General features: G+C 43.9%; 3 protein-coding genes and 1 pseudogene across 4 annotated transcripts in view; 3 read left to right on the top strand and 1 right to left on the bottom strand.

The window, feature by feature from the left end:
• Positions 1 to 40,312: 40,312 nt before the first annotated feature.
• LOC311146942 (C2 calcium-dependent domain-containing protein 4C-like) lies at positions 40,313 to 41,395 on the bottom strand (annotated as a pseudogene). Its single transcript has 3 exons — positions 41,380 to 41,395; positions 41,007 to 41,298; positions 40,313 to 40,871 (listed from the first exon to the last, which is right to left on the bottom strand). The product of its transcript is annotated as a C2 calcium-dependent domain-containing protein 4C-like (transcript).
• An 11,443-nt stretch (positions 41,396 to 52,838) lies between these two features.
• Positions 52,839 to 97,283, top strand: LOC311146613 (CUGBP Elav-like family member 5; the record flags this gene model as incomplete). Its single annotated transcript, XM_084183143.1, has 11 exons — positions 52,839 to 53,181; positions 53,926 to 54,008; positions 66,914 to 66,962; positions 81,800 to 81,928; positions 93,564 to 93,643; positions 93,727 to 93,885; positions 94,025 to 94,172; positions 96,166 to 96,396; positions 96,648 to 96,731; positions 96,918 to 97,061; positions 97,156 to 97,283. The coding sequence occupies 11 exons, from the start codon at positions 52,839 to 52,841 to the stop codon at positions 97,281 to 97,283; spliced, it is 1,578 nt and encodes a 525-aa protein (XP_084039269.1).
• Positions 97,284 to 103,280: 5,997 nt separating this feature from the next.
• Positions 103,281 to 107,045, top strand: LOC311146663 (protein fem-1 homolog A). Its single transcript, XM_084183194.1, has one exon. It carries the CDS (start codon positions 103,428 to 103,430, stop codon positions 105,279 to 105,281), a length of 1,854 nt encoding a protein of 617 aa, XP_084039320.1. The 5' UTR covers positions 103,281 to 103,427; the 3' UTR covers positions 105,282 to 107,045.
• Positions 107,046 to 133,121: 26,076 nt separating this feature from the next.
• LOC311146941 (receptor-type tyrosine-protein phosphatase S-like) overlaps positions 133,122 to 144,179 on the top strand; it is a gene marked incomplete at both ends in the record, with an annotated part of 55,272 nt that continues 44,214 nt past the window's right edge. The window contains 3 exons of the mRNA XM_084183556.1: positions 133,122 to 133,257; positions 136,297 to 136,442; positions 136,707 to 136,848. Of these exons, the coding sequence (XP_084039682.1) occupies positions 133,122 to 133,257; positions 136,297 to 136,442; positions 136,707 to 136,848 (424 nt within the window). The remainder of the gene's footprint in view (positions 133,258 to 136,296; positions 136,443 to 136,706; positions 136,849 to 144,179) is intronic.

Genomic DNA, 144,179 nt, shown 5'->3' with positions numbered 1-144,179 from the left:
TCCTGGTAGGGTAAACCCCCAGTTGTTGACTTGTGTTGTGCTGGACTGCCCAGCCCATGGAATGGTATGTTAGTGCACAAAGTCTTCAGCCAGGTTATCCTCTGGAACTACCGTGCCTTGCAAACGTATTCATCCCCCTTGGCGTTTTTCCTATTTTGTTGCATTACAACCTGTAATTTAAATGGATTTTTATTTGCATTTCCTGTAATGGGCATACACAAAATATTCAAAATTGGTGAAGTGAAAAAAAGAACTTGTTTAAAAAAATTCTAAAAAATAAATGACGGAAAAGTGGTGTGTGCATAAGTATTCACCCCCTTTGCTATGAAGCCCCTAAATAAGATCTGGTACAACCAAATACCTTCAGAAGTCACATAATTAGTTAAATAAAGTCCACCTGTGTGCAATCTAAGTGTCACATGATCTGTCACGTGATCTCAGTACCGGTTCTGAAAGGCACCAGAGTCTGCAACACCACTAATCAAGGGGCACCACCAAGCAAGCGGCACCATGAAGACCAAGGAGCTCTCCAAACAGGTCAGGGACAAAGTTGTGGAGAAGTACAGATCAGGGTTGGGTTATAAAAAAATATCCCAAACTTTGAACATCCCACGGAGCACCATTTAAATCCATTATTAAAAAATTGAAAGAATATGGCACCACAACAAACCTGCCAAGAGAGGGCCACCCAACAAAACTCACGGACCAGGCAAGGAGGGCATTAATCAGAGAGGCAAAATAGACACCAAAGATAACCCTGAAGGAGCTGCAAAGCTCCACAGCAGAGATTGGAGTATCTGTCTATAGGACCACTTTTAGCCGTACACTCCACAGAGCTGGGCTTTACGGAAGAGTGGCCAGAAAAAAGCCATTGCTTAAAGAGAAAAATAAGCAAACACGTTTGGTGTTCGCCAAAAGGCATGTGGGAGACTCCCCAAACATATGTAAGAAGGTACTCTGGTCAGATGAGACTAAAATTGAGCTTTTTGGCCATCAAGGAAAACGCTATGTCTGGCGCAAACCCAACACCTCTCATCACCCCGAGAACACCATCCCCACAGTGAAGCATGGTGGTGGCAGCAACATGCTGTGGGGATGTTTTTCATCAGCAGGGACTGGGAAATTGGTCAGAATTGAAGGAATGATGGATGGCGCTAAATACAGGGAAATTCTTGAGCGAAACCTCAAGACTGGGATGGAGGTTCACCTTCCAGCAGGACAATGACCCTAAGCGTACTGCTAAAGCAATACTCTAGTGGTTTAAGGGGAAACATTTAAATGTCTTGGAATGGCCTAGTCAAAGCCCAGACCTCAATCCAATTGAGAATCTGTGGTATGACTTAAAGATTGCTGTACACCAGCGGAACCCATCCAACTTGAAGGAGCTGGAGCAGTTTTGCCTTGGAAAGATCCCAGTGGCTAGATGTGCCAAGCTTATAGAGACATACCCCAAGAGACTTGCAGCTGTAATTGCTGCAAAAGGTTGTTCTACAAAGTATTGACTCACTCTCAAGTTCTGTTTTTTAGTCTTATTTCATGTTTTTTTTTCACACCAAAAAATATTTTGCATCTTCAAAGTGGTAGGCATGTGTAAATCAAATGATACAAACCCCCAAAAAATCTATTTTAATTCCAGGTTGTAAGGCAACAAAAAAGGAAAAATGCCAAGGGGGGGTGAATACTTTCACAAGCCACTGTAGCTCTGTAAGTCTGTCGTTGCAATCTTTAGCATCATATTGCTCATGGGTTGCCTTCATGACTGTGGGTTTATTTCCAAGTTTGGTGCATTTTTCAAAGGATTACCATGTTGGTCGAATGAGTGTTAAGACTCGCACAGAGAGCTAAAGTTGGTTCGCCCCCCAAAAGGGCCGGGCAGATGAAGGGTACAGGTCGTGGATGCCAGAATGGCTCATCTGGAGGAGCCTGGAACTGCCAGGAGGAGGAAGGGCCCTGGTTGAGCAGAGAAAGAAGGCGGCGAGGCCAGGTCGGTGATGGAAGAAGAAGGAGGGGAGATAGTGGTCGAGAAGGCAAGAGGAGCCGTTGGTAGTGGTGTTTTGCTTGTCTTTCATTTCTCCTAGAGGAAGAGGAGGCCGCAGTAAAGGGGTCAAAGCCCAGGAGCTCCAAGTCGGGGGAACCCGAAGACAGAACCACGGCAATGAACCCTGGCAGTGAGGCAGCATGATGGGCCAGTCACAGCAGGAGCACTCTGGAAAATCAGACCGAGAACGAAGGCATCAACAGGGCGAAGAATATTCCACGAGGTCATCATAATCAGTCATTGGCTCAGCAAGAACTTGCAGTACAGACTGTTTGTTAGGCAAATGTACAAGGGAGTGAAGAAGGATGCTATAAGGGTGGTTGATCATCGCTGCTCCCTGTGCACACTGAGTGCTAGTGCGCGTGTGATGTTGGGCCATATAAACCCGATGCATCCCGGTCCATGAATCGACGTATGTGACCGTGCGCCGATTACCTTGAAAACAACAGTCTGACATCTTGGACACAGTCTCCAGTTCTTATTATACCTCAGTGGGTTGATTAAGCAAGGGATTCAGGTGAGTGAGGCGGGCTTGTGGCTAATGAAGATTGGATGCAGGTGCGCAAATCGGCATGATCACGGCTCTATGACCATATGGAGTTCCTTGCTAGTAGGCAACGTTCCAATATGGGGGTCTAGGCCCATATATGGACTTCCTGCTCCAGGGCCTGTTCCATATATCAATGTCGGTGCCCATGTATGGAATTCCTGCTCTAAGGCTGCGTTCCAATACAGATGTTAAGTTCCTTCTGTAGGATTAGATGTATCGTCTGAAGCTTAAAGCTCTCTTCCCGAAACTGCATGATAAACTACACTTAAATAACTGAAAATTAAAGATGCCCTTCATTGTATTCTTTGTGTGAGAATGGTTTGAGAGATTGAAGAGGGAACTGATGTTGATGACAAATCCATAGCTACAATAGACAGTGTTTACTCATTAGGGAAGCAAAGCTTACACATTAACAGAGATGACTGGGAGAAACACACACACACAGTAACATATGCCTGGAAGACGCAGGGGGAGGACAGACACTAACGAGACGACTTCATTATGTCTGTCAAATCAACACAGCAACTGGATGAAGAGGAGCGAGAGAGAAAAGCAGGCACAGGAGGAAAGAGAGAAAATGAGAGCGGGGATATGGGAGAGAAATATAATTATATTCATTTGAAACCTCAGATACAGTATGTGACTGCAGATAAGTTATATTTTCTCGTTACAGCTTTCAGTTGGTACGAATGTGTTTAATTACTTTAACTTCACAGGTATTCTGCTTGAGCTGTGGTCTGTCTGTGAATTAATTAAAGAGATTTTTACAGGGATAAAGCAACTGCAGCAGGGATTTCGTTCATGTAGATATTGAGGGATCATAATGGTTTAAGGCAGGGATATAGTCTTCACCCATTGCTCCAATGCAATATCCAGCCCTGTCTATGAGGAGTCTCTTATAAAGGGAAGATATCACAGACTGTACTAAATTGACCTTCAACAAATAGTATTGATGATATTGTTTCATTAGCATTGCTTAAGAGCATTCATAAGAACTTACGTCTCCTTTATAAAAGCGTATGTTAGTGCTAAAGGCTATATGTGTGAATGGGGTGTAGTATTTACCAAGGCAATGAGAAGACCAGCTGGTAAGGGACTGTAGGAAACAGAGGTGTGTGTATATAGTACACACACACACACGTAAATTAGGGAGAGCTCAGTGCTGTGCTGGCAGAGTTGTGGTGATACATCTGTACAGCCCAAAGGAAATACAGAGAACACACACATTAAGTTTGGACCCAGAGGAGAAGTTCGGAAGTGAGAGAGCACTAAGGAGTCCGGAGGAGGGGAGGAACAGTTAGTGTTCACCCATGTGGCAGCCTAAAGTCAAGGCAACCCACTGGAAAAAGTAATCAGATCAGCATCCAATTTTGTCTGGTGTTACAGTTGTCAACTAACTTTGAATTCAAACAAAACGTTGATATCTTTTTGATTTGTGGGTGAAGTCTGAGTTTAATTAAATAAGTCAAACATTGTCTGCATCGATGACACACAAACACACAGAATGAGAGAGGAGGAGACCTAGCTGATCATTAATTCACTAACTCTGTAAACACCAATGAAAAGAATAACTATGTTGCCATAAAGTGATTCAGCCAACAAAATAAATTGTTATGGTTTCTCTTAAAGCTGGAATCCTTCATTGGTGAAACTGTCACGTCTGTTTGTGATATTGCAACAAAGAAGTTACTGCAAACAGAGAGTAGCTTTTTTTCCTCTCAGACATCATTGCACACGCGATAGCACAGCAGAATATGTACTGCGTTTTTTGTAGGAGGCTCTTCTCTGTTTCTCCTCAGTTTCAACAACAAAACAAAAACAATAACAAAGGCTCTCTAACGGTGGCGCTGTTTCCTCTAATACGGATTCAATCTTTAAGGTATATAGCCTTATATGTCCACTACATGACCAAAAGTATGTGGACACCTGCTCGTCAAACATCTCATTCCAAAATCATGGGCATGAATATGGAGTTGGTCCCTCCTTTGCTGCTATAACAGCCTCCACTCTTCTGGGAAGGCCTACCACTAGATGTTGGAACATTGCTTTGGGGACTTGCTTCCATTCAGCCACAAGAGCATTAGTAAGGTCAAGCACTGATGTTGGGCGATTAGGCCTGGCTCGCAGTCGGCGTTACAATTCATCCCGAAGGTGTTCGATGGGGTTGAGGTCAGGGCTCTGTGCATGCCAGTCAAGTTCTTCCACAAACCATTTCTGTATGGACCTGAAAAACAGCCCCAGACCATTATTCCTCCTCCACCAAACTTTACAGTTGGCACAATGCATTGGGGCAGGTAGCGTTTTCCTGGCATCCGCCAAACCCAGATTTGTCTGTCGGACTGCTAGATGGTGAAGCGTGATTCATCACTCCAGAGAACGTGTTTCCACAGCTCCAGAGTCAAATGGCGGCGACCTTTACGCCACTCCAGCCGACTCTTGGCATTGCGCATGGTGATCTTAGGCTTGTGTGAGTCTGCTCGGCCATGGAAAGCCATTTCATGAAGCTCCCTGGCACCGACGAGGATGGCGGCCTTGCGACTAGCTCTGAAGAAACTTTGCAGTATTTTGTTTTTTTATGTATTATTTTCTACATTTTTAGCTCAAGTGTTTTGTATCATTACATACAGCCAGGAAAAACTATTGGATATCAGAGTGGCGGTAACTCACCAGCATTACGACCAGGAATACAACTTTCCCGAAGCAGATCCTTTGTTTGCTCTCCCCAGGGCAATTTAACTGATTCCAGCGGCTGAGCCAAAACATTGCCGGCGGAGGAGAGGCACTCGGAGCGGCCTGCACACCACCCACCCCGTCCAAGTATACTATTCGCTAATGTTCAGTCTCTGGTTAACAAGCTCGACGAGCTCCGGGCAAGGATTTCTTTCCAGAGAGACATCAAGGCCTTTAACATACTTTGTTTCACGGAAACATGGCTCTCTGGGGATATTCTGTCGAAATCGGTCCAGCCAGATGGGTTCTCAGTTCATCGTGCAGACAGGAATAAATATATCTCCGGGAACCAGAAGGGCGGAGGTGTGTGTTTCATGATTAACGACTCATTTACATTTTAGTCATTTAGCAGACGCTCTTATCCAGAGTGACTTACAGTTAGTGCATACATTAAAATAAATAAATAAAATCATACTGGCCCCCGTGGGAATCGAACCCACAACCCTGGCGTTGCAAGCGCCATGCTCTACCAACTGAGCTACACGGGCTACACCATGGTGTAATTGTAGTAACATACAGGAACTCAAGTCCTTCTGTTCACCCGACCTAGAATACCTCAAATCAAATGCCGACCGTATTATCTCCAAAGAGACATTTCTTTGGTTATAGTCACGGCCGTGTATATCCGCCCTCAAGCCGATAGCACGACGGCCCTCAAAGAACTTCACTGGACTTTATGCAAACTGGAAACCACATATCCTGAGGCTGCATTTATTGTAGCCGGGATTTTAACAAAGCAAATTTGAGGACTAGGCTGTCAAAGTTCTAGCAACATATCGACTGTTGTACTCGCGCTGCTAAAATCCTCGACCATTGCTATTCGAACTTCCGGGATGGTTATAATGCCCTCCCCCGCCCTCCTTTCGGCAACTCTGACCACGACTCTATTTTAATCCTCCCTTCCTATAGGCAGAAACTCAAACAGGAAGTACCTGTGCTAAGGACTATTCAACGCTGGTCTGACCAATTGGAATCCACACTTCAAGATTGTTTTGATCACGCGGACTGGGATATGTTCCGGGTAGCTTGCGAAAATAATTTTGACGAATACACTGAAACGGTGACTGAGTTTATCAGGAAGTGTATAGGTGATGTAGTGCCAACTGTGACTATTAAAACCTACCCTAACCAGAAACCGTGGATAGATGGCAGCATTCGCGCAAAACTGAAAGCGCGAACCACCGCATTTAACCATGGCAAGGTGACTGGGAATATGGCAGAATACAAACAGTGTAGCTACTCACTCCGCAAGGCAATTAAACTGGCAAAACATCAGTATAGAGACAAAGTGGAGTCGCAATTCAACGGCTCAGACACGAGATGTATGTGGCAGGGTCTACATACAATCACGGACTACAAAAGGAAAACCAACCACATCGCCGACACAGATGTCTCGCTTCCAGACAAGCTAAACACCTTCTTTGCACGCTTTGAGGATAACACAGTGCCACCGATGACGCCCACTACCAAGGACTGTGGCCTCTCCTTCTCCGTGGCCAACGTGAGTAAGACATTTATGCATGTACCTCCTCAAGGCTGCCGGCCCAGACGGCATCCCTAGTCGCATCCTCAGAGCATGCGCAGACCAGCTGGCTGGTGTGTTTACGGACATATTCAATCTCTCCCTTTCCCAGTCTGCTGTTCCCACATGCTTCAAGATGGCCACCATCGTTCCTGTACCCAAGAAAGCAAAGGTAACTGAACTAAATGACTATCGCCCCGTAGCACTCACTTCTGTCATCATGAAGTGCTTTGAGAGACTAGTCAAGGATCATATCACTTCTACCTTACCTGTCACCCTAGACCCACTTCAATTTGCTTACCGCCCCAATAGATCCAGAGACGATGCAATGGCCATCACACTGCCATATCCCATCTGGACAAGAGGAATACCTATGTAAGAATGCTGTTCATTGACTATAGCTCAGCCTTTAATACTATAGTACCCTCCAAGCTCATCATTAAGCTTGAGGCCCTGGGTCTGAACCCCGCCCTGTGCAACTGGGTCCTGGACTTCCTGACGGCCCGCCCCCAGGTGGTGAAGGTAGGAAACAACATCTCCACTTCGCTGATCCTCAACACTGGGGCACCACAAGGGTGCGTGCTCAGCCCCCTCCTGTACACCCTGTTCACCCATGACTGCGTGGCCAAGCACGCCTCCAAGTCAATCATCAAGTTTGCAGACGACACAACAGTAGTAGGCTTGATTACCAACAATGACAAGACCACCTACAGGGAGGAGGTGAGGGCTCTGGTGTGTGGTGCCAGGAAAATAACCTCTCACTCAACGTCAACAAAACAAAGGAGATGATCGTGTACTTCAGGAAACAGTAGAGGGTGCACCCCCCTATCCACATCGACGGGATCGCAGTGGAGAAGGTGGAAAGCTTCAAGTTCCTTGGCATACACATCACTGACAAACTGAAATGGTCCACCTACGCAGACAGTGTGGTGAAGAAGGCGCAACATAGCCTCTTCAACCTCAGGAGGCTGAAGAAATTTGGCTTGGCACCTAAAACCCTCACAAACTTTTACAGATACACAATTGAGAGCATCCTGTCGGGCTGTATCATCGCCTGGTACGGCAACTGCACTGCCCGCAACAGCAGGGCTCTCCAGAGGGTGGTGCGGTCTGCCGAACGCATTACTGGGGCAAACTACCCGCCCGCCAAGACACCTACAGCACCCGATGTCAAAGGAAGGACAAAAATATCATCAAGGACATCAACCACCCAAGCCACTGCCTGTTCACCCCGCTATCATCCAGAAGGGGAGGTCTGTACAGGTGCATCAAAGCTGGGACAGAGAGAATGAAAAACTGCTTCTATCTCAAGGCCATCAAATAGCCATCACTAGCACATTAGAGGCTGCTGCTGCCTATTGAAATCACTGGCCACTTTAAGAAATGGAACACTAGTCACTTTAATAATGTTTACATATCCTGCACATCTCATATGTATATACTGTATTCTATAATATTCTACTGTATTTTAGTCCATGCCGCTATGTCATTGCTTGTAGAAATTCCATTCCTTACTAGATTTGTGTGTATTGGGTATATGTTGTGAAATTGTTAGATATTACTTGTTCGATATTACTGCACTGTCGGAGCTAGAAGCACAAGCATTTCGCTACACCCACAATAACATCTGCTAAACACATGTATGTGACAAATGAAATTTGATTTGTGCTGACGCTGCTTTCAGAGGCAGTTTGGAACTCGGTAGTGAGTGTTGCAACCGAGGACAGACGATTTTTACGCGCTATGCGCTTCAGCAGTCCCGTTCTGTGAGCTTGTGGGGCCTACCACTTCGCGGCTGAGCCGTTGTTGCGCCTAGACGTTTCCACTTCACAATAACAGCCCTTACAGTTGACCGGGGCTGCTCTAGCAGGGCAGAAATTTGACGAACTGACTTGTTGGAAAGATGGCATCCTATGACGGTGTCATGTTGAATGTCACTGAGCTGTTCAGTAAGGCCATTCTACTGCCAATGTTTGTCTATGGAGATTGCATGGCTGTGTGCTCGATTTTATAGACCTGTCAGCAACAGGTGTGTCTGAAATAGCCGAATCCACTCATTTGAAGGGGTGTCCACATACTTTTGTATATATAGTGTAGCTGGTAACCTATGGCCTGTGCTTCTGAAGTAAAAAGTTAACTGGGTTGCTAATCTAAAGGTTATGTTTATGCAGATACAGTGGACTGAATTAAGCTGCTTTCCTATAAAGGCTGCACTGAGGAATCCTGAAAGAAAATACCTCTGGAGCATTTTGCAATTCTTGTTTCACAAAGGAATAGAAATAAGTGTGGCTGTGTGCGCTTGCCTGCATGCCCACATGCAGGTATACGTGCAGGTATGCATGCACGTTTGTGTGTGTGCGGGTAAACATATGTGTACATGCTCTATATCTGTATCTGAGAGAGAGAGACCGAGAGAGAGACAGAGATTCAGAGAGACAGAGAAGATGTCTGATCTATGCCTGTGGCCACTAAACAAATTATAGCACTTCATAGATCTATCTTCTCATTTGTTTTTCATCAAGGCATTTGCTCTCATCTGTACCCAGCTCCAGTCTATGCTGCTCAGTGGGAGGCAGCAGTCACCTCACACACCCCCAGCCGGGCCATTAAATAGCAACAGGAGTTGAAAACCAGTCCCTAATTGTCCACTTCTCCTGTACCAATGATAAGTTATTTTATTTATGGTGAGTTATTTCCTTATTGTTCAACTGAGTGAGAAAAGAGGGAGGTATCTGCGTGAAGCTAGACAAGAAAGAGAGGTATGAATAATCAGATTAGGGTGAAAGAAAGAGGTGGAAAGATACAGCAAAGGGATACAGTTAGATAAAGAGGGAGATACACAGACACGGGGGGGGGAGAGGTACAGAGAGAGGGGGTGGCGTGAAACAGAGGGGAAGACAACATGAGTCAGAGAGAGAGAGGGGCAGAAAGAGAGAAAGATATGGAAGGAGTGAGAAAGGGACAGATAAAAAGGGTAGACATGAAGGTACAGTGTACTTTGGGTGGTTGTACAGACTGTTGGGTAAGAGGGAGGGAAGTAAGGAGGTTGAGAGTTATGTAGGGAAAGAGGAAGATGGAGGGGGGGTGGAATGGGAACAGAAGAGCATGGAGTTCTAGTCATAGAACTCATTATAAAGAGAAACAGACTTGTTCTATCTCGGCTTTTCCGCCAATTAAAACTGACAGTGTGCCTTTGGAGGGCATGCAGCAGTTTAGCTCTGTAACCATTACATTACCCTGTGTTCTAAACTCAGTTCAACAGAACAGTGTGTGCACGCGCGTGCTGCAGGGATAGGGTTAACCTGCATGGATTGCAGTTGTTGTGCATTAGTCATTGGAGGTCTGAGCAATGCTCTAACTTCAACAAAAACATATTTTTTTCTATTTTTTTGTATAGTATGAGTCAAATATTCAGAACATGTTCTTTCCTTCCTGTATTCGGCTCCCTATTAGCTGTTTCTTTAGCAACAGAAAATACACAAGATACAGTCTGTTACAATGACATAAGGTAGACAGACAGTGAACATGACGACGATGAGACATCCTTTAGTGAAGAGGTCAGTGACCTCAACGTCAGCAAGACGAAGGAGCTGGTTGTGGACTACAGGAAACGGAGAGGGTTGAGCACGCCCCCATCCACATCGAGGAGCGGGTCGAAAGCTTCAAGTTACTCAGTGTCCACATCACCAAATAATTATCATGGTCTACACACACCAACACAGTCGTGAAGAAGGCAGGAGGCTGAAAAGATTCGGCATGGGCCCCCAGATCCTCAAAAGGTTCTATAGCTGCACCATTGAGAGCAACTGCTTGGCATCTGACCGTAAGACGCTTCAGAGGGTAGTGAGTATGGCTGACTACATCCCTGGGGCCGAGCTCCCTGCCATCCAGGACCTCTATACCAGACAGTGTCAGAGGAAGGCCCTAAAAATTGTCAAAGACTCCAGCCACCAAAGTCATAGACTGTTCTCTATGCTACTGCACGGCAAGCAGTACCGATGCACCAAGTCTGGAACAAACAGGACCCTTAACAGCTTCTATCCCCAAGCCATAAGACTGCTAAATAGTTCAAACTATCCGCATTGACCCTGCTTGGTTCAACTCTTTGCATTCATCACATACGCTGCTACTGTTTGTTATCTATCCTGTAGCCTAGTCACTTTATCCCTACCTAGACTACATTACCAAAAATATGTAGACACCCCTTCAAATTAGTGGATTTGGCTATTTCAGTCACACCCGTTGCTGACAAGTGTATAAAATCGAGCACACAGCCATGTAATCTCCATAGACAAACATTGGCAGTAAAATGGCCATTACTGAAGAGCTCAGTAACTTTCAACATGGTACAGTCTTTGGATTCCACCTTTCAAACAAGTCAGTTTGTCAAATTTCTGCCCTGCTAGAGCTGCCCCGGTCAACTATAAATGCTGTTATTGTGAAGTGGAAACGTCTAGGAGCAACAACGGCTCAGCTGCGAAGTGGTAGGCCACACAAGCTCACAGAACGGGACCACCGAGTGCTGAAGCGCGTAGCATGTAAAGATCATCTGTCCTTGGTTGCAACATTCACTACAGAGTTCCAAACTGCCTCTGGAAGCAACTTAACTGTTTGTCGGGAGCTTCATGAAATGGGTTTCAATGCCGAGCAGCCGCACACAAGCCTAAGATCACCATGCGCAATGCCAAGCATCAGCTGGACTGGTGTAAAGTTTGCCTCCATTGGACTCTGGAGCAGTGGAAACGCGTTCTCTGGAGTGATGAATCACGCTTCACCATCTGACAGTCCGAAAGACAAATCTGGGATTGGCGGATGCCAGGAGAACGCTACCTGCCTCAATGCATTGTACCAACTGTAAAGTTTGGTGGAGGAGGAATAATGGTCAGGGGCTGTTTTTCATGGTTCGGGATGGTCCCTTAGTTCCAGTGAAGGTAAATCTTAACGCTACAGCATACAATGACATTCTAGATTATTCTGTTCTTCCAACCTTGTGGCAACAGTTTGGGGAAGGCCCTTTCCTGTTTCAGCAAGACAATGCCTCCGTGCACAAAGTGAGGTCCATACAGAAATGGTTTGTCGAGATTGGTATGGAAGAACTTGACTGGCCTGCACAGAGCCCTGACCTCAACCCCATCGAACACCTTTGGGATATAATTGGAACTCTGACTACGAGCCAGGCCTAGTCGCCAAACATCATTACCTGACCTCACTAATGCTCGTGGCTGAATGGAAGCAAGTCCCCGCAGCAATGTTTCAACATCTAGTGGAAAGCCTTTTCAGAAGAGTAGAGGCTGTTATAGCAGCAAAGGGGGGACCAACTCCATAGTAATGCCCATGATTTTGGAATGAGATGTTCGACAAGCAGGTGTCCAAATACTTTGTCATGTAGTGTATATGTATGTACAGTATCTACCTCAATTACCTCATACCCCTGCACATCGACTCAGTATTGGTACCCTGTGCATATAGCCAAGTTATCGTAACTCATTGTGTATTTATTCCTTATTTTTCTTTTATTTCTCTTTTTTTCTCTCTGCATTGTTGGGAAGGGCCCGTAACAAAACATTTCACTGTAAGTCTACACCTGTTGTTTACGAAGCATGTGACAAAGAAGATTTAATTTTTTGGACTAACTTACCTCTAGTGAAGCACAAAGCCATTATTAGTGACCTGCAAAAAAGAACAGCAATTTCCTACCGGTTACGTGACCAGTCTCATACATGGTCAAACTAAAAGCAAACCGCTCCATTGAGTATAAAATGGGAAACCCAAGCAGAAATAAATACAGTTGAAGTCGGAAGTTTACATACACCTTAGCCAAATACATTTAAACTCATTTTTTCCACAATTCCTGACATTTAATCCTAGTAAATATTCCCTGAGTTAGGTCAGTTAGGATCACCACTTTATTTTAAGAATGTGAAATGTCAGAATAATAGTAGAGAGTGATTTATTTCAGCTTTGAGTTCTTTCATCACATTCCCAGTGGGTCAGAAGTTTACATACACTCAATTAGTATTTGGTAGCATTGCCTTTAAATTGTTTAACTTGGGTCAAACGTTTCAGGAGCCTTCCACAAGCTTCCCACAATAAGTTGGGTGAATTTTGGCCCATTCCTCCTGACAGAGCTTGTGTGACTCAGTCAGGTTTGTAGGCCTCCTTGCTTGCACACGCTTTTTCAGTTCTGCCCACACATTTTCTCTAGGATTGAGGTCAGGGCTTTGTGATGGCCACTGCAATACCTTGACTTTGTTGTCCTTAAGCCATTTTGCCACAACTCTGGAAGTATGCTTGTCCATTTGGAAGACCCATTTGCAACCAAGCTTTAACTTCCTGACTGATGTCTTGAGATGTTGCTTCAATATATCCACATAATTTTCCTTCCTCATGATGCCATCTATTTTGTGAAGTGCAGCAGTCCCTCCTGCAGCAAAGCACCCCCACAGCATGCTGCTGCCACCCCTGTGCTTCACGGTTTGGGATGGTGTTCTTCAGTTTGCAAGCGACCCCCTTTTTCCTCCAAACATAACGATGGTCAATATGGCCAAACAGTTCTATTTTTGTTTCATCAGACCAGAGGACATTTCTCCAAAAAGTACAAATCTTTGTCCCCATGTGCAGTTGCAAACTGTAGTCTGGCTTTTTTTATGGCGGTTTTGGAGCAGTGGCTTCTTCCTTGTTAAGCGCCTTTCAGGTTATGTCGATATAGGACTCGTTTTACTGTGGATATAGATGCTTTTGTTCCTTGTTCCTCCAGCATCTTCACAAGGTCCTTTGCTGTTTTCTGGGATTGATTTGCACTTTTCGCACCAAAGTACGTTCATCTCTAAGAGACAGAACGCGTCTCCTTCCTGAGCGGTATGACGGCTGCGTGGTCCCATGGTGTTTATACTTGCGTACTATTGTTTGTACAGATGAACGTGGCACCTTCAGGCGTTTGGAAATTGCTCCCAAGGATGAACCAGACTTGTGGAGGTCTACAAAAAAAATTCTTAGGTCTTGGCTGATGTCTTAGATTTTCCCATGATGTCAAGCAAAGAGGCACTGAGTTTGAAGGTAGGCCTTGAAATACATCCACAGGTACACCTCCAATTGACTCATATTGTCAGTTGGTCTATCAGAAGCTTCTAAAGCCATGACAACATTTTCTGGAATTATCCAAGCTGTTTAAAGATACAGTCAACTTAGTATATGTAAACTTCTGACTCTTTTGTGATATAATTCACTGTAAGTGAAATAATCTGTCTGTAAACAATTGTTGGAAAAATTACCTGGGTCATGCACAAAGTAGATGTCCTAACCGACTTGCCAAAACTATAGTTTGTTAACAAGACATTTGTGGAGTGGCTGAAAAACAAGTTTTAATTACTCCAACCCAAGTGTATGTAAACTTCCGACTTCAACTGTATATACACTTCATTAATACATTTTAAGTATATAGAAGTACTGTATGTCAGTGATCATTTTAAATATGTTAAAGTATAATGATCTAAATTGTAACAACTTTAATATGTTTAATACTTATGATGCCAACTTTATTAGTGTTTTATTAGCATTGAAGTATAGTAAAAGTATTTTATATTATAATGTTTTGTACATTCTTAGTATATTTGATAAAGACTAAAACAAGCATTATTTGATTACACTTTAGGTACATTTTATATATATTTATCATGAATTAGACGTATACAAAAATTCAAATTCAGTATAACTAAGTTTGATGTTGTTGATCAATCAACGTCAATATATAAATTAAAATACTAGCATGATCAATTAAATGGTAGGTAAAATATAATTCCTGTATATTCTATATTTAGAAATTGTACATATGTGTTACAAGTGTACTTAAAAAAAAACATTGGGCATTGTTATTAGCCACATAAAGGTTACCTTGATTCAACAAAGCATCTTACCCAGCTAGCACATTTGGTTCCATGCAAGTTGTGGGAATGTATGTTTTTGGTTTCATATTGGTTGTGGGAACAAAGCCATACATTTCCTGACCAATGTTCTGAGAACAGAAGTAGAAATTTTGCCTGTTCTTTTGCCTGTTCTGGGAACATTTATTTTTAGATGCAGGGTGGTTCTGGGTGGTTCTGAGAACGTTTTACTCTGGTTCCTTTAAAGTTTTAAATGGGAGCTTTTATTAACGCTCTGAGAATGGAAATGATAGGTTATGGAGGTTTTTTAATAACTTCTTTAAAACTGTCGCTGAATGTTTTAATACGACTTTTAATTACAATGCTAGCTTATTTTGGGTTAACTTTTTTGAACTCCAAGGCCAGATAGGACACATGGAAATGCATTTCCTTAGGCATTAATCATGCAAACACATTCATTTTTTATTGTGACACTTATTTTATTTATTTTTATTTTACCTTTATTTAACTAGGCAAGTCAGATAAGAACAAATTCTTATTTACAATGACGGCCTACACCGGCCAAACCCGGACGACGCTGGGCCAATTGTGCGCCGCCCTCAGTGAGATTCAAACCTATAATCTTCTGTTCTTTATCCATGGAATTGGTCCACTGCGCCACCAGGATGGAGCTTCTTTATGCATACAAAGTTGTTCATTTTAGTCCATTCAAACAGACCCTATTTCAAAGGAAACAAGCACTCATTAAGATCAGGTGTGGCCAATTGGTGGGCTATCACTTAACAAGATAGAGAGTTCTGTTGATGCTGAGAACGGAATGCATATGTTTTTTCTGAACGTTACTAAAGTTTTCTTATGGTTTTTATGGAACGTTGTCTTCACATTCTGAGAACGGAATGTATGTTTACAACATTCTAGAACGTCTCTAAACGCTACTAACGTTTTTTTTTTTCTTAACGCTCTCAAATTCTTCTGATAACGTTATGTGCTAGCTGGGAGGCCTGCTATTAGAAAGAGAGAAAGAAAGAGATAACACTCCCACCGATTGGCCCTCATTTAGGGCTAAACACTGATGCTATGGAAAAGCACAGTGGGGGGAGTGTTCAAGATCAAAACATTGCACAATCTTCATTTCAAACCGAGTTGAACAAAGGTCCTTATATTATACTGTACCTGTAGCATTGATGTTATCAAAGCAATGCTACCCTCTAAAGCAGTGCTTATCAATTCTCTGGTAGTGTTGCTGTTGTCATGACGACAATCAGAGCTAGAAGTGTATATTATTATCATGGTTAGGGAAGTATCATCTACCCACACATCTTGCACATATTGTTCACATGTCATCAGAGCCTACTCTGATGTGTACACAGTATATTAATACACCTCTTACATAAAATCTAAAAACATGGAAAAAAGGGGGTAAGTTCAAGTTTTGCCTTTTAGATCATCATCATCAGCAAACCTCATCAGCAACGTCACCATCATCATCATCCCCATATGACAACCAAGGACAATAAACCAGTTAGTACAGAGTAGCTTACCTCCTCTTCCCAGTATTCAAAAGGGCAATGGCAAAGCAAAGAAAGAAAGAAAGAACAGGCAAAACACACATACATACACACTGTGGGACTCGTCCAGCTGGTGAGCAATCAACCCCTTGATTACTCACCAATCACAATCAGCCCCAATTAGTCCTAGCCGGAGAGCCCATCAAGACCTGGCACGTCCAGCAGAGGGAGCCATCGCCGCGTGATGTAGACTCCATCTGTCATATGTCTCCCTTCTCGATAGGGCATCCGCGTTCCCATGCTTCGGTCCTGGCCTGTGCACAACAGAATAAGAGAAGCATTGAAGGGACACGAACCACCTGGTGACCCGATCGAGCATGGTCTGTGACCAGGGTGAAGTGGATGCCCAACAGGTAATCCTTGAGTGTCTAGCGCCAACTTCACCGCTAGGCACTCTTTCTCGACAATCTAATACTTTCTTTCTCTGGGTATCAGCTTTCGGCTTATGTACATGATGGGGTGCTCCTCCCCATCGTGTACCTGGGACAGGACAGCCCCTAGTCCCGTGTCGCATGCGTCCATCTGGACCAACATCGGTACCTGGAAATCAGGCGTTACGAGAATTGGATGGGAGCACTGCGCTTCATTCAGGCGCCAGAACACCGCTTCGATCTTGCCCGTCCATTTCACTGTTTTCGGGAGGCGGGCCCTGGTTAGATCGGTAAGGGGGGAGGCTATAGCCGCAAAGTTGGGGATAAACCGGCTGTAGTATCCTGCCAGACCCAGGAAGGACTTGACCTGTGTCTTGGTGTGTGGAACGGGCCATTCACATACCGCATGGACCTTCCTCTCCTGGGGCTTGACGTTCCCCCGTCCGATCAAATACCCAAGGTACTCCACCTCCTCGAACACTAGCTTGCATTTCTTGGGTTTCGCTGTCAACCCGGCTTGCCTGAGTTCATCCAGCACCACCTGGAGGCGAGTCAGGTGCTATTCCCAACCTTGGCTGTGGATGATGATATCATCCAAATAGGCCGCTGCGTACTGTTGGTGGGGTCGAAGGACTCGGTCCATCAGGCGGGTGCGGACGGGGTGTTCAATGAGGGTCGTGCAGCCCGGCGCGTTTGCTTCTGAGCCGGGTCGAGCTCCTCATTGCTTGGGACCACCACTGGTACCGTTGGCATCCTGGGTCCCGGCCATAACCCGACCAAGGATGTCCTCTCATGCCACCTCTTCAATAGGTTCACGTGGTAAATCTATTGGGGTTTCCGTCTCCCCGGCTGCCGTACGTGGTAATTGACTGGTCCCAGCTTCTCTATCACCTCGTACGGCCGATGCCATGTTACCAGGAATTTAATTTCTGCCATGGGGATTAAGACCAGCACCTTGTCTCCCACCTGGACTTCTCAGGGCTGGGTTCCCCGATTGTAGACCTGGGCTTGGGCGCGTTGGGCCTTCTCCATATATTCCCTTATCACTGGCCATATGGCTGTCATCCGCTCCCTCCTCGTCACCGCATGTTCTACCATGCTGCGTAAGGGGGTCGGCTGGGCTTCCCACACCTCCTTGGTGAGGTCCAGTAGGCTGTGTGGCCTCCTCCTGTCGAGGAGTTTGAAAGGGGAAAACCCGGTGGATGACTGGGGCACTTCTTGGACCGAGAACTTTAGGTGGGGTAGTAGCTGGTCCCAGTTCTTCCTGTCCTGCTCGATGACCTTCCGCAGCATTTGTTTGAGCAATTTGTTGAACCGCTCGACGAGCCCATCCGTCTGAGGGTGAAAGACGGAGGTCCAGATCTGCAGGAGAGTACACAAATCTTTCATTAGGTGGGACATAAACTCGGTACCTTGGTCGATCAGGATCTCGTTTGGGATGCCCACCCGGCTAAAGAGGTGGAACAGCTCCCGGGCGATTCCCTTGGAGACCGCCGCCCATAGGGGAATGGCCTCGGGATACCGGGTGGCATAATCTACTATTACCAGGATATACCGGTGTCCTCGTGCCGTTTTTACTAGGGGTCCCACTATGTCCATGGCGATGCGTTCAAAGGACACTCCGATGATCGGTAGGGGGACCAGTGGGTTTCGTAAGTGTGCTTTTGGGGCAGTGATTTGATACTCCGAGCAGCTGTGATAATAGTCTTCCACGGCCTTCCTCATCCCGGGCCAGTGGAACCGGGCAGCGATCCGTTCCTGAGTCTTCTCCATTCCCAGGTGCACCCCCAACAGATGGGAGTGGGCCAGCTGAAGAACGGTTCCCAAGTACCGTCGAGGCAGCAACAGTACCTCTCAAAGTTCCTCCTGTTGGTGCGACACCTGATACAAAAGGTTATTCTTGATATTGAAATGGGGGTATCGCCAGTCACTCACCCCCGGAAGTAGCTGGCCATCCACCGCTATCACTTGGGCTGCGGCGCTTTCAAGTTCGGATCCTCCCACTGGGCAGTCCCGAACTGTCCCCTCAGTTGGCCCATGGCGGGTGTCTCGGCTGGTCCCTCGAAATCGATGAGGGGGAGGATGGGCTCCTCTTCCAGTTGTTCACCAGGGGGTGGTTGGGTTCCGGCGTAGATAAGGGTTTGTCAACAGCTTGCTTCCGGGCCGCGCAGGCGACAGGTAACCACACTCCTGGAGTCCAATAGAGCTTCAGTGTCGTGTCTGTCGACTTTCACCGGGACCATGGTGCGGCCAACAGGAGGTGACGTAATTCACTGCGTGGCCCACCTCGCCTCCGGGGCTCGCTGATGGCATCGACTCCTCTCGAGCCGGGCAATTCAATGTAAGGTGCCCCCAGGCGCCACACTCAAAACACCTCCTTTGGTGTCCATCTACCTGGGGTTGGCGGCGGCGGGTCGGCTCTCCCCCAGCCATCTCTCCACGGGTCTGTGGCCCTTTGGCCCCACTGACTGTCGGTTCAGGGTTTACGGCGGTGGGGGTGTCCTTCCGTCCCCTCGGACGGGTCCCCGACTTGGCCTGGCTCCCCTTCAGCATGGCCTCTGTGTTCTGATGCGTCTCCTCTGCTCCCAGGAGGTCCTCCAAGGTCTGGGGCACACGTAGACTCACTGCACTCTTCATGTCGTGGGGTAGCACCCATAAGAAGCGATCCATGACCACTTTGTCTATGATGGAGAGGGTGGATACGTCGGTTAGGAGCCAAGCCCTGGTGATGCGCAGTAGGTCGCTCATCTGGGCTCGGGGGGAGGCGTCGGCCACAAACCTCCAGTCGTGGACCAGTTGGGCCCGATGGGCCAGGCTGTACCCGTAGCGGCTGAGTATCTCCCATTTGAGACCACAGTAGTTAGCCGCCAGTTCGTCGTTAAGGTCCCAATACGCCTTTTGGGCATTCCCAGACAGGAACAGGGCCAGCAGACTTGCCCATTTCGGCCTTGGCCATTCTTCCCGTAGCGCTGTCCGTTCAAACATTCAGAGGTATGTTTTGATGTCGTCGTCCTCCATTAGCTTGATTAAAAACTGGTTTGGATGCAATTCAGTAGGCGCTCCTCCTTGTAGCTTCCTGATTTCCTCAACAAAGTGGACATTTTGTAGCCGCTGTTCCTGAACCGCCTGTTGTGCTTGTTGGGCCCGGACCAACTGAGCTATCAACTCGTCCATGCTGATGCTGCGTAAACGTCAACCCTGATCTGACCACGATATCAGAATGCCCGCATTCTCCACCACTTGTGGCAGACTAGGGGGTTTGGTCAAGAAATTTACACAGATCAGACATGGACAGAATTGTATTGGCTCAGTTTTAAGGCTGTTTATTTAAATAATAAACAAAGAGAAAAGAATCGGTCTCCTCCAGGAGACCTCATCCGGGATACCGTCTTCTGGGCTCAGGGGTCTTGCTGTATCCTGTGGGGAACAAAACCAAGCTCCCTCTGGTACTGCGCACGACTACACGGGAGTAACCTCTTCCCCAGTCCCCACTCCCGTGTGCTGCCCTTCTGGCAGCTTTATGGGACTCGTCCAGCTGGTGAGAAATCAGCCCCTTGATTACTCACCAACCACAATCAGCCCCAAATAGTCCTGGCCGGAGAGCCCGTCAAGACCTAGCACGTCCAGCAGAGGGAGCCATCGCCGCGTGATGTAGAATCCGTCTGTCACCAGGCCTCGACGAGTCTCCCCTTGGTGGCTAACCTGCTGTACGCCACAATACACACAGACCTCATTATGAATCAATCTTTAATTCCCAGTCAGACAGTCACATCTGTCCTGGTATACGCCTGCGGCTTTTACGTTTGGCCAACTTACTCATTCCACCCTGCTGCTCCCCATCCCAGACACACAAGACATCAGGGCACATATCCAAAAAGCATCTCATAGTAGGAGTGCTGATCTAAGATCTGTCCATATAATCTTATTCATTATGATCTAAAAGGCAAAACTGATTCTAGATCAGCACTCCTACTCTGACATGTTTTGCAAATATGGGCAGTGCCGCCTCTAGCCCGTGTGGGGCCCTAAACCAGATTTGGTTCGGGAGCCCTCCTTTGCATATCAGGGGCCCCTCTGCGTATCGGGAGCCCGCTCTGCGTATAGGCCCCCTCTGTTTATCGGGGACCCCTCTGTGTATAGGCAGAGCACTGTTGACATGCGCTAATTGAGTGACTATCAGTGACTGACATAACAAGTGGGAAACTGCTGATGCACTACTGAATTTCAAAATTGCACCTTGTGTATTACACTTTTCTAACTATCAACAGTAAGTTGAGTTCCTAAACGTTTTCTTGTGGTTTTTATGTAAAGTTTTCTTAACGTTCTCGGAACAATTTGAGAACATGACTAAATAGAACCACGAGGAAACATTATGCTGAAGTACTGAAATTCCCACAGAAGAACATTGTTTCTTAACGTTCTTGGAAAGATTTGAGAACATGACTTTAATCTCTTAAGGATCAGACCCTTCTTTTCAATTTCCGCATAAAATGACATACCCAAATCTAACTGCCTGTAGCTCAGGACCTGAAGCAAGGATATGCATATTCTTGATACTATTTGAAAGGAAACACTTTGAATTTTGTGGAGATGTGAAATTAATGTAGGAGAACATAACACAATAGATCTGGTAAAAGATCAAACAAACAAAAAAACATACGTTTTCTATTTTTATTTTTGACATAAAAAAGAAAAGCCATACATTCAGATAGGAATCTGGAGGTAATTTAGATGTTCTCTACCAGAGGGCAACAGTGTATGTGCAAAGTTTCAGACTGATACCATCAAGAACGAGGGAGCTACATAACATTTAGTATGAAGTCACCCAGGTGTCCCTCACGAGTTTGCCCAAATGTACCCAAGTGGCCTCCAAGTGGCCGAATTGGTAAATTGATACATTTTAAAGTACACAACTATAGAGAACATACAAAAATGCTATGGTAATAAAAAATACAAGTTTACACACTCCCAGGAATGTCATACATGATGGATCATTAGCTTCCCTACCTAAAAGGTACTAACAGGAGATGCGATGAGAATGCTGATCCAATGCCTCCCAACTCAGAAGTGAACTATTTAGATAAAAAAAAAAAAATATATATATATATATATATATATATATATATATTTACACACTATTTACAATTACAGTATTTAGAACAACCTCAGTCCTCTACACAAGATTGTGCTGCTGATGCCAAGTCCCATAACAGTCTCTTTATGCTGTAAAGCAGAGGGTAACAGAAAAAGTAGTGCAGGTGATGGGAAATTTCTTGTGAATACACCTGGGTGACTTCATACTAAATGTTATGTAGCTTATGGAACAGCGGGGACTGTGAAGCAACATAAACATAGGCACAGACACACAATAACATACGCACTATACACACACGTACACATGGATGAGCTGTATAAGGCCATAAGTAAACAGGAAAACACTCATCCAGAGGCAGCGCTCCTAGTGGCCGGGGACTTTAATGCAGGGAAACTTAAATCCGTTCTACCTCATTTCTACCAGCATGTTAAATGTGCAAACAGAGGAAAAAAAAACTATAGAACACCTTTACTCCACACACAGAGAGTCATAAAAAGTTCTCCCTCGCCCTCCATTTGGCAAATCTGACCATAACTCTATCCTCCTGATTCCTGCTTATAAGCAAAAACTAAAGCAGGAAGCACCAGTGACTCGGTTAATAAGGAAGTGGTCATATGACGCAGATGCTAAGCTACAGGACTGTTTTGCTAGCACAGACTGGAATATGTTCCAGGATTCTTCTGATAGCATTGAGGAGTACACCAGATCAGTCACTGGCTTCATCAATAAATGTATCGATGACGTCATCCCCACAGTGACCGTATGTACATACCCCAACCAGAAGCCATGGATTACAGGCAACATCTGCACTGAGCTAAAGGGTAGAGCTGCTGCTTTCAAGGAGCGGAACTCTAACCCGGACGCTTATAAGAAATCCCGCTATGCCCTCCGATGAACCATCAAACAGGCAAAGAGTCAATACAGGACTAATATTGAATCGTACTACACCGGCGCCGACGCTAGTCAGATGTGGTAGGGCTTGAAAACTATTACAGACTACAAAGGGAAGCACAGCCGTGAGCTTCCCAGTGACACAAGCCTACCAGACGAGCTAAATCACTTCTATGCTCGCTTCGAGGCAAGCAACACTGAAGCATGCATAAGAGCATCAGCTATTCCGGATGACTATGTGATCATGCTCTCCGTAGCCGATGTGAGTAAGACTTTTAAGCAGGTCAACATTCACAAGGCCGCAGGGCCAGACGGATTAACAGGACGTGTACTCCGAGCATGCGCTGACCAACTGGCAAGTGTCTTCACTGACATTTTCAACATGTCCCTGACTGAGTCTGTAATATCAACATGTTTCAAGCAGACCACCATAGTCTCTGTGCCCAATAACACTAAGATAACCTGCCTAAATGACTACCGACCCGTAGTGCTCACGTCTGTAGCCATAAAATGCTTTGAAAGGCTGGTCATGGCTCACATCAACACCATTATTCCAGAAATCCTAGACCCACCCTATTTGCATACCGCCCCAAAAGATCCACAGATGATGCAATCTCTATTGCACTCCACACTGCCCTTTCCCACCTGGACAAGAGGAACACCCACTGTACGTGAGAATGCTATTAATTGACTACAGCGCAGCGTTCAACACCATAGTGCCCTTTAAGCTCATCACTAAGCTAAGGACCCTGGGACTAAACACCTCCCTCTGCAACTGGATCCTGGACTTCCTGACGGGCTGCCCCCAGGTGGTAAGGGTAGGTAACAACACATCTGCCACGCTGATCCTCAACACGGTGGCCCCTCACGGGTGCGTGCTCAGTCCCCTCCTGTACTCCCTGTTCACCCATGACTGCATGACCAGGCACGACTCCAACACCATCATTAAGTTCGCCGACAACACAACAGTGGTAGGCCTGATCACCGACAATGATGAGACAGCCTATAGGGAGGAGGTCAGAGACCTGGCCGTGTGGTGCCAGGATAACAACCTCTCCCTCAACATGATCAAGATGAAGGAGATGATTGTGGAAAAAACTACAGGAAAAAAAAGAGGACTGAGCATGCCCCCATTCTCATCGACGGGGCTGTAGTCGAACAGGTTGAAAGCTTCAAGTTCCTTGGTGTCCACATCACCAACAAACTATCATGGTCCAAACACACCAAGACAGTCGTGAAGAGGGCCACGACAAAGCCTATTCCCCCTCAAGAGACTGAAAAGATTTGGCATTGGTCCACAGATCCTCAAAAAGTTCTACAGCTGCACCACCGAGAGCATCCTGACTGGTTGTATCACCGCCTGGTATGGAAACTGCTCAGCCTCCGACCGCAAGGCACTACAGAGGGTAGTGCGTACGGCCCAGTACATCACTGAGGCCAAGCTTCCTGCCATCCAGGACCTCTATACCAGGCGGTGTCAGAGGAAGGCCCTAAAAATTCTCAAAGACTCCAGCCACCCTAGTCATAGACTGTTCTCTCTGCTACTGCACGGCAAGCTGTACTGGAGCGCCAAGTCTAGGTCCAAAAGGCTTCTTAACAGCTTCTACCCCCAAGCCATAAGACTCCTGAACAGCTTTTCATGGCTACCCGGACTATCTGCATTGCCCCCTCAGCCCACCCCACCCCCTCTTTTACGCTGCTGCTACTCTGTTTATTATCTATGCATAGTCACTTTAACTCTACCCACATCTACATATTACCTCAATTACCTCGACTAACCGGTGCCCCCAACACATTGACTCTGTACCGATACCCCCTGTATATAGCCTCCCTACTGTTATGTTATTTTACTGCTGCTCTTTAATTATTTGCTATTTTTATTTTTTACTTCTCTATTTTTTACTTAACACTTTTTTTCATTTTCTTAAAACTGCATTGTTGGTTAAGGGCTTGTAAGTAAGCATTTCACTGTAAGGTCTACACCTCTTGTATTCGGCACATGTGGCAAATAACATTTGATTTGATTTGATATTGTACTGAGGGCACACAGTGTGTTGTGAAATCTTTGAATGTATAGTAACGTTTTTAAAATTGTATTAACTGCCTTAATTTTGCTGGACCCCAGGAAGAGTAGCTGCTACTTAGCAGCAGCTAATGGGGATCCATAATAAATACAAAAACAAATACAATGACGCCTTCCTGCTGTGCTCTTTTGGCCCTGAGGCACATTCATGTCAGCAGTTATGTATTTTGGCAGGTGAACTGGTGGCAGGAGTAGAGGGGTGAATATGAAGGGGGCTGTACTTTCCAGTAATGTCCAGCTGAGGTCCTGGCTGCCTTTTCGGTCTAAATGTTGGTGGAAGTGGCTCCACATCATGTATGTGTGGAGCCAGAGACAGCAGCAGGGGTCGGACTGAATAAAAAAAAAAACAGTAAGAATACTTTTACGGATGAGCCCTGCATCAATATATCAAATAAACAACACATATCTATAAACATATTATATATTATATAGAGTAGGGGGAACACAATCACTGTGGTGAAGTGTGTGTACCAATGGTAAATAAGGCTGGTGAGGGGAGGACGGCTCGTGGTGGTGGCCGGGGTGGGGTGAGTGGAATGGTATCAAGCACATGGTTTTTGTATTTTTGGTGCTGTCCATTCACTCCATTCCGGCCATTGTTGTGGGCCGTCTTCCCGTCACCAGCCCCCACTGGCTTTTATATATATTTATATATATGTATAGCCAATGTGTATTTTATGTTGACTTTGACATGGTGTGGCTGTGGTTTTCGAGTGCCTTGTTTGCTATTCATACACATATTTCATTAGTGATCATATATACACTACCGTTCAAAAGTTTGGGGTCACTTAGAAATTACCTTGTTTTCGAAAGAAAAGCAATTTTTTTGTCCATTAAAATAACACCAAATTGATCAGAAATACAGTGTAGACATTGTTAATGTTGTAAATGGGTATTGTAGCTGGAAATGGCTGATTTTTTATAGAATATCTACATAGGCGTACAGAGGTCCATTATCAGCAACCATCAGTCCTGTGTTCCAATGGCACGTTGTGTTTGCTAATTGAAGTTTATCATTTTAAAAGGCGAATTGATCATTAGAAAACCCTTTTGCAATTATGTTAGCACAGCTGAAAACTGTTGTGCTGATTAAATAAGCAATAAAACTGGCCTTCTTGAGACTAGTTGAGTATCTGGAGCATCAGCAATTGTGGGTTCGCTTACAGGCTCAAAATGGCCAGAAACAAATAACTTTCTTCTGAAACTTGTCAGTCTATTCTTGATCTGAGAAATGAAGGCTATTCCATGCGAGAAATTGCCAAGAAACTGAAGATCTCGCACAACGCTGTGTACTACTCCCTTCACAGAACAGCGCAAACTAGCTTTAACCAGAAAATAAAGAGGACTGGGACGTCCCTGTGCACAACTGAGCAAGAGGACAAATACATTAGTGTCTAGTTTGAGAAACAGGCGCCTCATAAGTCCTCAACTGGCAGCTTCATTAAATAGTACCCGCAAAACACCAGTCTCAACGTCAACAGTGAAGAAGCGACTCAGGGATGCTGACCTTCTAGGCAGAGTTGCAAAGAAAAAGCCATATCTCAGAATGCCCATCTTAATCTTTTATTTTTATTGGCCAGTCTGAGATATGGCTTTTTCTTTGCAACTCTGCCTAGAAGGTCAGGATCCCTTTTTGAACGGTCACCCAACTCTGAATTCCAACTTGGGAACTCTGGCATCTTTCTAGAGCCTGACTTTCTGAACTGAAGATCACTGACATCATGATTTGACCTCGTATTTTTCAGAGTTCCCAGTTGTCTTGAAAGCACCATAAGTCAGTCAAGTGAACTATCCCTTCTCTTCAATTTCTTATAACATCTTTGGTCTGACAGACGCATACGTGACAACCAGAATGCATTGTTTGATGTCAACAAACATGGCTCCACACATAGCCGGCAAATAGCTTAGCATTAGCTTATCATAATCAGTACAACCTTCAAAAAAGTATTTTGCACACATCATATCTATCTTACAATCTATGCAAAAATCGGAATGCATGATTTGTCACCTGTACTTGAAAACGTGAATAAAACAGTAAATACAGTATACTCCATACAGTACATGCAGTATGCTACAGTAGAAACGACAACACGATATACAGAAAATAAGGCACTTACTTTGATAGGATTGCACACGTCCATAGTTATTATTTGTACAGAAAACAATGAAGGCAATGCGGGCGCCAGCCAGAAAATGTGCCAGGGGGAAAAGGTTTGTGCAAGGCCTGTTCATTTTTTGAAAACTCTGTTTATTCAGTTTTACACACATTACACATAATAAGACAACACAATATAAAAAATATAAATAATGTAATATGATCAACTATAATTTTTTAAATAAAAAATAAAGAATAAGTCTAAAGATTCCATATTTTAGACAAGTTAAACACACTGGGCAGAAGGGTACAGAGGTCAAAGGGCAATATGTAGTTAATACAGTGAGGGAAAAAAGTATTTCATCCCCTGCTGATTTTGTACGTTTGCCCACTGACATAGGTAGGTTTATTTAAACAGTGAGAGACAGAATAACAAAACAAAAAATCCAGAAAAACACATTGATTTGCATTTTAATGAGGGAAATAAGTATTTGACCCCTCTGCAAAACATGACTTAGTACTTGGTGGCAAAACCCTTGTTGGCAATCACAGAGGTCAGATGTTTCTTGTAGTTGGCCACCAGGTTTGCACACATCTCAGGAGGGATTTTGTCCCACTCCTCTTTGCAGATCTTCACCAAGTCATTAAGGTTTCGAGGCTGATGAACCTTCAGCTCCCTCCACAGATTTTCTATGGGATTAAGGTCTGGAGACTGGCTAGGCCACTACAGGACCTTAATGTGCTTCTTCTTGAGCCACTCCTTTGTTGCCTTGGCCGTGTGTTTTGAGTCATTGTCATGCTGGAATACAAATCCACGACCCATTTTCATTGCCCTGGCTGAGGGAAGGAGGTTCTCACCCAAGATTTGACGGGACATGGCTCCGTCCATCGTCCCTTTGATGCGGTGAAGTTGTCCTGTCCCCTTAGCAGAAAAACACCCCCAAAGCATAATGTTTCCACCTCCATGTTTGACGGTGGGGATGGTGTTCTTGGGGTCATAGGCAGCATTCCTCCTCCTCCAAACACGGCGAGTTGAGTTGATGCCAAAGAGCTCCATTTTGGTCTCATCTGACCACAACACTTTCACCCAGTTCTCCTCTGAATCATTCAGATGTTCATTGGCAAACTTCAGACAGGCCTGTATATGTGCTTTCTTGAGCAGGGGGACCTTGCGGGCGCTGCAGGATTTCAGTCCTTCACGGCGTAGTGTGTTACCAATTGTTTTCTTGGTGACTATGGTCCCAGCTGCCTTGAGATCGTTGACAAGATCCTCCCGTGTAGTTCTGGGCTGATTCCTCACCGTTCTCATGATCATTGCAACTCCACGAGGTGAGATCTTGCATGGAGCCCCAGGCCGAGGGACATTGACAGGTATTTTGTGTTTCTTCCAACTGTTGTCACCTTCTCACCAAGCTGCTTGGCGATGGTCTTGTAGCCCATTCCAGCCTTGTGTAGGTTTACAATCTTGTCCCTGACATCCTTGGAGAGCTCTTTGGTCTTGGCCATGGTGGAGAGTTTGGAATCTGATTGATTGATTGCTTCTGTGGACAGGTGTCTTTTAAACAGGTAACAAGCTGAGATTAGGAGCACTCCCTTTAAGAGTCTGCTTCTAATCTCAGCTCGTTACCTGTATAAAAGACACCTGGGAGCCAGACATCTTTCTGATTGAGAGGGGGTCAAATACTTATTTCCCTCATTAAAATGCAAATCAATTTATAACATTTTTGACATGCGTTTTTCTGGATTTTTTTGTTGTTATTCTGTCTCTCACTGTTCAAATAATCCTACCATTAAAATTATAGACTGATCATTTATTTGTCAGTGGGCAAACGTACAAAATCAGCAGGGGATCAAATACTTTTTTCCCTCACTGTAATTAGTTAAATAAAGTCCACCTGTGTGCAATCTAAGTGTCACATGATCTGTCACGTGATCTCAGTATATGGACACCTGTTCTGAAAGGTCCCAGAGTCTGCAAACACCACTAATCATGGGGCACCACCAAGCAAGCGGCACCATGAAGACCAAGGAGCACTCCAAACAGGTCAGGGACAAAGTTGTGGAGAAGTACAGATCAGGGTTGGGTTATAAAAAAATAAACAAAACTTTGAACATCCCATTAAATCCATTATTTAAAAAATGGAAAGAATATGGCACCACAACAAACCTGCCAAGAGAGGGCCGCCCACCAAAACTCACGGATCAGGCAAGGAGGGCATTAATCAGAGAGGCAACAAAGAGACCAAAGATAACCCTGAAGGAGCTGCAAAACTCCACAGCGGAGATTGGAGTATCTGTCCATAGGACCACTTTAAGCCGTACACTCCACAGAGCTGGGCTTTACGGAAGAGTGGCCAGAAAAAAGCCATTGCTTAAAGAAAAAATTAAGCAAACACGTTTGGTGTTCGCCAAAAGGCATGTGGGAGACTCCCCAAACATATGGAAGAAGGTACTCTGGTCAGATGAGACTAAAATTGATCTTTTTGGCCATCAAGGAAAACACTATGTCTGGCGCAAACCCAACACCTCTCAACACCCGAGAACACCATCCCCACAGTGAAGCACGGTGGTGGCAGCATCATGCTGTGTGGATGTTTTTCATTAGCATGGACTGGGAAACTGGTCAGAATTGAAGGAATGATGGATTGCGCTAAATACAGGGAAATTCTTGAGGGAAACCTGTTTCAGTCTTCCAGAGATTTGAGACTGGGACGGAAGTTCACCTTTCAGCAGGACAATGACCCTAAGCATACTGCTAAAGCAACACTCGAGTGGTTTAAGGGGAAACATTTAAATGCCTTGGAATGGCCTAGTCAAAGCCCAGACCTCAATCCAATTGAGAATCTGTGGTATGACTTAAAGATTGCTGTACACCAGCGGAACCGATCTAACTTGAAGGAGCTGGAGCAGTTTTGCCTTTAAGAATGGGCAAAAAACCCAGTGGCTAGATGTGCCAAGCTTATAGAGACATACCCCAAGAGACTTGTTGCTATAATTGCTGCAAAAGGTGGCTCTACAAAGTATTGACTTTGGGCGGGTGAATAGTTATGCACGCTCAAGTGTTCTGTTTTTTTTTGTCTTATTTCTTGTTTGTTTCACAAAGAAATATATTTTGCATCTTCAAAATGGTAGGCATGTTGTGTAAATCAAATGATACAAACCCCCAAAAAATCCATTTTATTTCCCGGTTGTAAGGCAACAAAATAGGAAAAATGCCAAGGGGAGTGAATACTTTCGCAAGCCACTGTAGCTAGCAAGTTAGCTTGGGGGCTTGACTTCTGTTGTTAGTACAGAACGCTCTGATCAACCCTTAAAGAGATGGGTGGGGCTAAAGCTTAAGAGGTTGTGAAGGATGCTGAATGGGTGTAGACAAGGAAGGACTCTCCAGTAGTAGTACCAAAAGATTCAAAGTTTATCAACTTTCAAAGCAAAATTACTTTTCCATTGTTCCTCAACTGTAATGTATGATATACCATTTTGTTGCTCTGAGTCTCTACTTTTATCCAATGTAAAAAACAGAATTTCAAATGTTGCTACATTAGACCGATTTGAGCCGGTCGGTCACAAATTCAGTTGATCGGACATGATTTGGAAAGTCACACCTGTCTATATAAGGTCCCACAGTTGACAGTGTATGGCAGAGCAAAAACCAAGCCATGAGGTCAAAGGAATTGTCAGTAGAGCTCAGAGACAGGATTGTGTTGAGGCACAGATCTGGGGAAGGGTACCACAACATTTCTGCAGAATTGAAGGTCTCCAAGAACACAGTGGCCTCCATCATTCTTAAATGGAAGAAGTTTGGAACCACCAAGATTCTTTCTAGAGCTGGCCACCCGGCCAAACTGAGCAATCAGGGGAGAAGGGCCTTGGTCAGGGAGGTGACCAAGAACCCGATGGTCACTCGGACAGAGCTCCAGAGTTCTTCTTTGGAGACGGGAGAACCTTCCAGAAGGACAACCATCTCTGCAGCACTCCACCAATCAGGCCTTTATGGTAGAGTGGCCAGACGGAAGCCACTCCTCAGTAAAAGGCACATGACAGCCTGCTTGGAGTTTGCCAAAAGGCACCTAAAGGACTCTCAGACCATGAGAAACAAGATTCTCTGGTCTGATGAAACCAAGATTGAACTCTTTGGCCTGAATGCCAACCGTCATGTCTGGCGGAAACCTGGCACCATCCCTACGGTGAAGCGTGGTGCTGGCAGCATCATGCTGTGGGGATGTATTTCAGCGGTAGGGACTGGGAGACTAGTCAGGATCGAGGGAAAGATGAACAGAGCAAAATACAGAGAGATCCTTGATGGAAACCTGCTCCAGAGCGCTCAGGACCTCAGACTGGGGTGAAGGTTCACCTTCCAACAGGACAACGACCCTAAGCACACAGCACAGCCAAGACAACGCAGGAGTGGCTTCGGGACAAGTCTCTGAATGTCCTTGAGTGGCCCAGCCAGAGCCCGAACTTGAACCCAATCGAACATATCTGGAGAGACCTGAAAATAGCTGTGCAGTGACGTTCCCAGTCCAACCTGACAGAGCTTGAGTGGATCTGCAGAGAAGAATGGGAGAAACTCCCCAAATACAGGTGTGCCAAGCTGGAAGCGTCATACCCAAGAAGACTCAAGGCTGTAATTGCCGCCAAAGGTGCTTCAACAAAGTACTGAGTAAAGGGTCTGAATACTTATGTAAATGTGATATATCCGGGTTGTTTTTTTATTACGTTTGCAAAAATTTGAAACATGTTTTTGCTTTGTCATTATGGGGTGTTGTGTGTAGATTGATGAGGGGAAATAACAATTTAATCCATTTTAGAATAAGGCTATAACGTAGCAAAATGTGGAAAACGTCAAGGGGGTCTGAATACTTTTCGAATGCACTGTATATTAACACTCTCCCACTGATCCTCCACATGCCATTGCAAACAATAGAGTGCACTCATTTCTCCACAGCCCAAAGGGACTATACTGCCAGGTACTTTCTCTTTAAAAAGGCCCCTCATTGTCCATTGTCTTATTGATGCAGCGATGTAGGCTGAGCTACAGTCTGTCTCCTCAGAGCCCAGGGAAACTCTTACAGCTCTCCAGGGTGCAACTCTGCCTATATATCCTCTCCTCTCCTTCCCCCAATGGCCCAGCAATACAGAGTAATGTAATAGAGGAGCTAGAGTGACTAACTTCCCCAAGGGACTGATCCATCCAGTTATCACAGACAGAGACCACCAGGAGCACTGCTGGCAGAGAGGAGATGAAGGATTACATGGTGTTGTCATCAACTCGAGGTTTTGCAGTAATTCTATTTCTATGGTCCATCTGCTCTGGGAGCCAAATGGAACACAACTTCCTCAGAAGCATTTGTCAGCGAATGCAGCAGAATATGGTGTGATAAATTCCCATTAATTTTACATGTCTCTTGCATGAGGATCTTTGATCTGATTCCATGTTGTCAGGCCCTTTTGATTCAATGGATAAACCCATTAATGATAATGTTTGCAAATACAATGAGAAAGTTTCCTATACGAAATAGGAAGGAAACAACGATTTGCCCTTCGGTTAAAATCAAAACACGTAATTAGGCATTAGCTCCTATTTTGAGGAGGGCGCGTGGAAAGCTTGGGAACCTCCCATTGGCTTCTCATCACCATGGAGAGCGAGGCGGCGTGCAGGGTCGATATATAACCCAGAGGGGGACTCATCAGAGCTCCAAGACATGAAAACAAACATGTCTCACTTCAGTGTTTGAGGGTCTACATAACGATGAAATCAGTACAATTTATCGTATTGGACGTGGGGGAAATTGGAAGAGTAGGGGGAGACGGAGGAGAAATGTCGTCCCTAGACAAGGCAAGACCTAGATGTATAGTATGTCAGGAGAAGTGCAGTACTATCATAAGGAGAGTTAAACTTGGAATACGGAGGAGGAATGGAGGGAAAAAGAGAGGCAGGGGAGGTCTAAGAGAGAGAGGGAGGAAGAGGGTGAGCTTGAGTCAGTTAAAAATGGCGGGGGAAAGGACGATGGTTTGTTAAAGAAGAATGGTAGAAAGTGTAAACCGAGTGAGTTGAAGACAGGACGAGAAATGGAAGTGAATGAGGGCAAAGTATCAGAGGTAGTAGGTGTGGTGAAGTTCTCGGAGCCTGAGGTTTGCACCGAGGGTCAGGATAAAGATGAGTCTGTGACAGTAGGAGTAAAGTTTTTGGAAAAAGTGGACCCTTTCCTTTTGGCTGGTCCATTTGTGGTTTCAGGGTGGGTGAAAACAGAGTTGAGTGCTGTGAAATCGGTGAGGGTAACCAGAAGTAGTCTAGTGATAATTGTTTGTGTTTCTGCTGGACAGAGGGAGCAGGCGCTCAGAGTTAAACGAATGGGGGCAAGAAATGTGAATTGTTTTGCTCTCAAGAAAAGGGCGCCATTGAAAGGCATGATAACTGGGGTAGCGGTAAATGTGAAAGCTGACCAACTGAAGGGGAAGATTCCCGATGTTTGTGATGCTCGTTGTTTGGTGCGAAGCAGACAGGGTGGCGTGAGTGGAGAAACAGAAGAGTCATTGTCTGTTCTTTTGAGTTTTGATGTTGAGTCTTTGCCCAACAAAGTAATGTTAGGATATATAAGTACACGGTATGAGCTTTTGTGCCAAATACATTACGTTGTTACAGGTGTCAAGCTTATGGGCATGTGGCAGCAGTGTGTAGGAGGGAGGTTCCTGGGTGTGAGAAGTGTGCAGAAGGGCATGAGATAAAGGAATGTGTAGCATTGTGGAATCTAGTGGTATGTGTTAATTGTAGGGGTGCCCATGGGATCCGAAATGTCCGGTGCGAGAGAGGCTGGTTGAGGTTTCCAGGGTTAGAGTAGTGCAGAAGTTGTCATATTCTGAGGCAGTGAAGAAAGTACAGGAAGAAGGGTCAAGGGGGAGGAATCCTGAGAGGAATGGTGTGAGTAGTAGGTCTGTACCAGTATAGAGGGATAAACCAACAAGTGATATACTGTATGTTTCAGTAAGATTTGATTTTTGTCATTTATAGCAATGGTTATCAATTGTACTGCAGGGACGGAATGTAAGTCGTAGAAAATAGAGGTTGTGGTGGCAGATGCAGAGAGGTATTTGGGTGTGCGAGACTTGACATCAGAAGAGTTACAGGGTGTGTTAAGTGGTGGTGTCCCATCCAGGAATAAATATATTTAAATAGTGGAGTATGGTAGTTATTATTTTAAAAAAATTTGTGAGTGTAGTATCAGATGGTAGGGTATTTGTTGTATTTTTTATTTTTTTAAAGCAAAGTACAAGGGAGTTATACTTCAGTATAGTAGGTGGCGGTAATGCAACATTTATTGGATGCCAACCGCCGTTAAACCTCATGGAAGAAGAAGAAGCTCAGAGACCCAATTATTGTTTGTTTCCCCCACAATTACTCTGTCTGGAGGCTACGTCACTTTTGTTTTGAGGCGGTATTTGTCAGTATGCCTCTGCTGGAGTTCGGGACAGGACGGATGGAGAAAATAAGATTGGGGGAATATGGCGGAAGCGGATGATGAAGTTTAATCTGAATACAATGGCGGTAGAATCAAGGAGAATTTGAGTATTGTTCAAAATAATGGAAAACGTGGCAAAGTAGGGTACAGTGATGAGAATGACCCTTTGTATCTAGTAGGAGTATGGTTTGTTAATAAGGAGCAGCTGAGCAGAGTACCAATCTTGAAGAAACTATTTGAGTTATCTCAACTGGTGGAGAGAGTGCTGGGTAAAGTGAAGAACGTGAGGATCACGAGAGAAGGCTTGTTTAGATTTTTTGTGATTCTGCAAATCAGAAGGAATGTGCGTTGTGTCTTAATTGATTTGCTAAGTTTGAAGTGTTGTGTGTGTCGCTTCGGAACAGGGCACCCCTTAAGGGGGTTATATCTGGCGTTTCGTGGGAAGTTGATTTGGAAGTGATGAGAAATATTCCTGGAGTGATTGAAGCATGTCGGATGAATCGAGTGGTGAATTGGGAAAAAGTTAAGAGTTTATCTGTTCTTTTGCTTTTTGAAATGGAATCTCTCCCTAATGAAGTGCGGTTAGGATATATTAACTACAGAGTTAGAGCATTTATCCCAAGAACAATGCAGTGTGAACATTGTAAGGCTTTTGGTAATGTAGAAAGTGTTTGCAGAAGGGAGAAGCCGAGATGTACAAGATGTGGAAAATATCATATTATGTGTTATAAAAGTGAAGAAAATGTGACATGTTGTAATTGCGGTGGGAATCATGAAGCCGCGTCTTCTGAATGCCCCACAAGGGTAAAGGAGAATGAGGTGGTCAAAGTCAGGGTTGTACAGAACATTTCATATGCAGAAGCTGTTAAAAGGGTTGAAGGTTTGAATGTTGCACCAGAAGAGTCCATGGTAGTGGATAGGCCTTCACTGCAGGCTGCAGGGGTTGGCTTACACCAAGAGGATCCTGACATTTTAAAGGTTAAAAAGGTGGACTTTGTGGCCTTTATCGCAATGGTGATAAATGGCACTGCCAAGGTGGAGAAAAGATCTAGGTAGATTGAAATCATTGTGATTGCGGCAGAGCGGTTCCTGGGGCTGAAAGATTTCACAGCAAAGGAGTTAAATGGAATATTAGCAAAAGCCGTACCACCTTCTCAGGTCCTAGAGCCTAAGAAGGGAGATATGGAGAACTAAAATAAGGAAGAAGTGGGAGTTTTGTTTGTTTTGGCAATGTACCATTTTTATTAGGGTGGATTGTTAGAGTCACTATTAAGTATGGATTTCAATTTTATTTTTGGTTTCAAAACATCCAGTTGGTGGCGGCAATACAACTTTTGGATGTAGTCCGCCATTAAAACCCACAGAAGAAGAAGTTACTCTGTCTGAAGGAAGGTAGGATAGTTAGGCAACCCATGTGAAGCGAATCATGGAAAGTATTAAGGGGACACGGACAGACACGTGTGAGTGAAGTTGTATGGAACGCCGATAGGCTCTTAAAGCACGTGGTCAAAACGCAATCGTTTTAATGCTATGTGTGTAAAGTAAGCAGGTGCAGGCGCTAAATTTATGTGTTAATGCGTTAAGTTAATGTGTTCACCCACTAAGTTAACACGTAGCGTTAAAAATATCATGTTTTGACAAAGTTTGAAGCTGTATTGTGTAATAAAACATATTTGTGTTGTCAGAGGTTGCCTTACACAGTGAAAACATGTTTATTTTGTTTTTACCTTAAGACCAGTTGCTTTTACAAAGTTACATCCAAACACGCCAATGTGTATCGTCCTAACCCATGAAAGACTTAATGAAAATCACTTATGTTCGTCTTTAACATCGCGTTTCATGTTTTTGTATATCTCTAAGTATCATTTTTAATAAATAAAACCCAGTATTTCCGACAACCTTAATTAATACCATTCCTAGGCTGGGATTCCCAGTGGAGCCACAGCTACAGTTCTTACACAAACAAGAGAATGAGGCTGCCAGGATCTTCCCAGAAGCAAATACATGCAGCATTGTTTTAAGGCTGCCAATACACCCAATTTACGCTGCCTTCAGGGAGAAAATGGAGAGTGGAATTCTACAGTCACCATCATTTGGTGTCATTTAAAGGGAATTATCCAAAATGTTTTTTGCATGACTACCTAGTAAAGTTCGGAATACTGCAGCCAATGTTAATTGGTTATGTGTCCCAAAAGGATTGCTATATTATGAAAGTTTCCGACAGGATCGGCCATCAGCAAAAAAAGTTGTGTAGTAAAATTTTCAAAAACATTACAACCAACCAGAATCAATTGGACACAGTAATACATAATGCAGCTTTAATATTTTATTAAATGTATGATTTCTTAGTAGAGTGGGTAAACTGAGCATTATGCAAAGTAGTTAAGTCATTTATGTCAAGGGACTATAATGTTACAATATGTGCAATGTTACCATAAATAAATCTTACAGTAAACATTTCATTTACATGTGAAATGGCAATAAAAACAGACACTGTAGTTGGTACATAGGTCGTGGTGCAGCAAGTTGATGAGGGTAGTGGAGAAGCACTGGTGGGACTTTTTGAGTGAAGTGACTAAGGGCAGAAAAGGATATCAGGGTGCTCAGGAACTTGAAGCTGTTGCTCATCTCCATGTCAATGTACAGTAGATGGGAGAATGGTCATTAAGTCTCACCATCTACTTTGTTTTGCTTACACTGAGGCTGTTGTCCTATCACCATTATGTCAGGTCCCACAGCTCCTTCATGTACTCATGATCACAGGTGATCAGGTGTACTATGGTAGTGTCGTCAGCATGTTTAGGTGTTGGGTCCATTCTGGGGATCCACATTCTGTGATAATGTAAAAAATCAAATTTGTTATTAAAAGGTTTACACCCAGAGGCCGGAGTCTGCCAACCAGTTTGTGGGTCCTGATGGTGTTGAAAGCAGAGCTATAAAGAAAACGCACTCTGATGTATGTAAAATGCATAATTGACACGTTGGGACAATAGGCAAACTGGAGTTGGTCCAGTGAATTTTTGCTACCATGTGCTACACGATATCTATTGTTCCAGTTTTTTAAATCGATATCGACTTGGCTGCAGTGGAGATGGTAAGAAGCTTCGATATCATCGGGACCTAACTTCTAACGTCCTTTCCTGGTACACCCACACAGACACTGCAGTTAAAAATGCCATCCAGCGGCTCTCCATCCTACGGTGGCTGAAGACGTTTTGCCTGACGTCAAACATTAACAAGAGTGTCGGATTGAAGTGTCTGAAAAAATTTAAACAGAACCATAAGAGCAGATTCCTTTTTTTGTAATCTTTACTTGCACAGTGGTTTTAAAATCATTTCTAATTGTTGTCACTTTCAATTGATTCATTGACTCCAAGAACCATAGATTGTTTGTAGTTCATAACATTAACACACAACTGACATTAAACGTTGCTTGACCATAGATTGGGATACATGTTTTAATAACATTGGATATTTGATTGGGCTTAATGTTGCATACCTTGCCGTGTTGTGCATGCCAACCAGGTGAGAATCACCAGAATTAACTGTGATACTTGATGAATCAGGTCTTCTCTGCTGCTTTATCAGCCTCCGCCTTGCCCACTCCAAGCTTCTCTTCATGGTTCCCTTCTGCAAGACAAATGTGTGAAAATAAAGTGGAAGGAATGGGAACCCTATTCCTTTGAAGAAGTAGTATATAGTACTGGGGATATGTCTGAAGTTGTTATTTTACCCTAATAGGTTTCGATGGAATGTAAATATTCCAAAAACGAAGTGAACGTGCACATTAAAGTCTACTCTGTTTGAAATCTGATATGTTGTAGATGTTAGCAAAGGTTTTGCAAGGTTGTCACTGGCCAATTCTGCTTTATGTGAGCTTTTCAGTGTCTTCATGCTACGCTAGCATTGAAATGACAGCCAGTCAGGCTGAAGAAGTTGCCTATCTTCAGCTGTTGTTTTGCTTAAATACAAGGCTTTGGGCGAAAGAAGTAACTCAAAAACATGCTGATAAGTCACATTTAGGTAGCTTGTCTTCCTTTAGTCAATGATAAAGCAAAATAGAGACAACATAGTCCTAAAATCGACAACTACCAGGATTTAGCTAGCCAGTATCTGACTTAGTTTATGCTAAGCACTGCTGATCCTGGTGCTAGATTAATGTTAGCTGAATTTTATAGCCAATGATGAGAAACAGATCCTTCCACTGTAAACTAACTGATAAACTTTATGATTCAGTTACAACAATTTTCTAAGAAAAAAACATTACCTTGTGACGGAAGGAATGTTCATACACTGCTTGCAGGGTAAAAGGAAGTTCCTTCAAACTGTGAAATCTGGTTGAAAGGAGGAGCTAGGGAAATTGGCTGGTAAAATTAGCATATTAAAGAACGCGTTAAGTTAGCATGTGTAGGTGTATATTTAGCAGCTGTAGGCATTAATTTGACGTGTGCAGGATCGCTTGCAGCAATTTATATAGCACATGTTGGAGTGCCTGCAACACATTTGCACATGCTTATTTGACGCGTGTAGGCATTAACTTAGCAGGTGAACACGTTAACTTAACATGTGAACTCGTTAATTTAGCGCCTGCACCTGCTTACTTTAAACACATAGCATTAAAAATATCGCGTTTTGACCACGTGCTTTAAGAGCCTATCAGCGTTCCATAAAGTTTAACCATTTTCTGTTTCTATCTGGAGTTCGGGAGGGCAACACTTCAGCCCAACGGTGAGTTCCATGAGTTTCTGTGATCCAACAGGTCCTTCGTTTGTCTTGCAGCCTACCGGTAGGCTCAGCGCCGTTTTTCAATCAGTGACACTCTGAGTCTGTCTGTGCCTATTTTACAAGTTATCCTGCTTTCAGGGACCGTCCCGCCTAAATCTGGGTATTCTGTTTAGTGCTAAAAAGTTGCTCAATGGCGCACAATGTGAAATAGGCTACAAACTTAATGGTTACATTGTATCCTGGCTTATGCTCAACCGTGTACTTTTCACTAGATATGCAAATGTATCTTTGTTTGGTGGAAGCATTAAACAGAGATTCTTATTTTAAAACCTGATTTGTTTAAAATAAGGGTTAAATATGTGTCCAAAAAAACAAAAATATTTCATAAGCATTTTCAAAGCTCCTGGATATAGGACATTTCAAAACCTTATTCCTTATGATTTATTTTTTGACTGTCTTTTTTGCCATTTATGAATGTGTTATTGAATACTCCTGAGTGGCGCAGGGGTCTAAGGCACTGCATCGCAGTGCTAACTGTGCCACTAGAGATCCTGGTTCGAATCCAGGCTCTGTCGCAGCCGGCCGCGACCGGGAGACTCATGGGCGGCGCACAATTGGCCCAGCGTGGGAGGGAATGGCCGGCAGGGATGTAGCTCAGTTGATAGAGCATGGTGTTTGCAACGCCAGGGTTGTGGGTTTGATTCCCACGGGGGGCCAGTATAAAAACAATAAAAATATGTATTCACTAACTGTAAGTCGCTCTGGATAAGAGCGTCTGCTAAATGACTAAAATGTAAATGTAAATGAATGCGTTTCTATGGGCTATAGTAAAGGCCAAATTCAATATTATATATATTTTTTTATAACTTAAGGGGTCCTAAAATTCTAAATCAAATAGCTAAATGATCCATGGTATGAACATCTTAAAACCATTCCATATGTTAGCTTAGTAGAGTTTGGGAAACCGTGGTCTAACTAGCTTCATCTCCTCACCTCCTTTGTTGATCCAAACTGTTTTGAGATGGTGGCAGGTGATAGTAAATTACGTTGACTTGCCATGTTGCTGTCAAACATTAGTGCAGAGATGACGGCACTTCCCTGCAAACAGAAATGAGTCGTTAGGAAGTTCACGGAACGTTCCGAAATGGTCGCCTAAAGTTGTTAGGGCGTTGTGTCATGTGGAGGTTTTGTCTAGTTCTGGGGACGTCCCAAAGGAAGGTTTTAAGATGTTCTCTGACCATTGTGTCATGGTCCTGTGGAGGTTTTGTCTAGTTCCCGATTTGTTCCAGAGACATCTCCAAGGATATTTATAGGACTTTCTTAGAACGTTCTGTGATGGTCCCCTGGAGGTTTTTGTCTATTGATCCATTCACAGCTGTTTGTCTGTTGGCAAGGTTAGTGACCCCCACACAAACAGTGCTTTGAACATACAGCGTTTCCACCTTAATCTTCACGGCCAGGCTCTTGACCTGGGCGACCGGCACCGCGTCAAAGAAGAAGTCCTCGTTGAACAGGGGGTTCCTGCTGTTCTTGATGATGGTGCTCCTCTGCTTCTGCTGCTTGCCTGGGTTTAGGTACAGAGACACGCAGCCGTCTGTTCCTCGTACAGGTCCTCGGCGGCGAGCACTCGGACCCTCAGCCGGGCCGCCTCTGCGTCATAGTGAGTGCTGTGCCTCAGCGTGCCGCCCTTGTGGACGTTGACTGAGTGCTCACGCTGGAGGAGGTCTGAACTCGCCCGCCCGGAGCCGGTCCCCTTGCGTCCTCAGAAGGTGGGGGAGGGAGGGCAGCGCAGGCTAGGGCTGGTGTCGGCTGAGCTGCACTCGTCTGGGAGCTGTGGCATGCCAGGGTACGCTTGGCACGAGACACCTGAAAGGGAGAAAAAAATCTGGAAAGGGATGATTATATAATATAAGGTATCATATACACGAGAGCTAAATGTATTTTAAAAACACTTTGTAATTAAAGTGATCATCCTTAGATGTTAACATCCTTATTGTTTACGTTGGACTGCGTCTCCTGTGTGATGGATCGGAGGAGGGAGGAGGAGCGGGTGAGGAGAGGGGAGCTAAAGGGGGATGACCCGGCCGAAGAGCACGTGTCGCTCTCACCCCCTCTGAAGTAGCAGTAGGGGTTGGGGTCAGAGGGGTACAGGTGGTTCCCCCCTGGGTGTGTCTCTGGGAGCCCGGGGAGGTGTGGGGGCTGCTGGGGTCACTGGGACCAGTCTGAAGAGAGATGTGCTGCTGAGCGAGCTGCTGCCAGGCTTCTAGCGATTCAGGCTTTCTCTGGGTTCTGTCTGGATTGACTGAGATTGAACCCTGAGGTGGAGCTCTTTATTGAAATTGTGTCCCTTAGTGGAACTAGATGGATTGGTCACCTTGGACACCCAGCATTGTAGCAAATCAGAGTGAGGAGGTGTGTGGGTGTGTGTATGTTTGCGTGCTTGTACGTGTGTGTGTTTTAGGGTTGAATATTTTCCTGATATTTTACAAATGTTCAATCCCGAGAATAAATCACTTTTCTCCTGGGTAAACCGGTATTTCCTGCCAAACCCGGAAGTGTCATTCAAAAGCATATAAATACAGTATGTCTGGATTTGATTATAGCTTTGATCAGCATTAAAATTCAAACCTGATGCTACCTGAGCCTGATGAGCCATATATTAAATACTTTTTATGAGCCCTACATTAATTACATTTAATGAGGCCAAGCCCAAAAAATCCCAAATGATTGTGCCATTATCCAATATATACAGGCTACTGCACATTATGCACGACGGAAAAACATAAAAGCCCTTAGATGTAGCTAGCTATATGCTCTCTTAGGTAAATAAATGAAACTCGTTTCAGAAGGCTAATCTTTTTGAGTGTGAACTTTATTACTGTACTGTATTATACTGTATTATATGGAGTTGAATTATGCACATCGTTCAAACCATGATAAACCATGACATTGCTTTTTTTAGGTTTTATTTACTCGCACCAAAGAAAATAAGTGAAAGACAAAAAAGTACAGATAAAAAACTGGGAAAAACGGTGTGCAGAAGAGTTTTGAAGCCCAAAATGGCTTATATGAAAACCACACCACAAAAAGTACAAAACAAACAAAAAAATTCAGTCAGTTAAACAAAGCATGTTAATTATAATTGTACATGATATACTCAGTACACAAGAAAAACCATGTTTGATTATGTGTGTGTGTGCGAGTGTGAGAGTTAGGCTACATGGAGGGGATTATTAGGTAGTTTGGTTCATCAGGCTGACCCCCAGTCTTCGCTTGAAGTTATTGAGGGATGATGAGGTTTTGGTGATGTGAAGATAGGAATTCCAGAGTATGGTACCTCTGTATCTGATAGAGAATTGACTATGTGAGGTGGGGAGAGTGAAGGTTATCGCAGTGTCTTGTGTTATGTAGATGGATTTCAGAATTAACCTGGAATTATCCATTGAAGGGTTCAGCTAAACTGTCTAGGAGGTATGAGTATTTGTAGATGAAAGTGCATAATTGCCGTACATTAATGTCGTAAATAGACAAGATATTGAGTTTCTTAAACAAAGGTGCAGATGGAGCCAGGTAGTTAGAGGAGGTGGCAAAATTATTGGTAAATGGCCTCCCGAGTGGTGCAGCGGTCTAAGGCACTGCATCGCAAGGCACTCTTGTTCCGAAAGGGAGGGAGGGAGGGAGGGAGGGAGGGAGGGAAATGTGGGGAACGACAGTGAGTGAGGAGGGGTTGGAGGGTGGGATGATGGAAAGGTAAGGATACATGTGGAGGGGAAAGTCTTATCAGACTCGTTCTTCCACAGTGCTGGGCCGCTGTATCGGTGATCGCTGTTGGCGAAAGAAGATATTTGTGTGTGCATTCGGAGCATAGAACACACACAGTAGACTACTACTTCTGTTCGTGAACGTGACATAATCCTACTCTTTTGCATGTAAAGAAAATAGGCTTTAAAATTGACCAATTAATATAACTCTGAATTCAGAAAAAGCTGTTTGTCTTCTAAATCAATCAACTAATCAACCAATCAATCCATCCATCAATCAATCACAAGTTACCTTTTTAGTTCTCATTATACAGTGCCTTGCAAAAGTATTGAGACCCCTTGAATTTCTTCACATTTTATTGTGTTACAAAGTGGGATTAAAATGGATGTGTCATTTTTTGTGGAAGTGGAAGATTTATTTTATTTTATTTTAAAGATGAACAGAAATTCATAACTAAAATATAGTCGTTCAGACCCTTTGTTTAGGCAAGCCTAAATTAGTTCAGGAATAAAATATGACTTAACAAATCACTCAGGGATGTTACTATGAGGTCATTGGTGATTTTAAAACAGCTACAGAGTTCAATGGCTGTAATGGGAGAAAACTGAGGATGGATCAACAAGATTGTAGTGACTCCACAATAATGAGTGAAAAGAAGAATACAAATATACAGAATAAAAATATTCCAAAACATGCACCTTGAATGCAACAAGACACTAAAGTATTACTGGGGAATACCGTTTTTGGCCTGAATGCAAATCCATCACAACACATCACTGAGTAACTGCCTCCTTATTTTCAAGGATAGTGGTGGCTGCATCATGGTATGGGTATGCTTGACATCGGCAAATACTGGGGAGTTTTTCCAGGATAAAAATACACTGGATGGAGATAAGCACAGGCAAAATCTTAGAGGAAAACCTGATTGTCTGCTTTACACCAGAGAATGTGAGAGGAATTCACCTTTCAGCAGGAAAATAACCTGCAACACAACTCCAAATCTACTCTGGAGTTGATTACCAAAAAGACAGTGAATGTTCCTGAGTGGCCAAGTTACAGTTTTGACTTAAATCTACTTGACTTAAAGCTATGGCATGACTTGAAAATTGCTGTAGCAATGATCCCCAACATCTTGACGAAGCTTGAAGAATTTTGAGAAAAATAAGAATAATGAGCAATATTGCACAATCCAGGTGTGCAAAGCTCTTATAGACTGACCCAAGAAGACTCACAGCTGTAATTGATGCCAAAGGTGTTTCTAACATGTATTGACTCAGGGAGCTGAATACTTATGCAACAACTATATTTTAGTTATTTAATTTCTCTTAATCTTTTTTATACAGTACCAGTCAAAAGTTTGGACACACCTACTCATTCAAAGTATTTTCTTTATTTGTACTACTTTCTACATTGTAGAATAATAGTGAAGACATCAAAACTATGAAATAACACATATGGAATCATGTAGTAACCAAGAAAGTGTGAAACAAATCAAAATATATTTTATATTTCAGATTCTTCAAATAGCCACCTTTTGCCTTGATGACAGCTTTGCACACTCTTGGCATTCTTGTTACAGTTCCGGAGCGACCCACTAGGTGTCATCCTCCGACAACCTTAGGCACATCCTCACTCACAGTCGGGACTAATCAGTATCCTGTTGATGTCACCTGTGTCTACCTGTTCACCTGTGTATTAATGCCCTCACTTCCCTGTGTTCCCTTGCTCAGTTTTCTCTGTTAGTTTCTCTATGTCCAGCAGTACTACTCAGTGTCTGATCGGAGACCTAAGTACAGGTACTTGAGAAGTGTTCTCCCTGTTTCATTATTTGTTTCAGTCGTAGGTAGTATTTCGTATTTTGGCTGTCAGCCATTTTTTGGAGACTTATTTGTTCCGCCTTTCTTTTATCGTGATGAATCCGTTATTTTGTATTCTGGCTTCGGGACCACCAGTAAAGATCCTTGTTTCACCATCTCAGCCTACTGCCTACTGTATATCCTGCACCGCACCTGGGTCACACCTCACACCAACCCTTACAGAAAACTGAGCCAATATGGACCCAGCGGAGGCAGCACAGTATTGGAGCGCATTGGCAACACAGGGAGCTATGCTGAACCAACACGACCGCATCCTGCAGCAGATCATTGAGAATCTCCGCCAGCTGACAACCGCCGTGCAGAGCCGGGTGGACACCCGTCCAGCCCCGGCAGCCGGCATAGCGGATGCCATGGCAGCGGCGTCTCCAGTCTCGCCTGCGACATCGTGGGAACACCGCCTATCACCTCCGGAGAGGTATGGCGGACGTCCAGAGGGCTGCAGGGAATTCCTCACACAGTGTTCTCTGGTATTCAGCCTTCAACCCTCCTCCTTCCAGACGGAGCAGGGCCGGGTGGCCTACATCATCACTCTGTTGACGGGTCGGGCCCTTTCCTGGCTACAGCGGAGTGGTAGAGTCAAACTCTGGCGTGCTCCGACTCCTACCAATTGACCCGGGAGCTATGCAAGGTGTTCGAACACCTCTCGGTTTGTGTCGGGGCACGAGGCCAGGAGGCGGCTCGCAGCCTGTCGGCAGGGTGACCGTTTGCTGGCTGACTACTCGGTGGAGTTCCGGACCTGGGCTCGAGAGGCAGGATGGGAGGATGCCGCCCTGGTTGTCCTTTACGCGCAGGGGCTATCGGAAGGGATGAAGGATGAGCTGTCCTTCAGGGAGCTGCCTGAGTGACTGGACGGCCTCGTCGAACTCCCGGTGCGGGTAGACAATCGGCGTCGTGAGAGGGCGCATGAGAGAGGGATGACGCAAGGCGCGCCGCCGCTTCCCCCTATCAACCCGGAGGCTTTCCGCCGATTCAGGGAGGAGACGCCTCAGGAGGAGCTGGGGGTGGCGCACTTGTCCAGGATGGAGAGGCAGAGGCGTCTGCGCCAGGCACGTTGCCTGTACTGCGGCCAGGCAGGTCACCACTGCGACTCATGCCCTGAGAAGCCGGGAAACGGAAGGGCTCACCAGTATCAGGAGGGATGCTAGCGAGCCGAAACCGAAACCCCAACTCCAGAGACTCCCAGACTTTTCTCCCCGCCAGGGTTCAGTGGGCCCGCGCTGCGCATCGGACGCATGCATTGTGGATTCTGGGGCCGCGGGATACCTTATGAACACGGGGCTGGTCCAAGGGTGGAGCGTTCCGTTTCTCTCTCTCTCCGAGCCGGTTCTGGTCATGGGCCTGGACGGCCGGCCGTTGCGGTCGAGCTTCATCACCCGGCGCACTGTCCCCATGCGTGTCCGGGTGGCAAGGTGGCTATGTGAGGATATCCAGTTTTTCATTGTGGACTCTCCGGAGTGTCCCCTCATCCTCGGGCATCCCTGGCTGGTCGCCCACAAACCCCTTATAGACTGGTCCACAGGGCGGCTCATCCTGGAGGGAGGCTCCGCCTCCGTCCTGTTCCGGTCTCCACCGACCACTCATCAGCCCAAACCACTGTCCCAGACCACCTACCAGTCCTCACCTCTTCCCTAGATCCCGCACTCCGAACCGCCTACCGCCCTAGCGGCAGTTGCCATGGGGAGGACGGCGGCTACAGACTCCATCACTGGCCCAGACCTGACAGGCGTTCCCCGGGAGTATTGGGATCTTGGGGAGGTGTTTAGTAAGAGGCGTGCCAAGGGCCTACCTCCACACAGGCCATACGACTGCGCTATCGATCTCCTGCCAGGCGCCATGCCCACACGAGGGCAATTGTTTTCCTTGTCCCGGCCGGAGACGCTGGCCATAAGGGACTATATCGACGAGGCACTCGAGGGTCACATCTGTCCCTCTACCTCACCCGCGGGTGTGGGCTTCTTCTTCGTGGGGAAAAAGGACGGTGGGCAGCGGCCGTGCATTGATTACTGGGCGCTCAACTAAATAACGGTTAAGAACCGCTACCCACTCCCCCTAATGACGACATAATTCGAGTCGTTGCAGGGAGCCCGGGTCTTCACCAAGCTGGACTTACACATTGCCTACAACCGGGTGAGGATTCGGGAGGGGGACGAGTGGAAGACGGCATTTAATACACCCAGTGGGCATTACGAGTACCAAGTCATGCCATTTGGTCTAGCCAATGCGCCTGCGGTGTTCCAGGCGTTGGTCAATTATGTGCTCCGGGACCTCCTCGACTACAGCGTATTTGTGTATTTGGATAACATCCTCATATTCTCAAAGGACATGAGTGAACACCAGCAGCACGTTCAGCAGGTCCTCCAACGCCTTCTCCATCACCAGCTGTACGTCAATGCGGAGAAGTGCGTGTTCCACACAGAGACAGTTTCCTTCCTAGGGTTCCTCGTCACCCAGGGGGGACCTACGGATGGACCCAGCCAAGGTCAGTGCGGTACTAGATTGGCACCAGCCCTCATCCCTCAAGCAATTCCAGCGGTTTTTAGGGTTCGCTATTGGTGGAGAGGGACGACCCCATTGTCCCCAACGCCCTGATTGCTGAACCAGTTTCGTGGGGAATCGATAGGCTTGTCAGAGCAGTGCTAAGGCGGGAGCCCGATCCAGACGGAGGTCCATCGGGGAGGACTCAAGGCTGCACGCTCGCGACTGCTTCAGTGGGCGCACGCGTCTAACTTCACCAGCCATCCGCGGGGCGCCAGGACGTTGGAGTTCCTGCATAGGAGGTTCTGGTGGCCATCTGCTGAGGGGGATACGCGCGCCTTCGTGGCTGCTTGCCCGGTGTGCGCATGCACGAAGAGGTCACGTCAGCCCGCGGCAGGGCTGCTCCGACCCCTGCCTATCTTCAAGCGTCCCTGGTCCCACATTGATCTGGATTTCATTTCCGCCCTATCCCCCTCTGATGGATACACAGTTATCTTGGGCGTTGTGGACCGGTTCTCGAAGGCTTCCCACTTCATTCCCCTTCCCAAACTCCTGTTGGCCCGGGAGACGGCTAAGTTGGTGGTGCAGCACGTTTTCTGGGTCCATGGCCTGCCCCAAGATGTGGTGTCGGATCAGGGCCCTCAGTTCACCTACAGGTTCTGGAAGGCGTTCGCAACCTGCCTCCGTCAGCTTGTCTTCCAGCTTCCATCCCCAGTCGAACGGGCAGATGGAGCACATCAACCAGGATCTGGAGGGGGTGCATCGCACATTCCATGTGTCCCTCCTCAAGCCCTTCGCCACCTGTCCCTTGGCTCCCCCTCCTCGTCCTGTTCCACCGCTGTGGACCGGATCCTGGACTGCCGGCGGGTGGGGAGGTGTCTCCGATTTCTGGTGGACTGGCAGGGTTATGGGCTGGAGGAGCGGTCCTGGGTGCCCAGGAGGGACATTCTGGACCCAGGGCTGATAACAACATTCCGTCGCCTCCATCTAGAGGCGCCGGGGTAAACTGCAGGGGCCGTTCGTCGGGGTGTGGGGGGGGGGGGGGGGGGGGGGTTGGGTGTTGGCACTGTTACAGGAGGGAGTTGCAGTTCTGGAGCGACCCACTAGATGTCATCCTCCGACAACCTTAGGCACCTCCTCACTCACAGTCTGGACTAATCAGTATCCTATTGGTGTCACCTGTGTCTACCTGTTCACCTGTGTATTAATGACCTCACTTCCTTGTGTTCCCTTGCTCCGTTTTCTCTGTTAGTTTCTAGCAGTACTACTCAGTGTCTGATCGGAGATCTATGTACAGGTACTTGAGAAGTGTTCTCCTTGTTTCGTTTCTTGTTTCAGTCGTAGGTAGTATTTCGTATTTTGGCTGTCAGATGTTTTTTGGAGACTTATTTGTTCCGCCTTTCTTTTATTGTGATAAGTCTGTTATTTTGTATTCTGGCTATGGGACCACCAGTAAAGATCCTTGTTTCACCATCTCTGCCTACTGCCTACTGTATGTCCTGCACCGCACCTGGGTCACACCTCACACCAACCCTTACACATCCTCTCAACCAGCTTCACTTGGAATGCATTTCCAACAGTCTTGAAGGAGTTCCCACATATGCTGAGCACTTGTTGGCTGCTTTTCTTTCATTCTGCGGTCCGACTCAACCCAAACCATCTCAATTGGGTTGATATCGGGGGATTGTGGAGGCCAGGTAATCTGATGCAGCACTCCATCACTCTCCTTCTTGATCAAATAGCCCTTACACAGCCTGGAGGTGTGTTGGGTCATTGTCCTGTTGAAAAACAAATGATGGTCCCACTAAGCCCAAACCAGATGGGATGGCGTATTGCTGCAGAATGCTGTGGTAGCCATGCTGATTAAGTGTACCTTGAATTCTAAATAAATCACTGACAGTGTCAACAGCAAAGCACCCCCACACCATCACACCTCCTCCTCCATGCTTCACACTGGGAACCACACATGCGTAGATAATCCGTTCACCTACTCTGCATCTCACAAAGACACAGTGTCTCATAAAGACACATTTGGACTCATCAGACCAAAGGACAGATTTCCACCGGTCTAATGTCCATTGCTCATGTTTCTTGGCCCAAGCAAGTCTTTTCTTCTTATTAGTATCCTTTAGTAGTGGTTTCTTTGCAGCAATTCGATCATGAAGGCCTGATGCACGCAGTCTCCTCTGAACAGTTGATGATGAGATGTGTCTGTTACTTGAACTTTGTGAAGCATTTATTTGGGCTGCAATTTCTGAGGCTGGTAACTCTAATGAACTTATCCTCTGCAGCAGAGGTAACTCTGGATCTTCCATTCCTGTGGCGGTCCTCATGAGAGCCAGTTTCATCATAGCGCTTGATGGTTTTTGCGACTGCACTTGAAGAAACGTTCAAAGTTCTTCACATTTTCTGGATTGACTGACCTTTATGTCTTAAAGTAATGATGGACTGTTGTTTCTCTTTGCTTATTTGAGCTGTTTTTGCCTTAATATGGACTTGGTATTTTACCAAATTGGGCTATCTTCTGTATACCACGCATTAAGAAGGAAAGAAATTCCACAAATTCACTTTTAACAAGGCACACCTGTTAATTGAAATCCATTCCAGTTGACTACCTCATGAAGCCGGTTGGGAGAATGCCAAGGGTGTACAAAGTTGTCATCAAGGCAAAGGGTAGCTATTTGAAGAATCTGAAATATAAAATATATTTTATTTGTTGAACACTTTTTTGGTTACTACATGATTCCATATGTGTTATTTCATAATTTTGATGTGTTCACTATTATTCTAAAATGTAGAAAATAGTAAAAATAAAGAAAAACCCTTGAATGAGTAGGTGTGTCCAAACTTTTGACTGGTACTGTATATGTACAGTGCATTCAGAAAGTATTCAGACCCCTTGACGTTTTCCACATTTTATTACTTTACAGCCTTATTCTAAAATGGACGAAATTATTTTTTTTCCTCATCAAACTACACACAATACCCCATAATGACAAAGCAAAAATCAGTTTCTTTGACATTTTTGCTAACTAATTAAAAATAAAAAACAGTAATACCTTATTTACATAATTATTCAGACCCTTTGCTATGAGACTCGAAAATTGAGCTCCAGTGCATCCTCTTTGCATTGATCATCCTTGAGATGTTTCTACAACTTGATTGGAGTCTACCTGTGGTAAATTCAATTGATTGGACATGATTTGGAAAAGCACACACCTGTCTATATAAGGTCCGACAGTTGACAGTGGACGTCAGAGCAAAAACCAAGCCATGAGGTCGAAGGAATTGTGACAAGGCACAGATCCCCAAGTACAGGTGTGCCAAGCTTGTAGCGTCATACCAAAGAAGACTCGAGGCTGTAATCGCTGCCAAAGGTGTTTCAACAACGTACTGAGTAAAGGGTCTGAATACTTATGTAAATGTGATATTAACGGTTTTTTTATTTTATGAATTTGCAAAAATGTCTAAAAACCAGTTTTTTCTTTGGCATTATGGGGTATTGTGTGTAGATTGATGAGGGGGGGAAAACTATTTAATCAATTTTAGAATAAGGCTGTAACGTAACAAAATGTGGAAAATGTCAAGGGGTCTGAATACTTTCAGAATGCACTGTACATACAGATGTAGAATCTTAATTTGAGCCAGTTTGCTACATCGGGAAAATAATCCTGCAGCAACAGGAAATGTGAATTATTATGTGGATTATAATTAATGGACATTTGTGTAGGGGTTGATACATTTTTCATAAGGGAAAATCAAGTCTGAAATGTCAAAGTAGAAATTACAAACTTCAGAATACTTTTTCCTTAATTACATTACAAGTAAACAATGTCCTGCATTGCAGGAAAGTTCTCCTGCAACAGGGTGATCAAATTAAGATCTGTATTTTCCTTTCTCTCATCGCCTACCCCCGATTAAGCTACCACTGATGGGTGAAGGTAACACTTCTTGATATATTTCACACCAAAAACAGAAGACTAATGTGAAACGAAAAATAGATTAATAGATGAATAACAATAAACCACTTTTTAGTTGAACAAAAATACGTGCTGAGGAGTATTTCTGTCTGTAATAAAGCCCTTTTGTGGGGAAAAACTCATTCTAATTGGCTGGGCCTGGCTAGCACCCCTGCCCAGTCATGTGAAATCCATAGATTAGGGCCTAATTTATTTATTTCAATTGACTGCTTATATGAACTGTAACTCAGTAACATCTTTGAAATAATTCAGTAACATCTTTGAAATTGTTGCATGTTGCATTTATATTTTTGTTCAGTATAATTGGAGTGTCCAGGATTTACATTTATAATGCTACATTACATATACAAAAGTATGCGGACACCCCTTCAAATTAGTGGATTCGGTTATTTCAGCCACACCCTTTGCTGACAGGTGTGTAAAACCGAGCACACGGCCATGCAATCTCCATAGACAAACACTGGCAGTAGAATGGCCTTACTGAAGAGCTCAGTGACTTTCAACGTGGCACCGTCAAATGATGCCACCTTTCCAACAAGTCAGTTTGTAAAATGTCTGCCCTGCTAGATCTGTTCCGGTCAACTGTAAACATCTAGGAGCAAAAACGGCTCAACCACGAAGTGGTAAGCCACACAAGCTCACAGAGTGCTGAAGGTGTGCAACGCGTCAAAATCATCTGTGAGCTTGTGTGTTCCAAACTGCCTCTGGAAGCAACGTCAGCACAACAACGGTTCGTTGGGAGCTTCATGAAACGGGTTTCCATGGCCGAGCAGCTGCACTCAAGCCTAAGATCACCATGCGCAATGCCAAGCGTCGGCTGGAGTGGTGTAAAGCTCGCCGCCATTGGACTCTGGAGCAGTGGAAACGTGTTCTCTAAAGTGATGAATCACACTTCACCATCTGGCATTCCAACGGACAAATCTGGGCTTGACAGATGGCAGGAGAACGCTACCTGCCCCAATGCATAGTGCCAACTGTAAAGTTAGGTGGAGGAGGAATAATGGTCTGGGGCTGTTTTTCATGGTTCCGGCTCCTTAGTTCCAGTGAAGGGAAATCTTAACTCTACAGCATACAATGACATTCTAGATGATTCTGTGCTTCCAAGTTTGTGGAAACAGTTTCGGAAGGCCCTTTCATGTTTCACCATGACAATGCCCCCGTACACAAAGCGAGGTCGATACAGAAATGGTTTGTCGAGATTGGTGTGGAAGAACTTGACTGGCCTGCACAGAGCCCTGACCTCAACCCCATCGAACAACTTTGGGATTAATTGGAACGCCGACTGCGAGCCAGGCCTAATTGCCCAACATCAGTGCCCAACCTCACTAATGCTCTTGTGACTGAATGGTAGCAAGTCCCCGCAGCAATGTTCCAAAATCAAGTGGAAAGCCTTCCCAGAAGAGTGGAGGCTGTTATAGCAGCAAAGGGGGGACCAACTCCATATTAATGCCCATGATTTTGGAATGAGCAGTTGTCCACATACTTTTGGTCATGTAGTGTATGTCTATCCCTGAGTCAGTTCATCATCATCTCCTGGAGGTGTCGCTCAAGAACCAACGATTATCTTCAACCCCCTCCTTCCATCAAACCCGAGCGTGAAAGAGGTGCCATTGGAAATTGGGACAGAACAAGCCTGTGTGTGTTTCCATCTGAGTGCATCCTCTCTCCCTCTCAGCAGTAGCGTGTGTGTGTCTCAGGGTGTGTGTTGTCACTCTCCTCCAACCTGCTCTCCGCTCAGCATGGCCAGATTTACGCAAAGTGAAAGCAGAAGGGATCAGCAGCAGCATCATCCCCAGCCGACTCATCCCGCCCCCGTCAACCTGCTTCTACAGCAGCCGCTCCTACTTATCCCTCATCAGCATCAACTCGCGCACATCCCGGTTCCGAAACCCATGAACGGACCCGAAACTGTCTCGATGCACACGGACGGCGGCGCCATGAAAGACCAGGACGCCATCAAGCTCTTCATTGGACAGATTCCGCGGAACCTCGAGGAAAAAGACCTGAAACCTCTCTTTGAACAGTTTGGGAAAATCCACGAACTGTCTGTTCTGAAGGACCGATACACAGGCATGCATAAAGGTAGCGTTTTATGTCGGGTCTGCACCTCCTCTTAAGCTACAGTTGGTCGTTAAATTGTAATTACTGTAATTATCATCTGTATGAAACGCAATAGTCATTCCATGTTTGTACCTTTTTGTGATAGATAGTGTCTCCTCATCTATTCTCTCTTGTGATGTCTGTTAAGCAATAGTGTGTTAGCCTATGCACCTTGTAGGCTCCTACTGAAAACCCCATGTGACTTGCAGAATAAGGTGGGATATAGGCTAAACATCAGGTAAATGATTTAGCAAATTAGGGCTACTGTAGCTTCCCAACACTTTTTTGCTTGCCCTAATTATTACATACCTATGTTAACAGTTTTGCGCCAGCTGCGCTCATAGCCTACGGTTTATCCTCTCGCCATCGCAGTGTGTCGTGATGCAAACAAAAATGTAGAATATTTTGTATGTATATATATATATGTATTTTTTAACAACGTTCATGTCTTTGCATCACATTGGTAGTCTATACATACATGATCAACAGGATTAGGCTGTGTCCTTCATGTGTGTGCCAGTGTGTGTGTGTGTGCCAGTGTGCCAGTGTGTGTGTGTGTGCCAGTGTGCGTGTGTGTACGTACCAGTGTGTGCCCGTGTGTGAGTGAGAAAGCGTGTGTGTGTGTGTGACAGAGAGAGAGAGAGAGAGAGAGAGAGAGCGTTTGCGAGCAAGGGTGCATTCATGTGTGTGTGTGACTAACCCTTGTTGGTCTGCTTTGATTGACAGGTTGTGCGTTTCTCACCTACTGCGCCCGGGATTCTGCCATCAAAGCCCAGAATGCATTGCATGAGCAGAAAACCCTACCTGGGGTGAGTACTCCACCGCCTACATGCTGCCAGAGTTTTGTACAGAATGAGAGATGGTGTGAAAGCTTTTCCCCAATGACATCTGGGGAAGAGTTGCCAATTCCTTCAGGATTGGGGAGAGAGAGAGAGAGAGAGAGAGAGAGAGAGAGAGAGAGAGAGAGAGAGAGACAGAGAGAGAGAGAGAGAGAGAGAGAGAGAGAGAGAGAGAGAGAGAGAGAGAGAGAGAGAGAGAGAGAGAGAGCAGACGAGAAAGAAAGATCTGAAGGGAGAGACAGAGAGAGAGGGAGAGGGAGTGAGATGAAAAGGAGGGATATGGGTGTGCGTGTTGTTTGTGTGTGTGTTGTTCCTGCATTTTATGTACAGTGGGGAGAACAAGTATTTGATACACTGCCGATTTTGCAGGTTTTCCTACTTACAAAGCATGTAGAGGTCTGTAATTTTTATCATAGGTACACTTCAACTGTGAGAGACGGAATCTAAAACAAAAATCCAGAAAATCACATTGTATGATTTTTAAGTAATTAATTTGCATTTTATTGCATGACATAAGTATTTGATACATCAGAAAAGCAGAACTTTATATTTGGTACAGAAACCTTTGTTTGCAATTACAGAGATCATACGTTTCCTGTAGGTCTTGACCAGGTTTGCACACACTGCAGCAGGGATTTTGGCCCACTCCTCCATACAGACCTTCTCCAGATCCTTCAGGTTTCGGGGCTGTCGCTGGGCAATACGGACTTTCAGCTCCCTCCAAAGATTTTCTATTGGGTTCAGGTCTGGAGACTGGCTAGGCCACTCCAGGACCTTGAGATGCTTCTTACGGAGCCACTCCTTAGTTGCCCTGGCTGTGTGTTTCGGGTCGTTGTCATGCTGGAAGACCCAGCCACGACCCATCTTCAATGCTCTTACTGACGGAAGGAGGTTGTTGGCCAAGATCTCGCGATACATGGCCCCATCCATCCTCCCCTCAATACGGTGCAGTCGTCCTGTCCCCTTTGCAGAAAAGCATCCCCAAAGAATGATGTTTCCACCTCCATGCTTCACGGTTGGGATCGTGTTCTTGGGGTTGTACTCATCGTTCTTCTTCCTCCAAACACGGCGAGTGGAGTTTAGACCAAAAAGCTCTATTTTTGTCTCATCAGACCACATGACCTTCTCCCATTACTCCTCTGGATCATCCAGATGGTCATTGGCAAACTTCAGACAGGCCTGGACATGCGCTGGCTTGAGCAGGGGGACCTTGCGTGCGCTGCAGGATTTTAATCCATGAATGCGTAGTGTGTTACTAATGGTTTTCTTTGAGACTGTGGTCCCAGCTCTCTTCAGGTCATTGACCAGGTCCTGCCATGTAGTTCTGGGCTGATCCCTCACCTTCCTCATGATCATTGATGCCCCACAAGGTGAGATCTTGCATGGAGCCCCAGACCGAGGGTGATTGACCGTCATCTTGAACTTCTTCCATTTTCTAATAATTGCGCCAACAGTTGTTGCCTTCTCACCAAGCTGCTTGCCTATTGTCCTGTAGCCCATCCCAGCCTTGTGCAGGTCTACAATTTTATCCCTGATGTCCTTACACAGCTCTCTGGTCTTGGCCATTGTGGAGAGGTTGGAGTCTGTTTGATTGAGTGTGTGGACAGGTGTCTTTTATACAGGTACGAGTTCAAACAGGTGCAGTTAATACAGGTAATGAGTGGAGAACAGGAGGGCTTCTTAAAGAAAAACTAACAGGTCGGTGAGAGCCGGAATTCTTACTGTTTGGTAGGTGATCAAATACTTATGTCATGCAATAAAATGCAAATTAATTACTTAAAAATCATACAATGTGATTTTCTGGATTTTTGTTTTAGATTCCGTCTCTTACAGTTGAAGTGTACCTATAATAAAAAATTACAGACCTCTACATGCTTTGTAAGTAGGAAAACCTGCAAAATCGGCAGTGTGTCAAATACTTGTTCTCCCCAGTGTATGTGCCTTGAGTTTTTGTGTGTGTGTTTGTCTGCATTCGTTGTAGGTCAATGCCAAGTGGCAGCAGTGTAGAGTGCAGCATACTGTTACATAAAATAATCTAATTCTGCTCCTCTTCTTTCCAGCCCACTACCCAGAGAAAGAGAGAGAGTTTGGAGCGATTTCAGTGCCAACAGAACTTGCATTAGGATATAGAATTTGAATTTAATATTTTTTAATTTGTAATGCACAAATGTAATCACTTAATTCATAAATTGAACTTGTATTTCATGATTTCAAACTGAATTGAATGAATATTACATTCAGTTTTACAATGACATTTCAATTTAATTGAATATTCAAAGTCAATATTTATATATTCAGTTTCAATATGGTAGATATTTAATTCATATTTGTTTATCAAGTTTACAAACTATCATTTCAAGTTTATCAAAGTTTTATATACAGTGGGGAAAAAAGTATTTAGTCAGCCACCAATTGTGCAAGTTCTCCCACTTAAAAAGATGAGAGAGGCCTGTAATTTTCATCATAGGTACACGTCAACTATGACAGAAAAATTGAGAGAAAAAATCCAGAAAATCACATTGTAGGATTTTTTATGAATTTATTTGCAAATTATGGTGGAAAATAAGTATTTGGTCACCTACAAACAAGCAAGATTTCTGGCTCTCACAGACCTGTAACTTCTTCTTTAAAAGGCTCCTCTGTCCTCCACTCGTTACCTGTATTAATGGCACCTGTTTGAACTTGTTATCAGTATAAAAGACACCTGTCCACAACCTCAAACAGTCACACTCCAAACTCCACTATGGCCAAGGCCAAAGAGCTGTCAAAGGACAACAGAAACAAAATTGTAGACCTGCACCAGGCTGGGAAGACTGAATCTGCAATAGGTAAGCAGCTTGGTTTGAAGAAATCAACTGTGGGAGCAATTATTAGGAAATGGAAGACATACAAGACCACTGATCATCTCCCTCGATCTGGGGCTCCACGCAAGATCTCACCCCGTGGGGTCAAAATGATCACAAGAACGGTGAGCAAAAATCCCAGAACCACACGGGGGGACCTAGTGAATGACCTGCAGAGAGCTGGGACCAAAGTAACAAAGCCTACCATCAGTAACACACTACGCCACCAGGGACTCAAATCCTGCAGTGCCAGACGTGTCCCCCTGCTTAAGCCAGTACATGTCCAGGCCCGTCTGAAGTTTGCTAGAGTGCATTTGGATGATCCAGAAGAGGATTGGGAGAATGTCATATGGTCAGATGAAGCCAAAATATAACTTTTTGGTAAAAACTCAACTCGTCGTGTTTGGAGGACAAAGAATGCTGAGTTGCATCCAAAGAACACCATACCTACTGTGAAGCATGGGGGTGGAAACATCATGCTTTGGGGCTGTTTTTCTGCAAAGGGACCAGGACGACTGATCCGTGTAAAGGAAAGAATGAATGGGGCCATGTATCGTGAGATTTTGAGTGAAAACCTCCTTCCATCAGAATGGGCATTGAAGATGAAACGGGCCTTTCAGCATGACAATGATCTCAAACACACCGCCCGGGCAACGAAGGAGTGGCTTCGTAAGAAGCATTTCAAGGTCCTGGAGTGGCCTAGCCAGTCTCCAGATCTCAACCCCATAGAAAATCTTTGGAGGGAGTTGAAAGTCTGTGTTGCCCAGCGACAGCCCCAAAACATCACTGCTCTAGAGGAGATCTGCATGGAGGAATGGGCCAAAATACCAGCAACAGTGTGTGAAAACCTTGTGAAGACTTACAGAAAACGTTTGACCTTTGTCATTGCCAACAAAGGGTATATAACAAAGTATTGAGAAACTTTTGTTATTGACCAAATACTTATTTTCCACCATAATTTGCAAATAAATTAATAAAAAATCCTACAATGTGATTTTCTGGAAAAGAAATCTCAATTTGTCTGTCATAGTTGACGTGTACCTATGATGAAAAGTACAGGCCTCTCTCATCTTTTTAAGTGGGAGAACTTGCACAATTGGTGGCTGACTAAATACTTTTTTTCCCCACTGTATATAAAACTTTGATAAACTTGAAATGATAGTTTGTAAACTTGATAAACAGACATGAATTAAATATCTACCATATTGAAACTGAATATATAAATATTGACTTTGAATATTCAATTAAATTGAAATGTCATTGTAAAACTGAATGTAATATTCATTCAATTCAGTTTGAAATCATGAAATACAAGTTCAATTTATGAATTAAGTGATTACATTTGTGCATTACAATTTAAAAAATATTAAATTCAAATTCCAAATCCTAATGCAAGTTCTGTTGGCACTGAAATCGCTCCAAACTCAGTGGGAGAACTTGCACAATTGGTGGCTGACTAAATACTTTTTTCCCCCACTGTATTCAACTTCTCAGATGCATTCAGATGAAGTTTTCAATTTCAGTTCTCTAAATTCAGATTCAAAACCAGAGACAACATCCTGGTACAGTTCCAGCCAGGAAAGGTAGAGGAGAACAGATAGAGTCAAACTCTCTCTGTGGTAAACATAAGCTTCTAGCAGTTTCTGAAGCCAATGTGGCATGTTGAATATATTTTCTTCCTATTCATTTGGCTTTATCATTTGAACCATTTTGGCTATAAGTTATTATTCCTGAAAGCTAAGACTCTCTGGAACATGGACGTGTCTTCCGTTCCCCTAATAAATCACAGCCCGCTAAGGACACGTTAGATGGGAGTGTCACAAAGAAAACGGAATTTGGCATCCATAAGAATATAGTTGAATAGCGCTGTCATAGCCCTTCTTAGGATAGCCTTTCCACTACATATTTAATCTTGCTCTTGTGACTGACTGGGTTTGAACCAGGTCCCCTACATGTCACAAGACTGTGTTAGCCCACTTAGCTAAAGCATAGGGATAAGTTCGACATGTTGTCACCCCCCAAACTTTCTTCACAGCAACCCCAGAATTAAGGACTTCTGCCTTAAAAACACACGTGACCACACTCCCGAAGCATTCCAACCCATCGTGCTAATAAAAAAGGACTTCTTCAATTGTGCAAGGGGCAACACTTCAGGCTGAGGAGTGAGTTTCACAGATATCCATCTGCTACACCAATAGTTTTCAAGATACAGCAAGGTTACTCATCAAAAGAGTGTGGTTTGGTGATCCATGCTTATGTGATGAGGAACCTGTCTTAGTTTATGTTAAACATGTGTTAGTTTCAAGTCTCCGGTGTTGTGATACTGATGGCTTCTACGGTTGGGGCTAGATGGAGTACAGCTCCATGTAGTTGTCACATCAGGGACAACTGTAGCATTTTAGCTAAGCCTAACTCTTTTCCTAACCTTAACATAATTCTCCTAACCTGCTATGTTATTTATCCTAACCTGCTGGGTTAGTTCTGCTAACCTGCTACGTTAGTTCTCCTAACCTGCTACGTAAAGTCACTTCTGTCTGTAGCTGTACTCCATCTAGCCACAACTGTAAAAGCCCTCAGTTCCAAGAAATTATATAAAGGTAACATGACTGATTGAGTTAAGACCATTCATTTTTGTTAAAAAAAGTTGTCCTTTAGCAGACACTATTATCCAGTGCAACTTACAGGAGCAATTAGGGTTAAGTGCCTTGCTCAAGGGCACATCGACAGATGTTTCATTTAGTCGTCGAGTCGAACCAGCGACCCTTCAGTTACTGGTCCAACTCTCTTAACCGCTAGGCTACCTTCCACCCCTATGTTAGCCTGCTGAACTAAAGCCTAGGCATTGGTCCTCTGACTTGGATAAATCTCTTCAAGGAGGTCAAATGTGGGTAAAGTGTAACACAGGTCGTTTGGTGACCACGCTCGCGTGATGAGTATCATGTCTAGCGCACAGGAGACCTGGGTTAGAACCCCAGTCAGTCAAATTAACACATCATCAGGTCTCAGGCAACATTGCTCATCACATGCATGGATCACCAAACCACCTCTGTTGCACTCTAATTAAATGGGAAAATATATTCAGCATGCCACATTGGATTCAGAAACCACCATAAGCTTCTGTTTACCACAGAGAGAGTTTGATTCTCTCTGTTCTCCTCTACCTTTACTGGCTGGCAAAGTACCAGGATTTTGTCTCTGGTTTTGAATTTGAATTTAGAGAACTGAATTTGAAAACTGAATCTGAACGCATCTGAGAAGTTGAATATATGAAACTTTGATGAACTTGAAATTATAGTTTGTAAACTTGATACACAGACAATGAATGCATTATCTACCATATTGAAACTGAATATACAAATATTGAATTTGGAATATAATTTTAAAACTGAATGCAATATTTATTCAATTCAGTTTCATATCATGAAATACAAGTTTAATTTATGATTTAAGTGATTAGAATTGTGCATTACAGATTAAAAAATTAAACATTCAAATTCTATATCCTAATACAAATTCTAAATTTTGGAATTCAAATACAATTTATTTTGGCACCAAAATCGATCCATAGTGAGAGAGAGCGAAAGAGAGAGAGAGAGAGAGAGAGAGAGGGAGGGAGAGGGAGGGAAGGAGGGGGAGAAGCAAAGGAAGGAGACAGAGAGACTGCCCCTTGCCCTCGGCCCTCCATTTCCATTCACACCCGCCTCTGCCATTTGCACAAGTGTCCCAAAGCACAGGGAGTGAAAATTAATGCGGGTGTAGGGGCTAATAGCCACTTAGCCACTTTGGGACACTTGTGCAAATGGCAGAGGTGCTATCCCGACACGCACTGCGATATGTTAGGAGTTTGCACAATTTGATACAAAAGAATGGAGAGGCGTACCTTATTTTATTCCACGTGCATTTATTTATGTCTGATTTCGAGACTTGACACATGTAACAGATAAAATATCTCCCAAATTAAATGTCTAACTGTTACTGAGGTTTATATCTTGTAAAACTACAGGGGGATTTGTTCAATTGAATTCCATGCTTGTTTTATTATTTAAAAGTGGAACATGAATTGAATCATTCAAGTCAGGAGTGTGTCCCGAAGTTGATGGGTTTGCTGATCCCATCGCCCGTCTCTGGAAGTCACCTTCGGAGTTTCGTCAGAAACACTTGACAACGGAGGGCACTCCGAGCGAGTTGGTAGGGGCAAGGGGGTGGTTTGGGATTCTCCGACTCACTCACTCACTGAGTTTCAGACACATAGCCTACATACAAGATGGGAAGTTCAAATGGATTGTATCAAGTACTACAACAGGGCCAAACCCCCAACGCAGCGTGAAATGGACAATAACAGCTTGCTCTTCTCACGCCCACTAACCCATATTAAAGCCACTCTCCTCTCCCCCTGTCGCTCTCTCTTTCCCTCCCCCTGTCTCTCGCTCTCTCCCGGTCTCTTCCTCTCTCTTTCTGTCTTACTATATCTTTCTCTCTATCTCTTTCTCTCTCTCACTATCTCTCTCCCTCCCTCCAATGGTGTATCTAGTTATTTCTCACCCCACTCTTTCTCTCAAATCCTAGCTCTCTCTGTCGTGTGTGTGTGTGTGTGTGTGTGTGTGTGTGTGTGTGCACGCGCAGAGGAGGTTTTCACTCGTCTCTAATTGCCGTTTCCCTTCCTCTCACATCCCTCTCTTTCTTTCTCATCCTTCTCTCCTTTTCCTGGAGGAGTGACAGCTTCATCAGAAATAATTGGCTGCTTGCGCTGTGCAGCTGCATGTCTCTGCATGTCTCGCCCTCCTCTCTCTCTCTCTCTCTCTCCCTCCCCTCTCTCTCTTATCCCTCACTTCTGATCTATTATTCATCTGCGATGTTGTAATGCAAAATTAATTTGGCTTAATAATAGATTTGGTGGGGTGTAGGTTAGACAGACAGACTGCCATTAAAACAAGTGTTTAGTGTGACGATTGAAAGGGCATGGGAAGTTTTTATGAATCGATTAGTCTTTTATGGCATAGATAAACGAGGGGAGGTATCATTTCAAAGAGCCTATTCAAAACAGCGGAAAGGTTTTGCACAAACACACACACACAGTACACACAGATTCATTTTAACAATGTGCCACCAGAAATTCTATGTCTGTGTCTTACCGAATGCTTGTGTATTGTTGATACAATGTTTACAATCTATTATGGACTGGCTCGTGACATTTCTGCCTCACATTGATGGATTCACAACCTGAGCCAGGCCACTAGGCTATAGTAGAGCCCCATGAGTGGTGCCATTGTGATTTACGCTCCCCTTGCAACTTGTGTTCTCATTAATGCAGTCCATGGAAACAGATTAGACACGACATAGTGTTGTTCCACATGGTGATCCTTACTCTGACGGAATCATTATCAAAAGACACAGGTGATGACACATGGATATACTGTGTGTGTGTGTGTGTGTGTGTGTGTGTGTGTGTTAATGGGTTCTACCTCAGAATCCCTCTCTGTTACTCTACACTTTTACAGCACAGTAAACTCATGATAAGTGCACAACATTGGATATGTACACTACCAGTCAAAGTTTGGACACACCTACTCCTTCAAGGGTTTTTCTTTATTTTTACTATTTTTTACATTGTAGAATAATAGTGAAGACACATATGGAATCATGTAGTAGCCAGAAAAGTGTTAAACAAATCAAAACATATTTTAGAGAGATTCTTCAAATATCCACCCTTTGCACACTCTTGGCATTCTCTCAACCAGCCTCATGAGGTAGTCACCTGTAATGCATTTCAATGAACAGGTGTGCCTTGTTAAAAGTTAATTTGTGGAATCTATTTCCTTCTTAATGCATTTGAGCCAATCAGTTGTGTTGTGACAAGGTGGGGGGGTATACAGAAGATAGCCCTATTTGGTAAAAGACCAAGTCCATATTATGGCAAGAACAGCTCAAATAAGCAAAGAGAAATGACAGTCCATCATTACTTTAAGACATGAAGATCAGTCAATACGAAAAACATCAAGAACCTTTAAGGTTTCTTCAAGTGCAGTCGCAAAAACAATCAAGCCAAACTGGCTCTCATGAGGACCGCCACAGGAATAGAAGACCCAGAGTTACCTCTGCTGCAGAGGATAAGTTCATTAGAATTACCAGCCTCAGAAATTGCAGCCCAAATAAATGCTTCACAGAGTTCAAGTCACAGACACAGCTCAACATCAACTGTTCAGAGGGGACTGTGTGAATCAGGCCTTCATGGTCAAATTGCTGCAAAGAAACCCCTACTAAAGGACAGCAATAAGAAGAAGAGACCTGCTTGGGCAAAGAAACACGAGCAATGGACATTAGATCAGTGGAAATGTGTCCTTTGGTCTGTAGTCCAAATTGGAGACTTTCAGTTCAAACCGCCTATTCTTTGTGAGATGTGGTGTGGGTGAACGGATGATCTCTGCATGTGTAGATCCCACCGTAAAGCATGGATGAGGAGGTGTTATGGGTGGGGGTGCTTTGCTAGTGACACTGTCGGTTATTTATATAGAATTCAAGGCACACTTAACCAGCATGGCTACCACAGCATTCTGCAGCGATACGCCATCCCATCTGGTTTGGGCTTAGTGGGACTATAATTTGTTTTTCAACAGGACAATGACCCAACACACCTCCAGCCTGTGTAAGAGCTATTTTATTAAGAAGGAGAGTGATGGAGTGCTCCATCAGATGGCCTCCACAATCCCCCGACCTCAACCCAATTGAGATGGATGAGTCGGACCGCAGAGTGAAGGAAAAGCAGCCAACAAGTGCTCAGCATATGTGGGAACGCCTTCAAGACTGTTGGGAAAGTATTCCAGGTGAAGCTGGTTGAGAGAATGCCAAGAGCAAAGGGTGGCTCTCAAATAGAAAATATATTTTTTTGGTTACTACATGATTCCATATGTGTTATTTCATAGTTTTGATGTCTTCACTATTAGTCTACAACAGGGTTCTTCAATTCCGGTCCTGGAGGGCCGAAACACCTCTGTTTTTCATCCTCTCCTTCTAATCAGGGGCTAATTCAGACCTGGGACACCAGGTGAGTGCAATTAACTACCAGTAGAAATAAAAAACAGAAGTGTTTCGGCCCTCCAGGACCGGAATTGAAGAACCCTGGTCTACAATGTAAAACATTGTAAAAAATTATGAAAAACCCTTGAATGAGTAGGTGTCCAAACTTTTGACTGAAACTGTATGTCCAAACTGCAGGGGAGTTCACCAGTCTCAAGTCAAATACATTACTCATGTTTTGCTCCAGATATGTTTGTGTGTGTGTGTGTGTGTGTGTGTGTGTGTGTGTGTGTGTGTGTGTGATGTGACAGAGCTGCTCTTCCCTCAGGTTGATGGCCATGACCTTCGCTGTCGCTGCTGAGTCTCACATTATCTCACATGTTTTGCCCTCTTCTCTGTTTCTCTCATCTCTCTAACTCTTTCTCTCTCACTCCCCTCTCTTTCTCATCCCTCTCTCTTTCTCATCATTTTTTCTCTCTTTGACTGTGTCCAACTACAGTATATTGCCTGTCTACACTGCCTGTCTATATTGGTTTTAATTGCTACAGTGCTTTCCGAGATGTAAAACGTTATTAATATAGGCCAGGTTTTCCAATAGAGAGAGAATTCTTCTTGCTTTCCAAGAACACATGAAGACGTCGTAGTTGTACACACTTACACACAGGCATGTTTACTCTTCCTCAGAGAGCTTGTGTATTAATGTACTCTATTTCTTTCTGTGAGAGCGTTTTATCTCACTAGGAGAACGCTCCCCGAAGTCCGGCAGCAGCAACAGACCCTTCCCTGGAAGAATCAGCAGTCATCTATTATTTAACAAAGTTAAATCAGAAATATTAGGACCCCAAAGGGCTGCAGATCAGCCTCACAACAACTGTGTTTGCAATAGACTGCTCCCAGTTAAACACACTGCTAATACATGCAGCCTGGGATGCAGAGCAGACAAACAACTCAGGGAGAGCTATGTGTACAGGGATATATCATCAAAGACACAAACAGGCAAAGTTACTGGAAATATTTTGAATTCCACATTTCTTTATTTGCATGGTTTCCCATTTGTTTTAGTTAGCAACAGCTACTCTTTTTGGGAGTCAACACACAGAAGACAATACAAAGTGTGTGTGTGTGTGTGTGTGTGTGCGTTCATGTGTGTGTTTGTGTGTATGTTCATGTGTGTATCGTAACCTGAGGCTAGTTGGTATCTAAGGGCTGTGCTGTGTGTCTTTATAGTGTAATGTGTGTGATGTGTGTGTGTGTCTACCTGTCGAGGCTGCTGAGGGGAGGATGGCTCATAATAATGGCTGGAAAGGAGTAAATGGAATGTGTTTGATGTATTTGATATCATTCCACCTATTCCACTCCAGCCATTACCATGAGCCCGTCCTCCCCAATTAAGGTGCTGTTTCCATTTGTAGGGCCCTATAAAATCCACGTTGCGGAGAACGCGGCCGGAATCAATGAATCCAGACATTAAAACAGAATTCAATTTTTTAATTTTTTTATTGAACTTAGTAGGAAATCAACTAAAAGTATTGAACTTATTAGAAAATGCATTAATTTGCCCAAAATTATCATAAGACATGAACAAAATGCATTAGTGATTCGTATTTACCTTCAACTTTCTGAAGAGATAATGGTACAGGAATGCCCCTATCTGTGTGTGCGAGTTTGTCTATCACTTTGTGTAGCCGTTAGCGATTATGCTCTTGTAATGACAACCGTCTTCTGGTAGATGGAAAGGCTTTCCCTAACACCTGCTCAATTAAATGTTACACAAAGTAGCCTATGCCTACCTGGCAAAATGATATCATGATTATTTGCATCAATCCAGTGGCCATTTGTTTTGCAAACTCTGCAATCACATGAGCAGTACAGAAACATTACTAACCAAACAATGGTCTCTGGCTGGCAAAAATCGAAATTTTTGCCAGGACTAGAAAGTGATCTCCTGATGTGGTTTTAGCATTGTTGTGGACTTAGAACATCCAATTGTGTTGTTTTTCTATTAATAAAGTGTGATTTTGAGGGCAAAAAAACCCTGGAAAATGGGAAAAACTGAAACCTGGAAAAACAAAGTGGAGAAAACGAATTTGGGGGGAAAGTTTTAAGGAACCTGGCAAAAAATTTAACCGACTATATAAGGCCCTACTTTTGCCTCGGTTCAGAGCTTTCTCTGCATATCACGGCTTGGCATGTTCTTATGGCAGCGATGCCTGACTGGAGAATATCTTGTGACAGCCGTGTCATTCTTATGCCAACACACACACAGACATGCGCACAAGTGCTTTTTCATGCACACACAAGCTCTCGCCCACACACAGACACAGACACACACACACACTCTCTCTCTCGGTCAGCAGACAGGGTTCTCTCCTCACACAACCAGCTCTTTCAGAAACCTGACAGTTTTCTGTATGAGTATGTACAACACACCTAACCCTACTTGACTCCCTGTGACTATAACTAGGAAGAGGAACATGGTTGTGTGTGATTTAACAGTGTGAAAGAACAAACACCACATGTTCTACAGGGAAACCTTCATTGCCTGGGGTCCTCCTACATTTTACTACGTCAACATTTTCTCCATGCTCAGTTCCATATGTATGAATCTGAGATACGTTAGGTGGAGAGGTTTATATTGGGGTAATGGTTGGTCCCTATCAATCTAGTGGAGGAATGGAGAGAAAAATACAGAAAGGATGATAAAAAATTATGATTGATGAGATTAACCACCTCTTTCTTTCTTTCTTTCTTTCTTTCTTTCTTTCTGTCTGTCTGTCTGTCTGTCTGTCTGTCTGTCTGTCTGTCTGTCTGTCTGTCTGTCTGTCTGTCTGTCTGTCTGTCTGTCTGTCTGTCTGTCTGTCTGTCTGTCTGTTTTTCTTTCTTTCTTTCTTTCTTTCTTTCTTTCTTTCTTTCTTTCTTTCTTTCTTTCTTTCTTTCTTTCTTTCTTTCTTTCTTTCTTTCTTTCTTTCTTTCTTTCTTTCTTTCTCCTCTCACCCTGCTCTCTCTCTCTCTCTGCAGATGACTCGTCCCATCCAAGTGAAACCAGCTGACAGTGAGTGTCGTGGAGGTACTTATATTTTATTTTCCCTATCTCTCACTCGTTCTCTCTCTCATTTCTCTCTTATTACATGAGCTTTCGTTTCTGTCTCTATCCCCTCCATGTTCTATCTGCATATCTTATTCTTATTCTTTCTCATTCTACCCTGGCTTTAGTATTCCTGTGAAGAGTGTGTGTGTGCGTGCGTGTGTTGTCAGGAGGCAAGGGTGTAACTATGTAAATGTTCTCTAACACAGTCCACCACATTAGCTTATAATAGTGTCTCTACTGTTCTTGGCCCCTAACCAGCAGTCGATTTTCTGCCCTAGTTTCACTTACAGCAGACTTCTCTTTCTGCTCAGTGTGTGTGTGCATGCGTGTGTTACCGCCCGCTGTGCTGTTTTTGTTTGTTGAAAGAAATATGGCCGAACATACAGTACACTATGTCTTATACCTCTCTCTATAGTCTCTCTTTCAATTGTACATATTCATTATAAAGAAATCACCACACTGCGGTCATTAGTGGTCTCTGTGGATGAACTGGCATTTTATTATGATCATAAAACAAACCCTAATTGTCTCTGTTCTGTGTGCACCCCCACCACACAATACTATGCAATCCAGGGCTTGTATTTATTCACAAAGAGTCTCAGAGTAGGATTGATATAGGATCAGGTCCACCCTGTCCATATAATCATTTTCATTATTGTCTTAAAGGCAAAACTGAACCTTGATCAGTACTCCTTACTCTGAAACACTTTGTGAATACGGACCAGCAGTGAATGGAACACATTTGCTATGCTAGCCTGATTCAGGTCTGTATCTGTATATGTATGGCATAACAATGATAGTCAGAGGAGTAGATTGTTAGAAGATGATAGATCGTTCAGCATCATGGACAGCTCCACAGCCACAGCTCCACATCCTATCAGAGCCCAGAGACAGGTTGTCAGGGGCAACAGCTGCTTCCCTCAGCCGTGAGAGAGAGTTTCAGAATAACTGTAGCTAGACACTCAGTATCAACAGCTTACCACAGTGGTCACCAGACCTGGTCCTACAGAGCTACAAGGTGTCCAGGTTCCTGCTTTTAGAATAGTTCATGTGAATCCTAACCAACCACAGTCGGCTGTTTTCATGAAGAGGTTTGTCACCCCGAAAGAAATGCCATTAGCATGTAAATCCTATCTGGAAATAAACACACACACACACATGCATGCACGCATACACACACTCACACACACAATGTGGCTTAGGATCGAGAAGCTTCAGGAAAGAGGGGAAGATGAAAGAGAAGAATTAGGAGGAGATAATCAACCTCTCCTGGATTTATGCAGAGAGCAGTTCTCAAGCAATCAAGCTAGCTAATTAACTCTGCCTCCAACAAGCCCTTTGAACTGTTATTGGTGTCTAGACGCTGTTATGTAACCTATACCCTCTCCTCTCTCTCCATCTCTCCCTTCTCTCTTCGTCTTACACTCTCTGTCTCTCTGTCTCTGACTCTCTCTCACTTTCTCCATCTCCCTCACTCTCTCTCTTTCTCTCTTGTTGCGTATCCCTTTCTCTTCTTACTCTCTCTCTCTATGTTGCTGTATATTGATATATATTTTTTCCTTGTCTCTGCCTCTCCTCTCTCTTGCTTTCTCTCCATTTTGCTCTCTCTCTCTCTCTCTCTCTCTCTCCCTCCTAACCCCTCCCTCTCTCTCTCTCTCTCTCTCTCTCTCCCCCCATCCGACAGTTATCCAGCATAACAACATCACTTCTGCTTTCCCAAATAGGAGAGGCTATTCTTGGCCAGGGGGCCTTGTGAATCCCAGCTTATGTTAGACACACACACGAGCACACACACGAGCACACACACACACACATGCATATTTTCAAGCGTATGCATACACGCACACTCTGGCCCCACATTAATAATTTTGAGCAGATTTCCAAGATTTCATGGCAGTAGGTATTGTACTGAGTGAAATGGAGTAGATGACATAATTGTAGCCTGAACTTGAGTATTTCCTGGAGTATATTGTAGTACTCACAGTTAACTATAGTAAAAGAAAACTGTAGTATATACTATAGCAATTCATGTAGTGTTTTTGCAGATTGTAGTATACTGTAGTATTTATGCAGACTGTTCATTTTAGTAATTTAGCAGATGTGCTTATCCAGAGCAACTTACAGTAGTGAGTGCATTCATTTTCCCCATGGGAATCGAATCGACAACCTTGGCATTGCAAGCACCATGCTCTACCAACTGAGCCAAATGGGACATAGTATTTATAGTAACTATAGTATAAATACTGTAGTAAAAGAAAACTGTAGCATATACTAGAGTAATTAATGTAGTGTTATTACAGATTGTGGTATACTGTAGTATTTACTGTAGTGTGTTTGCAGACATTACTGTAGTATTTGCTATAATTTATTATTTTATTATCTTTGACATAGAAGTGGAGGCTTTCTCCTTCAGGAAACCTACTGGAGAAATACTAAAATACCAAGTGTACCATAACCTGTAGGCAGTGGCATGTATTCATGGAAGCCAGGCTTCCCCCAAAAAATAACCATTAAAAAAATTACAAATAAAAATTATTTTTCGTCTCTCTGTGTTTCATAAATGTCCTTCAATTCGCAAGAGGCTTAATGTATCTCACAGGAGAAAGCATCCGAGCGAGCAAAACAGCGCCTCTCTGTCTCTCTACGTGTAGGCCATCTATCTGATGCTGTCTGGTCCAAACGAGTATGACATTGTTGCCGCCCATAGCATTGAAGGGGAGGCCAGATGCAAGGGAGGCCAGATGCTCGCTGGCTTCCCTTGCCAAAAAAAAGTGTCAATGGGAGACAGCTTGGATTTGGCGTCACTCCTATCAAATCCCATTGAGAGCATATGTCATTGACAGAAAAACTTGAATTGTTGCATCTCGTAGTGTTGTTGTCCTCCGGTGGCTAGCTAGCCAGCTAGCTAAAATTGGCCCTTTCCTAAATTAGCCATGGATGGAGATAGGGATTTGGACTTGTGGTTTTACTTAATTCTCCGTACTGGCCAATGTTTATAACGGCAATTCTGATCCATTAATTCATGCATCGTTGTGCCCCTGGCCTGAGAGGATGGAAGTTCAATATGTAGCTACAGTGGGGGAAAAAAGTATTTAGTCAGCCACCAATTGTGCAAGTTCTCCCACTTGAAAAGATGAGAGAGGCCTGTAATTTTCATCATGGGTACACGTCAACTATAACAGACAAAATGAGAAAAAAAATCCAGAAAATCACATTGTAGGATTTTTAATGAATTTATTTGCAAATTATGGTGGAAAATAAGTATTTGGTCAATAACAAAAGTTTCTCAGTACTTTGTTATATACCCTTTGTTGGCAATGACACAGGTCAAACGTTTTCTGTAAGTCTTCACAAGGTTTTCACACACTGTTGCTGGTATTTTGGCCCATTCCTCCATGCAGATCTCCTCTAGAGCAGTGATGTTTTGGGGCTGTCGCTGGGCAACACAGACTTTCAACTCCCTCCAAAGATTTCCTATGGGGTTGAGATCTGGAGACTGGCTAGGCCACTCCAGGACCTTGAAATGCTTCTTACGAAGCCACTCCTTCGTTGCCCGGGCGGTGTGTTTGGGATCATTGTCATGCTGAAAGACCCAGCCACGTTTCATATTCAATGCCCTTGCTGATGGAAGGAGGTTTTCACTCAAATTCTCAAGATACATGGCCCCATTCATTCTTTCCTTTACACGGATCAGTCGTCCTGGTCCCTTTGCAGAAAAACAGCCCCAAAGCATGATGTTTCCACCCCCATGCTTCAAAGTAGGTATGGTGTTCTTTGGATGCAACTCAGCATTCTTTGTCCTCCAAACACGACGAGTTGAGTTTTTACCAAAAAGTTATATTTTGGTTTCATCTGACCATATGACATTCTCCCAATCCTCTTCTGGATCATCCAAATGCACTCTAACAAACTTCAGACGGGCCTGGACATGTACTGGCTTAAGCAGGGGGACACGTCTGGCACTGCAGGATTTGAGTCCCTGGCGGCGTAGTGTGTTACTGATGGTAGGCTTTGTTACTTTGGTCCCAGCTCTCTGCAGGTCATTCACTAGGTCCCCCCGTGTGGTTCTGGGATTTTTGCTCACCGTTCTTGTGATCATTTTGACCCCACAGGGTGAGATCTTGCGTGGAGCCCCAGATCGAGGGAGATTATCAGTGGTCTTGTATGTCTTCCATTTCCTAATAATTGCTCCCACAGTTGATTTCTTCAAACCAAGCTGCTTACCTATTGCAGATTCAGTCTTCCCAGCCTGGTGCAGGTCTACAATTTTGTTTCTGGTGTCCTTTGACAGCTCTTTGGTCTTGGCCATAGTGGAGTTTGGAGTGTGACTATTTGATGTTGTGGACAGGTGTCTTTTATGCTGATAACAAGTTCAAACAGGTGCCATTAATACAGGTAACGAGTGGAGGACAGAGGAGCCTCTTAAAGAAGAAGTTACAGGTCTGTGAGAGCCAGAAATCTTGCTTGTTTGTAGGTGACCAAATACTTATTTTCCACCATAATTTGAAAATAAATTCATTAAAAATCCTACAATGTGATTTTCTGGAAAAAAAATTCTCAATTTGTCTGTCATAGTTGACGTGTACCTATGATGAAAATTACAGGCCTCTCTCATCTTTTTAAGTGGGAGAACTTGCACAATTGGTGGCTGACTAAATACTTTTTTTCCCCACTGTAGATGTAGAAAGCTAATGTTAACTAGCTAACGTTGCCCATGAATGGATGTTAGGCTAGCAAGAAAACATTTCAGCCAGGTAGCTTAGGACAACAAAAAATAAAAGAGTGTATTGTATGACAGAGTGATAGACCGTTTCGTCAACATGAAAGAGAGGAGGATGGCATTAGCGTTTCTCTACAAGTAGGGTGAGTCAACATGTTTTTCTACTTGGACGAACACGCACATGCGCACCCAGAAATCAGAACCATGGACAGCCACATCATATTTAGCTGACGTTGATTGGACTAAATAGTTTTTAGTATATTTTAGTTGTCACTCTATTATACTAAGCAGAGGTGATTTGATGATGTTGAAATGTTGAAGTTGAAATGGTGCTGGAATAGTGGACGCAGATCCTGTTTTCTTTGCGACTTGCAGTAACTCTCTGTGGTTCTAAATCAATAGTTGTTTAGTGGTTCGAACATGTCGGAAACATGAACTTGCTTGACCATGCTGTAGGTCATGTAACTGTCACTGTACATGCAGTATGCTTTGTGGACTTCACTGGACAGAGGTTGCTATCCGGTTTGTGATAAAACAAAGGTGTGGTTGAATTTATTCTGCCACTGTGTCTTCTTATTGTCTCGGCCTTTAGGCCTATATATCACGGTCGCAAGGCATATGAATTAACAGGTTATAGAGAAAACAACACAATTATCACAACACATAGGTTGTAATATGTTTTTTGGGGGGTGCTTGTCTTCCCCAGGGATTTTACCCACACACAGCTACTGCCTGTAGGACTGGGGTCTGAACGGATAGGAAACAATTATGGGTGGCAAAAATTGCGATATGGGGGAGGGGAATGGGCAGGGTATACGCAAATTAATACTGTAGTATTTACTATAATTCCAAAAAAGTGTAGTGTTTTTGCGGACTGTAGTGTTTTTGCTTACATTACTGTAGTATTTACTACAGTGTTTTTAGCGGTATTTGCTATAGTATACTACAACATTCTATAGTAAGTATCACACATGATCAAGGATTACTACAGTGTGTAGTATAGTATTCTACAGTATACTACAGATAATTATAGAATTCTATAGTAAGTACTGTAGTATTCCATAGTAAACGGTAGTATTTTTTCATGTGGGCATGGACATACACACATGATGTGTGGCACAAACCTTGTAGCTGAAGGAATATGGGTGTGTGTGGGTGTGTGCATACATGCTTGCGTGTGTGCATACGTGTGTGTGTGTATTCATTCATTTCTGCCTTGTGCTTCAGTATGCCCTATTCTGTGTGTATATGTGGCTGGATTTCTCTCTCTCTCTCTCTGTGTGTGTGTGTGTGTGTGTGTGTGTGTGTGTGTGTGTGTGTGTGTGTGTGTGTGTGTGTGTGTGTGTGTGTGTGTGTGTGTGTGTGTGTGTGTGTGTGGTCTGTCTCTTCTCTCTTTAGTGCTGGAACATTGAGTCCACAGTAGCAGTGCTTAGGGGGAGAGAGGAGCAGAGCAGAGCAGAGCAGATGAATATAGGTCAATGCACTGAGCTGTTCTCCTCTCCTCTGAGCTCTTAGACTGTGATTATCTATACCTGAACACTGGAGAGACCCTGGGGAGGCAGCAGGATACATACACTGTCTAGATGCTTCCAGAGGTTACTGTAGTGTAGCAAGTATTCAGCCATCATGGGTCTTTATCTATGAACCACAATGGTGGATATGCGCACAAATGCATCCTTTAGACTGCTGCTATGAGATTAATCTAAAGAAATATCTCCCCCACAGACCCTTTGTGTTTCAAGTTGGATTACATCTGCACACTGTCAGAGAAGCTGTTCTTGCCGCGACATGATGGAAAATAACCTCACATTTCTTGTAGCTCTTTGGGCCAAATTCTAACTTGCTGTACTCTCGTTTTCATGTTACAATAATGTTGCCCATATACTCATCCATCTCTATGTGTGGGTTACACATTCCCATTGTTCTGTGTACTATAGCCTACCCTTTCCCTGACAATGAGTGCCTGCACAAGTGAGTGTTTGAATGTGTGTGAGTGTGTGTGTGCGCACAAAGCCACACATTGCAGCCTTATTTGTAACCTCACCATATACACTTACTCTTGCTCCCCCTCAGGCCAGATATTCATATGAACAGATATATTCCTAACCCTGCACCTTTCTAATCTCTTTTAAAGGGAGTGTGTACACCCGTGTGGAACCTTTGATCTTAGTAGGGGGTTCTCCCGGTGTTAGGGGGCATAAGTAAGAGATGCACCCCTGTGGTTGGGAGGCAAATCACCTCATCCATCCTCCAGGGATGTAGTGCTGCATAGCGCGAGGCCCCTCACTTTTTTCAATTTGAGATTACACAGAGCTGCATGGAAAATGTATTCTGATAAATTCTAAATAAATTCTATTTAATTACCACTAAAATTCCATGAAAATTATAGAATGACAAACAAAATACATATGTAGGCTATAGCAGCCTATAGGTAGGTACATTGTGGTTTCTTCCCTGTCTTCTCTCTCTCTGGCGGTGGCGAGAATGATGAATAACAGTAGGCGTGTGTGCAGAGGCCTGTCAGTCGGAGGCTTGACCGCTTTGAGCGGGCCTAATCCGTCATAACAAGAACAGCCACAGACAGAAAACTCTACCAGGGGTTGCTAAAACGGATGTCCTCAAAACAGTTTGTTATGGACTTGGGGCACTTGAACTCGTGCTACTGTCCGAGTGCTTATCTTACAGAAACGTACCGCCTCTATAGCGTATGCAGACAAACTGATCCCACCAATGAGATCTAGCATCCAAATTCACCACGTCTGCCTTGATGTTCATACAATTCCACGGACCCCCTCTTGCGCAGTGGAACCCAGAACGATATGTGACCACTTGATTATGGTGCTGTCCTTTCAGCACCACGATTCGAAGGGCGCTCAAATCGCTTAAAATAACCCTCATCAAGATGTTGCCTCCACCTAATAGTCCTACTAATCACTTACTATCATTATTACAAATAGAAGATTATCACTTCTCACAATAGTGCTCGTTTAGTAAAGTTAGAGCAAAGCTGAATCAATGTCTCACAAGATCACATCATGATTAATTAGTATTTTACATAACAAACCCGGATATAATAGCATACAGGTGTACTGTAGCATAGTAGGCCTATAATATGTTACACCAAAAACACCTCAGTCATGTCTTATCTGAAGCTGGATAATCACATTTATTTCGTCATGAGGCCAACACTCAACAGCGCGCACTGCAGGCTATGCTTTGATTGAAACAAAATAGGCCTACAAAAAAAGGCTATTAGTTTGCATACAGTTTGGACATTTCACCAGTAAAACGTGAAGAATTGTCATTCGTGATTGAAACTGATAATGGCCTATTTTGGTGTTTGAGGGTATTCAAAATAGAACATTTAAGATGTTAAAAATAGAACACAGAAGATGTGTGGGCATAGTTAGACGTTGCAATTGGAGGATGCATTTTATGCACCTATTTTATAATGATATTTAATCTGTCAGTAAAAACGTTGATTGAGTCATTTCATTTATTTTTTGTTCTCCCTCACCTAAAATAAATAGCACTACACCACTGACACCATCCATATCAATATTGAATGAAATGTGTGTGTATGAATGCAGCTATCTCTGTGTTGAATATAGTTGTACTTGATTAATTAGCTGGGGAAATTGATTGGTTACCATGTAACATTAAATACAGTGCCTTCAGAAAGTATTCACACCTGTTGACTTTTTTCACATTTTGTTGTGTTACAGCCTGAATTTAAAATGGATTAAATTGAGATGTTGTGTCACTGACCTACACACAATACCCCATAATGTCAAAGTGGAATTATGTTTTTAGAAATTATTACAAATTAATAAAAAAAGAAAAGTTTAAATGTCTTGAGTCAATAAGTATTAAACCCCTTTGTTATGGCAAGTTCAGGAGTAAACATCTGCTTAACGAGTCGCATAGTAAGTTGCATGGACTCACTCTGTGTGCAATAATAGGATTTACCATGATTTTTTAATGACTACCTCATCTCTGTACCCGACGCATACAATTATCTGTAAGGTCCCTCAGTCGAGCAGTGAATTTCAAACACAGATTCAACCACAAAGACCAGGGAGCTTTTCCAATGCCTCGCAAAGAAGGGCACTTATTGGTAGATGAGTACAAAAAAAAAAGGCAGACATTGTATATCCCTTTGAGTATGGTAAAATTATTCATTACACTTTGGATGGTGCATCAATACACCCAGTCACTACAAAGATACAGGCGTCCTTCCTAACTCAGTTGCTGGAGAGGAAGAAAACCGCTCAGGGATTTCACCATGAGGCCAATGGTGACTTTAAAATGGTTACAGAGTTTAATGGCTGTGATAGGATAAAGCTGAGGATGGATCAACAACATTGTAGTTACTCCACAATACTAACCTAAATGACAGAGTGAAAAGAAGGAAGCCTGTACAGAATACAAATATTCCAAAATATGCATCCTGTTTGCAAAAAGGCACTAAAGTAAAACTGGCAAAAATGTTGCAAAGAAATTCACTTTTTGTCCTGAATTTTCAAGCATGGTGGTGGGTGCATAATTGTTGTGGGTATGCTTGCCATCGGCAAGAACTAGGGAGTTTTTTGGTATAAAAAGAAACGGAATAGAACTAAGTACAGGCAAAATCCTAGACACTGGGAGATACATTCACCTTTCAGCAGGACAATAACATAAAACACAAGGCCAAATATACACTGGAATTGGTTACCAAGACGACATTGAATGTTCCTGAAGGGCCTAGTTACAGTTTTGACTTAAATCATCTTGACAATCTATGGCAAGACTTAAAAATGGCTGTCTAGCAATGATCAACAACCAACTTGACAGAGCTTGAAGAATTCTTAAAATAATAATGTGCAAATATTGTACAATCCAGGTGTGCAAAGCTCTTAGAGACCTACCCAGAAATACCCACAGCTATAATCGCTAAGTTGATTGTTACATGTATTGACTCAGGGGTGTGATTACTTAAGTAAATTAGATATTGCTGTATTTAATTTTCAATAAATGTGCAAAAATGTCTAAACATGTTTTCACTTTGTCATTATGGGGTACTGTGTGTAGATGGGTGAGAAAAAATATCTAATTGAATCCATTTTTAATTCAGGCTGTAACACACCAAAGTGTAGAGTAAGTCAATGGGTATGAATACTTTCTGAAGGCACTGTACTGTATATGTAAAGTGCTAGTATGCATTAAAATATGAGCATACCACCAGATGGAAGGGGAGTAGGACATTCCATAGGATTTGGCTGTGTATCAGTATCGCACAGGGCTTTGATGGTTGTTTTCCAGGGTACTACTTACAATAGTGATATGAACATTATCACAACAAAGGCACCTGTTTTGCATCTTCAACTTTTCCTCCACCAACGCATAGTACCTTTTAACTTGTTTCTTAGCTTTCTAACTTATTTTACCCCAGAAGTTCAACTGTTATGATAATACCCGAAGGCAGCTGACAGACTGCTGTGGCTCCACACCGTCAGAGAGATGGAGGGCAAGGTGTTTATTGCTACACCACAGTCCTTAGATACCAACCAGCCTCAGGCCACAACACACATACATACACACACATGCATGCACACGCGCTCACACATACGCATACACACGCACGCAGGCAAGCACATACGCATACACACACAGCATCCCCATCTCTCTTTGATGTCTCCCCCACACCCCATACACACTTCAAACACCAAAACACCTTTGAACCTAGGATACATTTATGGAAATGGTCAGTAATGGCATTTGGAGTGGGAGTGAAGTTTGTTGCTTTTAAGACATCTAAGCAAGCACTGTCTGCAACTCAAACTTCGGATGTTTTTTGTTACTTTCATAATGATTTTTCAGATGTTGTGCTTGATTTTCTTTGGCAGAGAATTCGACACATAGGTTCTGATTTAGCACAAACTAGTCCTTCATTATTCAGTACATGAGTGTCCAGCATGACAGCGCCTAACTGCCTTGCCCGCCTGTACTGAACGCATGCATTAGTCCACTGAGCAGAAGCCTAGGCGTTTGCTCTGGGAGCTAACATAGACAGATCTCAGACAAAGGGAGAATCTCAACTGCATTTCCTTGTTTCTCTCTTGATTCCCATTGGATGAAAAGGTCAGAGGGGAGGGACCTATTGAGAAGGAGGTGAGGATAGAGGACGCGAGGAATCAAGAAAATGCAGTTGAGATTCTCCCAAGCTTACTCATCACACTAGTTTGGCCAATAGTTACACTTAATACCAGACCCAGATACTGTAGGAGAGATGAGAGAGATGAGAGATTAATGGAGGTTAGGCCTTTTGAAGCTCCTCTTCTCCTATCTTCGGTTTTGTTCCCTCTCTCCTCCACGGTTATCAGTTTCTCCCAGGCCTTTGGAACAGGGACTCATCTCCCTGGCCTCAGCACTGATACCAGATGGCCCTAAGCCTGGTGTGGAGATGAAAGCACACACACACACACACGCATGCATACACACACATATACACACACAGACACACACACAAACACACATACACAGTCACACGCTGAGACCGAATGTGCCAACACTAAATGAGATGCTAGAGTCTGAGATGGGAGATTGGAGTTAGCTAAGTGTGCACTGCTACTGCGGGGATCGGGAGGATAAAAAGAGTTTGGGGGAGAGAGAGCGGTGTGTGTGTGTGGGAAGGGGAGGCTTTGTAAGGAAACGGAAGAGGGGGGATGTGAATATGAGGGAGGCTGGAAAATGGAAGATCTCACTTGAATTGTGCTTTTGGGGTCAGCAGTGAGAGTGTGTGTGTGTGTGTGTGTGTGTGTGTGTGTGTGTGTGTCAGTGTGGAGATAGGGGGAGGGGTGAGTGGATGATCTGACTTGAATTGTGCGTATGAATCTTTAATCCTGTTCTCTACACTCGTCTGATGCTCTCTGATGCGCTCTGAGCATTTCACAGTCTGTTTTTAGTTTCTAGGACAGAGCAGGCGAGAACACACACACACACACACACTTGCCTATACACACACACACACGCACACGGCCCTGAGCCCCTAGGCCCTGGATTTACTAGTAAAGCGTTTAATGAATGAATTGATGAGGAGCAGCTAATGATTGCAGTGGAATGATGAGGGGCATTATCCTATCTACCGCATATGTTTATGATAGAGAGAGAGAAAGGGATGCAGGGAAATATAGAAAGTCAGGGACAGAGGAAGAGAAACATAGCAATAGAGACAGAGACAGAGTAGGAGTGAGAGAGAGAGAGAGAGAGAGAGAGAGAGAGAGAGAGAGAATGGGATAAATAGAAGAGTGATATAGAGAAAGACAGAGGGTGACCAATACACAAAGAGAGAGAGACAAGCTTACAGAGAGAGATAGAGAGAGAGAGGGCGAGAGAGAGAGACTAATTCTCCTATAGAGTTGAACTCTTTGGTAATAATGCTGTAGAAGAGACTAGCCTTCAGTAGCTCTCTACTCTCATCTAATCACTCCTGCCCCCATAGACCCTCAGTGTGTTTCACACTCCTGATGCAACACTTGCCACAACTAGTGTGTGTCAAGGCTTCTCTCTAACTTAGGTTTGTGAATAGTCTGATTTATGTGTTCGGTGAAGTCAGCATGTGTACTGATAGCAGCAGTGGAGTGAGGGGGCGGATGATGTCACACTAATGTGTGTGTGTGTGTGTTTGTGTGTGTGAGCTTGTTCGCGCTTCAAACTTTAATATGCCAGCCCATCAGTTTCTGTTGGTCTGATAACACGGATCCCTGAAGTCATCAAAAAAACACAAAGCACAGCGTCGCAGCATGCCTCCGCTTTCATGTCGCCTTATTCAAACCCCTACCGCACACACCAACTCCCACCGCCCCCCTTTACCACACACAAATAAGCCCAGCCCTCACCCCTCCCGACCCCCAACACACATGCACACACTCGTGTCTGCCACCCCCGCACATGACAAAGGCTCTAGGCCTAATGTTGGGTTTATCCACTGATTAAAAATGAAAGTAAATTAATGTATATGTGCCTAGTCCTCTGCATTGTGTGCATGCACGTGTGGTTAGTATGTACAGTGAGGGAAAAAAGTATTTGGTCCCCTGCTGATTTTGTACGTTTGCCCACTGACATGATCAGTCTATAATTTTAATGGTAGGTTTATTTGAACAGTGAGAGACAGAATAACAACAACAAAATCCAGAAAAACGCATGTCAAAAATGTTATAAATTGATTTGCATTATAATGAGGGAAATAAGTATTTGACCCCTCTGCAAAACATGACTTAGTACTTGGTGGCAAAACCCTTGTTGGCAATCAAAGAGGTCAGACGTTTCTTGTAGTTGGCCACCAGGTTTGCACACATCTCAGGAGGGATTTTGTTCCACTCCTCTTTGCAGATCTTCTCCAAGTCATTAAGGTTTCGAGGCTGACGTTTGGCAACTCGAACCTTCAGCTCCCTCCACAGATTTTCTATGGGATTAAGGTTGGAGACCTTAATGTGCAATCCAGGACCTTAATGTGCTACTTCTTGAGCCACTGCTTTGTTGCCTTGGCCGTGTGTTTTGAGTCATTGTCATGCTGGAATACCCATCCACGACCCATTTTCAATGCCCTGGCTGAGGGAAGGAGGTTCTCACCCAAGATTTGACGGTACATGGCCCCGTCCATTGTCCCTTTGATGCAGTGAAGTTGTCCTGTCCCCTTAGCAGAAAAACACCCCTAAAGCATAATGTTTCCACCTCCATGTTTGACGGTGGGGATGGTGTTCCTGGGGCCATAGGCAGCATTCCTCCTCCTCCAAACACGGCGAGTTGAGTTGATGCCAAAGAGCTCGATTTTGGTCTCATCTGACCACAACACTTTCACCCAGTTCTCCTCTGAATCATTCAAATGTTCATTGGCAAACTTCAGACGGCCATGTATATGTGCTTTCTTGAGCAGGGGGACCTTGCGGGCGCTGCAGGATTTCAGTCCTTCACGGCGTAGTGTTTTCTTGGTGACTATGGTCCCAGCTGCCTTGAGATCATTGACAAGATCCTCCCGTGTAGTTCTGGGCTGATTCCTCACCATTCTCATGATCATTGCAACTCCACGAGGTGAGACCTTGCATGGAGCCCCAGGCCGAGGGAGATTGACAGTTATTTTGTGTTTCTTCCATTTGCGAATAATCGCACCAACTGTTGTCACCTTCTCACCAAGCTGCTAGGCGATGGTCTTGTAGCCCATTCCAGCCTTGTGTAGGTCTACAATCTTGTCCCTGACATCCTTGGAGAGCTCTTTGGTCTTGGCCATGGTGGAGAGTTTGGAATCTGATTGATTGATTGCTTCTGTAGACAGGTGTCTTTTATACAGGTAACAAACTGAGATTATGAGCATTCCCTTTAAGAGTGTGCTCCTAATCTCAGTTTGTTACCTGTATAAAAGACACCTGGGAGCCAGAAACCTTTCTGATTGAGAGGGGGTCAAATACTTATTTCCCTCATTAAAATGCAAATCAATTTATAACATTTTTGACATGCGTTTTTCAGGATTTTTTTGTTATTATTCTGTCTCTCACTGTTCAAATAAACCTACCATTAAAATTATAGACTGATCATGTCTTTGTCAGTGGGCAAACGTACAAAATCAGCAGGGGATCAAATAGTTTTTTCCCTCACTGTATGTATCAAGGCAGGCTATAGTACAGCCCTCTAGCCTATAACCCAGTTACAGTATGAACCACTACAGAGAGCTGCCTTGGCAGAGACAACTATGGGTGCTGCTGGGATAGAGCAAACAAACACACACTCAATGACTGGGTCCTCTCCTCTTCTACTCTCCTGTCTTTCTTTCTGATCTCCTTTCCTGCCCTCCCCATCTCCCCCCCCCCCCCCCCATTATCTAGTTTTCTTTGCACATCTTGTCACCTCTCTTTCCCTCTTCTTGTCTCTCAAATTCCTTCCACTCTTCTCTTCCCTTTACCTCTCCTCACTCCTTCTCCTTCTCTCTGGTAGTTTCCTCTCCTTCCTTCTCTTAGTCTCATTTCCTTCTCTCTCTTCATTTCTCATCTCCTTGTTTACAGTACAGACTACAGTATTTATGGCTGTGACTCTGACCATACGGCTCTTCCTCTTGTCCCCCCAGAGGACAGGAAGCTGTTTGTGGGGATGCTGAACAAGCAGCAGACAGAGGAGGATGTGTATCGCCTATTTGAGCCCTACGGCGCCATCGATGAGTGCACCGTACTAAGAGGTCCTGACGGAAACAGCAAAGGTATAGGAACCTTTCTTTCTTATACTCTATTACTTTATCGCTTTCAAACACACTTGTAGGGTATACTACAGTAGATTCCATGGCATTAGCTAGGGTTGTTGAGGTTGAATAAAACATTGGATACAATGTCAATTGGATTGCAAAAAAGGACTAAATACTTTCTCTTCATCCATCATTCTAGCAACATTTTGTAGTCAGTCTAACACCAATCTTATTGATAGACTAGAATGATCTGCTTATGTATTCCAGGACAGATAAGTTTTACATATTCCATTTTCTGTCTGTCTCATACCTGTCGCTCTCATGTCACAATGATGTTGTTCTGCCTGTATACACACACATACACAGACACACACACACACTCTCTCTCTCCCTATGTGTCATACCTGCATCTCCCAGGTCATAGTGATGTACCGTCTGTGTGACAGCTGACACAGCGTCTTGACTCTGCAGTGACAGAAGTCATTTCACACACCACACTGCAGTCAGGGGAGATGTATACCTGACAGGCATCGCATGAGAGCACACACACACACACACACACACACACACACACACACACTGGTCACATACCACAGTATTCTTCTAGTCAGGACTGTCTGGAGACACTATCGCTAAAAGAAGCAGACAATGTGAATGAGGTCACATTTGGTCAACTGAAATCAAAAAATAAAAGAGTGTGAATAATACATTTGTTTTGAGAGGAAAGCGAGACAGATATACGGACTCTCTCTCTCTCAATTCAATTCAATTCAATTCAGTAGACTTTATTGACATGGCAAGTAAAATTACTTACATTGTCAAAGTATAGATATAACAAATATGGTGGGACTAACAGCAATAATAATAATAGTAGTAGTGGAAATGGGATTACCATTAACAGCAACTACAACAACAATATTAATGAGAATAACAATACATTAAAGCAATAGTAGTTGACCAATCTCAACATGACTGAGAAGACACATTACGTGGTATGAAATCCAAAAAAAAACAGGAAATATTATTGACATTACATTACACTTTTCACTAGCTGTCCCTCAGGTTGTGGCAGGAGGACACATATTTGGCTGCCAAAATTGCACATTTAGGCTTTTCACCCAATAAATACAGTGGGGAAAAAAGTATTTAGTCAGCCACCAATTGTGCAAGTTCTCCCACTTAAAAAGATGAGAGAGGCCTGTAATTTTCATCATAGGTACACGTCAACTATGACAGACAAAATGAGGAAAAAGAAATCCAGAAAATCACATTGTAGGATTTTTAATGAATTTGTTTGCAAATTATGGTGGAAAATAAGTATTTGGTCACCTACAAACAAGCAAGATTTCTGGCTCTCACAGATCTGTAACTTCTTCTTTAAGAGGCTCCTCTGTCCTCCACTCGTTACCTGTATTAATGGCACCTGTTTGAACTTGTTATCAGTATAAAAGACACCTGTCCACAACCTCAAACAGTCACACTCCAAACTCCACTATGGCCAAGACCAAAGAGCTGCCAAAGGACACCAGAAACAAAATTGTAGACCTGCACCAGGCTGGGAAGACTGAATCTGCAATAGGTAAGCAGCTTGGTTTGAAGAAATCAACTGTGGGAGCAATTATTAGGAAATGGAAGACATACAAGACCACTGATAATCTCCCTCGATCTGGGGCTCCACGCAAGATCTCACCCCGTGGGGTCAAAATGATCACAAGAACGGTGAGCAAAAATCCCAGAACCACACGGGGGGACCTAGTGAATGACCTGCAGAGAGCTGGGACCAAAGTAACAAAGCCTACCATCAGTAACACACTACGCCGCCAGGGACTCAAATCCTGCAGTGCAAGACGTGTCCCCCTGCTTAAGCTAGTACATGTCCAGGCCCGTCTGAAGTTTGCTAGAGTGCATTTGGATGATCCAGAAGAGGATTGGGAGAATGTCATATGGTCAGATGAAACCAAAATAGAACTTTTTGGTAAAAACTCAACTCATCGTGTTTGGAGGACAAAGAATGCAGAGTTGCATCCAAAGAACACCATACCTACTGTGAAGCATGGGGGTGGAAACATCATGCTTTGGGGCTGTTTTTCTGCAAAGGGACCAGGACGACTGATCCGTGTAAAGGAAAGAATGAATGGGGCCATGTATCGTGAGATTTTGAGTGAAAACCTCCTTCCATCAGCAAGGGCATTGAAGATGAAACGTGGCTGGGTCTTTCAGCATGACAATGATCCCAAACACACTGCCCGGGCAACGAAGGAGTGGCTTCGTAAGAAGCATTTCAAGGTCCTGGAGTGGCCTAGCCAGTCTCTAGATCTCAACCCCATAGAAAATCTTTGGAGGGAGTTGAAAGTCTGTGTTGCCCAGCGACAGCCCCAAAACATCACTGCTCTAGAGGAGATCTGCATGGAGGAATGGGCCAAAATACCAGCAACAGTGTGTGAAAACCTTGTGAAGACTTACAGAAAACGTTTGACCTGTGTTATTGCCAACAAAGGGTATATAACAAAGTATTGAGAAACTTTTGTCATTAACCAAATACTTATTTTCCACCATAATTTGCAAATACATTCATTAAAAGTCCTACAATGTGATTTTCTGGATTTTTTTTTCTCATTTTGTCTGTCATAGTTGACGTGTACCTATGACGAAAATTACAGGCCTCTCTCATCTTTTTAAGGGGGAGAACTTGCACAATTGGTGGCTGACTAAATACTTTTTTCCCCCACTGTATTGGACTCTTTCTTCCTCTTTTATAGTTTCAAATTCTTTGTACTGAATTATAATTTTGGGAAATAAATATTATCTTAGGTCTGAGTATTTTTCACAGTGTAATAGGAAATGCAGCTCTGTCTCTACCTCTCCCTGGGGGCAGAGTGAGCACAGCCTGTTCTCTCTGGGCAGCCAGGTTTGCCTGTGACGACCGGTCTCTATAGCCAGACTGTGCTCACTGAGTCTGTACCTAGTCTTTGTTTTCCTCAGTGGTCAGTCTGCCACCATGTACTGTCTGTTTAGAGCCAAATAGCATTGAAGTTTACTTTGATTTTTTTGTGGTGTCTTTCCAATAGGTGATATATTTTTATTTTTGCTTTGTGATGATTTGGTTGGGCCAGATTTTTTGAGTGCTGTCCTGAGGCTCTATGAGGTTGGTTTTGGTTAGTGAACTGAGCCTCAGAACCATCTGGCTGAAGGGACTCTTCTCTTGTTTCATCTCTTGACATAGTAGAGCTGTGTGATGGAATGTTTTGGAGTCACTTGTTTTTAGATGGTTGTAAAATTTGATGGCTCTTTTTTCTATTCGAATAAGGAGGGGGTATTGGCCCAATTCTGCTCTACATGCGTTATTTTGAGTTTTTCTTTGCACTTGCAATACAGTCTTGCAAAGCTCTGCATGCAGTGTTTCGATTGGATGTTTGTCCCATTTGGTAAATTCAGTATTAGAAAGTGGACCCCATACTTCGCTGCCATATAGAGCAATTGGTTCTATAACTGATTGGAACATTTTGAGCCAGATTCTAATTGGAATTTCGATTTTAATATTCCTTTTAATGGCATAGAATGCTCTTCTTGCTTTGTCTCTCAGCTCATTCACAGCCATGTGAAAGCTACCTGTGTTGCTAATATTTAGTCCTAGATACGTGTAATTTTTGGTGTGTTCTAATAGAACTGTGTCCAAATAAAATTTATATTTGTCATCCTGATTTCCGGACCTTTTTTGGAATATCATTATATTCGTTTTTTTTTATTAACGGTCAGGGCCCAGGTCTGACAGAATCTGTGCAGAGGTTCTAGATGCTGCTGTAACCCTTCCTTAGTGGGAGACAGTAGCACCAGGTCATCTGCGTACAGCAGACACTTGATTTCAGTGTTGTGTAGGGTGAGACCAGGTGCTGCCGATTCTTCTAATGTTTTTGCCAATTCATTAATGTAGATGTTAAATAGTGTTGGACTTATTGGGTAGCCCTGTTTCACTCCACGTCCCTGAGAGAAGAAGTCTGTTTGCTTGTTGCCGATTTTAATCACACATTTGTCTCTCTCTCTCTCTCTCTCTCTCTCTCTCTCTCTCTCTCTCTCTCTCTCTCTCTCTCTCTCTCTCTCTCTCTCTCTCTCTCTCTCTCTCTCTCTCACGGAGTCTGTACATAGTCAAAGCTTTCCTTAATTTTGGGTCAGTCACAGTGGTCAGGTATTCTGCCACTATGTACTCTCTGTTTAGGGACACATAGCATTTTTTTGTTAATTCTTTCCAATGTGTCAAGTAATTCTCTTTCTGTTTTCTCATGGTTGGGTCTAATTGTGTTACTGTCCTGGGGCTCTGTTGTGAACAGAGCCCCAGGACCAGCTTGCTTAGGGGACTCTTCTCCAGGTTCATCTATCTGTAGGTGATGGCTTTGGTATGGAAGGTTTGGGAATCGCTTCCTTTTGGCTCTTTTCTGGATTTTTATAATTAGCGGGTATCGGCCTAGTTCTGCTCTGCATGCATTATTTGGTGTTTTAAGTTGTACACAGAGGATATTTTTGCAGAATTCTGCATGCAGAGTCTCAATTTGGTGTTTGTCACATTTTGTGAATTCTTAGTTGGTGAGTGGACCCCAGACCTCACAATCATAAAGGGCAATGGGTTCTATAACTGATTTAAGTATTTTTAGCCAGATCCTAATTGGTATGTCGAATTTGATGTTCCTTTTGATGCCGTAGAAGGCCCTTCTTGCCTTGTATCTCAGATCATTCACAGCTTTGCGGAAGTTACCTGTGGCACTGATGTTTAAGCTGAGGTACATATCGTTTTTTGTGTGCTCTAGGGCAACGGTGTCTAGATGGAATTTGTATTTGTGGTCCTGGCAACTGGACCTTTTTTGGAACACCGTTATCTTTGTCTTACTGAGATTTACTGTCAGGGCCCAGGTCTGACAGAATCTGTGCAGAATATATAGGTGCTGCTGGAGGCCCTCCTTGGTTGGGGACAGATCTTCAACAAACAGTAGACATTTGACTTCAGATTCTAGTAGGGTGAGGCCGGGTGCTGCAGACTGTTCAAGATGGCGTACTAGTGCAGTCCTGTTTTTGTCGTGTGTCTGTAAATAGCCTGTAAATACCCTGTTTTTTTTGTATTTTTCGTACATATTTTCCTATCAGACTTTTCATCCTCCTACAAAATATACTTTCCTGCAACCCGCCTCACTCAACGTGGATCGGATTCTATTATTGACTTATCTTTTATCTAGAATCTCCAGTTGAAACTAGCTAGCCAGCTAACTAGCTACTTGCTATTAGCCACAGTTGCTATTTCACCCAGAACATTGGATTTTCTGCCAGAATAATTTAATCACTGGACATTAATCACCGGATCGCAACTAGCTAGCCGCAACCGAATGGATGTTGCTGTTTGGCTAATCACCACTGCCCCCGATGCAAGCACCAGTTAGCCTCGAGCTAGCCTAGAGCCAGGCTCATATCCTGGCTATCTACCTCTAGGTCTACCGGACGGGAGTAGCCAGCTAACTAGCTACTTGCTACCGTTAGCGGTTTTTCACCATTGTCCGTGGCCTGCACCACCTACCAGCCAGCTCTAGTCCGGACTATTATTCGGCCAGTCTGCACAGCGCGTTATCGACCCAGAACATATCAGTTTTTCTGCCGGAATCACTGAATCACTGGACCTTTAACTCCGGATTCATCGCTACCAGCTAGCTGCTACAAAATGGACGTTGAGGTCTGGCTAATCATCCTGAGCTAGGCCCATCTCCCATCTCCCGGCTATCTACCTCTCTGTCAACCGGACGGGACCACCTAGTGTTGACACGGAGCCCCGCCGATCCAACACGACTGGTTTGCCGACGAAATAGTCTGATGTGATTTCAACAGGCTTCCCGTTGCGACGACCACGAAGATCCATCTGCCACCCCCGGCCCACTAGCACACGCAAACTACAACTGTGCTCCCTGCTAGCTGTGCTGAAGCACCAATTTGAACTGCTCTCGGACTCACATATTGCTGTTCACTGGACCTTATGATCACTCAGCTGCACAGCTGATGCCTGCTGGACTGTTCCTTTACACGGTACCCTGTCCTGTTTATTCTGTTTAGTCTTAGCCCAAACGTTATCGCTATTTCCAGTTGTGTCTTAGCTCTCTCTAATAACACCTGTGACTGCTTTATGCCTCTCTCCCATGTCAATTATGCCTTGCCTATTGCTGTTTGGGTTAGTTCTTATTATACAATTTAACTGTAGAACCCCAAGTCCCTCTCAAACTGCCTCAAATAGTTCCTTTGTTCCACCCCCCATACACGCCGAGACCGGCTCAATCGATGCCTCCAATGACGCTATCTCTTTCATTGTTACCCAACGCTTAGGGTTACCTGAACTGTACTCATATCCTTCCATATCCTTTTCTGTACATAATGCCCTGAATCTTTTCTACAACGCCCGGAGAACTGCCCCCTTTATTCTATGTACCCAACGCACTAGAAGACCAGTTCTTAAAGCCTTTAGTCGTATCCTTATTCTAGTCCTCCTCTGTTCCTCTGGTGATGTAGAGGCTAACCCAGGCCCTGCAGCCCCCAGTATCACTCCTACTCCCCAGGAGCTATCATTTGTTGACTTCTGTAACCGTAAAGGTCTTGGTTTTCTGCACATAAATATCAGAAGCCTCCTTCCTAAGTTTGAGTTATTCACTGCGTTAGCACACTCCGCCAACCCTGATGTTCTAGCAGTGTCTGAATCCTGGCTTAGGAAGGCCACCAAAAATTCTGAAATGTCCATCCCCAACTATAACATTTTCCGTTTAGATAGAACTGCCAAAGGGGGTGGAGTTGCAATCTACTGTAGAGATAGCCTGCAGAGCTCCATCATACTATCCAGGTCTGTGCCCAAACAGTTTGAGCTTCTACTTCTAAAAATCCACCTTTCCAGAAATAAATCTCTCACTGTTGCCGCTTGCTACAGACCCCCCTCAGCCCCCAGCTGTGCCCTGGACACCATATGTGAATTGATTGCCCCCCATCTATCCTCAGAGTTCGTACTGCTTGGTGACCTAAACTGGGATATGCTTAACACCCCGGCCATCCTACAATCTAAACTAGATGCCCTCAATCTCACACAAATTATCAACGAACCTTCCAGGTTCAACCCTAAATCCGTAAACATGGGTACCCTCATAGATATCATCCTGACTAACTTACCCTCTAAATACACCTCCGCTGTCTTCAACCAGGATCTCAGCGATCACTGCCTTATTGCCTGCGTCCGTAACGGGTCCGCGGTCAAACGACCACCCCTCATCACTGTCAAACGCTCCCAAAAACACTTCAGCGAGCAGGCCTTCCTAATTGACCTGGCCCAGGTATCCTGGATGGATATAGATTTCATTCCGTCAGTAGAGGATGCCTGGTTGTTCTTTAAAAGTAATTTCCTCTCAATCTTAAATAGACATGCCCCATTCAAAAAATACAGAACTAAGAACAGATATAGCCCCTGGTTCTCCTCAGACTTGACTGCCCTTGACCAGCACAAAAACATCCTGTGGCGTACTGCATTAGCATCAAATAGCCCCCGCGATATGCAACTTTTCAGGGAAGTTAGGAACCAATATACACAAGCAGTTAGGAAAGCAAAGGCTAACTTTTTCAAACAGAAATTTGCATCCTGTAGCACTAACTCCAAAAAGTTTTGGGACACTGTAAAGTCCATGGAAAATAAGAGCACTTCCTCCCAGCTGCCCACTGCACTGAGGCTAGGAAACACTATCACCACCGATGCCCCCACCGCTTCTCCTTCACACAAATCCAGACAGCTGATGTTCTAAAAGAGCTGCAAAATCTGGACCCCTACAAATCATCTGGGCTAGACAATCTGGACCCTTTCTTTCTAAAACTAGCCGCCGAAATTGTCGCAACCCCTATTACTAGCCTGTTCAACCTCTCTTTCGTAACGTCTGAGATCCCCAGAGATTGGAAAGCTGCCGCGGTCATCCCCCTCTTCAAAGGGGGTGACACTCTAGATCCAAACTGTTACAGATCCATATCCATCCTGCCCTGCCTTTCAAAAGTTTTTGAAAGCCAAGTCAACAAACAGATCACCGACCATTTCGAATCCCACCGTACCTTCTCCGCTATGCAATCCGGTTTCCGAGCTGGTCATGGGTGCACTTCAGCCACGCTCAAGGTCCTAAACGATATTATAACCGCGATCGATAATAGACAGTACTGTGCAGCCGTTTTCATTGACCTGGCCAAGGCTTTCGACTCTGTCAACCACCGCATTCTTATTGGCAGACTAAATAGCCTTGTTTTCTCAAATGACTGCCTCGCCTGGTTCACCAACTACTTCTCAGATAGAGTTCAATGTGTCAAATCGGAGGGCCTGTTGTCTGGACCTATGGCAGTCTCTATGGGGGTGCCACAGGGTTCAATTCTTGGGCCGACTCTTTTCTCTGTGTATATCAATGACGTCGCTCTTGCTGCTGGTGACTCTCAGATCCACCTCTACGCAGACGACACCATTTTGTATACATCTGGCCCTTCATTGGACACTGTGTTAACAAACCTCCAAACGAGCTTCAATTCCATACAACACTCCTTCAGTAGCCTCCAACTGCTCTTAAACACTAGTAAAACTAAATGCATGCTCTTCAACCGAACGCTGCTTGCACCCGCCCACCCGACTAGAATCACTACTCTCGACGGGTCTGACCTAGAGTATGTGGACAACTACAAATACCTAGGTGTCTGGTTAGACTGTAAACTCTCCTTCCAGACTCACATTAAGAATCTCCAATCCAAAGTTAAATCTAGAATCGGTTTCCTATTTCGCAACAAAGCCTCCTTCACTCATGCTGCCAAACATGCCCTCGTAAAACTGACTATCCTACCGATCCTTGACTTCGGCGATGTCATTTACAAAATAGCCTCCAACACTCTACTCAGCAAATTGGATGTAGTCTATCACAGTGCCATCCGTTTTGTCTCCAAAGCCCCATATAATACCCACCACTGTGACCTGTACGCTCTTGTTGGCTGGTCCTCACTACATATTAGTCGCCAAACCCACTGGCTCCAGGCCATCTATAAATCACTGCTAGGCAAATCCCCGCCTTATCTTAGCTCATTGGTCACCATAGCAACACCCACCCGTAGTCTGCGCTCCAGCGGGTATATCTCACTGGTCATCCCCAAAGCCAACACCTCCTTTGGCCGCAATTCCTTCCAGTTCTCTGCTGCCAACGACTGGAACAAATTGCAAAAATCTCTGAAGCTGGAGACACTTATCTCCCTCACTAACTTTAAGCATCAGTTGTCAGAGCACCTTACCGATCACTGCACCTGTACACAGCCCATCTGAAATTAGCCCGCCCAACTACCTCATCCTTATATTGTTATCTATTTTGCTCATTTGTACCCCAGTATCTCTATTTGCACATCATCTCTTGCACATCTATCATTCCAATGTTAATGCTAATTGTAATTATTTTACACTATAGCCTATTTTATTGCCTACCTCCATAACTTGCTACATTTGCACACTGTATATTATATGTATTTCTGTTGTATTTTTGACTTTGTTTTGTTTTACCCCATATTTAACTCTGTGTTTGTTTTTATCGCACTGCTATGCTTTATCTTGGCCAGGTCGCAGTTGTAAATGAGAACTTGTTCTCAACTGGTTTACCTGGTTAAATAAAGGTGAAATAAAATAAATAAAATAGTGCCTTGCCAATTCATTGATATATATATTGAAGAGGGTGGGGCTCAACCTGCATCCCTGTCTCACCCCACAGCCCTGTGGAAAGAAATGTGTGTGTTTTTTTGCCAATTTTAGCTGCACACTTGCTGTTTGTGTACATGGATTTTATAATGTCATATGTTTTTGCCCCAACACCGCTTTCCATCAATTTGTATAGCAGACCCTCATGCCAAATTGAGTCAAAAGCCTTTTTGAAATCAACAAAGCATGAGAAGACTTTGCCTTTGATTTGTTTTGTTTGTTTGTCAATTAGGGTGTGCAAGGTGAATACGTGGTCTGTCTTATGGTAATGTCGTAAAAAGCCAATTTGACATTTGCTCAGTACATTTTTGTCACTGAGGAAATGTAGGAGTCTGCTGTTAATGATAATGCAGATAATTTTCCCAAGGTTGCTGTTGACGCATTTCCCACGGTAGTTATTGGGGTCAAATATGTCTCCACTTTTGTGGATTGGGGTGATCAGTCCTTGGTTCCAAATATTGGAAATTGCTCCCAAGAATGAACCAGACTTGTGGAGGTCTACAATTATTTTTCTGAGGTCTTGGCTGATTTCTTTTGATTTTCCCATGATGTCAAGCAAAGAGCCACTGAGTTTGAAGGTAAGCCTTGAAATACATCCACAGGTACACCTCCAATCGACTCAAATGTGTCACGCCCTGGCTCTGGGGACACTTGTATGTTGAGCCAGGGTGTGAGTTTCCTTGTTTCTAGTTGGTGTATTTCTATGTTGACCAGAGTGGTTCTCAATCAGAGGCAATTAGTGTCAGCTGTTGCTGGTTGTCTCTGATTGGGAACCATATTTATTCAGTCTGTTTGCCACAGTGGTTTGTGGGATCTTGTTCCAGTGTGGTTTGTGTTAGACCGTGGACGTCACGTTATCGTTTTGTTGTTTTGTTCGTGTAATTACTAATAAAATAGTATGTTCGCCTTCAACGCTGCGCCTTGGTCCTCCTCTGTTCCCGACGATCGTGTCAGAAGATCCCACCAAGACTGGACCAAGCAGCGTGTCCAGGAGCCATCGCCAGGGAGATCTCTAGCGGATCTCCTTCGCCTCCTCGACTGGGTCAAGCCGTGTGAGGAAGAGAGGGGCTTGACGTGGAAGCAGAAGGGCAAAAGGCTGGTAAAAAATATGGAGACCTGGTCCACGGGTAGGAGAGAAGCCCAGAAATTGTTTAGGGGGGGCTCACACCGTGGACGACGGGGCAGCAGGAGACCGCGGTAGAGCGGCCCAGCGGGTTGGCAGAGGAGGCCGCCAGGTTACGGGGGCCACTGGTCAAAGAGGGGAAGGAAGGTGTAGAGGCACGGCGAGAGGTACTGGGGTGTGTTACCAGTCCGGTCCGGCCCGTTCCTGATCCCTGCGTAGGGCCAGTGGTGTGTGTCCCCAGTACGGTCCGGTCTGTTCCTGTCCCTTGCACCGAGCCTGTGGTGCGCGTCGCCAGCCCAGTCCGGTCCATTCCTGCTTTCCGCACCAAGCCTGTATATGTTTTTGCAGATTGTATATGTTTTTGCAGTTTGTTCTTTGTTATAGAGCCAAAAAGATTGGAGAAGTGGTTTATCCATACATCTCCATTTTGAATAGATAACTCTTCGTGTTGTTGTTTGTTTAGTGTATTCCAATTTTACCAGAAGTGGTTAGATTCTATGGATTCCTCAATCATATTGAGCTGATTTCTGACGTGCTGTTCCTTCTTTTTCCGTAGTGTATTTCTGTATTGTTTTAGTGATTCCCCATAGTGAAGGCGTAAGGCTGAGGTTTTCTGGGTTTCTATGTTTTTGGTTGGATAGGTTTCTCAATTTCTTTCTTAGGTTTTTGCATTCTTCATCAAACCATTTGTCATTGTCGTTCATTTTCTTAGGTTGTCTGCTTGACATTTTTTGATTTATCTCTCTCGCTCTGTCTCTCTCTCTCTCTAGGTTGTGCATTTGTGAAGTTTTCTACTCATTCTGAAGCGCAGTCTGCAATCAGTTCCTTGCATGGGAGTCAGACCATGCCTGTAAGTACAATAAACACACACACACACACATACACACACACACACACACACACTGATCCATGCTGTGTTCCTCTCCTCTCTAGGGAGCGTCGTCCAGCCTGGTGGTGAAGTTTGCAGACACAGATAAGGAGAGGACCATACGGCGCATGCAGCAGATGGCTGGACAGTTTGGCATCTTCAACCCCTCTGTCGCCCTACCCACGTTCAGCAGCTACAGCACCTACAGTAGCTATGCACACGCAGTAAGCACATACACATACACACACACACACACGCAATTTGGTATCTGTCACTCTGACACACCGATGCCTCACTGACAGCTTGCTCTCATTCTCTCCATCTTTCCCCCTTCCTCCCCGATCCACCTCCTCTCCCCATCAGTTGATGCAGCAGCAGCAGGCAGCGGTGATGGCCGTGTCTCAGGGGGGCTACCTGGCCCCCAGCCTCTCCTTTCCCTCCGCCCAGATCCACCAGATGGGGGCGCTAACCATGAACGGTCTGCCGCCCAACCCTCTCAATCTCGTGTCAGGTCAGTCACGTCGGATAAATCAGCAATATGCATGATGAGTAAGGTGGGAGACCTGGGAACTCGTGTTAGCTCCCAGAGCTAGTGCCTAGGGCTAGGCTTTAGCTCAGTGGGCTAACACAGTCTCGAGAAGCTCAGACAACCTGGGTTCAATACCTGGTCAGTTACATATGAGTCTTGGAAATGTGTGATATCACATTTCACTACGCGGTCCTGGGATCTATCGCTCTGACTGGGGGTCGTTTTTAAGCTTGGGCGATATACCGTTTATACTGTATACCGGGGTATTTAAAAATATATATAATAATAATAATACAACATTTGGGGGGTGCGTGCTACGCCACTGCTTATAACTATAAGTTAAATATAACTATAAGAAATCTAAGATGTGTCAAATAAATGATATCGAGCTTAGGGCTCCAGCAATGCATTTGGTTTGCTAACTTGCTAGCTGAGTGGCTAGATGTCAAGGTCAAGCTTCTTGGTTACAGCAGAGACATTCAATCCCCTCCTGGATCAAGATCCCTGTTGCCTTAAAAAAAATTGCCCCTTGTGTTCACTTCTGGTAATACCGTATACCCCGGTAAGGTACAGAAACAGTATGACGGTATGAAAATCTGGATACCGCCCAACACTAGTAGTTTTACAATTTACACCATTGATCCCACATAATCAATACAGTGTAACTCTGCAATGGAGACACATTATATACAGACTGCCTTTGTATTCTCACTTAGTGTAGATGTTTGAGATTTCTCCCTCAAGTCAAGTAATTGCTTGAGAGAGTGTTCACACCTGGTTTCTAGGTCTAAATCAGTTTCTGGGAACCAGCAGACAATGTGGCCTATAAACTACAATATGTCCAGGAAAATACCTTTAGTGAAATGTAAACTATTCTACTCTGGTCTTCACAGTCTACTCTCTCTCTCTTGGTATTGAGCCAAATAGGAGTCTGGTTTTATAGATCACATAGTTCATATTACTGTGGGGGAATCTCTGTGGTCCATGAAAGTGTATAATGTTTCATATTCCATTAATAGACAGATACTGTATCTCTGTATTGCTTTCTATCATTCTCACTCTCTGTCACTTTCTCCCTATAATCTACTGTATTGCTTTCAATTCAATTCAATTCAATTCAATTTGCTTTATTGGCATGACGTAACAATGTACATATTGCCAAAGCTTACTTTGGATATTTACAATATTAACATAATTAAAGTAATAATGATCAATATTGTCAACAGGACAACAGTAACAACAATAACCAAGGATCAAAATAACCATTGAACAATAACAATATAGAGAACATATGCAGGTTGGTTGGTCTGTCAGACACTGTCCCTCATCTTATGGCAGGCAGCAATGTAGTGCGCTGCCAACCCACAGCTCTCTGCGTCCTCCCCAACAGGATGGGTTCTTTCCCTCTCTCTTACACACACATGCTTACGCACGCACGCACGCACGCACACACACATCGCTAAAGACTATCCTATCACAAATACAGTATTTGAGATGCCTACACAGTACACACAGAATCATGCAGGCGAATTACAATGCAGATTGGAGGCCCTATCTCCCTCCTGAGGCTGTATCAGTTTAGTGCAGACACACATTCAACCCATTTCACTGTGGGAGAACGTCTTTATTTGTCCCAGCTGTAGATAAGACAGTGAGCAGTGAGCACAGTAAAATGCCCCTGCTGCTGCCTTAGTGAGCAGATCCGGGTTGCTCTGTTTTACAGCAGCATGTCATTGTGTTGCTATGCTGACATTGCAGAGTGATTTTATCACCATGTGAGCTCTGAGACGCCTGCTGTTACACACCTGCACACACACAACACACAAACAGTACACACATACTGTACATGAGACACACACACACACACTCTCTTTCTCTCCATTCTGTCTATCCTTCTCCCTCTCTCCCTTTCTCTCTCATATACATTAAGTCCAATCCCTGTGCGGTGTAGTGATCATTTCTGTCTCTGGTGTAGTGAATGTGTATTTCCCCCCTGCAGGTCTGAGCTCTCCTCCGGCCGCCCTGCCCTCCTCCCTGACCAGCCTGGTGGCCCCAATGATGAACGGGTACACCGGCCTCGCCCCCCAGGCTAACGGGCACCCTCTAGAGACCCTCTACACCAATACCCTGCCGCCCTACTCCACCCAGAGCCCTACTGCTGCAGATACACTGCAACAGGCCTTTACTGGGGTACAGCAATACACAGGTACAGTACACATCTCTGATCTCTAACCCTGACCTTGATACCTCCAGGTCTTCACCAGTCTGTTGAATGTGACTCATATAGGATAAACTCAATCCCCACTCTCTCTTTTTTTTCCCACTTCATCCCCCTTTATGCCTGTCTATCGCTCTCTCCTCTCTCTCTCTCCCTTTCTCTCTCTCCTCTTTTGTCATTTCCTTCTCTCTCTGTCGCTCTCCTCTGTCTCTCTCTCTCACGCTTTCTCTCCTCTGTAGCCATCTACCCAGCGACTACACTGACCCCTCTCGGTCAGTCACTGCCACAGCACCCTCAGGTCATTGGCCAACAGCAGAGGGAAGGTGAGGGTGAGGAACTATATTTACTAATTCTTCATCATCATGATCATCATTGTCAACAACATCATGAGTGTCATCATCATTGTGATTTTGTGTGTCTTAAAAATGTACTGTACCATCATGATACTGGTGCCTCCAACAGTGTTTTGTGTGTGTGTGTGTGTGTGTGTGTGTGTGTTTGTGTTCCAGGACCAGAGGGCTGTAATCTGTTCATCTACCACCTGCCACAGGAGTTTGGGGATAACGAACTGATGCAGATGTTTCTGCCCTTTGGCAATGTTATCTCCTCCAAGGTATTCATGGACAGAGCCACCAATCAGAGCAAGTGTTTCGGTGAGTGACACTACTTCTAAACAATCACAACAAGCGGTTAGCTGATTGACAATACCACTGACCAGAGCATCTGTCTGTGTCTGTATGTATGCAGGCTTTGTGAGCTTTGATAACCCGGGTAGTGCCCAGGCTGCCATCCAGGCTATGAATGGTTTCCAGATTGGTATGAAGAGACTCAAGGTGCAACTCAAACGGCCCAAAGACGCCAGCCGCCCCTACTGACACCCCCCAGCACAGGTAAGACCTGTCCACTATTATACATAATATAATGAAGTTATTAGAGTTGTTATCAATTCTGTTTCACTCTGATTTTAGCTGTCTTATGTTGATCAAAAACTGTATAACAAAGTTACACTTCACAGTAGTCTCTCAAGTCAGATTCAAGCATTTCTTCCATTCCCCTCCCTTTCTCATTATCTGTATTTCTCTCCTCTTCCTTCCTCTTCCTCTCCCCCCCCCCCATAGGTTTAATCAGAGGAATGGAGGACGCCTTTGATTGAATAAGACATTCTGTGAAAGGAAAAAACTCAAAAGTTCTTCTGTTTAAAAAAAATATAGGAAAATAGACTTCATATGGGAGTTGGGGAGAGATCTCTTGTTATCTTCAATCAAATCTGACTGGCAGAGGAGGACTCACAGCTCTGCACCAGTGAAGGTTTGGCATCACAGATGAGAGAGCAATGGGATGATGCATAGGATAGAACAAGACTTTCAAAACAAACAGAAAACTTTTTTAAAGATACAAAAACAAAAAACAATTCAGAATCTTTGGAGACTTGGGAGTGAAGAAGAACACCACAGACAGACTAAGAAACAGTGTTAAAAAGAATATGGATTTATGATGAACTCAAAGAGGACCCTAGTGAACAAAAAGAGACTTCAGGTTTTTCCTACCATGTAATGGACAAATGAGGGTTCAAACTTGATCTGAGGATTCTAAGTATATCTGGAAAGAGATGATCTTTCTCTGTGAGTCCCGAACTTGCTCTTTCTCAAGTTTCCATAGCAACCGAGCTAACTGCACCCCCTTGGGATCGGAGGACCAAATGTTTTTCTCTTTCTCTTTATCAGTCTTGTACAAAATACTAACAATCATATAATACAATACAGTATAATGTTTAGTCTAGTACAAACTAACAATCAAAAATACTTAAAATGCAGTATTCTGCCTTTAGTTTAGTACACATAACAGTGACAGAGAAGTACTTCAAGTCGGCATTGGATTATTCACCATCAGTGTACTGCTGACTACTAAGGAGTATGTAAATGTGAAATGGGATCATGTAGAAGTCAGTTGGAGAGGTTAGTGAAGGAGAATGTTGCCCTGCGCTCTTTCTGTGGGATGGAATACATTATGAAGTGTTTGTTTGTTTGTTTGAAAGACGCCTTTTATCATCCGTTTACTGATAGGCTACACTTCATCTTTGGGCACTCAGTTTGACCCTTGAACTTTTAGTTTTGTCTCCCATCTGTGCAGCAACCACTCTGAGCCTCCATTCTATTCAAAGTTGCCCGTAGGCACAGATGTAGGATCAGCTCACTTTACCCAAATACTAACCTTAAACATTAGGAAGAAAATGCTCAACTGTACTTAGATCAGTCTGTAGGGGCTATGTCATCCTACTTCATTCTATTCTGCCTATAGAGCAAAGGCCATTGGCTCACATTCTGCTTCAGGAGCTTACTGCAGTTCTCGGGTCAGGGGTTAAAAGGTCTCGAGTCAGGTGTGCCTCATGGTCGGATGAGATTGTCCATAGAAACGGATCTTAGGTCAGTTTTCTGGTTAAGGTGGTTAATAGTTAAAGTTAGGATTTGGGGAGGGCCAGCTGATCCAAGATCTGTGTGTCCACTTTCATTAGCCAGTAGACTTAGCAGGATGTATTGCTTCGTTCATTGGGTCTGTTTTGTGACAAAGGAAGTATTTGTGTATTTACATTTCAGGGATTATTTGAACTAGGCCCAGGAGTTTTTTCTGGTCAGGTCACATGCTCAGGAAAAACTCCTTTCCCTTACCATAACACAAAAAAACACTAGTACAGATGTAGGATCTTAATTTGAGCCAGTTTTCTACAGCAGGAAAATAATCCTGCAGCAACAGGGAATGTGAATTATTATGTGGATTATACTGTAATTAATGGACATTTTTGTAGGGGTTGATAACATATTTTGTAAGGGAAAATCAAGTCTGAAATTTCAAAGTGGAAATGACAAACTTCAGAAGCCTTTTTAAACCTCAAATACACTACAAGTTTAAAATGTCCTGCATTGCAGGAAAGTTCTCATGCAACAGGGTGATCAAATTAAGATCCTACATCTGTATGGCACAGGTTAGAATTTGTTTATGGCACAAGCTATCTTATCATTGTATAACATTACTGTTACCTTTTTTTCAACATATATAACTATATGGCTCATATCAATTTGAGCCTGCATTGCAGTACTATTCACACACATAAAATAGGACTAGCTTTTTCTCAAATAAGTCAGATAGACTCCCCTCACATAGATGTGTGCTGTTTTGATGGAAAAGACTGGTTGAATCCAGCCAATTATCTTGTGAGGGGAGGCGTCATCATCAGCAGCACAGAGAGGTGCAGAGTTAGAGTAGAAAGCCTTCTGATCCGTTTGAGTCTAACTCCATTACATTTTAAGGAGGTGCCTGCAGTCCCCTCTCGCTTGCATTTGGGTGAATGTTTTATTCAGTATGGAGAGAGGGAGCAGAGACACTACTTTACTGGGAGTAGACTTCAAATCTGCTTTTAAAGAGCTATACAAGGTCAAATTTTGAGCACAAGTCATTTGTTGTGCTGTGCAGGACAGGTTGGGAATGATGTCACAGTACCTCCCTCAGGGAACACAAGAAACCAATGGAGGAACATCAAAACACACTCTAGAATACATTGGGGGATGATTCCAAGAGACACACTAGAATGCAGGGCGGGAAGGAAGGAAGGAAGGAAGGAAGGAAGGAAGGAAGGAAGGAAGGAAGGAAGGAAGGAAGGAAGGAAGGAAGGAAGGAAGGAAGGAAGGAAGGAAGGAAGGAAGGAAGGAAGGAAGGAAGGAAGGAAGGAAGGAAGGAAGGAAGGAAGGAAGGAAGGAAGGAAGGAAGGAAGGAAGGAAGAAGGAAGGAAGGAAGGAAGGAAGGAAGGTTCTCTTTTTCTTTCCTTTTTTGGTCATCATCACATATTCAATAGTGAACCATATTTTCACTAACTCCTAGTGAATGTTACTGCCTATTTTACTTACAGACCATTCCTGACCCTCATATAAGTGAAGTTGCCAAGTAATGTTTAATCTATCTATGAATTCTAATATGTACATTTAATTATCTTGTAACATTCCAGGCCAGTTGGCAGCTGAGAGATAAATAGCTATTTTAGTTATCGACATTAGTTTATTCACTGTGCACAGAATCATAAACCAACTGGACATATGGATATACCAATGCACATTTGTATTTATTTTCATGGGTTTTAATCATTGCCAAAATCTAGCCTACTTCTTATTAGCTAACTGCCAGCCCATTTCTCTTTTATCTGCATGTTGTTTCCTCTCACAAAGATTTATTTAAAGGAAGAAACGGGCGTTTTGATTAGAGTCAAAGGTCAACTCCATTTCAATCACTTGTCAGTTGAACTGGACATTATTATTTCTCTATAGGAGTGCAGTCAAATTCCTATATTGACTGTAAAGACACCAATGTTGGCTTTGATGATGCCTCTGTGAAATGTTTACTGACCAGCAGCCTCTCACCACTGCTAGCAGCATTGAAATAGAGAATTTGTAATTTGTCAAATTGCCATGGTCTGACAGGCTTTAACCCTTCTAGGGTTACCAAATGTCTATGGTAAGCAGAGCTTGGCCTGCGACTGATGCAGGAAGACAGTCAGTCTTATGTTTGATCCAGATCCTGAGGTAACAGCAATAGTCTTAGTTGCACTAAGAGACAAGCCGTGCACTACAGTAACCTGACAAGTCCTTTGACCTTTGCTTGTCCTATAAACATAAAGCAGTAGCCTAAAGGCTAAACTAATGCTATTATTGCCAAGCAGCTGATTAGAAATGTACTTGTATATTTCTATATTCTATTCAGGTTCTGGGGTTATATGCTTTTTCAGGGGTTGGGGGACATAAAGATAGTTTACTGTGCTTTTTCTATATACATTTATTAACAACTACCTGAATGAAGCCATGTTACTTTCTATCAAATGACTACCCACTGGGCAAAAACTGGTTGAATCAATGTTGTTTCCACATCATTTCACCCAAACAATTCAATGTGACGAGGTTGAATCAACGTGAAAAACTGATTGGATTTGAAAAAAGTAATCAACGTCAGGGAATCTCGTATTTTTTTCACCCAGCTTTTAACCTCAATCTAATGACATTGTGATTTTTTTTGTTGATTTCACGTTTAATTCATGTTAGTTGACAACTCAACTAAATGTAAATCAAAATTAGACGTTTAACTGACGTCTGTGCTCAGTGGGTACGTGTATACTTAGCATTCCTACTGCACTACCTCTATAAGGTGATGGGTATAAATCTTTAAAAACAAGACCTCCATTTTCATTTTAAGATCTATTATGGATTGTCATGTGTTTACTGCCAAAATCCACCTAAGTCCATCCTTACTGCTCAACTGGAGGCTTGGATAAGGGGAGGGAATGGGGGTCATGACATTCTTATGAATGATACTGTATGATCATGTACTATGTTTTGAATGCAGTGGGAAAATACATTATAGCTTGATGTAAATAGGAGATCTGTTTAATTCCATAATCTTGTCAGCACACAAATCTTTTCAGGTAATGGGGCGAGGAGTGGGAGAGGGATGGAGGGGGGGTGGGGTTTTAATGGAGATACTAGCGGTGGGTGGGGTTGGCATTTGAAGCTGGTGTCTAACTTCAGTGGTTTCGATTGAGAGACGGGGATAAGGACACTTGTGGGTAATGTTGAGGGTAGAAGAGGGGGACATGATGATGTCTGAGAAACCACAGCTCTGTTATCCTGCCCATGTCCCTCCTATACTTGCTGCTTTGACAATTACAATTTTCATATCGTTTTATTTATTTACTTATTTATTAGGTCATATTTAATTAAATGTGTCCTTATATTTATTATTACCTGTCATTATTATAATATTTATTTCCCTTCAGATATGAATGATACAGAATGCTTACTGGGCCTTTTTTCCTCTTTCTCCTTTTTCAATTTTACAATAAAATATTCTAATAGTACCTTAACATCTCATCTCAAAATCCTTTCTCCAGTGATCGTTAACCCTAGCAGTGAATAAATGTGTTTTTGCTGCCCTCTGCTGTTTACTATCTACCACTTTACAATGCATTACATTACAACGGGTCAGTGGCACCAATTTCTCAACATAAAATACAGTATGTTATGGGATTATTATGGCACAGTTATAGCACAACTTGGAAAACATAAGAACATACTTTGTTTTTCTATAATTTGTTAATGCACTACATGCACAGACTGGATAAGTAGCCTATGGTAATAGCCAACAACCTACAGTATATCTGTCATACATGCACTGTTATTTGATTTCAATGGACTATAGTGCCGCCTATGGATCTACAACCCACACATCATTTAATTTGATCCATGCTATGCCACGCTGCTTTTCATTAGTGTCATAATTTTTTTTTTTGTATTTGCATGTCATGCTTAATTAACAAAAACAAGTATTTGGGAATGATATGTGGAGGCCTAATGGACACCCACATACTCGCTGACAGACGGAAGAATATACTATTTTCACTCTATTGAAATATGTTTTGTATCAGTGTAGATATCGGAAAGATGTTATGTTTAAAAGCAATACGACAGAAATACAGTACCATGAATATTTCTGTAAAATGAGAAGCGATGCCACATTCGTTTTGAGGTTTGCGTTGATCCTGCGCATTGTGTTTCCGAGTGAATGGGGATTGTAGTTTAAATACGTTTACAAGGCCGCTAGTAAAGCGTTCCAGTGTACGATACATACGTTCGCCTAAAAACTACTCTTTCCGTTTCAACCCATCTAGTGCTGAGTTCACTTGTACGAAATGCCTCATGGGAATTATATTTCTAATCAGAAGGAAAGTGCCATTTCATCCTTGGTGAAATTATTTCTTAAAGACTACATTAACCAAAATGCTAAGCTTACATTGTAAACATAGAGCTGTAAAACAACACAAACGCCATCTTGACAGCAGCCTTAAAATGGCAGAAAAATGCCAGGGAGAAACCGAGCTACGGACAGGGTTTATTTTCTTATTTTGAAAAGATTGTCCCTTCCCTGTTTTTCTAAAAACGTAGCTAGGAGGTTGATGGCCAGTGAGAGAGACGAAAAACGTTAAAATGGATATCACGACGGCGGTTTTCAACGCGGCCAGAGATGGTAAGCTGAAACTTATCCAGAAGTTGCTGAGCAACAAAAGTCCCGAGGAGTTGCAAGCTCTCGCCGAGGAGAAAACGCAGGGAGGCACCCCTCTCCTCATTGCCTCTCGATACGGACACTTAGAGGTTGTGGACTATTTGCTTGAACACTGTAAAGCTAAGGTGGAACTAGGAGGCTCGGTGAACTTTGACGGCGAGACGATTGAAGGGGCTCCCCCGCTATGGGCGGCTTCAGCGGCTGGTCACCTCCCTGTCGTCCGCACACTCCTCAAACACGGTGCCTCTGTCAACAACACTACGCTGACCAACTCAACGCCCCTCCGTGCTGCCTGCTTCGATGGTCACCTGGAGATTGTCCGCTACCTGGTGGAGAACCGAGCCGATATGGAGGTAGCCAACCGCCACGGCCACACCTGCCTGATGATCTCGTGCTACAAGGGCCACAAAGAGATCGCAAAGTTCCTCCTGGAGCGTGGTGCTGATGTCAACCGTAAGAGTGTGAAAGGCAACACTGCTCTCCACGACTGTGCCGAGTCCGGTAGCCTGGACATCATGAAGATGCTGCTGAAATGTAATGCCCGCATGGAGAGGGACGGCTATGGCATGACCCCTCTCCTAGCCGCCAGCGTCACTGGGCACACCAACATCGTGGAGTATCTCGCCCACCAGCCCCGCTCTTCACGAGAAGAACGTGTTGATGCACTCGAACTCCTGGGGGCCACCTTCGTGGATAAGAAGAGAGACCTCCTGGGGGCCATGAGATACTGGAGGAGAGCCATGGAGCTGAGACAACCAGCTGACAAGGTGGGACTCCTGGCCAAGCCCCCTCCGGGGCCCCCTGTCCCTGCCTACGACTGTGCCCGAGAGGTGAGCACAGCCGAGGAGCTGGAGGCTCTGATCACAGACCCTGACGAGATGCGAATGCAGGCCCTGCTGGTCCGTGAGAGAATCCTGGGGCCCTCGCACCCTGACACCTCCTACTACATCCGCTACAGAGGGGCCGTCTACGCCGACTCTGGCAACTTTGAGCGCTGCATCAGCCTGTGGAAGTACGCCCTGGACATGCAGCAGAGTAACCTGGACCCCCTCAGCCCCATGACAGCCAGCAGCTTCCTGTCCTTCGCTGAGCTCTTCTCCTTTGTGCTGCAGGACCGGGCCAAAGGTACCCTGGCAACTCGCGTCACCTTCCACGACCTGATGGGGGTGTTGGGGAAGAGCGTGAGGGAGGTGGAGAGGGCGGTGGCCCAGAGGGACAGCCCCCCTGAAGCCCCCCAGTTCACGAAGGCCCTGTCCATCATCCTCCACCTTGTGTTCCTGCTGGAGAAGCTGGAGTGCACTGCGGAGCAGGAGCACCAGAAGAAGCAGACAGTGTACCGCCTCCTGAAGTTGAACCCGCGGGCACGGAGTGGCTTCACCCCCCTGCATATGGCCGTGGACAAGGATACCACGTCGGTGGGCCGCTACCCCGTGGGTCGCTTCCCCTCCCAGACCGTGGCCTCGCTGCTGCTGGAGTGCGGAGCGGACGTGGACTCACGGGACTGCGACAACAACACGCCCCTGCATATCGCCGCCAGCAACGGTTGCCCGGAGATCATGGCGCTGCTGGTGAGGGCAGGGGCACACTTCGATGCCACCAATGCCCAGAGGAAGACGGCGTACGAGCTGCTGGACGAGCAGAGCAGCGGGCACCCGGCCCTCTACCCCCTCAACTACGTCACTCTGCAGTGCCTGGCGGCGCGCGCCATTGAGAGGCACAGACTGCCCTACAAGGGCCTCATCTCAGAGGAGATGGAGACCTTCATTGAGCTGCACTGACACCCCCCTCCCCATTAAGATCCCCACCCTGTCCCCAGACTCTTCCTCAGACCCCTCTAAACCACCCAACAATGACCTCCATCATCTTCACCCCACCTCATCCATGTTCCCCTGATTCCCCTTATCCTCACCATACCCAGCCCACCCCCTTTCCCCATGGTCTCTCCCCTCTCAGTACCCGTCCTAACTCCAGACTATTAGCTCTGTCTCAGACCAAATCACAGCAATAATCCTCCCGGCTTCTAAACATTACACTAACAACAGACTAGGAGCATCTTAACTGTGGCTAGATGCATCCGGTCAGTGCTCTCTCTTTAGGTTATGTGCAATTCCACGGTTACAGAGTGATGCTGAGACTCCGATTTTTCACTTTAAAATGTATGTCAAACAAAAAACAATGATAGTAAAGTTAAACAATCCATATAACTCTATGCACAAGGAATACTTGTAACAATTTCCACAGAAAATTTTACAAAAAACACATTTACTCTAAGAACAGTGAAGAATCAGAGTCTCAGCATTACTCTTTTATTGTGGATTTTCCCTTATCTGTTATTAAGACATGGACACTTTCTAAGTGCTAGGTTGCTATTTGTTTGCAGGTGGGAAAAAAATCTTTGGACTTGATTTTAGGATTTTATGCTTTCTGTCTTTTTTCTTCTCCTGTTTCTCTTGATAAGAAAGGAAGACTCCTCACAGAAAGAAAAGTATGTCAGTGCCTGTATATGTATTGGGTGGTGGCTTGTTTTAAGGTGGGAATGGAAGCTATATTACTTGATAGGACATGATCAAATATTGACAGTTAACTGCATGAGAGGCTTAAGAGTGAATAGGATAGCTTGTTTGTTAAATCTGTCTTGTCTTTGCAAGGTTATCAAGAAGCATCCTTTGAACAAACAATGTACACATTGTATGCTTGGCTGCCTGGTATGGATGTATTTTTATCAATAATCTAGCATTATTTAATCCTCCGCCCCATACTTTGACATTTTAAGGAGTGTTTGAAAACCCATTTGTGCCAAAACTCAGCCTTATATCGTTTCTCTAAACGTGGGATCTTACAGGTTAGCCTAAACCTACTGAACTAGCTTACTACGAGTGGAGCAACTAACAACTGTAGAGTGCAGACTAGCATGGGAACTCTCATAAGGATACAGTGTGTTTTAGCCTAGCCTACATCTCTTCTTTAGCTCTGTCTTTTTAGACTGTGTGTGTGTGTGTTTTACAACCTGGTCAATCTCTTGAAGTCTCCCTCTGAACAATTTGGACACTGTGGGAAAGGAAAGATGGAGATTTCTCTCCATCTCCTCCTGAGTGAATGTTTATGTTGATCCCAGTATCAGATCATCTATTCTAACCTATCTATTTACAGTCCATGCAGAACAATTGGAATCTATGCAGTCGCTCATTGTGATGATATCAAAACCCAGGGGTGATCCGATTTAAGCACAGATGCAGGTGACAAGGAACAAATCGCACCCTGCATTTTAGTCTTATTATTTTTATTTTTTACAATCTCAGTTTTGTGTTATCTTGTTTTATCATACATACTTTATTGTATTTTTCTGTTATGTCTGTCCCTATGTAAAAAACACACCTGATTGAATGCACTTTGAAAAACCTCCCTGAATCCTAAAGTGTAACTGCACAACATCCAGGCTATGGACTCTCACAGCCTCTCTCTCAACAACTGATTGATTAATTTAACTGATGATAACTTCAGAACAGTGTTGAGATACTTGAATAAAATTCAGTATCCCTGCAGCAAGTAGGTCTGTGGGTTTGTGTGTTGGCTGGGGAATGATTTGAATCTCTCTTCCCCCCTCCTTTTCTCTGTGTGTTGTTGTTGAGCTATTGAGACATTCGTAGGGGTCTTTTAGGTGTTAGGTTAATGTTACAAACTCTGACATAAGTGCAAAATCTGAATGCAATACAGTGCTCCAGTCCCAATTCAATTACATTATTTTTAATTGCTTCTGATAACTGCTTTAGTTCACACTGTGTTGGAACAATCCCAAGCCACTGAGTTCATTAGCAGTGGACTGCATCTCCTCTCACCTTTTAGCCCTCTCACTGTGTTCCTGTCTTTATGCAGCATGTACAGGGCTGGCCAGGATAGGACCAACCCAGTGCTCTGCTGCGAGAGGCCTGGGTAGAGTGGATATGAAGGAGTAACAGACAGCTGGACTGACTCATAACACTGACTCATATTACAGAGGCCCTTATATTTAGATGGATTGAAATAGGTGTGATGGATGAACACACTATCCCTCCCTGCTCTACAGGTTCCCATGCAGCTTGCCTATTAAAGCCAGGTGCCTAAACTTAAAGGCCCAGTGCAGTCAAAAAATGTGCACATTTTCCCACCAGTGGTATGTTTCCACCAAATGGACTTGCGGATACAAATCAGTGCGTGATGATGTAGTGCATACAATATGTTTTTTATGTACCTAATATAAACCTAAAGTTCAATGTGTTTCCATCACATTTTCAACTCTACCTATAGTTTTTCACAAAAACTGTTGGGGTAAATAGCAAATGTGCCTACTCTGGTCTTGGCACCTGCGCTCTAGACAACAGCTGGCAGATACAGTGTGGTTAGACTGTGCAGATTGTCTAGTCCAGTGGTTCCCAACCAGGGGTGCTAAGACCCCTGGGGTTACTTGAGAAGACTCTTGAGACCATAGGCCTAATGTTAAAATGCACGTGAGGGGGTACTCCAGGCAGAGCAAAATTCAGTTGGTGGTACTGTAACCAAAAAAAGGTTGGGAACCACTGGTCTAGTCTACATAATGAGATTATTATGGATAAGTGAGAATATTTTTATTTGTCAAACGGCTGTCAAGCATCCATCATCATGTCACCAGAACCCTCTATATTTATTGGAAAGCAGCATCACACTCACCACCCTGTGAAGTTCATAACTTATTTAATCTGTAGCTTAAGAAACTACATGGTTTGCTGAGTCGTATTGGGAGGACCATATCATCGCGTGACTCCAAATTTACTTCGATATGATGGTTATTATATCAATATTTGTGCATAAAGGTGTTTCCACCTCCATTTCCCTCATAATTAATTTTAACGACACAAAAAGATCCCACCATGTTGAACGAACAAATGATCTGTCGGCATTTATAAAATTACACCGAAACGTTCTGTTTCTATCAGAGCTGTCGTGATTTTTTTTATACGATATGACTTTGCCATCTCTTCAATCTAAGCCTACAGGAAAGCGTGTGCCATTAGGCCTGGAGGGAAGCAAAAGTCATTCTGCTACCCAAGAATAGCAAAGCACCCTTTACTGGCTCAAATAGCCGACCAATCAGTCTGTTACCAACCCTTAATAAAGTTTTGGAAAAAATTGTGTTTGACCAGATACAATTCTATTTCACAGTAAACAAATTAACAACAGACTTTCAGCACGCTTATAGGGAAGGGCATACAAAATGTAAGCCTGAGGCACTTAGCCTACACAAATGACTGATGATTGGCTGAGAGAAATTGATAAGATTGTGGGAGCTGTTTTGTTGGACTTCAGTGCAGCTTTTGACATTATCGATCATAATCTGCTGCTGGAAAACATATGTATTATGGCTTTACATCCCCTCCTATATTGTGGATCGAGAGTTACCTGTCTAACAGAACACAGAGGGTGTTCTTTATTGGAAGCCTCTCCAACATAATAATCCAGGTAGTCAGGCATTCCCCAGGGCTAATGACCTGCCACTGGCACTGAGTAAAGCCTGTGTGTCTATGTACTGTATGCTGATGACTCAACACTGTACACATCAGCTACCGTTAAATGACCTCTAGATTTCTATTTTGTTTCTAAGATTCCAGTAAAACATTTTATTCAATCCTTTATATATTTTATTACTTTTATTTTTTCCTTAAGTGACAAACAGAACATACTATTTGTTCTCCCTTTCTTTCTCTCTTTGTGGTAAACAAAGAAGGAAAAAAAAGAAAGTATAACAGAAACTTGATCTTTCGGCGTCCTGCGCTCTTAAAGTATAAATAGAGTGCTGTCAACGTCACTGCGGGGCAGCGGTGGAGACAGGGCCATTTCCCCTGCTATTTTAGGGTCCTTTCGCCCCAGTCTCTGCCCTGCAAACAGGCCTCCAGTAAGGTAATACACACAGTCAGTCAGGTTACTGGATGACTGGCAGAGACAGTGTCCTGGAACCACTCCAATGACTTTGGTCCTTCATTGAACCCATTTTGTAAAATATCTTTTTTTTTACTACCGCACATTAGCCTATTGAAAAATTATGATTATTGATCATCACCATATTTTACTCTGTACTTCCATAGCCTACAGTTGAATCGCAATGGGGCTATCCCTGTCATGTTAGCGATTATTATTGTTATTCAATGTTAAATGGTTATTGTTGTTGTTAAATTCACAGTATCTGTTTTCTTTGAAAGGTCAGAGGCCATGGGGGTTGAACTTCAGAGTGGTTACAGGAGTGTCAGTAGACCCCAGCCTGAAAAATCAACCCCCAGTCCCTGACTCCCTGCTCCCCTGTGGCATCTGCAGATCTAATGGAACGGGATAGGTAGAAGCAAAATACTGTAGCTGATGCTCTTCTCTGCCCATGGGCCTATCTGGTCCATTCAACCCCTAGAAAGCAAAGAAAGGAATCTGAGGTAAACAATATGCTAATAGCTCCTGCAGCTAGCTCTCTGGTATGCAAGGTGTTTCCACCACAGGCCTATTGCTGACAACTAGGGTTATGATCTATTCAAGTTAAAGTCAGTCAATAAGGACTTATTGAACTGGGAATTTGCATTCACCTCCTGAGTTGAGTTGATCTGGAATGGAATTCACTCCGAGCCTGCTGACTCCCTTTCAGCTTAGGAGAAGGGCTAGGGTTTCGATTTATGACTGGACATACTGTATATCTGCTCAGACCCTGTTTAGGAAACAGCAGTAGCCTGGAAGGTTACTGTATAGGTAGTTTCACTTGCCTGACTGGCTCTCCACCGGTGGCTATGGGATGGGACTATTTTATAGAGGGCCTTCGTTTTTAGTAAAAGATACATGAGGCTGATATTTTGTGATACATTCCATCACGGCTACCAGTATATGAGTGTCAAGGCGTCAGTGTAATGCGGTAGGACGAAGTCAGGCGCAGGACACAGAGCTAATAAAAAAAAAACGTACTTTACTCGTAGGTAACTTAATGAACATACCTCCACGCAGGGAGGCACAAACCCGCTCACATACGACAACCAAAACATGAACAAATACGCACAACACACAGTGTGAGCCAGAGGGTTAAATAGGGAAGACATAATTACATGATGGGAAACAGGTGAGACCGATACAGACAAAACCAGTAGAATATAGAAACATGGATCGGTAGCAGCTAGTACTCCGGTGACGACGAACGCCGAAGCCTGCCCGAGCAAGGAGGAGGAACAGCTTCGGCTGAATCCGTGACAATGAGTCCCTTTTGGGTAGTGTAACTAGATTTTTAAAAAAAATGTAATTTCACCTCATTTTAACATTTTGTCATGAAGAGCACATGTTCAACATATAAAAAAAAAAAATCCCATCTCAAGAGGTTAAATAAAAAAAGGACTATAGTAAGTGCCTATTAAGTGCCAAATAAAGTAACATGGTTGACCATGACAGGGTTGACCTGTCTATTTATGGGTAACATGGTTGACTTGTTCTGCTTGAACCCATTCAGTTTTCCACTACAAAACACCTGAAAATTGTCTAAAAAAGTTGAACCAGCTCACCTGCTTTTACACTATGATTTGACTATTAGATATTCAATGTTTCTTTAGAAAAGGAAGAGTTTGACAATGTTAAAACGAGAGTTTAGTTCACATAACAGAGTTGACCTTAAAATTAGGGATTTTTTTTTGTTGGTTTTCCTTCAAATTAATCACAAATCACATAATAAATATCTTCAAAAATTACTGTTTTTTAAAGCAAATTTTTTTTACTAGGGCTTTACAGTAGCTAGGTTTCCATCCATTTGGCGACAGATATTTATGCGAATATTCTAGAATTCGCATCAAGAAAATATGCACATTTTCCCACCAGTGCTATGTTTCCACCAAATGGACTTGTTGCGGATACAATTCAGTGCGTGATGATGTAGTGCACACAAAAACATTTTCATGTACCTAATAGAAATCTAAAGTTCAATATGTTTCCTTCATATTTTCAACTCTACCTATAGTTTTTCACAAAAACTGTTTCGTTAAATAGCAAATGTGCCTACTCTGGTCTTGGCACCTGCGCTCTAGCCAACAGCTTGCAGATACAGTGTGGGTAGACTGTGCAGATTGTCTAGTCCAGTGGTTCCCAACCAGTTGATGGTACTGTTACCAAAAAAGGTTGGGAACCACTTATCTACTCTACATGACGAGATTATTATGGATAAGCAAGAATATTTTTATTTGACAAACGGCAGTCAAGCATCGATCATCATGTCACCAGAACCATCTATATTTATTGGAAAGCAGCTTCAAGCTCACCACTGTGCATTCACCACCCTGTGAAGTTCATAACTCATATCAATATTTGTGCATGAAGGCGTTTCCACCGCCATTTCCCTCATAATTAATTTGAACGACACAAAAAGTTCCCACCATGTTGAACGAACAAACTATCTGTCGGCATTTATAAAATTACACCAAAACTTTTTGTTTCCATCACAGCTGTCGTGATTTTTTTTATATGATATGACTTTCCATTTCTTCAATCTAAGCCTACAGGAAAGCGTGTGCCATTAGGCCTGGAGGGAAGCAAAAGTCATTCTGCTACCCAAGAATAGCAAAGCACCCTTTACTGGCTCAAATAGCCGACCAATCAGTCTGTTACCAACCCTTAATAAAGTTTTGGAAAAAATGGTGTTTGACAAGATACAATGCTATTTCACAGTAAACAAATTAACAACAGACTTTCAGCACGCTTATAGGGAAGGGCATTCAAAATGTAAGCCTGAGGCACTTAGCCTACACAAATGACTGATGATTGGCTGAGAGAAATTGATAAGATTGTGGGAGCTGTTTGTTAGACTTCAGTGCAGCTTTTGACATTATCGATCATAATCTGCTGCTGGAAAACATATGTATTATTTACATCCCCTCCTATATTGTGGATCGAGAGTTACCTGTCTAACAGAACACAGAGGGTGTTCTTTATTGGAAGCCTCTCCAACATAATCCAGGTAGAGTCAGGCATTCCCCATGGCAGCTGTCTAGGCTCTTGACTTTTTTCAATCTTTACTAATGACATGCCACTGGCACTGAGTAAAGCCTGTGTGTTTATGTACTGTATGCTGATGACTCAACACTGTACACATCAGCTACCACAGCAAGTAAAATCACTGCAACACTTAACAACGAGCTGCAGTCCGTTTCAGAATGGCAATAAATAAGTTGGTCCTAAATATTTACAAAACTAAAAGCATTGTATTTGGGAAAAATTATTCACTAAACCCTAAACCTCAACTAAATCATGTAATGAATCATGTGGAAATGTATCAAATTGAGGAGACTAAACTGTTTAGTGTAACCCTGGATTGTAAACTGTCATGGTCAAAACATATTGATGCAACGGTAGCTAAGATGGGGAGAGGTCTGTCCATAATAAAGCGCAGCTCTGCTTTCTTGACATTGCTATAAAATAAGTACTTCAGGCCCTAGTTTTGTTACACCTGGACTACTGTCCAGTCATATGGCCACGTGCCATGAAGAGGGACATAGGCAAATTACAATTGGCCCAGAACAGAACAGCACGGCTGGCCCTTAGATGTACACGGAGAGCCAGCATCTCTCCTGGCTCAGGGTGGAGAGATTGACTGCATCACTGCTTGTCTTTGTGAGAGATCAAATAAAAATGTATCGGTCACATACACGTGTTTAGCAGATGTTATAGCGGGTGTAGCGAAATGCTTGTGCTTCTAGCTCTGACAGTGCAGTAATATCTAATAAGTAATATCTAACAATTTCACAACATATACCCAATACACACAAAAGTAGTAAGGAATGGGATTTAAGAATATATACATATATGGACAAGCAATGACAGAGCGGTATGGACTAAGATACAGTAGAATATTATGGAATAGAATGCAGTATGAGATGAGTAGTGCAAGATATGTAAACATTATGAAAGTGACTAGTGTTCTATTTCTTAAAGTGGCCAGTGATTTCAAAAGGCAGCAGCAGCCTCTAATGTGCTAGTGGTGGCTATTTAACAGTCTGATGGCCTTGAGATAGAAGCTGTTTTTCATTCTCTCGGTCCCAGTTTTGATGCACCTGTACTGACCTCGCCTTCTGGATGATAGCGGGGTGAACAAGCAGTGGCTCGGGTGGTTGATGTCCTTGATTATCTTTTTGGCCTTCCTGTGACATCGGGTGCTCTATGTGTCTTGGAGGGCAGGTAGTTTGCCCCCTGTAATGCGTTCGGCAGACCGCACCAGCCTCTGGAGAGCATTGCTGTGGCGGTGCAGTTGCCGTACCAGGCGGTGATACAGCCCGACAGGATGCTCTCAATTGTGCATCTGTAAAAGTTTGTGAGGGTTTTAGGTGCTAAGCCGAATTTCTTCAGCCTCCTGAGGTTGAAGAAGCTCTGTTGCGCCTTCTTCACCACACTGTCTGTGTGTGATGACATGTTGAAATCCCTGATCTGTCGGTTTAAGCGACCAGCGCACAGCTCAGACACCCATACATACCCCACAAGACATGCCACCAGAGGATTCTTCACAGTCCCCAAGTCCAGAACAGACTACGGGAAATGCAAAGTACTTCCTAAAGCCATGAATACATGGAACTCTATTCTACATCATTTAACTCAGTCAAGCAGTAAGATCAGATTTTAAAAACAGACAAAACTACAATTTATGGAACAGCACGGACTGTGAAGAGACACACGCAGGCATACACACACAGCATTCACAAACACATGCTAACACACACACTCTTCAGTAAAATACTTTAAAGTACTACTTAAGTAGTTTTTTTGGGTATCTGTACTTTACTTTACTATTTATATTTTTGACAACTTTTACTTTTACTCCACTACATTCCTAAAGAAAATAATGTACTTTTTACTCCATACATTTGACCTGACATCCCAAAATATTTGTTACATTTTGAATGGTTAGCAGGACAGGAAAATGGTCCAATTCACACACTTATCAAGAGAACAAGTGGTCATCCCTACTGCCTCTGATATGGCGGACTCACTAAACACAAATGCATCGTTTGTAAATGATGTCTAAGTGTTGGAGTGTGCCCCTGGCTATCTGTAAAATTTCAAAACAAGAAAATGGTGCCGTCTGCTTTGCTTAATATAAGGAATTTGAAATGATTTATACTTTTACTTTTACTTTTGGTACTTAAGTATATTTTAGCAATTACATTTACTTTTGATACTTAAGTATATTTACAACCAAATACTTTTTGACTTTTACTCAAGTAGTATTTAACTGGGTGACTTTCACTTTTACTTGAGTAACTTTCTATTAAGGTACCTATACCTTTACTCAAGTATTACAATTGGATACTTTTTCCACCACTACACACACATACATTTTAATATTGTTATTTTGCTGTACTGATTTTGTATTGTAGATATGCTATGGTAGAGTAGTGTGTAATAATGTGTTATGTATTGTTTTATTGTATGTAATTATGATTGGACCGCATGAAGAGTAGCTAATGGGGATCTGGAATAAAATACAAAAAAAGACTTTACTCGCATAAAAACTGTGGATGGAAACGTGGGTAGTGATGGTGAAATCTTGGGGTTAAGTGGGATAAAGTCTTCCTAGAAGTCACATAGAGCGCACAGAGGGACATGTCAAAATGCTGAATTTTGCCACAATAGTCAAATATATTGCATTTTCCATGAGGTCTATATTAAAGAGGACTTCATTTAATATGACAGGCTTTTAAAAGTAATATTGGTGCACAATTTCTAATTAAAATAGGTATGCAAAAGGGACTCATTTCGTGGAACAACCCATATAAGACCTCTGATTAAACCTTTCTGTTTATAGGCAATAGGTATACACTTCGTACATTATATATAGAGCAGACAAGCTTATCTATTACATGTGTTAGAATGGCATTGGTTTGATTCATTATAGTGTATATTTATGTATCTGCAAGGTTATGAACGTTTAGCACTACTGACTGTAATGTAGGACAATATTGTGGAAAGCTGAATTAACCACAGTGGTACTTCTCTTTTCACCCACAAGGTGTCAGCAGTAACAAAGGAAATACAGAGTGATCAGTACAAAGGAAGCTGGCCCGCTTGGCCTCCTTTGTTCCAGAGCAGCTCAGATGGTCATATTCAGTCATGCCAGACAGAGAGACCTGGTCCATGAACCAACCCTGTACCACCTGCCCTAGCCTCTACCACCTTCCATAGCCCCCAACCTTTCTGTGTTAGCAGACCTGAAGGAACTGGATAGAGAGCAATATGGCATTGGCAAGGGATCCCCTAAACCCCTCTTCATCTTGTTTCCTTCTTCTGCCCCTGACATTAAAGCGACTTACCTGGATAAATAAAGGTTAGGTGAAGAGATAAATACAAATAAAGATTTGGTCTGGTGAAAGCAGATTATGCCTAGATGAAGGAGAGAAGACAAGGTGTGTGTTAGTTGGGTTGATTCTGTGTCAGGGCATGCAGGTGTGAATATATGCGTGTGCACCGCATCTCACTCATATCATGAACTGAAATCTCATGAGTCAGTTCTGCTGACACCGCAGAGGTTGTGTGTTTGTATGCTTGTGAACAGCTAAGGTCGGGCAAGGCTTGCGCTCCCTGTAATCTCTTGTAGATAGATCTACAGTAGTGGACAAAAGTTTAGAGAATTACACAAGTATTGGTCTTCACAAAGTTCGCTGCTTCAGTGTTATGAGATATATGTTACTATGGTATACTGAAGTATAATTACAAGCATTCCATAAGTGTCAAAGGCTTTTATTTACAATTACATTAAGTTTATGCAAAGAGTCAATATTTGCAGTGTTGACCCTTCTTTTTCAAGACCTCTGCAATCCGCCCTGGCATGCTGTCAATTAACTTCTGGGCCACATCCTGACTGATGGCAGCCCATTCTTGCATAATCAATGCTTGGAGTTTGTCAGAATTTGTGGGTTTTTGTTTGTCCACCCGCCTCTTGGGGATCGACCACAAGTTCTCAATGGGATTAAGGTCTGGGGAGTTTCCTGGCCATGGACCAAAAATGTAGATGTTTTGTTCCCCGAGCCACTTAGTTATCACTTTTGCCTTATGGCAAGGTGCTCCATCATGCTGGAAAAGGCATTGGTCGTCACCAAACTGTTCTTGGATGGTTGGGAGAAGTTGCTCTCGGAGGATGTGTTGGTACCATTCTTTATTCATGGCTGTGTTCTTAGGCAAAATTGTGAGTGAGCCCACTCCCTTGGCTGAGAAGCAACCCCACACATGAATGGTCTCAGGATGCTTTACTGTTGGCATGACACAGGACTGATGGTAGCGCTCACCTTGTCTTCTTCGGACAAGGTGTTTTCCGGATGCCCCAAACAATCGGAAAGGGGATTCATCAGAGAAAATGACTTTACCCTAGTCCTCAGCAGTCCAATCCCTGTACCTTTTGCAAAATATCAGTCTGTCCCTGATGTTTTTCCTGGAGAGAAGTGGCTTCTTTGCTGCCCTTCTTGACACCAGGCCATCCTCCAAAAGTCTTCGCCTCACTGTGCGTGCAGATGCACTCACACCTGCCTGCTGCCATTCCTGAGCAAGCTCTGCACTGGTGGTGCCCCGATGCAGCTGAATCAACTTTAGGAGACGGTCCTGGCGCTTGCTGGACTTTCTTGGGAGCCCTGATGCTTTCTTCACAACAATTGAACCTCTCTCCTTGAAGTTCTTGATGATCCGATAAATGGTTGATTTAGGTGCAATCTTACTAGCAGCAATATCCTTGCCTGTGAAGCCCTTTTTGTGCAAAGCAATGATGACGGCACGTGTTTCCTTGCAGGTAACCATGGTTAACAGAGGAAAAACAATGATTTCAAGCACCACCCTCCTTTTAAAGCTTCCAGTCTGTTATTCTAACTCAATCAGCATGACAGAGTGATCTCCAGCCTTGTCGTCGTCAACACTCTCACCTGTGTTAACGAGAGAATCACTGACATGATGGCAGCTGGTCCTTTTGTGGCAGGGCTGAAATGCAGTGGAAATGTTTTTTGGGGATTAAGTTCATTTTCATGACAAAGAGGGACTTTGCAATTAATTGCAATTCATCTGATCACTCTTCATGACATTCTGGAGTATATGCAAATTGCCATTATTAAAACTGAGGCAGCAGACTTTGTGAAAATTAGTATTTGTGTCATTCTCAAAACTTTTGACCACGACTGTACATAAACACGCCTGGTACCATATAATCTGTCGGGAAGGAATGGGATGCGTGGGCTAGCAAGCAGAAGTAAATTCCGGTGTTTGGGTTTTTCGTCACTGGTTATTGGACAGATCACAATTTCGCAGGTGTTAGCATCTTTCAAATTTCGGAAGAGGAGGGGACATTCAGCCCGTAACTTGCAAAGATAGAGAGGGTGGAGCTCCTCGTTCTGGTTCCGCTCCTCGATCTAGCATCTCTTGATCCCTTTTCTTAACATGTATGGACCCAGAATTTAATCGAGCAGCTGACCAATTACATGAGACTTTATTTCTAGGTTAACGAGATTAGCCTCCCTCACGAGCTTCAACATCCACCTGGTTCTCTGCATCTCCTCTGGCCCAGTGTCAAGACACTTATTCTCTGTTTTTCAGGCTGGGGGAAGGTCCTTGATGTTTAAAATGTGTATTTGTTTATGAGTGCAATATGTTTATAGTTTTGAGTGTTATATATTTGACTCTGGATATCCAATTCCATAAAAACACTTAGGCTACTTCTATGCATCTTTCCATAGTTCAAAGGAACCTAATTTTGCAAAACAAACGACCTGGGGATGATTTGCAGTGGAGAGTTGAGCAGTTGCAATGAGACAGTTTGAATGCTACTCAAATGAATATATATTCTGACAATAAAGTTCTGAATATCTCTGTTCTTTTTATTATCCTCATCTAGTCCATGACATGATGAGTTATAGTAGACAGGCTACGTCAGCAACAGCAGCCATCTCTTTAGCACCAGTCAGCGGTCCACTGAGATGACAAAAAAAGGTCCGGGTGATGAGGGGGATGCGGTTGCTATTGGAGATCTTGACTCCATCACGCAATCATGGGAGGGAGGGGGAGCTCATCCCTGTGTGAGAGAGAGAGGGGGAGAGGGAAATGATATAGAGAGGGAGGGAGGAAGGGCATTGAGGAGGAAGACAGTGAGTATCAATTGACAACCAGCAGTGTCTAAAGCCGCCCGACCGGAGATGGTCCCCCCACACACGAGACCAGAATAGTGGTCCTGCAAGGCTTCTGAGGAGGCGAGAGGACGCCGGCGATGCATGTGTTCACTGCCGAAAAATCAAATATTTCAGAGGATCTCTGCTGTCAAATGGGATTATTATTTCTGTCGGGGGTTAAAGGGAAACTGCCAGCTGCAAATCCATGCACATTAATTTATCCGACCAAAAAGAAGACGGAGCACTCACTTTCTCCATAAAGGTAAATATGAAATAGATTAAAAAGAGGGATTCATGTATTTCCTTTATTTATTATTAAGCACCGCGCCCTGATCGGTGTAGCTCGGTAGGCAGTTTGGCTGTTCGTTGTGTGCTCGGCTGCTGTTTACAGACTCGATATGAAACATATGGGTCCATTTTGATAATTTATCCTTCGAACAATACTATGTTTTGTGTTGTTTTGGGGTACTTTAGACTTTGCATGCAACTGGTGAGCTTGGGTTTGCTGCTTGAGAATAATATAATATGCAGATTGTCGTCGGCGGTACCAAGCGTTCTTGCCACCCAGCTTCTCTCCTGCGCCTCATTGTTCACTGCAGAGGCTTTGTAAGGGACCCCTCGCTGGCTGCCGATATGTCGCCCCTTTGTTCCTCATCAGTTTGTTTTGACACCAGCTGGTGCTTTCGGCACGTCTGTCATTTTATGTATTCTTTCTTTAATCTTAATAACCAATCGTGCCTATATTATGCACGTTTTTGTGTCCTATATAGGCATATATCGAGCGTCAGATCACCCAATCGACATAAATCGGGCGATGACATGACACCAGGTGGCGGGGCGAATGGTCCATTTAGATTACTCTACAGACTATTGAGTCGCTTCGCCTATTAGGCACCTGCTTCTGCTATTAACATTGTTGGAAAAAACATTAAATATTCATTGATTTTTTAACACATGTTAATATGATGTGTTGACCCATTTAAAACCCAATAAGGACAGAAAAAATGCGACCACACTTTCAGGAAGCGTCTAGGCTTCTGAAATGTAATGCCAGCGATTTATCTTGACACATTTTCGCAGGGTTTGCTTGCATTGACAAAAACAAGCACACCTTGGATACATAAACTAACCACCATGCTTTTCTTGGTGTTTTAATGCCTTACAGACAGTGCAGCCACCAGGCCTCCAGGCAGCAGTTTGAATATATCATATCATATCAAATCCAAGTTTAGGCGTAATTGTTTTGTTCTTCCTTTCTCTTAACACAGATGGTCTCTCCATCCCTTGAGGGGCATCATATGTAGGCTGGTGTTCATTCCAACCACTTTCCACATCCCTAATTGCTTCACATTCACACCCATGCACCCATTCATACTCTGAATTACATTTTCCTTTCCTTTTAAACTGATAGATGTTTACTAAACATGTATTTATACCTGGCAAATGAGACCCTATTACCAGCTATATTTAGTCATTTTTTTCAACCCATCCTCCATTTCCCCGAAGAGAGATTAAGACATCATCAGCCACATGAAGTTAACCTACTCAGACAGCAATACAGAGAAGAAAACAGTATTTTTTACAGTTACAGTGAGGTTACATGTTAGAACTCTGTGTACTGCACTTCTAGTAGGAGCTTTCTCCAATGAACCATCTCTCTCCCAGATTGGTTTTGGTGACTTTTTTATGGGTAGACAGATACAGCTGGGGAAACCAGTGATTCTGTGTAGGCCTGGGTCTTGAATTGGTTCTGAAGAACTTGGGTCTGGTTCTCAGTAGGCCTCAGTATACAATATTAACCAATCCTGTGCAAGAAACCTGAGAAGCAACACGCTACATACCAAACCGATAGGATTGGATTTGCAGTAATCCATTTCCAATTTCAGTTTTCTCTCAATCACTTCACAACAGGCTTCAATCTCTTTCACGTCATCAGCTCTATCAGATATGCGTCAAAATCATGTCAACGTTGAAGTGATGAGTGAGCCCTGTGGAAAGCTTGATTTTAGGTCAGAGTGCACTTTCTGCTACTATGTCTTCCCAGGTCCTGGAAGGCAGCATTGATAAAAACACACACTTCTATTTCTTCCTCTTCATGTCTTTATGTCCTGTGGGCTGTTGCTGGTTAGTCAGAGGCCCATGCCCTGGTTATCTGCAACCCCAGGCTTTGTGCATGTCAGGGGCACCAGTGTGAGGGTACGTGAGTCAAAATGTGATAATAAGAGGTTACTTGTCTGTTAAACAGTTTCTCCAGAGTACCATCCAGACTCAGAGGAATCTCTTGTTGCAGCTTTCAAGATTGTAGCAATCATGCTCTTGGTAAGCATATCACAATGACCACTGCCATGTGGGTTAACCCAACGGCACTGCAGTCAGTTCTCCTGTACATGGAGAAAAGAGTTTGCAGGTTGGTTTCCAGTCAGATCCAGCGACCAGAATCTTAGAGGTAGTTTATATGCTCAGAACCTCTATACTTCATCCCAAAAGGGGGTTTATAAGCACACCGTACAATACTTTTTTAGTTTTTACACAGCTCTACAGGACCTCCTTGGTAGATGAGAAGAGAGGAGAGGAGAACAGAGGAGAGAATGAGAGGAGAGGAGTGTGGGGTGTGGAGTGTCCTGTGGATGAGTGAAAGCTGTGAGATGGGTTGTAACTTGACTGATGCCCTTCACCAGATGAATCAGAGATTGTGATGTGTCAGCACAGATGAATAATGCCCACTGCTTCGATCTACCTCTCCTTTACATCTCTATCCTATTTCTCTCTCTTCTATCTACCTTTCTCTCTCTGCTTTCTTCCTATTTTTCTTCCTCTCCTCTCCACCCTGCACTTTCATGTTTTTTTTTCATGTTTTTCTCCTGTCTTCTCCCCTCTCCTGTTATTTTTCTCTCCCCTCTCTCCTCTTTCTATCACTTCCATCTCCTCTCTCCTTTTTCTCCTCCCTCCATCCCTCTCTTCTTCCTCTCTCCCCTTTCTCCCTCTCCTCTCCTCTCCTTTCTACTATCTCCCCTCTTTCCCTCTCTACTGTCTCATTATGTAATATTCAGATCTTTATTCTAGCTCTGTAGAAGAAGCAATGTATATGTTAATGTATTCATTTGCAACCCACTGTGAAATGCTCTAAAGTAGGAAAGTGGTTGCACTGAGGTGCTGTTGCTGCTATGTCACTGAGTGACAGAAGTTATAAAGGGTGGGGAGATTGAGTGACAAGATGGCTGACATGATATAAACTTGCAAACTGTCTCATCAGACGTGGAAGGAAGGCTGTGGTTGGCAAGTTCTAGAATATTCTAGAACGTTCTAAAGAATGCTGATGAATTTGCCTGTCATTTTGGGCAAGGAACGTTTTGGGAAACAGAATAAGCTTGGTTTTGGGCTGTAGAACAAGCCTATTTCTGTTGTACAAAGAAAATAAAATCCTCTTTCTGATTGAGAATCCTTTTTTGGCTCAAGAGTAAGGCTAGTAAACTCATTCATGTCTCCTGGACGGCTGCCGAGACCTAGAAGAAAATAGAAAATTAATCAATGTATCCAGACAGTAATGACTTGTTTTGATTAAGTCTGTCCATGTTAATGCCTTGACCACGACTGTATCACTATCAGCTATGGGCTATGGCTACTGCTGTCTACTATGGTCTGTCTGTACATGATTATTCCATATTTCATATCCCTATCTGCGTGGGCTTGGAAGATTTCAAGGGTTATGACTCTATTTGCATAACATCACCTCTCACGACTCCAGAAGGTCAGAGGGATAGAGACCATTTGGGTCCTGCAAGAGTGGTGTGGGAGTGTGAGATGTGTGTCTCTCTCTGTTTGTGTGTGTGTGTGTGTGTGTGTCTGTGTGTGTGTCTGTGTGTGTGTGTGTGTCTCTGTCTGTGTCTGAGAGACCAAGGGTATGTGGTAGGGCTGCACAATTCGGACAAAATATCTAATTGGGATTTTTTGGCCTGATATTGCGATTATGAATTGCGATTTTCAAACACTTGGGTGAAAACTTGGTAATTCCATCAGACATGGTTTAAACAAGTGTCAGGGTAGAGAACATCACTTCTAAAATGAGATCATAAGAATGAATAAATACTGTGGTAACTGAATACAAAACCAAATTAAACAAATATTTTCCAACATTCTTATAGCCTACATATTAATAAACATAAATCTTTTACATAATCATCCAAATATAGTGTGCTATAAGCACTTTTTAATTAATTAATGAATAACATTGAGTTCCTATTTCCTATTTTACAATTATGAGTTCTTAAATAACATAAGTTAATTATTTATTCAGGCAGCCATAAGCTACAGATGGAATAGGAAGCTTATGATTGTGTAATTATATATACACTCACCGGCAAGTTTATTAGGTACACCCATCTTCTACTGGGTGGGACACCCCTTTACCTCCAGAACAGCCTGAATTCTTTGGGGCATGGATTCTACAAGTCGGAAACGTTCCACGGGGATGTTGGACCATGCTGACGCGATGCAGTTGCTGCAGATTGGACGGCGGTACACCACTGCCACCAGCCTGTACCGTTGACATCAGGCAGGATGGGGCCATGGACTCATGCTACTTACGCCAAATCCTGACTCTGCCATCAGCATGATGCAACAGGAACCATGATTCGTCAGACCAGGCGATGCTTTTCCACTCCTTAATTGTCCAGTGTTGGTGATCGCGTGCCCACTGGAGCCACTTCTTCTTGATTTTAGCTGAAATGAGTGGAACCCAGTGTGGTTGTCTGCTGCAATAGCCCATCCGTGACAAGGATCAACGATTTGTGAGTTCCCGAGATGCCGTTCTGCCCACCACTGTTGTACTGCGTCATTATTTTTATGCTTGTCGCCCACCTGTTAGCTTGCACGATTCTTGCCATTCTCCTTCGACCTCTCTCATCAACAAGCCGTTTTCACCCACCGGACTGCCACTGACTGGATAGATTTTTGTTTGTCGCACCATTCTCGAGAAACCCTAGACACTGTCGTGCGTGAAAAGCCCAGGAGGGCGGCTGTTTCTGAGATACTGGATCTGATGTGCCTGCCATTGACGATCATACCACGCTCAAAGTCGCTTAGGTCACTCGTTTTGCCCATTCTAACGTTCAATCGAACAGTAATTGACTACCTCGATGCCTGTCTGCCTGCTTTATATAGCAAACAATGTCCACGTGACTCACTGTCTGTAGGAGTGATCAATTTTTGTGAACCATTTTAGTGTATTATAAAAAGACAGTGTGATAACCATTATTCAGTCTGGTGGTCGTTGGTATGCACCAGGCTGGCTGAGACGTCTGGCCATTGTGAGGACGGGGGCGATTTGTCAGTCTGTTATCTTTGGCAGCTCTTTAATTTGTCACAGACACACACACACTTGCCCACAAGCGCGCACGGACACACACACATACACACACATACACACACTGCACACACACAGCCGCAAGAACACACACACACACTAACTAGCACAGAGCGCGGACATGCACGCACGCACGTACACTTGCGCGGCTGCAACAACACACACTCATGCACACACACACAAACACTCTCTCAGTCTCTCTCTCACTGACAGGCAAGCGGTATCGGAGACAGGCAAGCGGTATCGGAGTGCCAAGTCTAGGTCCAAAAGGCTTCTTAACAGCTTCTACCCCGAAGCCATAAGACTCCTGAACAGATCATCATGGCTACCCGGACTATTTGCACTGACATCAGTGTGGTTCTTTATTTAAACGAGGCCATGTAGCCAGCAGCGCCAGGGATAATTAGATCTCAGAGGAGAGGACAGGGATCATGTGACCAGGCCTAGCCAGGTGTCGCCATGACAGTGTATGTCGCCATGACAGTGTGTGTACTCAGGAAGGACGGAGCTGGGTAAACATGCAAATGTTATACCAAGGAATTAATACACAGAATATCAATGACAGAGGTTTTACAATTAGAATAATCAAAATCTAGCCTGCAGGATCTGGACAGCAGAGGCCTACACATTGCATATAAGGGAAAGGGGATACCTAGTCAGTTGCACAACTGAATGCATTCAACCGAAATGTGTCATCTGCATTTAACCCAACACCTCTGAATCAGAGAGGTGCGGGGGGCTGTCTTAACCGACGTCATTGGCGCCCGGGGAGCAGTTGTTGTTGTCGGGGGTTAACTGCCTTGCTCAAGGGCAGAACGGCACATTTTTCCACTTTGCCGGCTGGGGAATTCGAACCAGTGACTTTTCGGTTATTGCAGTGCCTATCTGATAAGTAGTCTTCATCTTCCTGAACAGCTTGAGATGTGTCTTAATAATGACATGAAAGTGAATGAAGATGATGAAGATGATGAAGGCCGTCTCTGTTGTTAGGGAGCGTCTATCGTTCTTTCTTCCATCTCTTCTCCCCTCCTCCAGAAGCTGCTTCACTAATTGGCTGCTGTTGCTCCCGTCAGAAGCATCTCAGGTTTCACATTGTGGCTCGCTTGATGGGGTTTTAATCGTTCATTTGCTCAGGAAGGAGGACCGCTTCACAAATGGCACCCTATTCCCTATATAGTGCACTACTTTTGACATTTTGACAAGGGCCCATAGAGCTTTGGTCAACAGTAGTGCACGACATAGGCAATAGGGTGCCATTTGGGATGTAGACGAGAGCTCTGAGGAGGATGGCGGCCGCTCAGCTCAGCCTGGACATCTCATTAACTCCCCTGAGAGATACGACAGACAGGCAGAATAGAACAGGACTAACTGGGCCTCTACTGTAAAACTAAAATGGAGGGTGGGGGCGGGCGGGCGGGCGGGCGGGAGGGAGGGAGAGAGAGAGAGAGAGAGAGGGACAGAGACAGAGAGAAACAGGGCCCGGCGCCATCTTGGTTATTAAAAACATGGAGGGAGAGAGAGGGGGTCGTCACTAGTTACCACAGCCTATTTCTGCTATTTATCTTCTTAAAATGTGATTTTAAACCTAACCTTAACCCTAACTTTAACCACACTGCTAACCTTACCGTTGAAGTCAGAAGTTTACATATACCTTAGCCAAATACAATCCTAACCGACTTGCCAAAACTATAGTTTGTTAACAAGAAATTTGTGGAGTTGTTGAAAAACAAGTTTTAATGACTCCAACCTAAGTGTATGTAAACTTCTGACTTCAACTGTATGCCTAATCGGAACCTTACATTTAATTTGAGTTTTCATGAATTTCTACGATATAGCCATTTTGACTTTGTGGCTGTGGTAACTAGTGGAAACCAGAGAGAGGGGAGGAGAGGGGTGTAGATTGATAGATGGATAAATCTATTTTCACAAACGTACAAGAATTCCGCATAAACATGTTATTAAAATACACATGCTAAGATGGAAACATTACATTGGCAACTATTTTTCTCTAGTCTATCTGATTACTTTTACGCATTGAATCAGCATGAATACTGTCAAATAGATCATCATCTGCATGCATTGCATGTAAACAGTCGTATGTAGAATACAGTATGTACTGAACTGCCTCCAGCATGGATCAAGGTTTCTGGCAGTAGGAATACTGTATAATATTGCATGTAGTTAGATATGCAGAACATACAATATGTACTGTAGCTATAGCATCCAGCTTGTATGGAGGTTTCTAGCAGGCTCAGATATGCTAATTGACCAGTGAGCTGACAAGGTCTCAGCCATCAGGCTGCTTAATGAGCCAATGAACAGACAGACAGAGTTAGACAGACCAAGGGCCTGTTTCAACGATAGAGATAGCAGGGATGTGGAGGTTGACAGGACTGAAGTGTGTCTCTGGTTGTCGGTGGGGAGATTTGCCTGTTTCTCTCTGTTAAAGCTGTTTATCCCCCGAGAAAGTGATGTTTAGTCATAGGAATTAGCATAATCTCTCTATGTCGGTGAGAGCGTGTTTTAGTGTGGGTATGTGTGTTCGGTTTGTGTGTATGGAAACGCCTATGTGTGAATGTGAATGTTGTGATAATGATTATTGTCCATATACAGCTGTATATGATTAAACTTCTCTTTACAAGTATGATAACATTGCAGGTACATTTCCGTTAAGCATGTTGAATACAGCAATGGTTCCCAAACATTTTTGTGGTGTGGCCCACCTAAAGATAATGGGAGTTTTGGGCCACCCACCAAGCCAACAGCAGTGTGTCTATACTGCATATATATTTGTTTATTGTTTCTTTTTGTTTCTTTTTATTTACCAAGGACTGACTAACCCCGTCGTGAGCCTTGACCTAAAAGGCACCAGCTGCTAACCTCTATTTGGGATCATTTTAAGTACAATAACTTATCTCATTCATCCTAAAATCTGTCCTCCTAACTGCATCTTCCCTCTTCGCTGTAATGACAACAGATTAAAAAGGGATCATCTGGGATTGACCAAACCTAGGTTAGCACGGTAACAAACATCACAAGGTCACCATCATATTCTGGACCAATCCGTTTGATTGGAAAGTCATATTTATCCAATCTGCATTATATGCTACAGTCTACCATAAGGCCACCACTTCAGTTGAACAGCCATACTGTGGCTATGCCTATTCTGCAAATCAGGCCTGGTTGCGTGTGAATAAATTGTTTCCCTTCCGCTCTTGTAATCCGGCCTATATGTACTTTAATACCATTTGGTGCTAAGTTTTCCTGCCAGTCCATCTGTTGGCTTCAATATGAGGGCACAAACAGTCAATGAGCAGATGCCACTCGTTCTTCTGTGTCTGTCCTTGAAACCCCTTTTAGCTGTGTAGGCTTACTGTACAGTACAGTACAGTACACCACTCCTTTGGAGGTATTGTGACCAGTGACCACATCGCTGCTCTAAGCACTTGACTTCACCACCTATGCGAATCAGGTTAAACCCTTTGGTGGGTTTGTGTGGGATGTTTGGGTCTGATATGGATAAGGTCCCAGGTTCGAGTCCCGCTTCCACTGGTCAAGGAGAGGAGGCATGTACAGGTGCTATGAGTATATCTTGAGAATGCAGCCAAGAGAGTACAGTTTGTACAGTTTTTGTCCACACGGCTACAGCCACTGCTGAGCTCAGCCTCAGGCAGGGAGGTCTAAAGGCTCCTGTTATGGTGATTTAAGTGGTCGACAGGAAATCGAATTCTGAAAAACGAAGCGTATAGCATACACCCGTGCACGCACACATTCACGCACACACACACGCACGCACACAAAGACACTCAGGAAGCATAACACACAGTCGTTCTAAGCCCTACAATGCCCATTCCTCCTCTCCAAACCCCAGGGAGGGACGATCACTAAATGCAGCATCAACCACAAGCCAAGCTTAAGCTCCCTACGGTTTTGCGGGAACTCATTTTTTTCCATATTCATTCTCGGAAGTATGATTTGAGGATCACTCATCCTGGCTCGTAGCTTAACATGAGTAATGGGGTAATCTCTTGACGGATTCTGGTTCCGAATGTTTGAGCTTGATAACGTTCATTCCCAAACATTCCTTCCTGTAGGAACTGGTATTAGTTCGTCAAGCTAATATGTTATTGCCAGTGGGAATAGCTAATACTGCTATATAACTCAGTGGGAAGGAACGTTAATATAGCCGGTTTGTTCAGGCACCCTGGTCTGTAGCTTCATTGATATGCAGCAGAGTGAACAGTGCTTGTACTAGCAGACTGACGGTTATGTCGTTTTGTCAGAAAGGGCTTGGATGGCTTGTGGATTGGGATCACAGGAACACAAAGACAGCAGCTCCCCTGCTAAAAACGTAACCGAGGCCGATGTAGCAGCACCTGCCTGCGGTATGTCTCATCCTGCGCCACTCTCATCCTTCCTCTCTCTGTGTGTTTGTGTGTGTGTGTGTGTTAGGTAGTGAGAAAGTGAATGTCGGCCGAAACCCATTGTGCTTTGCTCTCTGCATTGAGTGTGTCAGGGAGTGTGTGTGTGTGTGTGTGTGTGTGTGAATGTGTGAATGACTGTCTTTGCCAACAGGGTCTAGGGTCATGTAGATCGAGCTGCTCTAACAGCCTGCTCCACCACCACAGGAGATTCTATAGCCCACAAATACACATTTCCTCTACTAAAAATGATTTGTATTGTATGGAACTATACGTGTGTATATGAATTGTTTCACAATATGTGTACTGTATACATACTACAATATGAAATCTCTAATGAAAGCGAAGCACCCTCAGTGTGTGTGTGTGCATGCGTACCACTGTATGTGTGAGATTGTGTGTATTCTTATACTCTGTCACTAAACTCAGCAGTCTGTTCACCTGTATTGGTCTAAAGAGACTCTCCTGTAGCTACTAACTGCTGTAGCTAGCTATCTCTCAGCTACTGCTGGGCTGTAAACCTACCCAAGGAAACAGATCCTGCCTGTGATCTCACATCTCACTGGCTGCTTTGTTGTCATGGAGACAGGTCCCGTAGAGGCTGCCTCAGCCCAACTGTGGTGAAAAGCATGCTGGGTAAGAGGGAGGGGTAGGTGATGAAAACAAAACATGTTATCTCACCCCACAGTGGAATGGGAAAGGGATGTTTTCCTCAGTTCAATGTGTTGATGCTTAGAATCATAGTAGAGTCATTTCCCTTGATTTGCTCTTTAGATTCCCCATGAGGTATACTCCATGTCTGGCAAACTGAAGATAACTTCAAAGGCTGTATGTGTCTCTCTCTGTGTGAGTGTGTGTGTGTGTGTGTGTGTGTGTGTGTGTGTGTGTGTGTATGTGTCTGTCTGTCTGTCTGTCTGTCTGTCTGACTGTCTGTGTGTGTGTCGTTGTGAGGTCACACATACCCACAGGTCATGTTGACTCATCTACTCCTTCCTGTGTTGTTCCAGGTCCGCTGGATGGTCACACTGAGGATTCCACAGAGCAGGCCATGATGCCTCAGCCTCAGTCAGGGCTGTAGAAAACACACAGAGGTAAGGATACACACGCACACACGCATGTGCACAAACACTAGTGATGGGGGAAAAAATCGATACAATTACATATCGGGATATTATTTTTGACTATATATATCGTATCGTTTTGACAATTTCACAGTATTGTTTTTGCGCTAGTTGGCTGTACCAAGACTTTTTCATAGCTTGCTCTCCATTTTCTTTTTAAAAAAGGGAGCCCATTTGTTTTCAGAACTTTTATTTCCATGACTGATCCAAACTTGTTTTCTCATGGCTTTCTCTTGTCCCTCTGCAGCAGACATACTGTATATACTGAACAAAAATATAACCACAACATGCAATAATTTCAACGATTTTACTGAGTTACAGTTCATATAAGGAAATCAGTCAATTGAAATAAATAAATTAGGCCATAATCTATGGATTTCACATGACTGGGCAGGGGCCCACCCACTTGGGAGCCAGGCCCAACCACTGGCCAGGCCCAGCCAATCAACATTAGTTTTTCCCCACAAAATGGGTTTATTACAGACAGAAATACTCCTCAGTTTCTGGGTGACTGGTGACTGGTCTCAGACGATCCCGCAGGTGAGGAAGCTGGATGTGGAGGTCCTGCGGTTGGGAGGCCGGTTGGACATACTGCCAAATTCTCTAAAACGACGTTGGAGGCAGCTTATGGGAGAGAAATTAACTTTAAATTATCTGGGAACAGCTCTTGTGGACATTCTTGCAGTCATCATGCCAATTGCACGCTCCCTCAAATCTTGAGACATCTGTGGCATTGTGTTGTGTGACAAAACTGCTTTTTATTGTCCCGAGCACAGGGTGCACCTGTGTAATGATCATGCTGTTTAGTCAGCTTCTTGATATGCCACACCTGTCAGGTGGATGGATTATCCTGGCGAAGGAGAAATGCTCACTAACATGGATGTAAACAAATTTATGCAAAAGATTTGAGAGAAAAAAGCTTTTTGTGCGTATGGAAGATTTCTGGGACCTTTTATTTCAGCTCATGAAACATGGGACCAACACTTTACATGTTGCATTTATATTTTTGTTCAGTGTAGAATCGTGAGAATCATGGGAATCGCAATACATATCGTATCGGCACCTAAGTATTGTGATAATATCGTATCGTGAGGTCCCTGGCAATTCCCAGCCAAAACATACAATTGCACGCACACACATACACACACACACACACACACACACACACACACACACACACACACACACACACACACACACACACACACACACACACAGTTGTTGTGATACATGGCCCTGCTCCAAACACCCTCTAGATGTGATGTATGCTATAGTATATGCTCTCTGTAGGTACAGTACAGTAACACCTCCATACTTGGCATGGCTGGAGAATAAGTTAAGGGACGTGTGCCAAGGGTGAACAGAAGAACCCAGAGGCAAATCTGACATTCTGTTTCCCAGCCAACAGGGTCAATGCAGGGGTAGTAGAGATGAGATTAGTTTTAGGGCATTAACAACTGTTACGACAGCTCCTGGCAAGGCCTGCAGTACAGTATGTAGCTAGGACTGTTTTCTCCATTCACAGACTTACAGTAAGCCCCTTTGTTTAACTGTGTTAATGGACCACAGACAGGCAGCTGGTGCAGCTGGGGAACAGGTCATGTGGGGAAAGAGAAGGATCAAGGGTTTAGATAGCAGGTTAAATACAAGAGGGAGGGAGAGACGGGGGAGGGAGAGACAGGGAGGTGGAGGGGGGGTGAGACAGGTTGAGAGGGGTGAGACAGGGGAGCCATGTGGGGAAATGAAGGATCAAAGGTTTACGTATATAGCCAGTTAAATAAAATAGAAAGAGATGGGGAGGAAGAGACAGGGGACAGGGAAGGCGGAGCCGGGGAGGATAAGATGGGGTGACAGGTAGAGACGGGGGATGAGACAGGTGATGCGTTAGACGGGTAAGAGGGATATAGAAGGAGACAGGTGTGAGACGAGGGATTGAGATGAGAGAAAGGTAGGCCAGAACAGGGGCTTGAATAGAGTGACAGACCACTCAAGACTGAATTAGATCAGGACCAATTCACCATAGTGAGAAAGAGAGATTTCCAAAAATGAATTTATTTCATAGACTTTCTACAACCCATTTACAATGGTACCCTACTGAATCAGCCCAGTTTCAGGCAGTTCAACAGGACCCACATGCTTCTTATCATCTCTTGCATCATGCTGATGATGCTAGCTAATAAATTGAGTTTCTTTAAGAGGAGAATTCATCTTGCTGGATGCAATGGCACTTGAATGATCTCTGATTAGGTTGTAGCTATTAGGTTATTGACTTGAAAAGTAGATCCTGAAAGCTTTTCTATTCCATATCTATTAGGAACTTCTCTCAGAGCCTAGGTAAGAGAGAGGAGGAAGTAAGGAAGTAGAAATATATATATAAGAAATATATGTCAGATGGACAGATATGTTTATAGACCAGTTATATTTAGAGCTCAGACAGGTTAAAGAGCCAGACGCTAATGCCTTTTAGCACGTCAGATAAGAGCTAGATAATTCCATATACGTATTAATATGGAACTCTCGACCGGAAATGGTAGAAAGTCTCTGTATTAGGGAACCACATTCAACACTTTCAGTGGATGTGGGAAACTGTAGACAACTGTGGGAAGTGTAGGATGTGTGAGTGCGTGCATGTGCACGTGCTTGTCTGCATACTTGTAAATGTGTGTTCCTCTAATCTGTATGTGTCTATATAAATCTGTGCGCACTTGTATCTGTGTCTCTCCGTGTGTCTTCCACCCGTCGGCTTCAAACCTGCGTTCCCACACTGGGGGAGGAGGGAGTGAGTGAGGCAGGAATAGAGGTAGAGAAGGAAAGCGGGAGGGATCGATGTGACTGCAGGAGTTACTGGCTCCTGGAGGGGGAGCGTCTCTCCTCTCAGGGCTGAAAAATCCCCCCAGGCAAAGACGAGTCAGGCCTGTTCCCCCTAGTTGGACTAGGATTACCCACAGGACATCTATTAAAGGGGGGCTTCGCCATCTAACATAATGGATATTACGCTCTTATTGAATATTGCATGATACCGGGATGGCATAAACACCCCTTCTGCTTCAATATCCTCTTTGTTTGAGTGTTTCCCTATTAGGGTTTTATGAACGTGCGTTCACGTTTTATGTTTATTTGTGGCCAGTGGGGAAAAACTGTGCCAGTAGAATGGCTAGAAGAGCAGTGGGTGGAGAGACTGAATATAATGTCTGTACTGGGATAGTATCATTATTTGAAACTTTTGATTGATTTCATTTTGATTGATAGTTCAAAGGGCTCAACACCTTCATTTTATTTTGGGATATTTTTGTATTGTTTGTTGAGTAAATTGTTTTTTTAATTTCTACTGTTCTACTGTATACACATGCAGAGGCTTGCTTGTCCTATCAATCCAAAGTCAAAAGTTGACCAAATCCAGTATGATCATCGACTATGTTTATTGTTCTTCAAAACGATATTCTCTCCCTCATATTTATTTGAACACATTTGTTTGTATTTGTTTGTTTGTTTTTTCACAGAGTGCCAAGCCCTGTTGAGTGAAGTTCCCCCCCATCCCCCACCTCTATCCCCAGTCGCCAGAGGTAACATGGTTCCCCCCAGGCCTGGTGGAACTGTAGCCAAGTCCAGGGTGCCTCGCCCTGGGTACGGCCTCTGCCTCTACCACCCTTGTCTTCTGCTGCTGCTGGTGCTCAACTTCCTGCCCAACCTCTCTGAGGCCTTAGGTAAGTAACACACTACATATTTATGTTTTTGTGGGTGTGTTAGTTCATGTGTCTGTACAGTATGTCCTCCAGTTGGTCGATTTGTTTATGTGTAGGTTTGTCAGTTTGTCTGCATGGTCGTCGGTGCATTCCTATCTATCTCTCTCTCTCTATCTCTCTCTATCCCTCTCTCTCCCTCTCTGCTGACAAACAGCTGTAACAGTGAGTTGTGTTGGTCAACGCTAACTGCAGTGAGTGGTGACGTGGTGTTGGGCTGGAGGTGGACCGGTGAAGATCTGTCTGTCTGCCTGTCTGTTTCTGCAGTGATGGGTGTTTAACAAGATCTGTCAGGACCATGGTGGTTTTATTGCACTAATAAGCAGTATACACACGTCAGCACTTACCCAATCTTCACCTTCATTAAAGCATGTCTTCAGATGTCTTGTCTTATGAATCTACAATAAGACAGGTGAACATAGAACACACTACAGCACTGAAAACGCTACGGAAGTATGTGGCATTCAAGAACATAAATGGTTTTTGACACTGATGAGCAGTGAGGGGATGTCAGCATATAGTTAGTCATCACATTGAGGCTACTGTATGAAAGCACGTCTTGATATTTCTTAAGAGTGTGTTACTTAGAGGTATTATTGCTCTGTGACTCAAAGAAAATAGCATCCCAAAAATAGCAGTCTGAACCGCCATATTTCTTACACTGGTGGAGTGCCCATGTTAATATTTGTTTTGGTTGGTGGCTAGGACCCTGAGTTTTTCCTGACCATGTAACCTGACCAGGAACAACTCTGGTCCCTAGTTATAGGCAACTCCTGTAATTGGTATGGATTTACATGGAACCTGAGTGATCTGGTCAGACTTGTTCAGACAGGTCTAATTTCCAGCCTCCAGTCGTAGTGGTGGTGACTATAATATCATAACACCCACCTGCTACCTACTGACGCACATCTACACACTACACCTTCCCAGCACTGCTATTAGTTAATCATAGCCTTGTGGTGTTTCATTATGATAGGCCAGAGATATTGAAGTCTTTAGTCTATCATTATATCTCACCGGCAGCCAGGGAGGGAAGGAGTGAAGGAGTGAAGCCTTTAAAGGGACGGACTGCCTTCTTGAGTATCCTCACAGAATTCGGGGGAATTTTTAATGAAAGGAAAAACAATATGTATGTCTGGGTTGAATCAGAACCAAAGGCTCTAACCAGAACAGAATGCAGCCGGAGGCCGGTAGTTGCACCCATATAATTAGAATTGGTTCTAGTGTGCAGTGACAATAACACAAGAACCTCTTTGAAAGTCACAGAAATGTAAACCAATGTTGAATGGGAAATCAACCGCCTTACACAGCTCCCCAAAGTACGGCCTGTTCCTAAGTGCGACACTTCACAACTGACAGAGTGTGTGAAGTGTATGGTCAAAAGGCTACAAGAATACGCTGTGTTTTTTTCCTCGACAAGTATTGTTGAGGTTTCTCAGTTTTGCTCAGGCACTTTACCTCACAGCTCAGAGGTGGGCTGGCTGCTGTGTGACTGTTACTCACTGAAGTGTGAAGTTAGCAGGGGAGGGAGAAAAGCTTTTCCGTCTCTCAGTGATTTTGGGGAGGTATTGCAGTGTGTTCTTTTTTCAGCTGCTCTGCCTCTCTGTTGTAGAACTGAATCAACACAGCAGGAGCTGGCCCAGTGGATAGAGAGAGTGAGAGACAGAGGTGGGAGATAGGTAGAGAGGGAGGAAGGGAGGTTGTTATGGTGAGGGTCAGGCCGGCTTCGCCCTGATGGATAGAACTGATTCCGCCGCTGGCTGCCATGGTAACAGACACAGAGGGATAGAACTCTGGGCTCGCCGAAGAAGAGTCTGACATTCTAAGATGGGCAGAGAGACAGAGGGAGGGAGGGAGGGAGGGAGGGAGGGAGGGAGGGAGGGAGGGAGGGAGGGAGGGAGGGAGGGAGGGAGGGAGGGAGGGAGGGAGGGAGGGACAGTATGAGAGAGTGTGTGAGAGAGAGAAGAGTAAAATGGATGAAGTAACTTGACAAGATTTTAGCACAGTGGAATTGTATGGATTCTGTGCCTGAAATTGATTTGTATTTGCCATTAGTAATAAGCATTACTGAATTTTGGAAACTCTAGCAGCCGACATGACGTTCTAAAACTAGACCATTCAGATCAAGCAAACTTTGTTCTAAAACTGCATAAAAGCGTCTTCTCTGTTAGAACTGGGCTTTATAGATATAAAGGGTATAAATGTACTAATGCAATCCCTAAATCCTTGGACTCAAAATGGTCTCTTTGTTTCATTGTGGTTCACTGCAGAGGCTGAAAATGTCATGTGTGATATTAATACATTAAAGCCAATTATTTCCTGTGAATTTCCACTACACCTTTTCATACACCCGCATAGCACCCACCCATGTGTTCTCACAATCTGTGCTGCATAGTGGAGTAGCTTGCCCCGGGGTAGTGAAAAAACATTCTCCTGTGAAGCTGAAGCACATCTTTTATTGATGACACACAGGAAGTCCTTGGTGATGTCCTCTAAATGATAGCCAGGAAGTGGACTGTACTTAGCAGCCAATCACCAAGTCCATCACGACTCAGTGATGTCATGTCACTCTCTTCCTATCCACAGATTTGAACTAGTTGGCATCTCTTGAGTGAGAGCTGTCTGTCTTTGGGTTTGCTCGTGTAGCTCAGTTGGTAGAGCATTGCGCTTGCAACGCCAGCGTTGTGGGTTCGATTCCCACGGGGGACCAGTATGAAAATGTATGCACTCGCTACTGTAAGACGCTCTGTATAAGAGCATCTGCTAAAATGTAAATTATGATTGATGTGTATTTGCATGGGGAAAATATTAAGAAAAATAATTTTAGTACCATCATTCTAATAATGTTTAATAATTTGGATCTGTCTGTCTGTCTATTTATCTGTTTATGGATCCATTGTTAGTTTGTTTTCTGAACTGCATTATGTCTTGGACTCCTGGCTGAAGAATTTCCATACGAGGACAATAAAGTTTTAATTTAGTTTAATTGTCTGTCTATCCCAGCGGCGCCCAAGTTTACCAAGATTCCCGGGGACCAGATTGGGGTCTCGGGAGGTGTGGCCTCGTTCGTGTGCCAGGCGTCAGGTGACCCCAAGCCCATGGTCAACTGGAACAAGAAGGGCAAGAAGGTCAACTCCCAACGCATAGAGGTGAGCTCACTCCACTCTCCAATCTCTAAAGATCATATTCCATTAGCAACTTTTTGAGGGGTTTTGTTTTACCATTTGTTGGACCAGCCTTTTCCTTTGGTTCCCAATTCTCCTTCTTGGTCTCCTTCCTGGTTACTCACCTGGTTTCTGTCTCTTCCTGATTCTTTGTCCTGGTTGTCCTTTGTCCTGTTTTCCTCCTCATTCCAAACTGTTCCTGACTGTTTCTCTGCTGGCTGTTTCCTGAGTGTTCCTCCTCTCCCCTAGACGATAGAGTTTGATGATGGAGCGGGGGCCGTGCTAAGGATCCAGCCTCTCAGGGCCCCCAGAGATGAGAACGTCTATGAGTGTGTGGCCCGCAACAGAGAAGGAGAGGTGGCCACCACCGCCAAGCTGGCAATCATACGAGGTGTGTGTGTGTGTGTGTGTGTGTGTGTGTGTGTGTGTGTGTGTGTGTGTGTGTGTGTGTGTGTGTGTGTGTGTGTGTGTGTGTGTGTGTGTGTGTGTGTGTGTGTGTGTGTGTGTGTGTGTGTGTGTGTGTGTGTGTGTGTGTGTGTGTGGACGTGTTTAACTATACTTGTTGGGACCAGACAAGAACAGTAAACTAACAAACATTTGACCAACTGTGGACGTTTTGTTAGTCCCCACAAGGTCAAATGCTATTTCTAGGGGGTTTAGGGTTAAAGTAGAATTAGGGTTAGGGTTAGAATTAGGTTTAGGAGTTAGGGTTCGTTTTAGGGTTAGGAGTTAGGGTTAGGTTTAGGATTAAGGTTTGGTTTTGGGGTTAAGGTTAAACACTCACACACCTGCTCACACAACTGCTCACACTCCCTTTGTTCCCTTCACTGCCAACACTAGACGTGAGAAACACCCAGCTTACACACTTTTATAACAGGAAAGAAGGAGCTGTTCTTTTTTAGCCTGAGAGTTAGCGTGAGTTAGTGTGATTTGGCTGTGTTGAGGGCCAGTTAGCTAGTGTGCGTGTGATTTAGACTACAGCTTCTCTCTCATAATCACTTCATTCAGTTTGGCTGTAAGCCTGGCTGTAAGCCTAGGAGCCGTGGACTGGGCCTAGGCCCAACACAGGAGAGAGGGAGGGAGGGAGGGAGGGAGGGAGGGAGGGAGGGAGGGAGGGAGGGAGGGAGGGAGGGAGGGAGGGTTTTGAGTTTTTATAAAACCTTTATTCTATACTCAAGTGTTAACACAAATAATGGCACACTGCCTTTTCAGAAATGAAACAACAAATGTCATTCCTAAATTAAAATAAAAATGTTAAGTGTTGATGTTCAACTCGGTCAAATGCCTTTTCCTGATCAATTGAAATTAGACCAGCATCCAACCCAATAGCCCTAGAGACGTCCAAAAAATCCTGAATCAGAGAAATGTTATCCCCTATCTGCCTGCCAGGAACTCAGTAGGACTGGTCCGTATGTATGATTTGCCCCATCACCTCCCTCAGCCTGTTGGAGAAAGCCTTTGACAGGATCTTATAATCAGTGCACAATAAAGCCACCGGCATCCAGTTCTTCACCTCCCTAGGGTCACCCTTTTTGGACAGTAGGGTGAGGACAGCCCCTCTGCAGTTTATTGGTAGTAACCCTCCGGTTAAACTATAATTAACTACTGCTAGCCAATCCTATCCCAACATAACCCAAAAATACTTTAAAAAGTCAATGCCTGGTGCCCTTCCATTTTCCATGCCTTTTAATGCAGTGTATAGTTCCTGCAAAGACAATGGTTGCTCTAGCTCAACCTGAGCTTCTGCAGCCACCTGTGGGAGTCCATCAAGGAACTGCTGTGTCACTGTTTTATCCTCTTTGTACTCACACTTGTAGAGCTCAGCATAGAACTCTACTGCCCTCTTTCTAATTTCACTAGGGATAGTGAGCTCCTGTCCAACAGCTGATTTGAGACAATGAATCATTCCTCTTTGTCCATTTTTTTTCTTTTAAACCAAATAAAATGTTGGATGAGGCATCCATTTCAGAGATTCCCTGAAACTTACTTCTCACCAATGCCCCCTGTGCTCTGATACCCAGCAGGTCTGCCAATGCAGCTTTTTTCCTCTTGAGGGCCTGAGTATGGCCTCGATCGCCTGTGGTCTCAACCAACGTCATGAGTTCCACTATTTCAGTCTCTAGGGCTTTCATTGATCTGGTGATATCCTTGATAACATTCCTCGTGTATTGATTACAGAATTGTTGAATCTGGATTTTCCCTATATCCCACCCATGTTGAAGGGATACAAAACTGGCCTTTTGAGACCTCCACCTCTCCCAGAAAAAACTAAAACATTTCCTGAAGAGGGCATCACTCAATAAAGTTATATTAAAATGCCAGTATGCGCTTTTGGGTTTTACATCGTTAATGAACACCACCTCTGTTATTAAACAATGATCAGAAAATCCCACTGGGGTTATCACACTTGATTTACAGACCTGAGATTGATGCTCAAAACAATAAAACCTATCTAACCTGGCCATAGAGATGGTGTTCTCTCTCACATGCGCCCAGGTGTACTGTCTCGTGCCTCCATGTTGACTCCGCCAAATATCACACAGTTCATGTGTTACAATGAGGCGTTTTAACAAAGTCCTTGAGGCTATATTAGGTTCTTTGTGATTTCTATCTAAATCACTGACTGTGCAGTTAAAATCCCCAGCAATAAATAAATAATCTTAATTATTACATTTCTCAATGGTATTTGATAATGTCTAAAAAACATGCCACCACTGGGGCATATACATTTATCAGACACATAGTGATGTTTTCATACCTCGCTCTAACTTTTAATAACCTCCCCTCAACTACCTCTTCAACCTCATATGACAAAGGCAAAAACCCTTTTGAGAACAAGATGGCCACACCCCCACTTTTTGAGTTTTTATGACTACACACCACTGTCGTCGTCATGCCCCCCCCCCCCCCCCCCCCCCCCACACACACTCCTGTTGCCACATAACTTCATTTTCATTATGTCACTTCCCTTCCCCCTAATTAACTCATACACTATGGATCTTTTTTTAACGTCTCTCGCCCCATTTACATTTAAAGAAGAAATCTTAAAACTGCTCTGGATGGAAAAAAAATACAGAGGAAGACACAGAAACCACATCTCTTTACAGAGTTAAGGCTGCGACTGAACTCTTTCATCACTTATCACTCTCGTGACCACTTTCTTGAGTCTAGCAATTTCAGGGATTGTCAAACCTCCCCGTTATTTTTGACATCAGAAACTTTGCTGATTCAATAAACAATTCACTTTCAGGAAAGAAATCTGTTACATTATAATCCTGCATATATTTCTTCCCTTTTGTCAACTTCAGAAATTGACGTACCTTCTCAATCCCATACCTCCCTTCCAACCCATTAATCTCACTATTTTGTTGTGACGCGTCAGATGACTCACTCTCGCTATCCTCCCCAGAAGAAAACTCCACCATCTCTACAACCTGTTCATCCTCAACTGATTTATCAATCTCTACCTTCCTCTTGGAATTAGACCCTTCACCACCCTTTAAATTCTTCCTCTTACTCCTCGGTACTTTGAAAACAGCTGCTTCCTTTTCCATTATTTCAATCTCCTCTTGACCTCCAATTTCATTTTCCAGCACCACCTCAGCGACTGCAGTCACAATCTCACCGACTGTTTCCCTTCCCTGTTTGTTCTGATCTACCACAATTGCCCCTGTATCCACACTGCTTTCCTTTCCTACTTTTCCAACCACATCTGCCCACCTTCTCCCTTCCCCTGCACCCTTAGCATGTTCATCCCTTCGCGTTGGTGCATTAGCTGCACCAGCACTAGAGCTGCTACCAGGCTCTGCGCGCTCGTTCTCGGGACAATTACATACCAAATGCCCCAATCTTACACAGCCAAAGCATTTAATTGATTCAGTAGAAGCGTAGAAGACATAATCAAATCCATCAATCTTAAAACTGAATGCTAAATTCAGTTAATCAGTGTTCTTATTTAAAATAATATGCACTTGTCTCCAATGAGACACAACATGTTTCAGCAAAGGAGATTTGCATCCAAAAAGAACCTTCTTTATTGTAGATACAATTTGACCATGACGAGATAACTCTCGCTTCATCTCTAACAAATGGTGGCATGTTAGAAAGTATAACTTTCTTCGCCGGATTCATAAGAGGAAATACCGACGTCTGTGTCTCCCGCAACACAACACCACTCTCAACTATCGTATTCACCTTTTCAATGGAATCTAAGAATATCACTACAGCGCTATTCATCCTTGAGGCTGATGTGATGCTATCATACCCAATGATAGCGCCCACTGCCAAGCTACATTCTTCCACTGAACACCCTGCCGCAGCAGGAATATTTACTCCGTTTTTTAAACCGACTGGTGTTTTTCAACCTCAACGATCCCACCACCCCTATACATGCTTAGTGATAGTTAGACAAGATAACCTTAAAACAACTAAACTAATCAATATATATATATATATATATATATACACACCAAAACCCAATAGAGTGAAAATAATTCCAGTCGCTCTCACAATCACTCCTGCTTCACGACTCACTCCCAGCATGCACTCCAACGAGAGAGAGAGAGAGAGAGAGAGAGAGAGAGAGAGAGAGAGAGAGAGAGAGAGAGAGAGAGCGAGAGAGCGAGAGAGAGAAGAGGGATGGATGGTGTAACGACTCCTTTTTACATGGGAAAGCAGAGGATTAGAACTGGGCTTGGACAGGGACCCAGTTCTGCAGGAGGGAAGACGAGGAAGAGAGGAATGGAGGGATTGAGGGAGGGATACACAGCAGGATGTAGGGAGGAGAGAGACAGAGGGGATATGGGGAAAGATGGACGGGGACTCAGTGCTGGAGGAGGGGGAGGAGTAGTGACACAGCAGGAGAAGGGATGGAGAGGGAGGGGAGAGAAAGAAGAGAGGAGGTATAGAAGAAGAGAATGAGGAGGAGGGAAGGAGGGAGGGATATATTTGGCAGGCTTGGTGTTCAGCAGAAGGCTGGTAGCCTGGGGAATAGCCTCCTGTCCATCTGTTCATAGGCCTGTCATCACTATACAAACACACCCAATCCCCCACTCTGTATTTGTGGGACATTACTACCTAAACCCTATAGCCCTTCAGGATGTGTGTGTGTGTGTGTGTGTGTGTGCGTGTGCGTGTGCGTGTGCGTGTGTGTGTGTGTGTGTGTGTGTGTGTGTGTGTGTGTGTGTGTGTGTGTGTGTGTGTGTGTGTGTGTGTGTGTGTGTGTGTGTGTGTGTGTGTGCGTGCGTGCGTGCGTGTGTGCGTGTGTGCGTGCGTGTGTGCGTGCATGAGTGTGTTTGTGTGTTCTTGCACATGCTATGAGCCATAAACTATTTTTCCTCAAGAGATCTGTGTACATTCCGAATTTGAACTTATGTGACCAGAGGTGTAGACTTACATTCAATGATATTTTGCAATCTGTCTCCTATTTTTATATACAGTTCCAGTCAAAAGTTTGGACACACCAAATCATTCAAGGGTTTTTCTTTATTTTTTACTATTTCTACATTGTAGAATAATAGTGAAGACATCAAAACTATGAAATAACACATGTGGAATCATGTAGTAACCAAAAAAGTGTTAAACAAATCAAAATATATTTGAGATTTGAGATTCTTCAAATAGCCACCCTTTGCCTTCATGACAGCTTTGCACACTCTTGGCATTCTCTCAAACAGCTTCATGAAGTAGTCACCTGGAATGCATTTCAATTAACAGGTGTGCTTTCTTAAAAGTGAATTTGTGGAATGTATTTCCTTTTTAATGCGTTTGAGATAATCAGTTGTGTTGTAACAAGGTAGGGGGGTATACAGAATATATCCCTATTTGGTAAAAGACCAAGTCCATATTATGGCAAGAACACCTCAAATAAGCAAAGAGAAACGACAGTCCATCATTACCTTAAGACATGAAGGTCAGTCAATACGGGACATTTCAAGAACTTTTAAAGTTTCTTCAAGTGCAGTCGCAAACACCATCAAGCGATATGATGGAACTGGCTCTCATGAGGACCGCCACACGAATGGAAGACCTCTGCTGCAGAGGATAAGTTCATTAGAGTTACCAGCCTCAGAAATTGCAGCCCAAGTAAATGCTTCACTGAGTTCAAGTAACACACACATCTCAACATCAACTGTTCAGAGGAGAATGTGTGAATCAGGCCTTCATGGTCGAATTGCTGCAAAGAAACCACTACTAAAGGACACCAATAAGAAGAAGAGACTTTCTTGGGCCAAGAAACACGAGCAATGGACATTAGACCGGTGGAAATTTATTCTTTGTGTCCTTTGGTCTGGAGTCCAAATTGGAGACAACTGCCGTGTCTTTGTGAGAAGCGGTGTGGGGGAATGGATGATGTCTGCATGTGTATTTCCCACCGTAAAGCATGGAGGAGGAGGTGTTATGGTGTGGGGGTGCTTTGCTGGTGACACTGTCTGTGATTTATTTAGAATTCAAGGCACACTTAACCTGCATGGCTACCACAGCGTTCTGCAGCGATACACCATCCCATCTGGTTTGGGATTAGTGGGACTATCATCTGTTTTTCAACAGGACAATGACCCAACACACCTCCAGGCTGTGTAAGGGCTATTTTACCAAGAAGGAGAGTGATGGAGTGCTGCATCAGATGACCTGGCCACCACAATCCCCCGACCTTAACCAAATAGAGATGGTTTGGGATGAGTCGGACCGCAGAGTGAAGGAAAAGCAGCTAACAAGTGCTCAGCATATGTGGGAACTCCTTCAAGACTGTTGGAAAAGCATTCCAGGTGAAGCTGGTTGAGTGTGCAAAGCTGTCATCAAGGCAAAGGGTGGCTATTTGAAGAATTTCAAAAATAAAATATATTTTGATTTTTTTAACACTTTTTTGGTTACTACATGATTCCATATGTGTTATTTCGTAGTTTTGATGTCTTCACTATTATTCTACAATGTAGAAAATAGTAAAAATAAAGAAAAACCCTTGAATGAGTAGGTGTGTCCAAACTTTTGACTGGTGCTGTATATCCTCCTGCTATTGTACTATCTGTGTGTTGCTTCATTGGCCTGGGCTATTGATTGTTTGAATTCAAGACATTTACATTTACATTTACGTCATTTAGCAGACGTTGTTATCCAGAACGACTTACAAATTGGTGCATTCAACTTATGATAGTCAGTGGGACAACCACTTTTTTATGGTGGGGGGGAGGAAGGATTACTTTTATACTATTCCAAGAATTCCTTAAAGAGGTAGGGTTTCAAGTGTCTCCGGAAGGTGGTCAGTGACTCCGCTGTCCTGGCATTGTGGGGGAGCTTGTTCCACCATTGGGGTGCCAGAGCAGCGAATAGCTTTGACTGGACTGAGCGGGAACTGTGCTTCCGTAGAGGTAGGGGGGCTAGCAGGTCAGAGGTGGATGAACGTAGTGCCCTCGTTTGGGTGTAGGGTCTGATCAGAGCCTGAAGGTAAGGAGGTACCGTTCCCCTCACAGCTCCGTAGGCAAGCACCATGGTCTTGTAGTAGATGCGAGCCTCAACTGGAAGCCAGTGGAGTGTGCGGAGGAGAGGGGTGACATGAGAGAACTTGGGAAGGTTGAACACCAGACGGGCTGCAGCATTCTGGATAAGTTGTAGGGGTTTAATGGCACAGGCAGGGAGCCCAGACAACAGCGAGTTGCAGTAATCCAGACGGGAGATGATAAGTGCCTGGATTAGGACCTGTGCCGCTTTCTGTGTAAGGTAGGG

The sequence above is a fragment of the Coregonus lavaretus genome (genome assembly GCF_964263955.1).
Source record: "Coregonus lavaretus genome assembly, chromosome: 19".
NCBI lineage: Eukaryota > Metazoa > Chordata > Actinopteri > Salmoniformes > Salmonidae > Coregonus > Coregonus lavaretus.
This window is presented reverse-complemented; position numbering and strand designations above follow the sequence as displayed.

Coding starts and splice junctions, on each gene's coding strand:
- LOC311146663 (XM_084183194.1), top strand. CDS start 103,428: ATGGATATCACGACGGCGGTTTTCAACGCGGCCAGAGATGGTAAGCTG.